This window comes from Zalophus californianus, chromosome 5 (genome assembly GCF_009762305.2).
Source record: "Zalophus californianus isolate mZalCal1 chromosome 5, mZalCal1.pri.v2, whole genome shotgun sequence".
Lineage (NCBI taxonomy): Eukaryota > Metazoa > Chordata > Mammalia > Carnivora > Otariidae > Zalophus > Zalophus californianus.
Window position 1 is genome coordinate 64,874,547 of NC_045599.1, and position 144,179 is coordinate 65,018,725.

General features: G+C 33.8%; 1 pseudogene; it reads left to right on the top strand.

Annotated features, from left to right (window-relative positions):
- The first annotated feature begins 43,615 nt into the window (after positions 1 to 43,615).
- On the top strand, positions 43,616 to 43,741 carry LOC113930103 (annotated as a pseudogene).
- Positions 43,742 to 144,179: the final 100,438 nt, after the last annotated feature.

The following is a 144,179-nucleotide window of genomic DNA, read 5'->3' on the forward strand; positions in this document are numbered from 1 at the left end:
TTCCCTATAACATTTTTTTTTAAGATTTTTTATTTATTTATTTGACAGAGAGAGAGACAGCGAGAAAGGGAACGCAAGCAGGGAGCGTGGGAGAGGGAGAAGCAGGCTTCCTGCGGAGCAGGGAGCCCAATGCGGGGGTCGATCTCAGGACCCTGGGATCATGACCTGAGCCAAAGGCAGATGCTTAACCGACTGAGCCACCCAGGCGCCCCTCCGTATAACATTTTATGTTGCTTTTTGTTAGACCTTAGGACAAGATTCCCACAAGGCAACAACTTTGGGAGCTGTGGAAGAAGTGTTTCAATTTTGGATAAACAAGTCAGTCAGCTCGAGCTCATTGCACAAAGGGAAGATACTGATTCATAAAAGTTTTAGTGCCTCACATTGGTATGATTTCCAGATGTTTTAATTACATATTGCTTTGCATGTCTTGACAACAAATGCATTACACTAAACAGAAAAGTTACAGCCAGCTGGTTTTCTGTCAGGTTGAATAAGTTACATTCCTCTATTTCCAGCTATTTACTTTTTTTAGAGCTCAGGCCTCAATACCTCCTAGATGAGGAAGGATAGTCTATAACATACTGCACAGTAAACCTCAGGTATTGATGCAAACCACATCATTCTATTCATTTAATAAATTAATATTCTAGGAGTATCTTAAGATATTTGTTGTCTGACAAACTTGATGTCACATAATGGTGAAATACTTGTTTAATTGCAAAATCGTATTTTAATGCTTTTACAATTTTACAGCATTCTTGCTTCCATTTTACTTTCCCTCCATTTGCTTTCATTTATCACTGAGACATAAGGATTTCCTACTTTCCTCAAATTTTAGTCTTTACATTATCCATTAATTACCCTGTCCAGTCATTTTCTTATTTTTATGTGACTTAAAAGTTTGATTAAAATACATTTTCCTGTCAAGTTTTCTATTAATTCATGAATCTCTGTAAACAGTTCTGAAAATGAAAGTAGAAGATAGAGAGGCTAACTTTAAAATGTCAGAGACAGATCAAAGATGAGTAAGGCATGGGCCCTGCTCTTCAAGAGCATCTTCAATTGTGACATCAAACTAAACAGGAAAAAAACATAATACTTGCTTTCTTTTTTTTTTTTAATTTCAGTGAGATAATTGATTCAAATAGGACCAAGAAGTAGAAGGCATATGAAAATATTTCAGGACTAATAATATTTGTTCTCCAAGCCAGCTAGCACAGAAAAATCAGAAAAGTATGGGCACTTCCTTGTGTTTTCTAATACCTCTGTGAAACCACTGGAGGTTCTGTATATATGGGTTTACAGGTGGTACTCACGGGAAAAAAAAAATAACCAGAATTTCTATAATTTAGCAAGTAGTGTATACATATGAAAAACATTGTTTTGTTAGTGCTTTATGGAATAGTATTATTTTTCCAGGCTACAGAAATATAAAGCAGGTTGGGCTATTAAGAGTTTTTGTTGATTTGTTTTGTCTTGTTTTGATTTTGTTGTTTTTTTCTTTTCCTTTTGATATTTTCTTACTCAAAATATGTTAGCCTTTATATCTTAGGATATTTGAAGCAATAAAAATTATATAAAAGTCCTTTTATATCTTGATGTTTTTATTATTGTTCCATAAATATCTCCATAGTGCTATCCTTATTTTCAAATAATGTTTGATTATTGTAATCTGTTTTGTAATCTGACAGGAAGGTTGTGTCAAGCATCATTCCTTATTGTTTCTGTAACACCTATTTATCAATATATTTTCTGAAATTATATTTTTTAAAAACTCAAGATGTAAATTATTAGCTAGACCCCAGAGAGTTCTCTACTGTCATAGAGTCCTCTTCCTACTCATCAGTAATAATTTTTGTGTGTGAGATTGAAAATATTTTTGTTTCAATTTTAAAAAAGAAGCTGAATGCTACTTTAGTAAGACTATCTTATTCATTGAATAAAGGAAAATGAATTTGCATATATAATACAAATCAAGTTAATTAAACTACATGGAATTCTTCAGAGAGTCAAAGATTATGTTTGATCAAAGAAGTTTCTAGCTAATCCCAAATTAGATGCCAAATGTTTTCACATAAGGAAATTAAATAAGTTCAATGTTTACCTTCATTCATAAATACATAAGTCATTTGATTTGTTGATGTTGGATAGCTTGTATTCAATTAACTAATCTAATAACAAAATGAACCATTACTTTTATTTACAATTTTGAGTACATACATTAGCAAATGATTAGAATTTAAGGGTAAATGGTTATTTGAAAATTATAATAGGGACACCTGGGTGGCTCAGTTGGTTATGCATCCAACTCTTGATTTCAGCTCAGGTCATGATCTCAGGGTTGTGGGATCCAGCCCCACATAGGGCTCCGTGTTGGGTGTAGAGCCTGCTTAAGATTATAAGTGTAAAATCATCAGTTGCAATTGTTAGTTTAATATATGTGATTCATTTTTAAAAATTGCCTGTTGAACTAAACTGCAGATGTTTCTAGCTTTTACATGAAATGTGTCCTATAAATGTTTTATAATCACAGTATATTGCTGTATGTATTTAAGTTTTTAAATGTGATCAACTTTATTATTTTAAAGATATTTTAAAGAAGTTTCCCTTCCCAATAATTTTAGCAAAATAAACTCTGTATAATAGTTTAAGAACATAAAATGAAAAAGGCAAATGTACAATGCAAAAAGAACAATTTTTTTCATGTTCCCTGTACAAATATTCAATTATCAATTATTTCATCATCAATTCTTTTAGAAACAAAAGATGTATTTTCATTTTTTATTTGTTTTAATGTTGTACTTCCAGTTCCTCTGTATTCTTTCCATAAACATATTTAACCATAACATTTTTCATTTATATATACTTTTTTGTTTGTTTAGATGATCTCTTATTAGTTATATGTTCTGAAAACTAATAAAAGTGCTGTCTTTTTACCTGTATTGTGACAACGCATCCCACAAAATTTATTCTTGCTGTTTACCAGCTTTCTTTTAATCTACTTGGCAATTCCTTTAACTTATTAACTTACTTATTCCAACTTTCATAATTAGAGCTAAAACCTCTGGAAGGTTTTGGTTACAAAAGACAATTTAAGTATGTAACTCAAACATAGCTAAGTAAGACTTACTGAGGAATTTATTTCTTTTCTTTAAAGAACAACGTTTAGACTCTCACTGCTATTATATGATATTATGTAGTACCATGACACATAAGAGGGAAAGGATAAAATATTAATTTCAAGAAATAACAGACATTCAGAAGTTCTACTCCAAGCTATAATGTTAGCAAGATCTCTGGCACTAAAAAAATTAACATTTAAAGTAAAAATTTGAAAGTGTACTCAAAGTGGATTCCTGTTTTATAGCAACACTACCTTTTGTTTTCCCCCTCAGGATAACTGAAGTATACACAGATAATTCTGCATAAGATTTCACCGTGCTCCAAAAATGTCAAGTCTGACTAAGTAGAAACAGAAAAATGTCAACCACAGTTGGATTAGGTTTATTTTCTTTTCATACATTTCAAAGGCAATTCAATTGCAAACATAAAAACAATAGCCACTGTCATATGCTATGGACATTTTTGGTTTATAGTGTACAAACAGGCAAAGGAGAAGGTCCTGCTTATTTCATTGGTGTAATGCTTTTCAAAAAAAGTGTTTGCAGACATTGGAATATAAAATAAATCATTCTACATCTATCTATCTATCTATCTATCTATCTATCTATCTATCTATCTATGCATCTTTTAATTTCTGTCAATCAGGGTGATAGAAACATTCATAAGTTTACTACCAGAACTATTGTGTTCCTCTGTCCTGGAAAGATTTTTTGATAAATGCTTGAAAGACAAAGACTTAGATATTCAGACTTTGGGTAAATTAGCCCAAGAGCTGTTATTTTTATTTTTGTATTATACAGGAGTTAAATGAGAGGGTAACAGTTTGGAAAATAGAGTAAAAACAAAGGCATATGACAAGAGGAGGCATTTAAAACTGCCTGACTGTTGGTTTATTGAGAACCCAGTGAGAAGGTTGACATCTGTTTGTTCACATAGGGTAAAACAGATAAAATGTATGTAGGTAAAATCATGAGAATGTAAAATAAACAAACAAAAACAGCTATTTTAGAAATACTGAAGAGACTTAAGATTTTTTTACTTAGTCAATCAAAGGAGATTTTTGCCCAGGTTTCTAGGTAAAGGAATCCCCGGTGCTAAGTTCTGTGTACCTATTTTGTGTACCTATCTCTCTTGGCTTTCTTCTTCTATCCACATAATAACCCAAAACAAAAAATATTAAAAAAGAAAATAGATATGACTAAATCATTGTGTATATCATTGTTTGGGCAATCTATAGCCACTGGCCAAATTAAGCCTTCTGCCTGTTGTAGTAAATAAAATTTTATTAGAACACAGCAATACTCATTGGTTCACCATTGTCCATGTCTGCCTTCAAGCTACCACTATAAATTTGAGTAGTTGCTACAAACAGAGATCATCTGATCCACAAAGCCTGAATATTTACTGTCGGGTGTTACAGAATGAAAACTGTCAACCCCTGATCAACACTAAAAAAACTTGTGTTTGATAAAATTTACTTTGAAAATCAGTGAATTTATTAAGAAAAAGCATATATTAAAATACATAACTTGTCTGTTTTTAATTTACTACAATTTGTGTAATCTTAAAGCCACAGCTTCTGCATTTGAAATCCTAAAGTCCCATCCATTCAGATCAACCAAAGCTTACCACAAATATACCAAGCATAAACAGGCTCTCTTAGAGCATTTTTATTTTCAAGTTACTAGTTCAGAAAGGAAAAGAATAAAAAATAAAACTTCACGTTTTTATCTGCTCTTCTAATTCATTCTTAGTCTCCAAATTTTCATAAGGATTATTTAGATTCATAAAATGAACATTATTCAATATATTGTATAGTATTTTGGTTATATTTATCAAGAACTGTTAATTTAGCCTTTTTATAAATTAACTTCTTTTTGTCAGAAGTTTGTTTACCTTAGATTTTCTTTCTTGTTAAGACATTTCTATTTGGTTTAATTTCTGATTATACCATCATCAAAAGATTCATTGCTTTGCTTTTATCATTGTTATGTGTTTTTTTCTGTACTTTTTTTAGTTTATGCAATTGAAGTTTTCTTCTTCTTGTTAGTAATCTCTATACCCAGTGTGGGGCTCAAACTCACAACCCCAACGTTAAGGGTTGCCTGCTGAGCCAGCCAGCCATCCCTCTAACATGATTCTTACGTTTTATCTATCTCTCCATCATCAGGATGGCTGCCATGTCTGGAAATGTGGTATTTTCATCAGGCCTCCTGTCCTTATAGTCCTGCAAAGTCAAAAGTTGTTATGGGTTCCATGCTCAAATTTTGCAAGAAAGAATTTCTAAGTTGAAACCAAAGAAAAAAAAAAGAACAGTCCCCCAGTGTTAAACACCTGACTCTGAGATCTCCCAGTTAGAAAGGAAGAGGGAACCAATTAGAACAAAAACAAGGTGTATATGGACTGCTGTGTGTGTAGATCGTGGCCAGTCAAGAAGCCATGCTCCATTCACCCTGTAGTGTGCCCGTACTTACAGAAGCAAAAGTAGCTCTTCTTGATTTAAACATCCACATCCACATTATGAAGTTGTCTTGAGGCTCTTCAGTTTGAAAGCAGGGATACAAACTCTGCTGGTCCACAAGGTAAAAGTAAGGTTGAGATCTCTATTGATACTTCTCAAGGTCTCCAAGGCTAGTGAAGTGCCCATTGTCAAGAGTTTCACTTTAATTTTGTCTTCCTTCCTTCTCCTGAGGGATGGTCCGTATAGAGCAGACAGATAGGTGTCAGTCTTAAGTTTTTACTTTCACACTTCAAAAAAACAAAAAACAAAAAACAAAACAAAAAAACAAACCGTGCATTTGTTGGATATTCAAAAATTCCTTGAAATGGCTGAAATGAGGAGGATACTATTTTTAATGTGGACACAGCTCTTTATTCACATGCTAGTTTGGTTATTATAATGGCATTTGGTAGTGCAGAAACCAAACACATAGTCCACATTTCCATGTGATTCCATTCTCAGTAATTGGTAAGGGCAATTTATATTAGGAACTAATTAATGGCCATAGATAATTCTCATATTTGATAGCAAAATAATACCTAGTGTTGATAGAAACCACTTTATCCATAAAATCAAAAAGACTAAAGAAACACTATCCATCTTCTTTGACTATGCAGATGGAGTTAAAAATAGGGGAAGTTTTTTTTTTTCAATTTTCCTTTATGGAAAGGTTATTTTTATTCATATTGCTAGTACCTATTGATTGTGCTGATCTATTGATAGATCATTGCTCTATTCAATGAGAGTCCATAAACTTTACATACTGGTGCATAAACATAGTAAATTTTAGGAGTTCAGTTTATTTTAAATGGCATCAAATATTATCAAAATTGTTTTTAAAAATTACTTTGCCTTATATTATACCTAAGTGTATAGTGGATAGGGCATAAAGTTGGTTTAGATTGGCCTCAGTTCAACTCCACCTACCCAATTACATAAAGCGAAGTGATATCTGAGCACACACTAAATTCTATGATCGCATTATCCTAAATTCATAGTTGAAAGAAATGAACTAAACCAATATATGACAGGTACTAACCATAAGTACCTGTCAGCTCTTGATTTTTCACTAAATATAACCTTTTCTTCTTACAGATTTTGCACTGATTTTTTTTTACAGACAATAACTGAGCTTTGTAACTAAAAGTAAAGATTCAGTGTAATAATTTAGAAAATATATACTACTAAATTTTGTACTTCATTGTTTATATTTTACAAATTTTTCATGTCTGTTGAGTTTTTTTGGAGAAAAAGTCTGTGTCCAACATATTTCTACTGGAATCAATAAAACTCAGCATGTTTTTCAGATTTTTGACTAAGAAAGATTTTTTTAATTGTAAATAACATTATTTTTAATGTAAAGAAACCTCAAAAATCATTTTTAACAATTTAATAGGTGTTTAACGACTGAGACATACCATTTTTCTTAATTTGTTGCATAGTTTATATTACATTTATTTGTAAAAATTATATGTAGAAAACCTGTGAAGTTATATGCAATATATGCAAGCTATAGGCAATTGCCCAATTATGTACTAGCAATGTGATTCCAAAGCAGCATGTTTGAGATGTGTAATAGCATGTGGAACTGATAATAAGATTTCAAAGATATGGTTAAAATTCTATAATAAAAGATAACTAATACAACTATAACAAGAAATTTTCAATTACTCTCATTCTTCAGAATCATTTTAGGGAAGTTAATGTACCAATTATGCTAAATTTTCAAGATTTTCTGTTTCCTTCTCAAATCCATCAGGTTGCTTGATTTGTCTATTTTGTGTGTGTGTGTGTTTATTTTTCTTTTGGGGTGGGATTAGAAGATACGTGTATAAGATATACCTGGGATCTATAATATTAACAGGGGTACTATTATTCCAGTGGATAGTCTAAGTAGCCTCTTTCATTTTGTTTTCCTTTATTTTAAGAGAATTTTTAAGGGGTATGTTTTCTCATCTCTATAAAGTATTACTTTATGGATAGTGTTATTAATGGGGATTATTGTAATAATTTTAATCTTTACATACAGTTTTTATGTAATTAGTAATGTCTTTGGAGCATTCTTCAAATACACTTTACAAAGTACTTATTCTGAGGCTTACAATGTTATTTATTAGCCAGGACAAGTTGGAAGTTATCTTGCCAGTGTTCATAGACATTCTCTGCTCATAAGGACAAGAGAGGGATAGTTTGGTGAAGTGTGGCACTGGTGTCATGAAAAGTGCCAATCTGTGTCACAAAGATATTGCTGAAGCAGTATTATCTGAAAGCCCATGAAATAGCTAAAACAAAACTTAAAATTAGGATAAAGCTGTTCCATTCAAAATGATATAAAAATATGAGAAGTAAGACTTATGCTAGTCTAGAGAAAAAAATGGACAAGGAAAAAATTAAAAGAAAAAGTTAAGTGAATAAAAGACAAAGTCAAACAAGCTAAGATGCATGATTGGATTAGAAACAAAATCAAGGTAGAAAAATCTGTTGCATTTCTTTTTTTCTTTTGAGAAATCTGTTGCATTTTTATAAACCAATAATTAAGCAGCAGAAAGAGAAATTAAAGGATCAATTCCTTTTATAATTGCATCAAAGCAATAAGATACCTAAGAATAAACATAACCAAAGAGGTGAAACACCTGTACTCTGAAAATTATAAAACACTGATGAAAGAAATTGAAGATGACACAAACTCATGGAAAGACATTCCATGCTCATGGATTGGAAGAACAAATATTGTTAAAATGTCACTACCCAAACCAGTCTATACATTTAATGTACTCCCTATCAAAATACCAATAGTACTTTTCACAGAACTAGAGCAAACAATCTTAAAATTTGTATGGAACCACAAAAATCCCCAAATAGCCAAAGCAACCTTGAAAAGGGAAAGCAAAGCTGGAGGCATCACAATTCCAGACTTCAAGTTACATTACAAAGGTGTAGTGATCAAAACAGTTTGGTACTGGCACAAAAACAGACACATAGATCCATGGAACAGAATAGAAAACCTAGAAATGAATCATCAACTATATGGTCAACTAATTTTTGACAAAACAGGAAAGAATATCCAATAGGAAAAAGACAGTCTCTTCAACAGACGGTATTAGGAAAGCCAGAGAGTGACATGCAAAAGAATGAAACTGGGCCACTTTCTTACACCATAAACAAAAATAAATTCAAAATGGATGAAAGACTTAAATGGGAGACCTGAAACCATCAAAATCCTAAAGGCAGTAACCTCTTTGACACTGGCTGTAGCAGCTATTTTCTAGATACATCTTTGGAAGTAAGGGAAACAAAAGCAAAAATAAACTATTAGGACTTGATCAAAAGAAAAAAGCTTCTGCACAGCAAAGGAAACAATCAACAAAACTAAAAGGCAACCTGTGGAATAAATGAGAGAAGATATTTGCAAATGATATATCTGATAAAGGGTTAGCAAAATCTAAAAAGAACTTATCAAACTCAATACTTTGAAAATGAATAATCCAGTTAAAAAATAAGCAGAAGACATGAAAAGACATTTCCCCACAGAAGACATCCACATGGCCAACAGACCCATGAAAAGACGCTCAACATCATTGATTATCAGGGAAATACAAACCGAAATTATAATCAAGTATCACCTCACACCTGTCAGAATGACTACTCCTACCTTTCAATAATTATCAACTATGAATATCAAGTAAATATCTCAGCCTCTTTACTCTAATTTTTAATTACACTAGTAGAATACTACTAATCAATTGATCAAAACTACACATCCATAGAATATAGTAATTTCTGTGGCCTTCAGTTCAGCGATATTATGACCCATTTAGAGATAACTACTAGCAAGTAGATCAGTGTCCTTCAAAATCTGATAGGAAAAGCATATAATTACTAATGTGTTTTTCAAGTTTTATTCAAGAAGAAATGTAAGAGTTTAGGACATCATCTTTATAATGTATAATTTTAATTTTTAGATCTGTTCAAGGTTGAAGACCTAAACATTAATTTTGAGCATGGTATAATGCTCTAGTTGACTCTTGGTCTGGTACCTGGTTAGTAGTCTTGAGACAAGTAATGCATTTCAACAAGTCCTAAAAATATAGCACCAAATTAAATTTTACCATCAGAAACATTTTCTAGCATTTCTACAGTTACCTTTCATCCCTCACAGCAGCTCAAAGACAACAAGGCAAGAGTCAGTTTATTTCCTCTTGAGGACTCAACTCTCAGGTCAACTCAACACTCATAATCAACTGCAAGCAGACAGAGACTTAGACACAGGGAAGGTTTTTTTTTTTTTTTTTTTTTTTTTTTTTATGTGTAGGCTTTTCCTTTTCCTTCATTCAATTCTTTATTAGGACATCACCTCTTAAGCCCTATCTCTCCTAAGTTCTAGTTATGCAATGTTTAATTTCAATATACAGCTTGCTTATGACCATGTCATTCTAGTTACTTGGGTCATGCATAAGCTTCATCTCCCACAATATAGAGCAACCACACAAGCAAGTCTTTTCTCCTGAATAGCTTATTTTAGACTTTTTATTTCATTCTCTTTCTCTGTGGATATTGTGTGTGATCTCTGAATTTTCCTTGCTGTTTTATGAAAGGTTTCTTTTTTCCCCCAAACTATCTAGTTTATTCCTAATTCCCTATGTTTGCATTCTTATGTATAATATATATGTATAATCATATATATATGTATGTCTTATTATGTAAAATAATATAAATATCTTATGCATAATATATATACATATATAACTATGTATATCCATATTTCATAGAATCAACTGCATGCAAGCATGTGACACCAGTAGCCAACTTATACAGCCTTTAAAATGTTTCCATACATTTCCATGTTTTATCATAAACCTTCAATTATTCTGAGAATAAACTGCCAATTGTTGCCATTCTTTAGCCATATAGTAAGCAATCTTCACTTCTCTTTCTTTACTTTTTTTACCTGGACTGACTAGAAGTAAGATACAAAATTTTATTCCTTATCCTATTTGACTTTTATGACCTACCATTCTTTCATTTTCTTTAGCTGTTTCTCTACATAAACCATATTTTAGAAGAAACTTCAACTAAGTGACAAGAACAGTGTTCTTGATATTACAGTTAGCAAACTGTCCATAACATTGGTGAATTTTGAGCCTTTATAAAACTGGTGCTACCTCTTCTTAGTCCATAAAATCACAGAATTACCTTTGAACATACAAAGGGGCATAGTTTCATTTTATAGATATTTTGCAACCAGAAAGTATCTTTTAAAATATTACTTTCATTTCATTCTCTATTGGCAAATTGTCAATAAAAATCGTCCTTCATAGAACAGAATATAATATTTTCACTTTTTGTTCAGAATCCAATAACAATTCTCTTACTCTCACTTGTCAACCAGTTGCCATAAATGTTTAACAAAGCTATATTTAATTAAACTTTTTTTTAAACTTTTTTACTTCAATCCATTCTTCATTTTGTTTCTAATTTTCTCATGTTTTCATTTGCCTTGTCATAGTCTAGAAGTCTCTTCACTAATTATTTCATCAACTGAAGCTCCTCTTTATGCTTTTCTTGGATCTCTACAATTTGACTTCTCTGTGCTTTTTAATCTCACTATACCATAACCAAACCATTTAGTCAGCTTACTGACTGTCCACAACCTTCCATGCTAATTCCCAAATCTCTTGGCCCGTGTTTATGCTACTTCCTCACCTATAATGCACTCAACTTAAAAGCATAGCTTTGTAATATTATTATCTTCATTTTGTCCCTGGTACCATAATCAATTGGATGTTTTTATCTACATGGGTGTTTTTACTCATCTGTAAAATAGCACAGTAACAATACCTACCTCATTAGTTTTGGTGGTAAGTGAAATGGTAATATTTGTAAAGGACATGACATAGAAAAAGTACCTAGTATATCATAACTACTCAATTTGGTTATTGTATTTTCTCTCAAAGTCAATTTCACAGTTTTTCTCTATTAAGAAAATTTTATGTTACTTATGTTATTGTTTTGGTGATTTTTTTTTTTCTCTTCAAGTAGGCTGCAGATCTAGTTTTTAAGAAAGAAAAGGACTCTAATTTGTGTTGGAATGAATTCAAAACACCAGATTCAGAAATTACTGTTTCTATTCTAGTCTTTGCTTGAACATTCTGAAAAGACCAACTACTTTCTTAGATGGGCCACTTCAGTTTCAAAAAATTCTTTTGGTTTGAAATATTTTTTCCTTATTTCAAAACAAACCTCCTTTCCTGCAATATCTATTAACTGGTCCACCTGATGCTTATTGGGATTACAAGAGAAAAGAAACACTAAAAGATGGTTTGTAGGTCCTTTTTGCATTTTTATATTATCTGAGATAAATATCTTGGGTCATAAAAACATTGTTTAATTTTCTATATATGCTAATGAATAGTCTTGCCAATCTATCTTCATAGAAATCATGGAAAGCTAAACCTACATCATGGTTTAAGCAACTATCTATAGCCTAATATGTATTTTCTCATCCCTTTTACATCCTACTAGAAACGTCTCCCAGTCCTCTTATTTCCAGTGGGACCATGTGACTAGTTCTTGCTATTAGAACATGGCCTAGGTGATTGAGAATATGTGTATAAATCCTATGGATTACGTGCAGCAAGCCAATTAGAATGGCAGTTTCTAAAGCGCTGGAGGCACCACAATGAACTCATAGTCACCCTGTGATATTTTTAAAAATTTGAGGTAAATATAATGATAATGAAAACTTATCAGACATAGCACAAACTTGTAGCTCCAGATATTTTACATTTTTAATATTAAATCATGCTACAATTTTTTATGAGGTAATATCTTTGAGAAATTTGTATTTCTAGTTGCTATAATAAAAAAAAAATACTATCAGGTTTTAGCTACAACATGTAAAGAGACTGGAAGTATTCGCTCTCAGCCTTACAAAAGGAAAAAAGCCAAACAGACTGAAAGACAAGGTCTTAGTTTTCTTGGGCCCATCGGAAAACTTAGGTTGAGGGCAGATATCCAGACAGCTGAATCTGGAGAGTAAAACATGAGATGTACTTACCTGGAGCAGAAGTTGCTATAGCCATAACTTAATAGGACCACTTAATGATAATTTTAATGAACTGATGGAGACTGAATATGGACTAGCATGTGTCAGAAGCTACTAGAGGTTGAGTCTTTGGGAGGCCTCCACAGTTTGATCAGTTTATATACAGAAACTCTACCAAATCCTACCACTTTCTTAAAATGAAGATGTGAGGAATATCCCCTCCTGGCTTTAGCAGGGTAAGAGGAAGAGCAGTTATTATTAAATATGCCCATAGTGTGCTCCATAATAAAGGCCTACTCACCAAAGGAAAGTATTTTCCACAGCCTTATTCCAGATGGAGGAAGAAAAGTCATTTCTCTCATACCATCCCTCTGTATTCTTCCTAGCTGAACTAATGGGGCAGGGAGGTAAGAACAATACTACGAGAGAAACCTGGTGAATGTCACAGCTCAGAGACACAGGCCCACTAAAAGAATGAAGTTAGTCATAAAATTATAGAAATTTTTACCTACCTCAAACTTGACTACCACACCAGTAGAGCTTCATTATAATAATAGCAAATTACTGTTGAAAGGGCTATGAGATGCAGAGTCTCTCAGAGGAGAAGCACTGATGTAGCCCAGAATCAAGAAGAGAGAAGTAAAACAATACCAGAGGAATTTTAAACCTATGGCCCCTAAAATATTAAAGCCAATGGTATCAAACATACTCCAGCCACTAGCTAAATAAATATGAATACTCATACTGAAGGCTACTCAGCACATTCTCCAGTAGCTGACACAAATATCCATCATACAACAAAAATTACAAGGCATGCCAAATAGTAAAATAAAACACAGTCTGAAAAGACAAAACAAGTATTAGAACCAGACACAGCTATGATACATATATTGGGATTATCAGAAAAGGTAATAAACTAAGTATAAAATAACTATGATAAATATGTTGGAGGCTGTATTCAACATGCAAGAACAAATGGGCAATGGAAGCAGAGAAATGGAAACTTTAAGAAAGAAATAAAAAAGTCTTATAACAGAAATGAAGAAAGTCTTTCATGTTTCATACACTCCTCAGTAGTTTGGACATGACCACAAAAAGAAGCTATGAACTGGATAACAGGCCAATAAAAACTTCCATAATTGAAATTGAAAATGAAAGAAAGAAAGAAAGAGAATATAATGAAAATTAACAGAACATCCAAGAATTGTGGGGAGATCGCAAAGTTGAAACATGTCTGTTACTGGAATACCAGATGGAAAATAGAGAATGGAGCAGAAGAATTATAGTTCAGAACTTTCCAAATTAAATAAAGACTCCAAAACCCAATTCCTGGAAGCTCAGAGAATAGCAAAGAGAAGAATTACAGAAACAAACAAAAAAAAACTAACACAAAAAATTATTCTGCTAAGCATAGTATAATCAAACTACAGAAAACCAGTGACAAGGAAAAAAATCTTCCAAAGATGCTAGGGATAATGATTACAGCAGCCTCATCATCAGAAACTATGATAAAAAGAAGAGAGTGTAGCAAAACATTTAAAGTAGTGGAATAGGGGCACCTGGGTGACTCAGATGGTTAGGTGTCTGCCTTCGACTCAGGTCATGATCTCAGGGTCCTGGGATCGAGCCCCGCATTGGGCTCCCTGCTCAGCAGGGAGTCTGCTTCTCCCTCTCTCTCTGCTGTTCCCCCTGCTTGTGCTCTCTCTCTCTCTCTGTCAAAAATAAATAAAATCTTAAAAAAAATAAAAAAAATAAAGTAGTGAAATAAAGTTTAAAATCCACCAAGCTAGACTTCTATATCCAGCAAAATTATCCTTTTAAAGTGTAGGAGAAATAAAGCAGACCAAAAAAAAAAAAAAAAAAACCTGAAAACATTCATTTTTCAGCAGTACTTCCATGCAAGAAATGTTAAAAGAAATTTTCCAAGGCAAAGGAAAAGGATATATATCAGAGGGTAGGACATATTTAAAGAAATGAATATCATCAAATAAAGAATAAATGAAGGTAAAATATTTCATTTTTCTTATTTTTAATTCACCTAATAGGTAACTTTATTTAAAGTAATAATGGTTGCAATTACTGGGCATTATGGATAAGTAAAATGAATGATAGCAAAGTCAGAAGGGACAGATGTGGTGAGCAGGAACTGTGAACACTCTATTATGGGGTGCTTGAACTTACACATGACACAGTAGAGTGTTATTTGAAGATACACTTTAATTAATTAAAAATATATATTATAAACTCTAAGGCAACCATAACAAAAAAAATATTGAAAAGGAGGATACTGATATGCTGAGAGGAGATAAAGTGAAATTCTGTAAAATGCTAAATCAAACCAGACAAGGCAGAAAAATGAAAGCAAAGAAACAAAGAACAAATGCATCAAATAGAAACACTTACAAATATTGTGATATTAACTCAATTACATAAATGATCATTTTAAACATGAATAATCTACAAATACCAATTAAATGACAAAGACTATCAGATCAGATTAAAAAATCAAGACCCAACTACTCACTGTATTAGGAAGTCCACATTCAATATGAAATCTCAGGTTAAAAGTAAAATGTTCAAAATCTACCATGTTAAGAGTATTGGAGTGCCTGGGTAGCAGTCAGTTAAGCATCAGACTCTTGGTTTGGGCTCAGTTCATGATCTCAGGGTCATGATACTGAGCCCCATGTCGGGCTCTGCACTGAGCTTTGAGTCTGCTGATGACTCCCTCTGACCCCCACCCCACTCTCTTTCTCTCTCTTCCTCCCCCTTAAAATAAATAAATAAATTTTAAAAAAGTAAAGCTGGAGTAACTATGTTAATTTCAGACAAAACATGTTTAAGAGCAAAAAAATTAATAGGGATGTGAAGAATTATATAATAATAAAGGGAATCAAACTTACAAAAAGACATAAAAACTTTACATGTGTATGCACCTGACAACAAAGCATCAAGTTGTCTCAGGCAACAACTGATAGAAGTGAAAGAAATAGATAAAGATACTATTAGAGTTGGAGCCATCAACATCCCTCTTTCAGTAACTGATGGGTCAAGCAGAATATCTGTAAGCATATAAATTACTTGAAAAGCACAATCAACATGATTTAATTGAAATTTATAGATTACCTCATTCATTAACAACAGAATACATTCTTCTCAAACTCACATAAAGGGTTCACAAAGAAAGACTAAATTTTGGGCCATTAAACACATTATAACCAATTAAAAAATAGAAATCATATAAATTGTTCTCAAATCACCATGAATTTAAGTAAAAATCAGTAATAGAAAAGTAGCTGGAAAGTCACCAAATAAGAGGAAATTAAAAAAAATACAATGTTAAGTAACAATTGGGTGTAAAAAAATTGAGAAATTATAAAATATTTTGGACTAAATGAAAATGAAATACAAATTATCAAAGTTTATGTCATGCAGTGAAAACATTTTAGAGGATAATTTATAAAATTAATTAAATATATGAGGGGAAAAAACCCCTGAAATTAACAAACTAAACTTCCACTTGAGGAAACTAAAAGAAGAGCAATTTAAGTCTAAATCAATCACTAGAAAAGAAATAATAAAAACTAAAGCTTAAATTAATAAAAAATTCAAACAGGAAAATAATTGAGAAAATCAACAAAACCAAAATCTGTTTCTTTGAACAGATCAATAATATTAAACCTGCTTTAATGCTAACCAAAAATGTAGAGATCAAACAACACACTTCTAAATAATATGTGCATGAAAGAAGAAAAATAAAATTAAAATATATATATATATTTTGAACTAATTGAAAATGAAAACACAATTGACCAAAATTTGAGGGTTGCAGTGAAAGCAGTTCTTAGGAGGAAATTTATAGCCTTGAATGTATATAGAAAGTAAGAAAGAAAGATTTAAAATCAATAATCTAAGCTTTCGCCTTGGCAGACTAGCAAAAGAAGAGCAAATTAAATCCAAAGTAAACAGAAATAATAAAAACTAGAATGGAAAGCAGTGAAATCGAAAACAGGAAATAGGAAAAAATCATTGAAACATAAAGCTGATTATTTGAAAAGATCAGTAAAGTCAATAACCTTTAGCCGAAAGAAAGAGGATAGAAATTACTGATATTAGGAACTAAAGAGGCTGTATTGCTACAGATCTCATAAACATTAAAATAAAATGGGCCAATCCTTGAAAGACACAATCTGCCAAAACTCACACAAGAAGACAATCTTAATAAGGCTTTATCTATTAAATAAATTTAATCAATAATTAATAGTGTTCCCAAACTGAAAGCACTAGGCCCATACGGGTTCACTGGTGAATTCTACCGAAGCATTTAAAGGAAGAAATTTATATCAGTTCTCTACAAAATTATAGATCCACTTTAGAAGACAGTTTGCCAGTTTGTTACAAAACTAAACATATTCTTACTATAAGATCCAACAATTAGTCTTCTTGGTATTTACTCAAAGGAATTGCAAACAAGCCCACACAAAAATTTTTATATGGATGTTTATACAAGCTTTATTCATAATTGCCAGAACTTAGAAGCGTGTTGGGATTAATGTAGAGCATGAAATCAGTCATGATACCTGGCTTGCTAAAATGGAACATGGAGGCCGCTGGGGCAAAGGAGGGTTTCGGAGAAAGGCTAGGCCTTTGGAATGCTGAGGCCCATGTGACCACTCTGCCGTAGGAATGCCGGGGGGGGGGGGGTGTTGCCTTCCCAGAAGCTCTCTTAGCCCAAACAGCTGCCCTGTAATCTAAGAGATGTCCGCATTGTCCCTTAAGGCTATGTTTAGCAGAACTCGTAGAACACGCAGATCAGCATATCGGATCTTTCCTGGAAACAGATACTCCTAGTTCCAGTAAGACCCCTTGTCACACATCACATGCTTGAGAAACAGTGATAAGGATTTGTGATTATCCTGAAGGACCAATAAAAGTGGGAGCAAAGCAGGGCAAAGGGTCTTCGTCTCTGAGCATTGACCCACTTACCTTCTCCTCTCTTTCACAGCAAAGTTTGGAGTCATCTTTCATCCGTTGGTATAGGGATTGCTGGCCATTCCTGGCAGAAGCAAACAACAAGTCTTTCAGTAGATGAATGGGTAAATAAACTGTTTTCTTTGTTGTGAAAAAATATTTTTCATAACATTATTTATGTTATATAATGGGTTTATTACTATTATTTTTAAATGAATTAAATGAATATCTCAAAATTTATGTTTTGATTTATAATATGTTAAATATCAACAGATATAACTCACACATCAACGAAATACCTTTGGGATTCTGAATAATTTTTTAAGAGCGTAAAGAGCTGCTGAGACTAAACAGTTTGAAGACCCTGCTCTAGACCGTGGCAGGAACACGAGTAAAAAGTGCTATAGTCCGCTCAGTCGCTAAGCATCTGCCTTCGGTTCAGGTCATGATCCCAGCCCTGGAATCCAGCCCTGCATTTGGCTCCCTGCTCCGCAGGAAGCCTGCTTCTCCCTCTCCCACTCCCCCTGCTTGTGTTCCCTCTCTCGCTGTGTCTCTCTCTGTCAAATAAATAAATAAAATCTTAAAAAAAAAAGTGCTATGGTCCCTGCATAATAGCATGCAGCAGTTATTCACTTAACTGCTATGAGAAATCACTTGAGCCAGTTTTGCTTTTATTTTTTAAAATTTTAATTCCAACATAGTTAACATACAGTGTTATATTGATTTCAGGTATACGATATGGCAACTCAACAATTCTATGCATTATTCAATGTTCATCATGATAAGGGTACTCTTAATCCCCTTCACATTTTTCACCCATCCGCCCACCTACCTCCCCTCTGGCAACCATGGGTTTGGTCCCTATAGTTACAAGTCTGGTTTTTGGTTTGTCTCTTTTTTCCTTTGTTTGTTTTGTTTCTTACATTCCACATGTGAGTGAAATCATATGGTATTTGTTTCTCTCTGACTGACTTATTTCACTTAGCATTATACTCTTTAGATCCAGCCATGTCATTGCAAATGATAAGGTGTCATTCTTTTTTATGGCTGATACTCCATTTTATATAGATAGATAGATAGATAGACATTCCATTTAATATATATATATATACATATTCCATTATATAAAGAGTGACATTCCATTTTATATGTATATATTCTATTATATATATATTCCATTATATATAAAGAGTGACATTCCATTATATGTGTGTGTGTGTGTATATATATATATATATATATATATATATATATATATATTCCATTATATTCCAAGATGTGTATGTATATCCATTTGTCTGTGGATGGACACTTTGGCTGCTTTCATAATTTGGCTCTTGTAAATAATGCTGCAATAAATATAGGGGTGCATATGTCTTTTTGAATTAGTGTTTTTGTATTCTTTGGGTAAATTTTGCCTATAAATGGCTCTACAAACATAGCAGAGGAGTAATGTTTTTTTAATTTTCTTCTTCATTCTAGCTTTTATTACATTTAACTAAGTTCAGCATCTATCCTGGAGTTAAATGTGGAAGATCTTTACACTGTTTCATGTAAAAAATACTTGCATTCTAAAGGCTTATCAATTAAATTACTTTTTTGTCAGTTTGTAATAAACGAATCATTTTCTCAGAAAACAGCCATTAGTTTATATTTAAGTCCTATATTTTGACAAATACCCAAAAGTACAATATTCAGGAGATACTTTTTTGATGCAGATTTTTTTTTTTAATGTCAGAGCTGCTATCTTGTATGGGCATCATGTGTATGGAACATAGCAAAGTGGTTCTGAAATCACTTGTATGTCATGAATTTTGTCTGTAATTGAAGAATAAGAAGAAAAAGGCCTCCCTGTTTATCCTTTGAGACAAATTTTGCATCACATTTTTTGCTTTATAAATATATAAATAAATGTTACTGCAAAACATCTTAGCATCTTAAACCATGCACAGTTATCATTTTGATTTTACATATTTGAATATGAAACCTTCAGAGAATATATCTTATTTTGAAATTCCCTAGAGTACTTACAAAATAAAACTGATATCATACTACATGTAAACTTGAATGACTTCCAAAAATAAATCAGACCTTATGCAGCCACATTCTATGAAATCCCACTCCACGAACAAAATCTTTATAAGCATCTTTTTCTGAGCCTTATACTATGCTAATGTGTAGCAGCAGGAAGGTAATTAACATATTTGTTGTTAAGTTATTTGTAGATTAATGGGTCTAATAGAAGCTATATAAGGAATTACAATCAAAATTAGATGTTTCTTGATAAAATAAGCTTCTCTTCTCCACATCCCACCTTATCCATCACTGGATTTTTGGAAGTACCAACCAATTTAAAAAACAAACAAACGCACAACAATCATGCCTTGGCACACTGGCAATAAAGTGGGTCATAGCCTCTTAATTTGAACCTGTAAAAATGCCCTTTATTTAAAGTGTTAGGGCATAGAACTATAAAAATTACTCAAGTACAGATAGAGAAACAAGCACCTAGATGTTACCTGCAAATGAGAAACAGAGTTGTTGAAACATCTCTTGATGTTTGGCTTCTCAGGAACTGAACCCCTATGACAGGGAAATTCTAGTCCTACCACTGTGAAAGTCAAACATTCAAATGCTATAGTCACTTTTACCCCCGTCCTCAGCCAGCCAATCAGTCCTTCATCTTTAGGGCTCTCATTCTTGGCTACTGATGCAGTGAAGCAGGAAGAGGGGCATCGCAAGGTCAAGTGAGTTGCCAGCAACTTCTAATTTTCAGGGATCAGAGTAGCTATCAATGTCCACGTCTAAGGTCCAATTTAGTGGTAGTACAGGTGCTGACATCCAGTGTTCATGAATCATGATAGCAGGGCCCTCATGCTGTGATCGTGGCTTTAATCCATCTGCCTAGATTCCCTACCTTTCTATTCATTTTCTGACTTTGTCTCCCCCTTCCTTCAAATTCTGTAAGCTAGACAATATGTATCTATTAATTTCTTTCTGTATAAAATCAGTCCAAACAGTTTCTGTATTTGAAACTGGGGCACTTGCTTTCTTTTTCTTTTTTTTTTTTTTAAGATTTTATTTATTTATTTGACAGAGAGACACAGAGAGAACAGGAACACAAGCAGAGGGAGTGGGAGAGGGAGAAGCAGGCTTCCCGCTGAGCAGGGAGCCCGATGTGGGGATGGATCCCAGGACCCTGGGGTCATGACCTGAGCCGAAGGCAGACGCTTAATGACTGAGCCACCCAGGTGCCCCAGGAACTCGCTTTCTGTAAATAAATAGATGACACCAGGATTTTGAAATTGCTTTCTTAGATGTCTGTTTCTTTTATTAATTCAGTCTAGAAACTTTTATCTGTAGTGTATTAATGGTGGATCATGTTTTCTTATGTTGCAATTGAAATATATATATGTACAAACACATACACACATACATATACATAATCTCCACAATATCATATAAGTTCTGTGTACAAGCACATCTTTCCTCACTCTTGTTTTTATATTTCTCATAGTGAAAATTAAAAAAAAAAAACACACGACAATTACTGAGCATCTGTTATGAGTAAGGTATTGTATTGTTAAATTTCAGATACATACAATTCTGTAAGGTATGTGTCCTGACTTCCAGGGGCTTTTATGCCCTGGTGAGATAACTGTACAACAGGATAATATTACACTAGACCTGTCACAAGGCAGATTACTGTTGCAAATACTTTTTCTACTTATTCTATGGTAGTTTAGAAAAACATTAGAATATTTTATGATCATATAACCAAGCTATAATCACTAAGGATTATAGAGAACACACATATATATACACAAACACAGTATAGATAACATTAAAAGTTAGAGAAATACTGGCTGGCAAAATTACAAAGTCCTTGTGCTTTTCCTCTTTACTTCTGAATGTAAAACTTCGACATTTATTTGAGATAAAATTGCATGGAATGAGTTGTTTTCTGTATGCCTCCATACTTGCACAAACTTCTTACCTAACTACAGTTTTGTCATGGGCAGCTTCTCTAATATTAATATATCTGCCAGGAAAATTTTCAAGGAAAAAATCAATGAGACTTTATACCAAATGACCTTGGATAGATACATCTGCATTTTAACACATTCTCTTATCTGAGGTAAATACATATAAAATGAAATGAAACGAAATGAAATAAAATAAAGTCATACATTAAGGGTGCCTGAATGGTGCAGTGTGTTAAGAGTTTGACTCTTGGTTTTGGCTTAAGTTATGATTTCAGGGTTGTGAGATCCAGCCCTGCATTGGGCTCTGTGCTCAGTGCAGAGTCTGCTTGAGATTCTCTGCCTCTGCCCCTCCTCTCACTCATATTTTCTCTCTCTCTCTCTCTCAAATAAAAAAAATCTTTTAAAAAGTTTTTATCATACATTATACATGGCTGTTTAGGAATCATATTTAAAATTTTTAATGTTAATATTAAAAAAGCAAATATATTCATTATACAGTTCTACAATAGTATACATACATTTTTATGTATAATCTTAATACTGTAAAGGAGTTATAAATAGGTTCTTGAATTCTTAGAGAGGAGTAAGTTGTCACTCATTTAATCTGAATAGATAATAGATACTATAGATAGATTACTATAGATACCTGTTCTAATAGATTACTATAATCATAGATTGCTATAATAAAGAAGCTCAAATGTTTAACTAAAAGAAATATGTCTGGATCTGGAGAGAAAAAAAAATCTACAATTTACATATTAAAGCAATATTTTGAATTTCCTTAAGTTTTTACTAATTTTTTGGTAAAAAATAAATATCAAACTTGTATTTTATTAGAATATTTATGCACATTTATTTCAGGGGAACTAATATGATCACTTACTGTGAGAAAATGTACTTTTTTATAGTCAGGATATGTGAATGATTTGGCCATTGTTTAAAGAATAAATTATAATAATAAAATATCATAGTTACTCAAATAGAGAATAAGCCTAAAGCATTGAAAATAGCTGAAGAAATGTCTTGCAGATATGAAAAAATATGCTGTACACAGTTAATGGAATTTTTTATTGAAAGAAAATATTTTGCTTTTTTTTCCATCTCACATATATTTCTTTCTACTAGAGTTATGTTAATTTCATACACAATTCACCTAAGAAAGTAAAGGTAATAAAAAAGTTTCACTTATAAAAGTTTTACTAAATTAATATAGTTGAGATATATTGTTAAGTATATAACACACGGAGTTCAGTTCACAGACAATGATAAAGAATAAGCACTCAATCCTCATGATAAAATTATACTTCTTTGTAACTAACTACTGGGAAGACACCAGAGAGTATTTTAATAATAACCCAATAGGCTTAAAAGTAATGGCCAACAGGGGGTGTCTGGATGGCTTAGCTGGTTAAGTACTCAACTTGATTTCAGCTCAGGTCATGATCTCGGGGTCGTGAAATCAAGTCTTGCATTGGACTCTGTGCTGAGCAGGGAGTCTGCCTAAAATTCTTTCTCTCTGTCTCCCTCTGTTACTCACCCCACTCACATTTTCTCTCTTTCTCTTTCTCTCTCTCTCAAAAAAAGGAATGGACAACATTCTTGTTAACCTATCAATTATGGCCAAGTTGTTACACTGGACAGACTGTAGAACACAATGAAACATCCCATTGGATGGGTGATGAATATTTTAAGTTTTGCCATTAATCTATTCTAGTACAAAGTTAACTATTCTGATGGGTTAAATCCCTCAATTCTTATTCCAGGATATTAACAAAAAGATTCTAGGCTTCCAGAGGTTTGGCTAGGTGATTCCTAAAAATGCCATGCTTATATAAAAATATGCTAATTAATGATTTAGGTTTGAGTAAAGTGGATAAAAAAACAAGGCTAATATCAGTTAGGTTTATTAGTTTCTCTAAATTACCCATCTTGCCTTCTAGACTGAACCAGATATGCCAACTAACTTCAATCTGCTATGAAGCCTTAATGAAAATGTCCATAAAACAGCAAGAAGAGGATTATTTTATATCAGGCAGTTTAAGTTGAAAATATCTTTGGAAAGGAGAAAAAAGAAAGTCCCTCACATTAAAGAAGTTATCGTAAACTTCATATTCTGTGACTCTTTTATTTCTTTTTTTAGTGTGTTTTCTTATTAGTAGTTTTTTAGATAACAGATTTTTTTTAGTAACTTTGCTTTTGTGTTTTATCTTGTTTTTATAACTACTCAACCTTGGAAAATACTTGTCAGAATCAAAAAGCATTGACTTGAACGCTACAGGAGAAGTATTTTTTCAACATTTCTTGAACAAATTTTTTGAGCAGACATCAAAAATATCTACTAGACATTGTGTCTGCTCTATTCACAGTTGATTTTCAGATTGTATAGGCAATTAAACAGTAGTGGAAAACAACAACAGAAATTTCAACTGGTGTGAGAGTAGGGGAATATTTTCATTGAACTTTTGACAATCTTGAGGTTGTTTAGGCAAGTTATCACTGCTGATTACTCTTTGGCAAAATATGTTTTTTTCTGAAAAGTTTTTTTTTTAATGGGAACCCACTTTATGGGTTACAATTTCATACACTGATGCTTAAGTTAAAAATTTAGTGAGTTTTTTTTTCTTTAAAGATAATAAGTGGATCTCACAAGATTGTAATTGCATTGTCTTAGTACAGGGATTTCATTTATGCTATTCTGTGGCTTTTCAAGCCAAGCCATATATAGAGATGATGGTATGATATATGTTACGTAATGAACTATCTACTTTCCCATTGCAACAAGAAATAGAGTCATGACATATACATGAGTAAAGGTAACATGGGTAAATACTTGACTAAAAAGGGAAGGATCAATAAATAGTCGCTATTAGAGAGTTAAATAAACAATTCAGAGAGCTTAATTCAGATGGTGAGTGTAGAACAAGTCAAGAAAACTGAGTGTATCCCTTACTGATATCTTACATTCATAGCTTACTCAAGTTTGGAGGCTGGGAAAATATGTGGCAAGATCTAACCAGATATACATCATTCCTTCACAGATATATTGTAATTTTTTCACAATATATGTATATATTTATATAAAAATAAATAATACATAAATATATATAACTTTGTTATTAAATATATGTAAGTATATATATAACTTGTTATAGTCTTTGATTTATATCAACCCCATCCTTTTCAGCACATTGAAATCGTATCATATAAATATTTAACATGCCTGTTTGCAACAATATGGCTGAGAGAGAAGAGAGTAAGATAGAGGTAGAGGTAGAAGTAAACATAGGGATTGGCGGGGACAGAGAGAGAAAAAAAAGACAACTTTTGGTCCCTACGAAAAGTTGGTTCCTCTTATTTCAGTAGGGAAGCTATAATAAAATGCATATTGTTTGCAGAATCTGAGTTCCCAGGCTTTAGAAATTAAAGGACTATTTGTGGGATTATTAAGAATAGTTTTGACTACATTGTGATTTTTCTTCTGGCAGTATGACTTTAGAATCTAATCCATGAATAGGAGGAAAATCCACTGTATACAAAGTATAAAAAGGAGACAGTCAAAAGCAATTCTTTTTTTTTTAGAGCCAAGTGAGAAAAACGTCAAATGCCTAATCTCCTATCATATTGCCCATGGTAGACAAAGGTCTATCTAAATTAAAGTAAAAATTCAGAAATCCAGTAGAGATTTTTCTTGCTTATATTTGAATTTAAGGTACATTTCTTCATCAGTGTCCATTTTTCTTAATTGACAAGTGTTTTTCTCAAGGATCAGACTATTCCTTCTTAAGTTCAAAGGCTCTAAGGTTCAGAAAGACTTTCCCAAAAGTAGCATGAGATTCAACTCTAAATGTGATTAGAAATGATCCTTAAATGTCAACTTGACTGAATATAATCAGCTTACACCACTGAAATATGTGTGTTCCCTTCTGTCATCCTTCTCCTATTTGACAAGGTCAATAATACCAAAGCTGCAGAGTCAAGATAGCTTCCCCCCCCACCCCCGAACTACATACCAGGCCACTAGGGGAAAAAAGGCAATTATATTGGTTTAAAAAAAAGTAAATAAGTTCCATTTTAGAATTACATTTAAGAACTTCTCAAACACTCAAAACTTTAACCAGAATACATCATAAAGAAACAAAAATAACATCAAATCAGAAACAATATTCATTTGCATAAGCATATATATTGAGGCATCTTTTTTTTTAAGATTTTATTTATTTATTTGACACAGAGAGAGAGAGCACAAATAGGCAGAGAGGCAGGCAGAGGGAGAGGGAGAAGCAGGCTTCCCGCTGAGCAGGGAGCCGGATGTGGGGCTCGATCCCAGGACCCTGAGATCATGACCTGAGCTGAAGGCAGACACTTAACAGACTGAGCCACCCAGGTGCCCCTATATTGAGGCATCTTTACAGGCCACGATGGATAGCTTTGTATTGTTTGTAATAATTTTATGTATTTCAAACTTCTAACTCTTTCGTTACTGGATTTTTTAATACATTTACTTTTCTATCACGTGTGCCAGCTCTGGCCTATGTTTTGTAGGATTTTCTTACAATTACAGCAAATAAAGTACCAGGAGAGGGTCATAGTAACATGTTAGAAAAGAGACTGCTTGTATAAAATATGGCCAAATTTAATTGAATCAAATGACCTATTTTACTTTTCTACAGTTTACTTTTTTTTTTTAAGATTGTATTTATTTGACAGAGAGACAGCGAGAGAGGGAACACAAGCAGGGGGAGTGGGAGAGGGAGAAGCAGGCTTCCCACTGAGCAGGGAGCCCGACGCGGGGGCTCGATCCCAGGACCCTGGGATCATGACCCGAGCCAAAGGCAGATGCTTAACTGATTGACCCACCTAGGCGCCCCACTACTGTTTACTTATTAAAATTTTGATGCATGGCTATAACCACTAAATACCAACCTGGTTTTATATAAATCATGTGATTATTTACATACGGATGTCAATCTCAAGTTTATCCACTGTAACTCAAAAATAGGTTTACATACTTCCAATCCAGAAGCAAAGTAATTGTGAACACTTAATTATCTTTTCATTTCTACATTACACTGGAGACTGCAAAAATAATGATGTAGATCAGGAATCAGCAGAGAGAGAAGAGTGTTTTAGGGCAACACGCTGGTGACTGAGTGCCAATTCCCATACGGAAAATAAATTTCATGCTAAGTTTCAAAAAGTGTTGGGGGAGGAAGAGGAAAGGAAAGATGAAACTAGAATCTCTTCTAGGGTAAAGACAGGCAAATGGAAAGGAATGCTACCTTCATAGTGACATCAGCAAGTGTGATGTATATTTTGATATTTAACCAAAGCCATCACTGAATCATTTCCAGTGGTTCAGTGATAGCAGACATTCTTGTTGTACTAAACGGTAAGTGCATAAAAGAGTATAAGTATGGTTATTATTTAGGTTCTATTTAAGATCAATAATTTTAAAAGAGCTGTATAAATGTTTGAGCAAATGAAAAGTTAGAATTCTAAAACCTAGTGAAATCATCTCTGCATGGATCTCATTTTCCTTGGGTACTGTACCCATTCTCTTAACTCTGGACCTTTGAACATATTTCTGCATAGGATAATCTCTCTCCTCTTTTACCCTTTGATTAAATCATCCTTTAGATACTACCTTCATTATCACTCTGTCTAGCTGTACTTCAAAGTTCCTTGTATTAGGTAAGGTCTCATTGCTATATTAAGTCTCTACTATAACTTCTACCCCTATCTTAAAATGGCTACTATACCTTCTTATTAGATCTCTTCTATTAAACATTCCAGTGTCTACTTATTGATGTCTTTAGAAGTCTTAGGGGAATTTTTGAATACTGAGAATATATCTTGATATAAATGTTCATATACTTTAGGAATTTCTTTGACTAAGAAAGGGGAATGCTTCACAGGTTTTGTTTGTTTCTCTAAACAACAATTTTGCCATGAATTTTCCAAAATCCTCCAAGGGGTTAGCTCTTCTAGTCACCATGACAACTCATATAACAAAAGGAGCTGAAGAAGAGGACTGTGATCCTATTTGATCCAGAAATTTTTTCACATCTTTTGCTCTTTCAAAGTATAAAATAACACCAGTAAGATTAGTGCTGTGCTTTGAAGATACCACATTAACTACATTTTATACAACAGGGAAGCTGATGAATCTGAAACGTATACAGCATCATAAAAAGTTATAGAGCCCTGTATTAAAAATTATGAAAATAGTAAAAAAAAAAATCTGTTATGCAAATGTATGTACACACTATATTCCATACCAGGTAACAGGTGAGAGCAAACTTATATTTTTCTCATCCTAACGGTACACTGCAATTCTGTATTAAAATTAAGCCTCTATGATTATTTATAGCTTTAATAGTAACATTTAAAAATTTCCAGAGACCTGGGCAAAGAGAGATGCTTGATTTACTACATGTTTTAAAGGACCGGCCTACCATAAACACTGAAGACTTTTTTTTTTGTCCTTGTAAAAATGGTTTTTAATTTTTTTGGCAATCGTTAATTACACATTAAATACAGGAAAGAGTTGTGTGAGCTGAACAAGGTTCTGTTGAAAAGATGTGGGTCTGAGAGTGCGCCAGTGTGTGAGTGCGTATGTGTTTGGCAGGATAGCTTTGATCTTGGGAAATTTAGCTGGTTTTGTTTTAAGCTGGCCACCAAAATCTGTTACAATGTGTGACCCAATAGATAGCTATATTTCCTTTCTTTTCTCTGCTCCAGTAGTCTTAATTTGAAAGACCTTCTCAACTGTCTGGAAATCCAGAGCATGTAAGGTTATTCACTGGGACAGGAAAGCAGCCCACTTAGCTCTCTGTGGATTGTGAGCATGTCAGTCCCCATCCTGGACATAGTTTGTCTTCATCCACTCTAGTAGACCCAGCTGAACTCATGCTACGCCTCAGGTTTCCAGATTCAGGACTGTCCTAGGGGAAAATGTGCCCTGGGTCTTTGGCTTATACAGGTGCGGTGTATTGTGGTATTTAGGGGTAAGGTCCATGGCTGGGGAAAAGGGTGGGGCAACAGTTATATCTTGGTTTAAAACTTTTAAATATTTATACCTATAATATATGGGACTCCATATATAGTACATGTGTATATTATGTGTGTAATATAGCTGTATACATAAAAATAAAACTATACAAATATAAATGAGGTAAGTTCCATATATAAATATAGTCAGACATGAGGAATAAAAATTGATGTTCACAATGAGTTTGGATTAATATTGGAAAATTCTTACAATGGGATTGCTGAATAAGGGCATAATGGACAGATGGATAGATAGATGGCTGAGTTATGGATAATTCACTTTTCTTCTTTATTTTCCCTATAATTTTTTGTAATTTAGGCATTAGAAAAATATATTTTAAATTTAATTATAAAATCCTTTTATATATGTAAAAATGACTACTCATCTGATGATAAAACCTAGAATAAAATATGTGGTGGTGTACAATTAGAAATTTGAAAACAAATTGCTCTTACAATACTGAAGGTAAGAAAAGATTTCAACAATTGTAACGATATAGTGTGACTTCTAAATTAATTTGCCTCTTCTCTCTATTTACTTAGCCAAAACAGGATGGGGTTATTGTAAAAAATGTCATTTAACATTCGGAATTCTTTTCAATACTTGGTAAAAATTAAAGATGTTGACTAAATTACATTGCTTATTTTATGGCAAGTATTAGCGGTTTCTGAATCTTCAAAATAATTCAATAAATTCAAGCAGAAATTACACTTGTTAACAATAGCCATCTTGAGGAGCTTATGGAATAATGAGGAAAGAAGAGCTTGAATTTCTTATTTAGCATTAAATATTTAAAGAGCACCAAATTTTGGCTCTGTCTTTAGAAAGATGGCATGTGTTACTGCTGTCTGTGATGTAGCTTCAATTTAAGAGAATAAAGTAAAATGTGAACCAATTCTCAATATAAAAATGTCAGTAAAGATTACTAAAGTATTATTCTATAGAGGTTTTTATTTTAAGTTAATAAGTCATCCTGGTGTCCTCAGATACAGGACCGGGCTTGAGTTCAGATGGAAAAGTAATAGGTTTAGAATTATGAAAATGAATAAACTCTGACGGCTTTGCATTCAACTGTTCACTTGGTGGGCATTTTTCAGTTACTGCATTTGCTTTCTGACTCATCATATTCACGAGTGCAAGGCATTTCTGAGAGAATGATTGCATTGAGCAAAAGTATTAGCTTGGCTAATTCAGTTTTACAACTTCTTTTCTCCAAGTAAAGATTCAAAACAAATAGGCTCCAGCTGACTTGGCAAAGGGTAACACTAACTTCAAAATTTTTCTGGAGTCATTCCTTATCCGTCTATCTGAATCTGCTTCATGGCAATTACATCTGATGAAATCCAGTTTTCCACAAAAGAGAGACGTAACTATATCTTTACTACAATTGAGAAATATTTAATTTTAAAGGCTCTTATACTGTTATTTCAGGGTTGGGACTTCCATAGCTGCCAGAATCTGTCTAATTTCAAGTGTATTTCTATCTATCACTGTGAAAAATTTGGAAGTTGATTAAAGAAATTATTACATACTTTTCAAGAAAGTTACATTCTTATTTTTGCATTTCTATTTCTCTGAGGAACTCCTGCAATGTCACACTTCATTATTTTGGTGAAAGTACCTATTAAGCACCTAATATGAACAAGGTACTATGACAAATATTTGAGAAATACAATTAATTTTGATTTAGTTCTTGTCATCTAAGAGTTATGGTCTAAAGAAGGACAAAGAAAGCTGAGTATGCTGGAGCACAAAGAGTTAAATTTTTATTCATTTTACAGTTTATAAGTGCTGAAACATTTTACCGGAAGATAGTGTGATAGCCTTTAATGCCAAGCTAAGGTATTTAGCTTTTATTTGGCAGAAGAGATAACCTGAAGGTTCTTGAGCAGAGCAAAACATAATCAGAAGAATGGTGTCTCTTTGGGGAACAGGGAGGAAGAAAGACTGGCAAATAGAGTGAGGATGAAGATGCAGTCATTAATGAAGTGTATTTAACTATGAACATTACAACTTATATGTATTAAATTATCAGTTGTTATCTTTCTCTTTTTCATTATTTCACTTTTACTAGACTATAAGTTTCTTTTCAAAGGATAATGTCCTTTTTATATTTGCATTTCCAATAACAAGACAGAACCTGGCAAAAAGGAAATATCTACAAAATGCTTGTGAACTGAACTGAGGGAGGAAAATAGAAATAATGTCTTCAGAATTTGAAATTAAATGAATATAAAGGTTCAGAAAATATAAATAGCCCTAGATAACAAAAGGTAGAGCAAGAAAGGAACATTTGAAGACAAACGGTGCTCACTCAAATCCCAGTTATGCTTTGTAACTCCGACTCTATTGCCTCAATGTTATAGGCAACAAATTTTATGAGCCAAATATGTTGATAAATGCCAGATACACATGTAAGTGTGCACTAGACACACAGTTGCCAAGTGCTGAATGTGCGATAGAGGTAAGGAAGTTATCTGGAGAAAATCTTAAAACAAAAGTAAACTAAATAAAAAATTTGCTTGTCTACCATCCCTACCTCCGGCAAGTCTATGCAATGCCAGCGATAAAATATCACTCCTAGCCAGGGCAGATCTTTCTCACTGCCTCTTTCCTCACTTATGCCATCTTAGTGGTCACTGAACAAATATTAGATGAATAAAATGACCAATTTTTTCCTATAAGAACTAAGAATAAAAAAACCCTAAATAAATAATGCCATTCTTTAAAGTGAGGGTGCTTTCTTTTATTCCTTTTTTTGTTTTTTAAGACTTTAACCATTTATTTGAGATAGAGTGAGCAAGAGAGACCATGCGCTCAAGAGTGCGGGGCAGGGGGTGGGGGTGGGGGCTACAGAGGGAGAGGGAGAAGCAGACTATCTACTGAGCAGGGAGCCCTACATGGGGCTAGATCCCAGGACCCCAAGACCACGACCTGAGCTGAAGGCAGATGTTGAACTGCCTGAGCCACCCAGGGGCCCCTTTTATTTCCTTTTTTATGGAATTATAAGATACATTGAGAAGCTGGAACGATTATAACTATGATGCTAAATTACTTGTAACAAAGTAAAAACCCTAACGAAACCACTGCTCAGGTAAAGACATGAAACATTACCAGCCTACCTTGTGCATGCCCCTCTATATCAAAAACCTTTCTCTTTTTCCCAAAGTTAACCACCATTTAAATTTTCAATAATATATGTTTTCCCACATTTTGACTTTTATTAAATTGGAATTATACAGTGTGTGTTTTCTTTCTTTTCTTTTTATCCTCATTTTTTGATGTGGTTTTTGGCTCAATATATTGTATTGATATTCAATCATTTATGTTTCTATATAGCTGTAATTCATAAGCTCTCTTTATTGCTATATAGCAATACATAAATACAATGTTAATGGATATTTTTTTCAAATTTAAGGCTATAATGAATTATGCTGCTATAAACACATGCTCTCATTTTGTTGGTTATATATAACCTGGAGATGACAATATTTGGACCCCAGACTATGTTTATGTTGAATTTTAGAAAATTATACTAGATGGGTTTTCAAAGTAGTTGTATGAATTTATACTCCCAATAGTACCTAGATAGTTCTTATTGTTCCACATTCACCAACAAATGGTGTTGTCAGTGGGTATGTAGTATAATACTACTGTAGCTTTAATTTGACTTTTCCTAAAGACTAATGTGATTGAGACACTTCATATGTCTATTGGATACTGCATATTCTCTCTCTTTTTTTAATTTTATTTTGTTATGTTAATCACCATACATTACATCATTAGTTTTTGATGTAGTGATCCACGATTCATTGTTTTTGTATAACACCCAGTGCTCCATGCAGTACGTGCCCTCTTTAATACCCATCACCAGGCTAACCCATCCCCCTACCCCCCACCCCTCCAGAACCCTCAGTTTGTTTCTCAGAGTCCATCGTCTCTCATGGTTCTTCTTCCCCTCCGATTTCCCCCCCCTTCATTTCTCCCTTCCTACTATCTTTTTTTTTTTAACATATAATGTATTACTTGTTTCAGAGGTACAGGTCTGTGATTCAGCAGTCTGACACAATTCACAGCGCTCACCATAGCACATACCCTCCCCAATGTCTATCACCCAGCCATGCCATCCCTCCGACCCCACACCATTCCAGCAACCCTCAGTTTGTTTCCTGAGATTAAGAATTCCTCATATCAGTGAGGTCATATGATACATGTCTTTCTCTGATTGACTTCTGCATATTCTCTTTTATAAAATTTCTGTTCAAATATCTTGGTTGTTTGTCTACCTCTTAATTAGTGATGTGTAAGAGGTTTTTTAAATGAACCCATTGCAAGGCTCTGTGGGGTGAAAATATTTTCTTTTACTGTAGGTCATACCTTCTACTCTCTTAATAATATGAACATTGAAATAAATATACTGTATCAGTCTCTTCTTTAAAATAAGTGCATTTTTAAATTTTGTTTAATAAACTTTACTTCTAACAAAAAATTTGTCATTTATGCTGTAGTAATCAAAACACTGTAGTACTGGCAAAGAAACAGACACATAGATCAATGGAACAAAACAGAGCCCAGAAATAAACCCACAATAATATGGTCAATTAATCTTTGAAAAAGGACACAAGGATATGCAAGGGAAAATGACAGTCTCTTCAACAAATGGTGCTGAGAAATGGCACAACAACATGCAAAAGAATGAAACTGGATGCCTTGCTTATACCATACACAAAAATAAACTCAAAATGGATTAAGGACCTAAATATGAGACCTGAAACCATAAAAATCCTAGAAGAGAGCACAGGCAGTAATTTCTCTGACACTGACCATAGTAACCTTTTTCTAGATATGTCGTCAGGGCAAGAAAAACAAAAGCAAAAATAAACTGTTGTGACTGCATCAAAATAAAAAGCTTCTGTCCTTCTGCACAGGAAGGGAAACAATAAAACTAAAAGACAGCTTACTGAATAGAAGATATTTGCAAATGATATGTCTGATAAGGAGTTAATATTCAAAATATATAAAGGACTTAATAGAACTCAACACCAAAAACACAAACAATCCAATTAAAAAATGGGCAGAGGACCTGAGTAGACATTTTTACAAAGATCTGCCAATGCCCAAGAGACACATGAAAAGATGCTCCACATCACTAATCATTAGGGAAATACAAATCAAAACCACAATTAGATATCAACTCACACCAATTAGAATGGCTAAAATCAAAATGACAAGAAATAACAAGTGCTGGAAGGATGTGGAGAAAAAGAAACCCTTGTGCACTATGGGGGGGGGTGCGGATGGGATGCAAACTAATACAGCCACGGTGGAAAATAGTATGGAGGTTCCTCCAGAAATTAAAAATAGAACTGCCCTATGATCCAATAATTCCACTAGTGAATATGTGCCTAAAGAAAACAAAAACATTAATTCAAAAATATATATGTACCCCTATTCTTATTGCAACATTATTTAGAATAGCCAGATTAATGGAAGCAGCCCAAGTATTCATCAATGGATGACTGGATAAAGAAGAGTTATATGACTCAGCCATCAAAAAGAATGAAATCTTGCCATTTGCAATAACATGGATGGAGCTAGAGAGTGTAATGCTAAATGAAATAAGTCAGTCCGAGAAAGACAAATAGCATATGATTTCACTTTTATGTGGAATTTAAGATACAAGACAAAGAAAAAAAGAGACAAACCAGGGGGAGGTGGTGAGAGGATGGGTGAAATAGGTAAAGGGGATGAAGAGTACACTTAGTTACGATGAGCACTGAGTAATGTATAGAATTGTTGAAGCACTACATTGTACACCTGAAACTAATATAACACTGTATGTTAACTATGCTGGAATTAAAATTTAAAAAATAGTTATTTATGCTATTTTCTAGAAGTTGTACTGTGTTGCCTCTCACATTGAGATATACTTCCCTCTAGAGCTGATTTTTTTTTGTATACACATATTGAGAAAGAATTCAAACTTACATGTGTTTATTTTTATGTAAAACTGATCCAGAGCCATTTTTTTAAAAAGACTGTTCTTTCTGTAATGTTATGTAGTGACATTTTTGCCATAACCTATTTTTATATATGAGAGTCTGTAACTGCACTCTCTGCTCTTTTTGATTTGATTACTTATCCCAGCAAGAAACATACAGTCTTGATTACTATCATTCTAAGTTAATTTTCTTTGCATGATAGAGTAACAAACACAAGTTTTCAAAATTGTCCTGGAATTTTTTCCATTTGCATTTTTTATTTAGAATTTTTTTCTTTCTAAATAGAGTCTTAGATTTTTCTATGTATGTAATTTTTCACTTATTGTTAGATATATTCCTGGTACTTTTATGCTGTACAAGTGATGTCTTTAAATTAACTTTTTAACCAGCAATTTTTATAAGCATAATTCCTAATTCTAAATATTTATCTTCTTATTCCTTTGGACATTTTTCTTTGTACATAATTATATTACTCCACTGTAATGAGAGTTTTAGCCCTTTATGGTTAATCTATTTAACTTTTATTAATTTTTCTGATTCATTAGATGGGACTGCCTGTGCAAGTCTAAATAGAGCGATATTATCAGTTATACTAGTCTTTTTTTTTAAACAGTTCTTGGAGAAGAGCTTTTGGCATTTGATTTTTAGTACTATGTATAATGTGGCTTTTGTTGCTGTTGTTTGTACACAGCATCTGTTGTCAGATTAAAGACAGATGTTAAGGAATAGATATTCTAACAATACTGACTATTCTGACACAACGACGTATCTAGTCTTTTTTTTAGACTTACATCTCAATTTAGCAATATTTTCAAGCTTTTAGTGTCAAAACTTCCATCATTGCCAAATTTATCTCTTGGTATTTCATGCTTTTGAAATTATATTCAATGATATTTTCATTATTTTATGAGTAGAATATGGAAACAATAGATTTTGTATATTGAACTTGTACACTGAACTTGGCTAAACTCACAAATTAGCTGCAGTATAGTTTCAATTGCTATCTTCCTTTCACTAATCTTATATGATTATGCATAGACTACACATATATATGTACACACATGCACATACATATATAATACAGATATAGATATAATAGTATACATTAGGGGAGTTTTTGAAGTTTGTTCTAGATGCAACTTTTTAAGGCAGAGGCCAGAAAACCTCTAGAACTAATTTTTCCCCACACTTGAGGCAATATTCTCTCGAGTTCTCTGTGCTATGCTGTTTTATGTAATTTTCCCACACTGAATGGTAGGAACTCAAACGTTTTCTGGCCCCATGTGAGTTAAGAGAATTGTTTCCCGTGTCTTTGGGTGGCTGTTTCCCTGATGTTGGGTAGTTTCTCAAACATTATGCACAGCGCTGAAAACGCTAGAGAATTCTTCTTCTCAGCCCTTTCCTCCATCTCCTTCTCCCTTTGTGCTGTTCCCCCCTTATCTCTGGGTACTCTGCTAATATTCCACTGTAATTCTAATATTCTACCAATACTCTAATATTCTCCTCTGGTTGCATCCATCCTGAAGACACTCAGCTCTCTTTCCTCAATCTGGGGAGACAGAACTCCATGGGCTCCTCCTCTGTCTGCTTGTGCCCCCCAAATTCTCCTCAGGCAGCGTCCTAGGGCATTGGCAGTGTTCACCCATGTTTCCCTGCACTGACTCTGATCCAATGTCTGAAAAGTATTGTTTAATATATTTTATCCAGTTTGTTGTTTCAGGCAGAAGGGTAAATCCAGTCTCTGTTTCTCCATTTGATGAGAAGCAGAAGTTCCAAACACATGCATTATTAAATATAACATTTTAAACTTATGTTATGTATCATGTAGAAGATTTTCTTAAATATTTACAGGTATAATATGATCTAAAAGGCAACAATTTAATGGCTGACAACAGTCCCTCTTCATGAAAACTTCTTTTCTGATTATTTCTACTTAAGTGTCAATAAGAATACAGTATTTTTCATGTTTATTTTGAAAGCATGTATCTCTTTATATTTACAAAAGCACAAATATTCTGATAAAAAGATAAATGTTTTGTATATATCCTTTCCAAATACATGTTCCATAAACAAATTATAAAGTTAAAGGCCAACATCATTTGGGGAAATGAGCCACCTAATGACAGTTTAAAATAAAATTTACTTTAAGAATATTCACGTATAGGGGTGCCTGGGTGGCTCAGTCTGGTAAGCATCTGATTTTGGCTAGGGTTATGTCTCAGGGTCCTGGGATGGAGCCCCACATCAGGCTCCCTGCTCAGTGGGGAGTCTGCTTATCCCTCTGCCCCTCCCCCTGCTCCTGCTCTCTCTTTCTCTCTCTCAAATAAATAAAATCTTTTTTAAAAAACAGAATATTGAAGTATAATGTTGAGTCCAAAAATTTAGTGATTCCATAAGACATTAGAAAGATGATCAATATGTTCAATATGTTCAGATAAACTAATTAAAATTTATTGAGTTATCATTACCACTGTGTCAATATTAGTGATAATTAATAAATCACTTTTTAAACAAAACCTATGAGGTAAGTTTGATAATTATTCATATTTTATGTAAAAGATAAATTACAATAAAGAAGTGAAATGATCCAGTCTTTATTTGAACCCAGATCACCTAACATCAGCATCTGTGTTGTGTTTTTGTTTTTTCTTTCATAGTGTGCTGCCTTCTTGGACCCTAAACTCAATGCATTCATTAATATTTTGAACTTAAATCACTGCTTTATGTTTATGTATTTTGATTTTTGATCTGATGTTTGAGTGATGCTTGATCTGACATTTAGACTCCTTTCTATGTCTGTCATTCCAATATCTAATTTTGAAAAATTCCTGTTCAAGTATCTTGACCTTTTTTGTTAAGTAGTTTTTGTCATTTAACTATTAATTTTAGTATTTATAGAACATAGATACAAACACATAATGTATTTCAAATACTTCCTCTGAAATTTACCTTTTCATTTCCTTAACAGTAACTTTTTAAAAAAACTGTATTTAAATTCCAGTTAGTTAACATACAGTGTGATATTAGTTTCAGGTGTACAATATAGTGATTCAACACTTCCGGACAACACCTAGTGCTCATCACAAGCGCCCTCCTTAGTCCCCATCACCTATTTCACCCATCCCCCCACCCACTTCCTCTGTGGTAACCATCAGTTTGTTCTCTATAGTTAAGAGTCTGTTTCTTGCTTTGCCTCTCTCTCTTTTTTCCCCCTTTGCTCAATTGTTTCTTTTCTTAATTTCCATATATAAGTGAAATTATCTAGTATTTGTCTCTCTCTGCCTGACTTATTTCACTTAGCATAATCTCTCTCTAGCTCCATCCATTTTGTTGCAAATGGCAAGGCTTCATTTTTTGTTATTGCTGAATAATATTTCATTGTATATATACATATACATACACATATACATATATATGCATCTTCTTTATCCATTCATCAGTCAATGGACACTTGGGCTGTTTCCATAATTTGGCTATTGTGGATAACGCTGCTATAAACATTGGGTGGATGTATCCCTTTGAATTAGTAGCTTTGTATCCTTTAGGTAAATACCTCGAAGTGCAATTACTGCATCATAGGGTAGTTCTATTTTTAACTTTTCAAGGAAACTCCATTTTTGTTTTCTAGGGTGGCTGCACCAGTTTGCATTCCCATGAACAGTGTAAGAAGGTTCTCCTCTCTCCACATCCTCACCAACACTGGTTGTTTCTTGTGTTGATGATTTTAGTCATTCAGAGGTATGCGGTGATATCTCATTGTAGTTTTGATTTGTATTTTTCTGAAATAAATGGTGTTGAGCATCTTTTCATGTGTCTGTTGACCCTCTGGATGTCTTCCTTGGATAAATGTCTATTGATGTCTTCTGCTCATTTTTTAATAGGATTATTCATTTTGGAAGGATTGTTTGATAAGTTCTTTATAGATTTGGGATACTAACCCTTTATCAGATATATCATTTGCAAATATCTTCTCCCGTTAATTCCACAGGTTGTCTTTTAGTTTTGTTGATTGTTTCCTTTGCTGTGCAGAAGCTTTTTCTTTTGATGAAGTCCTAATAGTTTATTTTTGCTTTTGTTTCCCTTACTTCCAGAGATGTATCTAGAAAGAAGCTGCTACAGCCAATGTCAAAGAGGTTACTGTCTATGTTCTCCTTTAGGATTTTGATGGTTTCAGGTCTCCTGTTAGGTCTTTCATCCATTTTGAATTTATTTTGTGTATGGTGTTTTCCCAACACCATTTGTTGAAGAGACTTTTTCCCACTGGAAATTCTTTCCCACTTTGTTGAAGATAACTTGACCATATAGTTGGGGGTCCATTTCTGGGGTTTCTATTCTCTTCTATGGATCTATGTGTCTCTTTTAGTGCTAGTACCACACTGTTTTCATCACTACAGCTTTGTAATGTAACTTGAAGTCCGGAATTGTGATGCCTCCAGCTTTGCTTTTCCTTTTCAAGGCTGCTTTGGTTATTTGGGGATTTTTGTGGTTCCATTCAAATTTCAGGATTGTTTTCTCTAGCTCTGTGAAAAATGCTATTGGTATTTTGTTAGGGAGAACATTAAATGTGTAGATTGGTTTGGGTAGTGTAGACATTTTAACAATATTTGTTCTTCCAATCCATGAGCATGGAATGTCTTTCCATGAATTTGTGACATCTTCAATTTCTTTCATCAGTGTCTTATAGTTTTCAGAATACAGGCATTTCACCTCTTTGGTTACATTTATTCCTAGGTATCTTATTGTTTTGATGCAATTATAAATGGGATTGAGCCCTTAATTTCTCTTTCTGCTGCTTCATTATTGGTGTATAGAAATGCAACAGATTTCTGTACTTTAATTTTGTATCCTGAGATTTTACTGTATTTGTGTATCAGTTCTAGCAATATTTTAGTGGAGTCTTTAGTTTTCTTGCTTCTTGAGGTAGGCCTGTATTGCTATATACTTCCCTCCTAGGACTGTTTTTGCTGTATCCCAAAGGTTTTAGATCATCGTGTTTTCATTTTCATTTGTTTCCATGTATCTTTTTTTTAATTTCTTATTTTATTTCCTGATTGACCCATTCATTCTTTAGTAGCCTGTTCTTCAACTTCTATGTATTGGTGGTCTTTCCAAATTTTTCTTGTGGTTTTTCTTCTAGTTTCATAGGGTTGTGGGCAGAAAAAGTACACAATATTATTTCAAAATTTTTATATTTGTTGAGGATTTTTTGTGACCTAATATGTGATCTATTCTGGAGGAGTCCCAAGAACACTTGGAAAGAATGTGTACTCTGCTGTTTTAGAATGGAATATATCTGTTAAGTCCATCTGGTTCAGTGTGTCATTCAAAAATCATTGTTTCCTTGTTTATTTTCTGTTTAGATGATCTGTCCATTGATGTAAGTGGGGTGTTAAAGTTCCCTACTAGTATTGTATTATTAATAGTGATTTCTTTTATGTTTATTGTTAATTGTTTTATATATTCTGATGTTCCCATGTTGGGTGCATAGATATTTACAATTGTTAGATTTTGTTGTGTTATCCTCTTTATTATGATATAATGCCCTTTTTAAAAATCTGTTACAGTGTTTGTTTTTATGTTTAGTTTGTCTGATATAAGTATTGCTATCCTGGCATTCTTTTGACCTCCATTTGCATGAGGAATGTTTCTCCATTCTCTCACTTTCAATCCACAGGTATCTATAGATCTAAAATGCATCTCTTGTCAGGAACATATAGATGGGTCTTGTTTTTTCTTGTTGTTTGTGTTTTTATCCATTCTGACACCCTATGTCTTTCAATTAGAGTATTTAGTCCATTTACATTCAGAGTAAATATTGACAGGTATGTATTTATTGCCACTTATTACTTGTTAAGTCATTGTTTATGAAGATTTTCTCTGATCCTTTCTTGTCTTTGTCACTTTTGCTCTCTCCTTTCCACTCAAAGAGTCCACTTAATATTTCTTGCAGAGCTGGTTTAGTGGTCATGAGCTCCTTTGGTTTTTGTTTGTCTGGGAAAGTCTTTGTCTCTCCTTCTATCCTGAATGATAGCCTTGCTGGTTAGACTATTCTTGGCTGCAGATTTTTCCCATTCAGCACACTGAATATATCATTCCACTCTCTTCTGGCCTGCAAAGTTTCTGTGGAGAGATCTCCACCTACACTTTTGGGTCTCCCTTTGCAACTTAAGTATTTCTTTTGTCTTGCTGCTTTTAAGATCTTTTTTCTTTATCAGTGTATTTTGCAAATTTAATTATAATATGTCTTGGTGTTGGCCTGTTTTTGCCAATTTTGATGGGAGTTATCTGTGCATCCTGGATTTGGATATCTTTTCCTTCTCCAGATTAGGGAAGTTTTCAGCTGTTATTTCCTCAGATAATCTTTTTGCCCCTTTTCTCTCTCTTCTTTGGGACTCTTATAATATGAATGTTAATGCATTTGATGAAGTTACTGAATTCTCTAAGTCTATTCTCGTGTTCCATAAGTCTTCTTTCTCGATTTGGTTCAGCTTCATTTTTTTTTCCCATTTTTTGCCTTGTATGTCACTAATTCATTCCTCTGCTTCTTCCAACCTGCTGTTTATTGCATCAAGCCTATTTTGAATCTCATTTATTGTTTTATTCATCTCTGATTGATTCTTTTTTAATGATTTTATCTGTGTGGTAAGGGTCTTACTGATGTCTTCTATTCTTTTTTTAAGCCCAGCGAATATCCTTATGATTTTTGCTTTAAATTCTCCATCAGACATATTACTTATATCTGTTTTACTCAGATCTCTGGCCATAGCCTCTTTTTTTGGGTTTTGTTTTTTTTTTTTGATAAATTCTTCTATCTTAGCATTTTTTTTTTTTTAAGTCTCAGGCTTCTTCTCTGTGTTAGAAAAGCCAGTTATACCTCTTGCTTCTGAAAGTAATGGCTTTATGACGAAGAGGTCATGTAGTATTCTGGTATCCAGGACCCGGTACTTCAGGGAATTTCTCCAGTGTGTGCTGCATGTTCTCTGCTGTTGTTTTTTGCCTTTTGTATCCCGCAGGTCAGTCATCTGCAGAGGTCTCCTTGCCTAATGTGGTCAGTATTTGGTCCCTGACCTGACTTTGGTGAGTTTTAACTGGGTGTGCTCTTGCCTGCTTGTGAAATGAGACCTGACACCCACTCCACCAGAATTGAAGCCCTGCAAAAATCTTTGGCAGGAGATATGGTGTGGGCAGGGGTTTGTGCTGGTCCTCTGGCAGAGGGGCCCACCATGCTGGGAATGGGGCAAGCTTGACTGAGAGGGACAGTCCTGCCAGAGCACAGAGGGGTGGGTCTTGGTGTAAGCAAGTTAGGTACCCAGTGTCTTTAATGGTAAATTTTGATAAGCTGGAAGTTTTAGTTTATATGAAGTCTAAATTATCAATTTTTTTCTCTTTAGTGTTTTTTTTTTTGTGTGTTCTAAGAAACATTTCCTGACCCTTGAAACAAGGCAGATACTCTTTCTTTCCCTCAAACTTCGTAGTTTTAGCTTTGCATTTTGCTCTATGAACCATCTTAGATGAATCTTTTTAATTGTTTAAACGTAGGTGTCAACGTTCATTTCTTTCTATAAACATCCAGATGCTCTGGTACTTTTATTTCTCCTATTCAATACTTCAGTACAGTTTTTAATCCAAAAACCAAATATGTGATTCTATTTGTCCTTATGACAATACCACATATTGTTGTTCCTTTACAATATTTTAATATCAGGTATTGTTATTTTTACAAATATGAACATTTTTTATATTCTATGTTTTTAGTATTTCATATGAATTTTACATCAGTTTGCCAATTTGTACAAAAGAAATACCCTTCTGGGATTTTGAATGGGACTGCTTCAAATCTACAGATTAGTTTGCAGGGAACATCCTAATATATGAGATTTTTGCAAAAATGAACATGGTATATCTCCATTTAGGGTGTTTATTTAGGTTCTTTGCAATGCTTTGTAATATTTAATATAGTAGCTTTCACATTTCATTACATTAACTCTTAGGTATTTAGTGCTTGTCAACATTATTGTAAACTGTATTTATACCCAATTTCATTTTCCAATTTGTATGTTCCTGGTATGTACATATACAATTGATCTTTGTGTATTAGCCTTGTTTTCTATGACTTTGTTAGATTTATGGGTTAGTTCTATGACTTTGTTTTTATATTCCTTTACATTTTCCAAATAAAGCATCATGATATCTGTGAATACAGGTCATTTACCTCTGTTTTCAATCTTTTTATTTATTTTTTTAAAGATTTTATTTTATTTATTTGACACAGAAAGAGAGACAGAGTGCACTCCAGAGAGCACAAGCAACGGGAGAGGGGGACAGCAGAGGGAGTGGGAGAAGCGGGCTCACCAAGCAGGGAGCTTGATGCTGGGCTCTATCCCGGGACCCTGGGATTATGTCCTGAGCCAAAGGCAGACGCTTAACTGACTGAGCCACACAGGTGCCCCCTAAAATATTTTCTTTGCATCATTTTCCTGGTTAGGATCATCAGTAAAATAATGATTGGTGGTGGTAAGAGTGGGTATCCTTGCCTTTTGCCCTAATTTTAGGGGAAAATACTCAGTATTTCACTTTTAAGTTTAATAGTATCTGTTTTTCATGAATGCCATTCTCTGGATCGAAGTCTCCTTCTATTCAGACTTTGCTGAGAATTTCACTACAAATAATTGTTAAATGCCATCATATGTTTTACTACATCTATTTAAATGGTCAAATAAACATATTTTAACTTTGTTAATAAAGGTGAACTACATGTATTGATATCTGAATATTAAATCATCCTTCCATTCCTTGGATAAATTCCACATAGTCATGATAAATTATATTTTATTACATAATACTAGATACAATTTGTTAATATTTCATGAGAATCATTTCATCTATTTTTTATTAGGGTTGTTGTTCTGTAATCTTCTTATGTCATAATGCCCCATGGCTTCTCAGCCTATTGGCTAAGATCAAGTGTAGTATTTGTTCTTATCCGTTTAATAATGCCCTTATCAATTGTTGATACTCACTTATATTGATTTAATTGAACTAGCTGAATATGTTCCCTTTTATTTTCTGAAAAAACTACTAAAAATTGAAGTTATTTCTTCTTTTAGGATATTTTGGAATTCACCAGTGACTACGTTTCTACCTGGAGTGTTCATTGTGAGAAGTTTTAAATTATGAATTTAACTGTTTTGTGTGATACAAGGTTATTCAGATTTCCTCTTTTGTTCTGTGCCAGGAGTTGCAATTTTTGATATCATGGAATTTGTTCATGTTTGAAGTTGTCGAATTTATTGGCATAGGGTTGTTCAATGTATCTTGCTATAGGTTTATCAATTTTACTGATCTTTTCAAAGAAGTATTATTTGACTTAATTCACGTTTTCAATGTTTTTTTCTTTTTCTTTTTTTTTTCCATTTTTTCTTGGTCATTATTGGCTTTAAATTTTCCCTACTTATTTAGCCTTATGAGCTGAAAGCATAAATTGACTTAACATGACTTTCTCATGATTACTGTTTGCATGAAACATTTTATCTTTTTATTTTAAAAGTGTTTTTGTTTTCAAAACACTGTTTGCAATTAGCATATAATTAATAAATGTAATTTTATCTAGTTTGAAAAAAATTCTGCTAAATTGACAGTGTTTTTAGTTCATTACACTTAATGAAATAACTAATAGGGTTGGGTTCAATTTTTTCATCATGATATTTGTTTCTATTTTCCTGATTTGTTCACTTTTTTTGTTCTTCTTTCTCTGTCATCATTTGAATTATTCAAGTATTTTTTAGAATTTTATTTTATTTTTGAGATATGCATCTATTTTTATTTTAGTGGTTGATCTAGGGATTAAAATACACCACCTTACCCTACCATGGTCTATTTGATTTGATATTTTGCTACTGCATACACAAAGTAAGAAACTTAAAAGACATATATACAATTCTTATATGTACAATATATATTATATAATACTATACAGAAACATTCTTTTTTTCTTTTAGTACTGTAAAGATGAAATTCTCTTGTTTTCCAGATCCTATTGTTTCTAATTAGAAGCTATAAATATTTTTGTTGTTCTTACCAAGATGAGCACATATATCTTTGATTTTATGAAATTTGTTTATGATGAGCTACATTTCATTTTTTTATACACATCCTGCTTGGGTTTCACTAATATTCTAGGATCTTTGGGTTTCTGTTATTCATCTAGATTTGGACAAGTTTTAGTTGTATGTGTATGTATGTTTTTGTGTCTGTAAATTAACTTTTCAAGTTTCTCATTCTCTGCTGATATTTATATGCATGCATTTCGTATCCTTTAATTCTTTACTATATTTATAATAATTATTTTAAACACCTTGTTTTTAATTCCAGTATCTGGGTTATCTGTTCTTCATTTGATTTTTTGTTCTATTGCTTGTGTTTTACATTTTCGTGCTTCTTTACATGTATGGTAGTATTTCTTTTTAATTGCATGATGCTATTTAGAGACTCTGGATTATTTTACCTCTTTTTAAAGAGTCTTGAGTTTTGTTCAGACAGTTAAATTATTGGCAGATCACTTTGCTTCTGTGAACACTTTAATTTAGACTGAGTTGAGGTCACTTCATAAGTCATAGACTTTCTGCAATCTCAACCTGTGTGCAAACTGAACATCCAGGGTGCTCCCCAAGATCTCTCTACTCTGGATCAATCAAGACTTTGACATCTCTGTACTCAGTGATCTTGAAGTCTTTGTTCACCAATCAGATCCAGATCCCCCAGTAGCTGTTCTGTGCTAGGACTTAGAGAGGCTTACCCAGAGCATATGCTGTTCAAGATTCTTCAGGGACCCAAATTGCTAATACTTCCTGGCAACCATTTCTCTTCCATTTCTCCATCCTTCAAATTTCAGTCTTCTGTGCCATTCTAAAATTCAATCTCTTTTCCTCTACCCACTGAAATTGTCACTCTTTGTTTTGGCTCCATTTACCCACAAAGTTTTGGATATTTTCTTAAGCTAGAAGCTGTGGTAATTATAAGTGATAGCCTATGCTTCCTTGTTTTCAAAGATCATATCTCTGTGCTGAAAATACTTCTTTCATATCTTTTATTTCCCCAAATTTTATTTCCTTATTGAAGGAAAAAAAAAAAAGTCCAATTCCAAATTCTCCAGAATAGCTGGGAGTAGAATTATCATGATAATTTTCTTTTAAATAACTTAAAGTCTGCAGGATTTGTTCTGAGGAAGTATATTAATCATTTCTGTTTGACAGCATCAAACCACTCTAAAATATAATATATTAAAAAAATAAAAGTAGGTCTAGGTTTTTAGCTCTGTGAAAAAATGTAACCCCCACTTACCTCTCTCTATATATTTTTTCAAGATCAACAACATAAGCTCATCATCTCTTAATTCTATAAAATAATAATTATGCATGCAAGACTGCACCCTTATTTCCCTCCTTCTCTTATCTACAAATACTCTAGTATATTTAATATATTTCCTTGTATATGTATATACCCTTGAAATATTTGAGTTACCCTTCCCCAGATACTTCAGTATGCCTAATATAGTCCCTTACATATGTATATATCCTTAAAGGGCACAAAATACTACTTAAAATATTAAAGACCTGCTCTGAATGCCTCTAATATTCACCTTTATAATCCAAACTGATAATTACTCTTAAGGTACTCTGACGATGGGCGCCTAGGTGGCTCAGATGGTTAAGCGTCTGCCTTCGGCTCAGGTCATGATCCCAGGGTCCTGGGATCGAGTCCCGCATCGAGCTCCCTGCGGGGAGCCTTCTTCTCCCTCTGCCTCTGCCTCTCTCTCTCTCTCTGACTCTCATGAATAAATAAATAATAAAAAAAAGATACTCTGACAATTAGCATTAATGTTCTTTTCCTGTTTAGAGTTTTCATATGACAAATTATTTTTCACAATTGAAAAATACACAAATTATTTGTATTAGCTGTCATAATTTTGTTTATATTTATAATATTAATACCAAAATGTATGAATTACTTTAAATGTGTTAAGCAATTTTGTTTTGCCACATAGAAACTTGATGAAGTCAGAATACAAATACTATTTTAATTATATAGAAACATAATGGATTTAATATTTTTAATTGAGAATTTTAAAAAGGAATTGGTGTTTTCAAAAGATCAATTCAAAATTGATATTTTCTTGCATTTTACTTGGAAATGTGGATTACGAGTTTAAGTCCTCTTAAATATGTTTATTTTTATAATCAAACATATTTTGAGTTTTTTTGTTGGCCTTATTAAAATTCATATGCATGTGTCCCCAAATAATTTCATAATAGGAAGTTTTTTCTTTCCAGTGAGAAATATAATTTTTTCCTTCCCTGGATACCAATAAGGGATGAAACTTGTCATCATTTAAAACCATATCATATTTTTTTAGCAGCTTGACAATATTTTTCTCAAGCACATTATACAATATCAGATAATGGTGATAGAGTAACATTAAAACAGTATCAAACAGCATATATCAAATATGTCTGCCTGGAATGTGGTACCATATTTCTGCTCCAATGCATGACTACCACTGATAATAATAGAATTATGTGTTTCTAATGTTGTGTAATATCGTTGAAACTCCATTGAGAAATACAGGTGTTATCATAAGCTGTAAATCATATAAAAACCAAAATACAGGGAAGGAAAATAGATCAGTACCAGGGATGGAGAAATACAATAACTTGTGAAGATTATTTTAAGACAAAAAGATAGTCTTCTTTCTTCCCATTTCCCCTTTCTATCCTTAGTGATCTTACCCACTTCCTTCATAGCATGTAAAAGAAGAGTATACTAGTTACAGTGCTCTCATTTAACTCTGAAATGTTAAAGCTTAACAGTATCACAAATAATATTAATATATCAGAAATAGTAATCACAGTTTAGACATAAATTGAAAGAGATATCATTTTCTAATTTGGGAAATGGGTAAATGAGTAACAGTGTAAAAGAATGTAAGTAATCATTAGTACTAAAGTGAATTATGGTGGAGTAAATTTGCAGCTTGAAATTAAATATAACATAAGTAATACATACTATAAAAATGCTCACAGGGTAATAACATGCTAAGTTTATAAATACTAGTATCTAAAATTGCCTCACAGATTTGAAGTCAGAAATCAGAATTTATTTCTATCATCCCAGTTTTCCATAAAGGGCACATTTTCATTTTTCATATTCTTTTTCATTTCATGGCACATTATTTCCCTTGCCCCTCTCTTCCAAACACCCATACATTTCATTTAACCCCAAACCTGCAGTACCAGTTTAATCTCAAAATTGACCCTAATTGGATCCATTAGCTTGCTTTAGACTCATTCATATTAATCAGTGCAGACATATTCTGTGAGTAAGGCAGGGGCAGGGGGGAGGCATTACACAGAAATGGAAGATTTTATCCATTATGGAAAACACTCTTTTATGATTTTCAAATGCCCCAAAGAGATACTATTTCCCCAGCCATATTTTTTTCTACCTTTCATTTGTACAACTATTGGTCATTTCTCCTAAGTTATACTCAATATTTATAACGCACTTTTATGTCAAAGGGCTTCCCTGAAACTCTAACCACTTGCTGCTCTTTAACTCTTTTTGTCTACTGCATCCTGAAGGTTCTTGTGCTACTAAAATCTGATTTTAACACCAAATCTCTAACAGCAATTGGTCACAATATGTCAGCCAACACAAGTTACAAATTTTCTCAAGAGCATGGCAGAGATGGCGAGGGGGAAAGGTTGAGGCAAAACACCACATATTACTAGAACAAAAACAAAAACACAACTCAAAACAGGATGGGAGTAAGAGTTCTTATTGGCTCAGTGGATTGCAGCAGGTGCTTGCAGGCTTCCTGCCTGAGAATATCCAATTAATATGTTGCACTAGTTTTCACTGTTGAGACCATAAATCAGCTATCAGAAAAAGGGAAAACTATATACTAGTAGGATACTCTAACAGCATATCCTTTTAGAACAATATTTTTTTTTAAAAAACAGTCCTATAATCAAGAGGCATTGGGTACTGGAGATAACATGGCATAGTTGGTAAAAATATGAACTCAGGGTCAGAATATTTACCTATGAAAACTAACTTCTTCATTTCTTATCTGATACTTTGGGCAAGTTACTTATCCTGTTTATCACTTTCTCTTCTTTTCATAATGCTACCTACTTCACAGAATTATTTAAAGATTGAATAATTGTTAAATGCTTGAAAAATACTTTGCTCACACTAAATACTCTCAGTGTTTGCAATTACAGGAGTTAAGTTTTGTCTCAATATTTAAATTTATTTAAATAAGTCACTTATTTTAAATAACGTAATATAAAGTGATGAACCATTTGCTATCATCTCTGACATATCTAAATCTGGAACCTCGCCGTGACTTGACACCACTAAAGTTTCTGTTTTTAATGGCGTATTTACAATTTTATTTGAAAACACACTGTATGGAGTTTTTACTTCAGTGCTTTTCACTGAAAATTTTTACACAGGAAATAAGAGCTTGGAGACACAAATCCCCAATGTGATCGCCCATCTAGTTAGCAAGTCTAGTTCATTTATTATAAACTCACATGGATGGAAATAATAGCTGCAAAAATGACAAAGAAGGATATTATGTACTGCCACTAACTTGAAGCTTCTGGGCTAAATGGGCTACAATTCTGATTCATGAGAGAAATTTTAAGAGAACAGTCTCTGTAAATGAAAAATATGTCAAAAGCTGTTTCCACTTATGACGTATCATTCAGAGGATAAACAGTCCATGGTGTATTAATTTTTGATGATTGTAACATAGGTGTTTGTTCACCAAACTGGGATTTACTGCCCATTAGAGGTGATAGATTAATGGTTCTGGAACATCATATCATGTGTATATTCATGGAAGAGGTAATGAAGGTAATGGCTTTCATCTATTCTATATAACACATCTCATATAGAAGTAGCCCTAAGCTTTTCTGGTACTGTATTACGTCTTATTTTCTTGATTTACTGATCTTTAGAAAAAGTATTTTGTTTTACTTTTCCTTTTAATTTTTATCAACAGCTAATACCAAAAACATTTCTAAGTCATTACTACTACTAACTATTCCTCCTTTGCCAAAATACATCCAATGATTACTCATGAAATATTTATTAAAGGAAGCCTATGTGTTGTTCAATATATTAATGGTATTTCTTCCTTATTCTGGTAATGGATTTTTATCCAATCTAAGTTGCCACTGGCTGTGATTCATACCATTTTTGTATGTACCATTACAAATGGAGGGGACAAATACCATTGGTTAAACCAAAACAGGCTATAAATACAGGATACATCCAAATTTTTAAATTTCTGATATAATAAAATGTGAAAACATTTGAATTGCAAAATTGGTAAAATATATTATTTGGCTCTTCAGGATCATTGTATAAAATAATAAAATAATTATCTATCTAAGAATTACGGTTTCCCCCAGTTTTATTGAGATGTAATTGACATATAACATTTTCTAAGTTTAAAGTGTACCACTGTTGGGGCACCTGGGTGGCGCAGCTGGTTAAGCCTCCACTTCTTGGTTTCTGCTCAGGTCATGAACTCAGGGTCATGAGATCAGCCCTGCGTCAGGCTCCGCACTCAGCACAGAGTCTACTTGTTTCTCTTCCTTCCCCACTGCCCCTCCCTCACTTTCTCTCTCTTCCAAATAAATAAATAAATAAAATTAAAGTGTACCACTGTTGATTTGATATGCATATATTGTGAAATGACCACCACCATAGCTTTAGCGAACACCTCCATCTTGTCACATAATTACCATTTCTTTTTTGTGATGAGAACATATAAAATATTCTCTCAGCAACTTTCAAGTATACAAGTATTATTAACCATAATCACCATACTGTATATTAGATCTCCTGAATCTATTCAACATAAAACTGGAAGTTTATATCTTTTGACCAACACCTCCATTTCCCTCAAGGTCCAGTCCCTGGTAATCCAGTTTTAGTCTCTGTTTCTTTGAGTTTGGCGTTTTTAGAGTCTACATATAAGTGATATCTTATAATATGTGTCTTTCTCTGTCTGACTTATTTCACTTAGCATAATGTCCACAAGTTTTATCCATATTGTCACAAATGGTAGGATTTCCTTCTTTCCCATGGCTAAATTATATATATATATATATATATCTTGATAAAAATACTTTTTGAACCTTGAGAAAGAGACAAAAACATCATGAGTCAATAACACCACTTCTGGTCCTAAAAGCAGAGCTTTCCAGAGCCAGTAAAGGTAATCAGAGTGAGTTTTTTTAACTTTAAAGCCTGATACTATACAGTAACCTACAAATTATTTATGGAAACCAGAATCATTTTTTGTAGCAACATATAGTTTATTCTAAGAACTCTGCTATACGCTATATATAGATTAATACTGATAATGAAATACAAGATATGAACCATGTGTTGTTGGAACTTTATACCTTCATTGGGGCAGAAAAACTAAAAAGCAAGACATCAAAATAAATTTAAGTTAAAAAACATAATATTGTGATATACAATATATGTGTCATAGGAATTTAAGATTGGAATCAATATAGATTACAACATTTAAAAAAATCATGGAAGAAGAATACTCACGGAAAGGAACTAGACAGGTAATTTTTGAATGGTGGCTGATAGGTGGAAAAAAAGCATGCTAGGTAGTAGATGTCATGATTATTGAATGTGGCAGTTTGTGGGACAAGATGAAGATTCTCCTGATTAAACAAAAAGATCAGGGCAAAATGAAGACAGTGAATAAATTTTGTCTGCTAAGCAATGTGATTTTATGTTAGTGAATTTGGAACTAAAAAGCCTTTAAAGGTTATTTGTTTGTGTATGCATGACTTTAAAAGAGATATTTGTATGATGAAAACCATACTTTAGGAAGGTTTATTGCTGATAACTAGGCTTCTATCTTCTTATCAAGAGTCAGGGTTACACACGTGAAGATGATTTTACTGCTGACAATGGGTTTTTAATCTTATTATCAAGATCAGTTCTTATTATGTTCTCAATTAGCTAACCAAACTGTCCCACTCTTTGATGCCATGCCATATTGTTTTAAGCAACTTGACCACACATTGATTCTGCCAATGCCCCTTTTCCCCAGATTCTAAGTCTTTCCCCTAATCCTCATATGTAAGAAGTCTTCTACATGGTCTTAGGTTTTGGTGAAACCACCGTTTGGATTTTGAAATCTCTGAGCTTTGATTATTTAGATTAATCCCCAGTTAGTTCCCTATGACCAAACTCTTGCTTATTAGATTTCTTATAGTGCTATCTTACAGACATTCCAAGTTTTCCTTAGGAAATGAGAATTGAACATTAACAGCTTCAGCACCTCCCTAAAGTAAAGGTAATCAGAGTGAGTTTTTTTAACCTTAAAGCCTGATACTATATAATAACCTACAAATTATTTATGGAAACCAGAATCATTTTTTGTAGCAACATATAGTTTATTCTAAGAACTTTGCTATACGCTATAGATTAATACTGATAATGAAATACAAGATACGAACCATGTGTTGTTGGAACTACACTTTCTCATTGAAATCACTTCATCTGCCTTAGCTTTGACATCAGATATGGTCACTTCTCAATAAAAATATGTTACTGATTGATTTTTGGAGTAAAGCTTAAAACATTCTTTAAATGACAAAAAAAAAAATTGAGCTATCTGGGTGAGGAAAATAATTTTAGTTAAAAATCAAAAGACATGGCAAATTCAATTGTAATATTAGAGTTAAGTTGGACACAAGGCCTAGACCCAGTTTGCCATGCAAAAGTGATGGTTACAGGACAAATATGTGATAATCTCATTTTGCTAACCGATGTTTCCCTTGTGATAATATTGCAGGCATAAAGCGAATATACTATAGAAATCTATATCGAAGTTGTAAAGAAGGCTGCACTCAGTGCTTCAACTAGGGAAGTTTGGGGCACCAATAAGGCACTGCTGCTGGGTACACAGTTCCGTAGAGCTTGTTTCAGCCGGCTAAGACCAAACAAGCAATAAATTTCAATTTTAAGAGTTGTAAAATGGCTAGATCTTGAAACTGTTTTTCTCACCTAAGGAAAGTCATGGCTATTTTGATAGAGGCAAAGTAGTAATTGTAAGTTATGTCACCCAGGCAAAAAAACTTGAAAGTGTTAAGCGTGATTCATTAATTACATAATTATTCAGGACAACAGGCATTGTAATCCAGGAGAGTCCTGATAGAACTGGGATATATTGTCACACTGTATCCAAATGGCAAATTAAATTAAAAAAAAAAAGAGATAGATACTGAAATAGCATTATATCCACTAGGGGAAAGGAGGGATCACCACCTTATTGCTAGGTGTCATAGAAGTTTAGGTTCCCCCTTGGTCTCCACGGTTATCTGAAGGAGGGATCTCCTTATTACTTCTGAGCAAGAGTGGGCATTCCAGCTCATCACTGTGGTCTTGTTGATACCACTGTGGCCGGCAGGGTTGAAGGGCCTTGTTATTGTTTCCCATGTGATTTCTACTGAAACCATGGTGGTGAGGCCTCATTACTGCTGGGAAGATGGTGAAAGTCCAGTTCTAGACTAGGCCTCCTTTGATGCCTTCCCAGAGGGATGTACAAGATAACCTCTTTTCTTCCAGGGACCAGAGTAAGTTCAGGCTCTTCGTGTGGTGTCTACTGAGAGGAGTGAGGCATCATTAATACCTGGCAAGGACAAAAGTCCTGGCTCCCTTTTCCACCTTTTCTGACATCATCCAATGTGGACGTTGAAGCACTTCACTACATTCTGATAAGGGTGAAAGTCTGGGCTCCCCACTCAGTCTTGGTGTAAGCTGGCAGGGGGCACATTTTGTCTGGGTTTTTTGCTGCCATAGTGATTATTATCTATTATCTAGACTTTTCTGTCTTGTTATAATGTTCTGTCTCCAGTTCTTTGGATACAGGGAGATGGCTTTTGTTGGGCATTGTTTGTGTTTACCTATTGGCATTTCCATATTACTCACTTCTACAGCAACTAGTCTGGGATATATAAAGCGAAAAACCAAACCAAAACAAAATAGAAAACGACAAAAAAAAACCCACAACCCAGAAAACTCACACTATGTTGTTCCTTGGATCCCAAGTTTTCTAGCCAATTCATCTTTCTCTTTCTGCCTTTCAGAGTCTTATGTTTTGTTGTTGTTATTTATATTTAAAAAAATTGAAGGTCCAGAGTTTTTAATTGTACTTAGGAAAAGAATAGGGAAAGATAGAGCTGTTCTATCTTCCTGGAAGTGGAAGTCTCAATTAGAAAGTATTTTGAAAACAAACAAACAAACAAACAAAATCAGTTTAATCTTTGGGGAAAATACACTTGATGTCCTGATCTCCCCTTGGGGGACTTTTGAGTGCTTACAGAGTTCACTTGGTAGTTTCTTTTAAAAAAGGCCAAATAAATAAATAAATTTATTAATCATTGGTTTATTAAAATTTGGTCAGTTTATTAATTACTAGTTTTTCTTTGGGTGAAATATTGGCTGTTTTTGTAAATAGGTCTTTAAAAATTACTCTAAAATCAATTTAGTTAAGTAGTTGATATAGCTAATGAAGAGCATATCTATAAAATTACACTGTAAACAAAACAACAAACAAACAATCAGTGCAAAAACAAATGTCTTAAATTTGTGGGAAGAACTATTTAAGCTACTAGTATGAAATAATTTTTAGTGACAGTGTCATGCATGATTTAAAATATGTTATACTTCAACTTATAAATTAATGTGACATTCTCTGGAAAACTATGCTAAATTACTGAAAGAGTTCAAATCTGACAAAGAGAATGATGTCAAAGCTCCACTGAAGAGACTGAATGAAATTGTTTCATGAAAAAAATACCTGATGGAGAAAGATATGTTTAAATTTATATATTATTTTTATTATATGTGATTATTAATATATTACTATAGTACTTTACCCATATATCCTAAACTTAAAATTTTCAAGTTGACCAAAAAGGTTTGGTGTGAACTTTCATTAAGAAAATAGTGCTTATTTTATATTCATTGTCAATTTGTAGTTAAGTATGTGCAATAATATAAAATGCTTAATTTTATTTCAAATAGTTTCTTAAAACAAACTGTGTATTAATTCAGTCCATGACTTTGGAAATTTGTAATTAATCTTAAAAGCTGTTAATTAAAAAAAAGAACAAAATAATATGGCAATAGGATCATTTAAGTATGCTGTTTTAATTTTCTTTGAAAATTAACTCATTTGGAAATTATTTTCATGTTTCAATGTGTAGATATAAGGAGAGTTTCACATATTTTTTCAATAACATAACTTTCTCCAGAATTCTACATTCCATTCCAGTGATAACTCACTAATACTAGAGGTTTCCCTGATAATTTCCTCTCATTTCCTTATCTATATTTATTTGTAAAGATGTGCAGGGCATATTCTATAGGACTTTTGTATATGTGTGAGTGGATATTTTTTTCTCAAGTCTTAACTAATATTAACTTCACAATATCTAGAATGCTGGTATTTTATTTCAGACCTATGGAAATCAATTTTAAACAATGGAATATGATTGATAGATGAGAGTAAGAACCGTTTTGTTTTTTTTTCATAACGCAGAACTTACATGGATTACCTCATTTAGTTCTCACAATAATCCTAGGAAATGAAAACTATTTTCACACCCCTTTCTGGATAAGACACCTGAGGCTAAAAAAAAGATGAAGTAACTTGCCCAATGACACACAACTCTATGTTTCTAGGATAAAGGCAATTAACCTTTTTTGTCTAATTTTTCATGAAGGTTAACCTTTTTTGTTTATTTTTTCATGAATGGTATGTAATAGACATGGTTAAAAGCTTGCCATTTGAGCCACTAATCATTGATGAGTATAACCAGATTTGACCTCAATATCCAGTTATTCAGTAATCACATGTATTCAAGTTAAGGATTATAAAGACAGAGAAGGAATGTATGTAAGGGAGATAACAATCCTTAGTGATGTTAAATGAACTGACTTTAAGGCCACAGTCACAATTCTTGGAAGCAATAATTTTAATGAACAAGTCTATATATGGTATGACTGATCATAATGAACGGAATATATTAGGAATAAATCGCTCAACTCTCAAAAGGGTAACTGATTCCTCCAGAATTGAATCAGCTTTATTATAATTTCCATTCAGAGATCAGGAAATTAAGGTGTTAAGGGTGTTCAGTAAGCTGATCAAGGATATGCAAACGGAATCAAATTTTGAACTACAACTCTGAAGCTCCAGGTCTGTGTTTTCAGCCACTACTATCCTACATCCATGGTTATTTGTTTTTTTCTTTTAGAAAAAAAGAAAGGATTTGCCCTGAATCCTCCTTTTCTTTAGCTATACTGATGATAAATAAGACATTTTAAAATGCCATTTTCCCTCACTGAGTCCTGAAAGTCTGTGTGATGTTATAAGAATAATCTCAGTTTTAGGAAATGAAATCATTAAAGGTGTGTAATGAAAATATCAAAATTGAGCCTCACTTCCCTGAGAATTAGGAATGAGAACAACATACTCTATCCCTCTGGGAATCTTTTGATAGGTCTTTGTTCAAACCCAGGGTAAATATCTTAGAGCAGCTATGAGTCCTCAGGGATTGTCATCTGTTGCCCAATTTGATTGTTTAAATGAATTTTTTAATGCATACAAAAAAAGCCACAGTTAAGATGTGTCAGAATGTATTTGTCTGTGCATATCATAAATCCATTTCACATTACCTCTCCCTTGCTGCAGAGTGCCATCTTGAACTTGGCTTTGATTTGAATATGGACTCTGATCTTCTATACAAAAATTAGTGACTATGGGCACTTTATATTAATTAACATATTTGCCTCCAACAAATTTGCTTTCAATAATTCTCTGGTGCTAGATATTAAAATAAAATTCTCAAACTATTAAACTGATGACTGGCTTCTGATAACTGCTATTTTCTGATCAGAGGTTGAGATCTGATTAATGAAGATGGCATTTTATTGCTCTTCTTTATTTTACTAACTGGAACTAATGGCAATCCCATGTCGCTGAAGCTTGAACTGCAGAATGGATCAGAAATAGTAAAACTTAAAGTCAGCTCTATAGTACATATTTTTGAGGGGATATGAAGCTACTTTTCAAAAAGTATATTTATGAACACTTTTCCCTTTATGTTGGTCTAATTTATTTTCTTGTTGGAAGGGGGGAATAATTTCCTGTAGACTTACAGGTTCATTTCTTTTTTTTAAAGATTTTATTTATTTGACAGAGAGAGACACAGCGAGAGAGGGAACACAAGCAGGGGGAGTGGGAGAGGGAGAAGCAGGCTTCCCACGAAGCAGGGAGCCCGATGCGGGGTTCGATCCCAGGACCTTGGGATCATGACCTGAGCCAAAGGCAGACGCTTAATGACTGAGCCACCCAGGTGCCCCCTTACAGGTTCATTTCTATTGTTCACTAATTTTGTTAGTTTTGAATGCACTGAAGAGTGCTACAGGTTACACGTTTTATGTTGTTCTTTCCACAATGAGACTTTTGTCCTCTCAAATATTTTTTATAATTATCTAACAAAGTTCTCTGTCAGCACTATTTTTGTTCCTTATTGTTCCTTAATCCCATAATTCTTAGGTTTTAACCAAATGTATTATCACAGTTTTTCTGACTTAGATTGTTGCCATCATAGTATATCAGGCTTTTGAAGGAAATTTAGCATTGTGTCATATGGCAGGGTGCTCTTTAGAGTCTGGCATTGTCATACAGGCCTATTTTTGTTGAAATGACAGCAAGGGCTTCAGAACCTGTCTCTAATGGAGGCCTCAGACAGACAGTTTGATTGGATAAGATATGGCTTGAGGAACAGAGGTGATTTGTCTTGAAGCCTTCTGTATTTGGCCAGCACACCATAATTTACTTGTTTGTTTAAATGGTTTGGGTGTGTTAAACGTAATTTATGTGAATACCTTCCCATTGCCCTTTGTTTCCTCCAGTGCATACTAATTATTTCATCCCCTGCTTTCATAGTATCCAATATATATTACATGCTTGAAGGCTCACTGTACCTTCAGATCAGGTCCTTGTTACTTGAATTCAAAGGACTTTATGCTACAGGTAGAAATTAGTCTAAACTGAGATAAAACATTAATGGTTAAATTGTATATCATTAATTTTCCTTTCTTAAAACAATTGTACCTTAACAGAAACCTCTGGGCATTATTAGAGAAGATTGCCTGATATGTAAAATTTAGTCACTGTACTAAGGCCATAGAAATAGAAAAAGATTAGGAATTAAGAAATAACAAATTTGGGGCGCCTGGGTGGCTCAGTTGTTAAGTGTCTGCCTTCAGCTCAGGCCATGATCCCAGGGTCCTGGGATTGAGTCCCACATCGGGCTCCCTGCTCAGAGGGAAGCCTGCTTCTCCCTCTTTCATTCCCCCTGCTTGTATTCCTTCTCTCGTTCTGGCTCTCTCTGTCAAATTAATAAATAAAGTCTTAAAAAAAAAAGAAATAACAAATTTTGGGGGTGCTTGGGTGACTCAGTCGTTAAGCGTCTGCCTTCGGCTCAGGACATGATCCCAGGGTCCTGGGATCGAGCCCTGCATCAGGCTCCATGCTCAGTGGGGAGCCTGCTTCTCTCTCCCACTCCCCCTGTTTGTGTTCCCTCTCTCGCTGTGCCTCTCTCTGTCAAATAAATAAAATCTTTAAAAAAAAAAAGAAATAACAAATTCTGCTCTGTGTTAAGCACTTATTTGTATTATACAATTATCCCTCACCATTTCCCTATCATAGAATATTATTTCTGGAAAAATATAGCCCTTAATTCAAATCTACAATATATTAGAGATAGCTTTCAATAAAGATTTAATTATGCTTTTTAAAAATATATATATTTATTTATTTGAGAGAGAGAGAGGAGGGGGTGAGGAGGGCCAAAGGGGGAAGGGTAGAGGGAGAGCGAGAGGGAGAGAATCTCAAGCAGACTCCCTCCTGCCTCCTGAACAGGGAGCCTGATGTGGGGCTTGATTTCACAATGCTGAAATCATGACCTGAGCCAAAATCAAGAGTTGGATGCTCAACCAACTGAGCCACCCAGGTGCCCCAGATTTAATTATGCTCTTACACAAATCATAGAAATGAAATTTTTTTTTGTTAAGGTCAAAAAGATATATTGCATCTCTATTTCAGTGTCCTGATCACTAAAGTACCTTTTCTTTTTCAGAAAACAAATGTCCTGTTTATCATTTCAGCTTGAAAGTACATCCTAAAAAAGCCTTTGTTTAATTTTAAATGCTTAAGTTGTTCTATGAACTTAATAACATTAGACCTTATTATATTGACAGGGCAATTACAAGCCTCTTGTGCATTTTCTTCTGGCATGTGTATTTTTTTTTTTAACAATGGTGTACTGACACCTCTTCACTATTGTTTCTTTCAGCTTGCACATAATATATGGAAATGTATTGAGTGGGTTTTTCTTTTTGTTGTTTTTTTTTTAAAGATTTTATTTATTTATTTATTTGTCAGAGAGAGAAGAGAGAGAGCACAAGCAGGGGAAGCAGCAGGCAGAGGGAGAAGCAGGCTCCCCACTGAGCAGGGAGCCCGATGTGGGACTCGATCCCAGGACCCTGGGATCGTGATCTGAGCCGAAGGCAGACGCTTAACTGACTGAGCCACCCCGGCGTCCCTATTGAGTAAGTGTTTTATGCTGAAGAGGAAATGGATAAGAGAAACATCTATAAATATCAGCCAAGGAAAAGTAAGAAGAATGTGAAACACTCTGAGCAATCAAACCATTGATCATCTATAGGAGTCAAGTTCCACTGTTAACTTTCAAAGCTTTGAATAGGTCATGGAGCACAACAGGCTCAACAATTAAGTTTGTATAAGTACAGCCTGCAATTTTTAAGATATACATTGTGCTAACAGGTACACTTTCACAAGTAGGACTGTGGCCCAGAATTCAATAAGCACTTACCTGAAGTAAAAGTACTAGATTCAAAATGACTTGTAACATTTAATGGTAATCCCATTTAAGAAATAATTATTTAATATCTACTGTGTATAGGATACTAAAGAAAGGAATAAAACAAACAACAACAACAAAAACAACTTCAGCCAATTGATTTTCCTTATAGTAGGAATAAAAACATAAAATTATAATTAAGTTCATTTTAAAAGAGAGCAGGGTATGCTCCGCGCGAGGCCTGCTGCTCCCTCTCCCACTCCCCCTGCTTATGTTCCCTCTCTCACTGTGTCTCTCTTTGTCAAATAAATAAATAAAATGTTTAAAAAAATAAAATAAAATAAAAGAGCAGGATAAAGGCAGGAAAAAAAAGAGTAAATAAATGCCTTTGGAATACAGGGACTACAAGGGGAAGGAGAAAAATATTTCAGAAACTGTGCTTTCAGTTCAGGTTTTCAAGTCAAACATTAATTGGTTGACATTATAGGTATTTTAAATTCACTACCATTTTGGGTTGAACAGGAAGGAGCCAGTATAAGAAAAATAAATAGAATCTGGGCAGGTGTGAATAGCACCTATGTTTTTAGAAAGACTGAGGAAGTGAGGTGGGTCCAGGGCCCACAGGGGCAAGACAGACCCAAGGTACAAAAAGAAGTTCAGCTGAGTAGATATGCATAATAAATGTCAAACTGGATTAGGTCAGATTTTCCAGTAGCCAATCTTAGAGTACCTCGATATGGGGAGCAGAATAATAGCTCCCTAAAGATGTCCTAAATCTTGGAACCTTCGAATTTGTTACCATAACATGGCAAGAGGGCATTAAGGTTGCAGGTGCTATTAAAGCTGCTAATTATCAGCATTTAAGATGGAGAGTTATCCTGGATCATCCAGTTGGACCTAACTGATTAGCAGTGTCTTTTATTTTATTTTTTTATTAAGGTTTTGGTTTTTTTTGGATGTAGTGTTCCATGATTCATTGTTTGCGTATAACACCCAGTGCTCCACGCAGAACGTGCCCTCTTTAATACCCATCACCAGGCTAACCCATCTCCCCAGCCCCCCTCCCCTCTAGAACCCTCAGTTTGTTTCTCAGAGTCCATCGTCTCTCGTACCAGTGTCTTTTAAAAAATACAAGAGGGAGCCAAAAGCAAAGGCCAGAGAGATGAGATATAAAAATGACTCCAACTACTGTTGCTGACTTTGAAAACTCAGTAAGGAGGCCATGAACCAAAGAATACAGGCACTCTCTAGAAGCTGAAATTCTCACCTAAAGTATCCAGAAAGAAATGAAGCCTAGCTGATACTTTACTCAGCCCAGTTAAGACCTATACCGGACTTGGGACCTACAGAACTATAAGATAATAAACTTCTGTTGTTTTCAGCCATTATGATTGTGGTTATTAGCTACAGGAGCAGTAGAAAACTAATACACTCCACAGGTAATTTTTTATTAAATATGAGGGATTCCCAGTATGAACAGCCCTAGAATTATCAGCTGTGTGATGTATTCATTTTAACAATGAGTTTTTATGGACCTCTGACTTAATATGTTAACTGTATATTTAGTATTTGTGTTTGAAATAGTATATAATGACCAAAAAATATCTAAATTGGTATGTATTTTATTATTCACCCCATCATATACAAAGCTTTGAAAGGAGAGGCACTTCTTTATTTAGTTGACAACAATGCTTGATGTGTCAACTGACTTGCAGTTTGACTTCTGCCAATAACCTAATGAAGCTTCAGTGGTGACAGCACATAAAATGTGAAAAAGATATCCGCCTGACATGGAATTTAGGATTTTAGAAGGCTAGATAGATATCAGGAAACTATCACCTCATGACCTTGTAGATGTATCATTTATAATAAGCTATAAAATAGGTAGCAGTAGGTTCAAGGGATAGAGAGTGATCATGAGACCACCACAACTGTCAAAGAATTAATGATAGATCAAAGCCTTTCTGCGCTTAGTGATTCAACTTTACTTATTGAGCAATTATTGTTTGCCAGTCACCTAATATAGCCTTGAATGTTTTGAGGTTAATTATAGCCTACTACGTTTATGTAGTCTTCACTCATCACCTGGATGCCCACATTACTCAGTTTCTTTTGGATTTACAGCTCTAATTCAATCTCCACCAAATAGAGACTACTGTGAGTAGAGCCCCATATTAGGAATTCCAGGCTATTACATTTTGGAATCCAATGGAAATAGATGCTGATAAAGGAAATTATTTGTTTTTTGTTTTTTTTTTTTAAGGAAATTATTTGGGAGTGCTTTGGGAGATCAGCTTTTGGGGAAGAGAAGGGAAGAATAAAGAGGATTGGTCAAAGAGAAGTTGAATTGCAATACAGGCCCAAAGAAGGCCTTCATTCATGTGATGAGGAATTCTGGAGCTGGAATGTGCTTCTGAGTTGTTTCACATTGGAGTAAGGGGGTCTGGCTTTCTAACCTCCACACTGACCAATTTTTTGATGCAGGCTGCCCATGGAAGGAGGCATTACCTTGGGCAAGACCTATTTTTTTAGCCAAAGTAATCTCCAAAGAGGGCAGGATGATAAGAGCATTCTTCTGATAGCACTCCCAGTTGCTAGGGAAGTGATTCTCTCATTCATTAAAGGAGATCTGGGTATCACATCATAGTATCCATCCCCCTGGGGTAAAGCTGAAGCAGAGTGGCATCAAAACATGATATTATTTAAACAACTAACCTTTCTGGGTCTTGAAAATAAGAAGCCCAGATTTCACAATACCCCTGTTTACTTTCACATTCTTTGATTTTCTTTTTTCCCTTGACTTTGAATTTTATTATACAAAATATTAGAAAGATTGGATACTGCACACCGACCCACCAAATTCAAACTTCATTTTTAAGTTCCACCTTGATAAAGTTGTCAACAAAATTAAATTCACTTTTAATTTCCTCTGAATATTAAAATCATATTTCTGTAACTATATTTTAATCTGATAATCAATGATTATTCAGTGAAGCAAATTATTTAATGCAAATTCCCCAAAAACAATTCCAAATAAAGAAAGCAGTAAGTTTTAACACAATTTAGGGTAAATTTTTTCATATTTCTAAAAAATAATTAACAGATTACATAAATGCAGAGGATTCATTACCTTGTTTGCTCTAAGGAAAATATACTCTTGCAAATGGTGTATGCATGCTCCTCAAGAAGTCCAGGAAAAATTAGAATATCTCTTGCAGTTTCTTTTTCTTGCTTCCTTACTCATGTTTGACTAAAACTAAATTTGCAGGCTTTTAATTATCCTGCAGCTTGAATTCAACTGGTGATAAGTAGTTATTTAATTTGCTGTCAGCTTTAACTACGCTCAACTGTGACAGAGCAATACAGCATTATCTTCAGCAGCACTAATGAATCAGAGTTGCTGCTACCTGGAGTAATGGTGCTTTTTTATTGTGCTAGAGATGACCTATACTAAGTAAACACATGATATTTCAATATTTGGCATAAATAAGGCTAGGGTAATTATTTATTTATTTATTTGAGAGAAAGAGCATGAGAGGGGGGAGGGTCAGAGGGAGAAGCGGACTCCCTCCTGAGCAGGGAGCCCGATGTGGGACTCGATCCCAGGACTCCAGGATCATGACCTGAGCTGAAGGCAGTCGCTTAACCAACTGAGCCACCCAGGCACCCTAAGCTAGGGTATTTTTGTACTGAAGACTGCTAGTTGGCCAGGAGGGTTTTAGACCAATAATGTTCATATTCATTAATTTATTAATTAATTCAGTAAATATTTACTGAATTCTTTCCTTCATGGGATGCTGTTGCAGTAACATAAAAGATGATGGTGACTTGGACGAGAGTACCTTTACTAAAAGGTAAAGATGTCAAGGTTTGTGGATTAGATTTGGGGGGTGAGAGAAATACAAAATCATTAAGAAAGATACCAAGATTTCTGGTCTTTGCAACTAAAAAAAATGTGATTGTCACTATCAAAGATGTGAAAGATTGTGAAAAAAGTAGGTTTAGAAAACCTATCAGTAATTCAGTTTTATACAAATTGATTTAAAGTAGTACTTTTGTTATTAGCTTACCACATACTAATGAATAATTCATTATTGTTCACAGTAAAGAAATTTGCAAATTAATCCTTTTATGACATATACTTAGTAGGAGTCATAAAAATATATTAAATGTACATTTTTTTAAGAGTTGGTTGAGCAGAGAAAATGGGTTTTAACATGGATAAATATATATTACTTACGGTGATGAGCCTATAAAATTGGAAAATGATTCCAAAATATGAAATTCTAAAATTAAAAACATCAAAACATAACACTACCTTAGATACAATAAAGTTTAATTTTTTCTAGATTTCTTCAACCAGTTTGAGATTATTTTTGCTTATGCAATAATTATCCCAACTTTTTAGTATAAAATTTGAAAAGCAAGGCAATAAAAAGTGAAACTAACTTTGGCTACCAGAGGAACTGTTTATTTTTCTGAAGTTGTCACTGTCACAGCCTCACATCTGTATTTTAGAATATAGTTTACATTATTTTCAATATGTTTTTCTCACTTCTTTTTTTACTGATAAAAGATGAATTTGTAAATAAACCTATCTGCTTCACTGATATCTCAGTATTTGTATAATATTCTTTGGTTCTAGTGCTCTCTTTCCATGTTCATTTTCCTTTCCTCTCCATATCTCACTGTTTCTGGTCCTGTAAGTTATTATATTTTATTACACTCCTTACTGATTAATATTTTTATCATGTACATTTGTTTGCTTTCCCTTTAAGGAAAAAAAATCAAGGTAAAGATATGAAGATATCTTGAATCGGCAAAAAATGACAAGATGCAAAGATTACAGCATGTAGATTTATGTAATTTAAAACAATTCATTGTAAAACATTGGGGAAATTCATCACCATTTTTTACACAAATATGATTTAAAGTATATTAGAGTTCATTTTTCCAGCCTAAAATTATTTGAAATATATAAAATAGTAGTTAGAAGTTGAAGTGCTCTAAGTGCAATAGGGAACAGGCATAGTATTTGAATGTGTATATCTGCTATGCCACATTTCTTGGTTATCTATAAGTAGCATTTTGTCTGTATATTATGTGTGTATGCCATACTTAAAACTCCCCTGTGTCAAAATATGTAGGCAAAATACACATGGGATGTGACTGATACAGAAGCTGGGAATGGAGGCTGTCCCCAAATATTTTACAAGCATTAAATAGTATCTGCAAGATGAGCACAGAAAATGTCCTCATTTGACTGAGATGATGTATATGCATGCTAAAAATTCTTGGAAATATATGGCAAGTAATGTTTCAGCAGGTGAGTGATTATTATCAACTAGTTGTACATGTGTATGTGAAGAGGCTGACTGGACACAAATGTGAAGAGTACAAAAGTGGCAAATGACAGAACTAGAACTCATCTTTCTTATGACCTGGCTAAAGACAAGAGGTCACTTTGCTATGAAATCCAAAACCAAGTATAAACCATGTCAGTATGGCAGTGTAAATTGCATAGCCTAATAATCAGACTTTTGTGCAAGTCCCTCTTCGTGTTCTTTATGTTCTCCTAAATCAGTCTGTTATCTTACCACTTAGAGAGAAATTTGATCAAGCAGATGTTCACTAATAATAATAGCCATACTTAAATGTATGCATATAATTTTTTCTCATTGAGGCTACAATGGACACTAACACAAGAAGATGTTAGTAATCAGGACACTTTCCATTTCAAAAAGCATATATTAAAATGGAAATGAGACACTGAAGTTCTATTTCCTTACACAGTTTCTTGTTTTAAGAGATAAGAAAAACTCAACACATCTATTTGAGGATTAACTTTAATATTAACAGCCTTCAGTGTCACATAAAAATTAAGTAGGTAAAACAGGAAAAACATTTTTTTCTTAATGCCAAGATACAGGAGCTTTAAACAAGGGAAATTAGATATCCTACCCCCTCAGCTCTCAGAAACAGACTTATAAGCTGCACTATGAATTAGTAGAATTTAAAAATATATTTTGGAGTTTCAGAGTATAAGGTCATCTGGCAATCAAATTGTTGTATCCCACATCAGGCTTATTTCTCCTTCTATTTCCAATGACTCAAAATTTATCTTCTAATAAGTTGGTGTCATGCTATAACTGAAAATCTGGTCATTATACATCTAAATTCCTTAATGAGGAATTACCTCTTGAACATGGCAAAGATAGTCCTCATGATGACCCCACACTATGCTTTGCAATTTAACTTCCCAAAACCCTAAGATGCAAATGTTTCTCCACATTCCCAGTACTGTTTCATGCATCGGCTTTGTCTATCTTCAGAACTCATGGAAACCACCATCCAGGTGTGTTATTGTTCTTCCTTCAAATCCCTACAAATGTTTTAGGCTTGTAAAGTGCTTAAGTCATGCCAAACACTCTATAAAGGCTTGATGTACATAAAGTCATTTATTCTTCATAAAAGCCCTACAAGGTGGGTAATATTACTTCACCAATAAAGAACTGAGGCACAGAGAACTTTGGCAAAAGTCATTAGTCTTATAAGTGATAAAACAGGGTTGAATTCAGAGAGCCGGGGGTCAGGATTTCTGCCCTTACCCCCTACACTATAGAGGACTTCATGTTCATTGCTATCATTCCATTAACCCTTATCACATTATAATTACATCTGTTAATTCTCTTCCATCTGTTTCTTGAGGACAAAGGCCTATTTTACTGATCCTTGCGCAAATAAGTGCCTATCATAGTTATTTTGCAAGAGTGCAATGTAAGTTTCCTAAATTGAATTAAATTTTAAAGAAATGTTGATTATCTATCTTTTGTGCAGTTTCTTACATATACACTCAATTTTTTGAAGGATTAAAGGTAAGCAGTAAAAGGAAGAAGGAATGAGGGAGAAAGGAAGACCAATTCTACGTATTGGGAAAATATAGTTTAAAATCTAACCTCTCACCAAGGTAGTAGAGAAAGAAAACACCTCTATTATTAAACAAGCAGTAAACCAGAACATGATGCTCATCTGCTAAGGAATCTGCTAAGAGATTGTAAAGACAGAAATCTCACCCTTTAATATAGCCAAGCAGCTATATTCTGTGACATACATCTTTTTGAGATGAGCAACTAGTTCTCAAGTAAGAAAACTTGACAACACCATTTGTCCCATGTGTTATACCTTAATCTTACTTGGTAATTGTGTTATGTTAGCTAATTGGCTTTATTCAGTGGAAACAAACATCTCATACCTTTAATAATAGGAAGTAGTTTTGTAACTTGGAGCAAAGTGCTGTCCAAAGTCAGGTTCTTACGCTCCTATTTTAGAAATGGGAAGATAGGGGTGTTATCTTCCTTAATGTTTGCATTTCACAGAGAGAGCTCCCAGGATCTCAAGAAAGACATTCCAAGGTCATAAAGCTGACAAAATGCCAATTTAGTCTTCAGAAGTATTTATGTACATTTCAAGAGTAAAAAGTATCTACAATAGCTCTAAAATAAATCCTGAGTGAAAAAGGAGCAGAAGGAAATCTCTTCCCTTATTTTCAACAGAGAGAATTAAGGCTCTCATTTTTAATTTGTATTTGTCCTTACAAGTGGAGTGACTAAAAACCAGGTCAGACGAAGTGCAGTATATTGGGAAGAATACTGAAATGTACTACAACTGGATTGATTACTTACAAGCCTTTTCCTAAGAAGAATCACTTAATTTCTGTGGGGCTCTGATTTTCATTTGTAAAGTGAGTGAGTTGTACTAAATATTACCTAAGGTCATTCTTGGATTTATTGCTCTATTTCAAAATAATGAAAAAATTGAGGGTTCAGTGAGGATGACAGGTGTTTTTTTTTTTTTCATGTCCACACTTGTTTGAACTTCAATTACTCTGATCTAAGATACAGTCAAAGGCCACTGAACACCTCTAGACTTAAATCATAAGGAAATTAGAATCACTAGATCTCTATAAAATACTTAACAAATATGTTTAAAAAGTTTTGCCAGCCTAACTGTATACTGAAAGAAAAGACCACTTACTTTCACATTACTGAATAACAGTGAATAATGGACCACAAAGGAAGCTTTTTCTTACTACTACTACTTTCTTTCTTTTTTTCTTTCTTTCTTTTATTTTCAGTTGTAGAGACTAAGACTAGAATTGTGGACTAGAATGTGGTCTTGCTTTTTGATTGCTACTCTGAGTCATAGGGTTTTTACAAATATTATTTCCTTGTTCTTTGGAAATATGTGAAGTGTCTAGATACTTTTTCCCCTTTTGTTTCTCAGCAAAGAAAATTCTGTACAAATAATGCATCTAAAACAAAATTTTTTTTTCATGTCCACACTTGACATGTGCACACTTGACAAATCTGAGAACATTCTTACACAGCTGACTTTATAAAGAAAATTCTGGTAGCCAAGCTAAGTGAAAACCTTTAACACTTCTGCTAAGCAAATGTTTACAGGAAAAAAGAACACTACTGTTTACAAGAGAAATATCTCAGAAAACACACACACACACACACACACACACACACACACAATATGGTTTAATGGTCTTTGCCCCCAATGTTTGAGAGGCTTTTCTTCTAACCCTAATTCCCAAATGGGGAAAAAGGATCCTAAAGAAGTAACATACATCAAACTACGTAAACAGTAAATCTATACATTCCCTGGAAGCAAGTATATTATCATGCACTGTTTGTGTGAGGCTCTGTGACCACATCTGTGCTACAGACTCCATAAGGCAACTTCAGGGCAACGGAGACTACTACATCCATTTAGAATACTTTGAACACCTCAGAAAAATATTTTAAATATTTGGTCCCACTGATTTCCTTAGAGAAGTAAATGAGAAGTGATAGCAATGAGTGAAAAACAGAATTGTTTCTGCAGAGTTATTTTGAACTCTTTCCAAAGAGAATGGCCACAGTGTGTTCATTGTGTTTTTTAATGGATTACAATGAAAAATTTAGCTTTGCTTCCCTTTTAGCATGTCCAGGCTTGTCTGCTTTTGCATGAGCCATACTGAATAAAGTTGTATCATGTCATATATTTCTATATGGTATGCTCTTATTACATGGTTGCTATTTTAATCTGCCTTTCTTAACTCTCTGAACCTCAATTTTTGCTTCTCTTCCCTCATTCTCCTTTAACTATATGGGCTTCCAGGAGCCTATAGAGTTTTAGGGATACTATTCTACCAGATAACTGTCTACATGGATAATACCTCCAATATTCTGATGTCTTTGTCAACTATCATATCCTTAATAAGGCTTAGGGACCAATTTATTGTAATTGTGAATCCCTCTTCCATCACAAGAATCATTATTTCATTTTATTGTAGTAAAAACATATTTACATATGTAACATATAAAATATATAGGTACTATATATAAAATGTTATATATTATAATGTATATTTATATATTAAACATAAAATTTGCCATTTTAACCAATTTTAAGTGTGCAATTCTGTGGCATTAGTTACATTCACAATATTGTACAACTATTACTACTTATTTCCAAAATTTTTTCATTAGCCCAAATATAAACTCTGTAACCATTAAGCAATAACTCCCCATTCCACTCCCCCCTCACCAGGCTCTGGTAACTTCTAATCTACTTTTTGGGTCAACTAATTTAGCAGATATTCTAGATATTCACTTAAATGGAATCAGAGTATTTGTCCTTTAATGTCTGGCTTATTTCACTTAGCATATTTTCAAGGTTCATTTATGTTGAGCATGTAGCAGAACTTCATCTCTCTCTCTTTTTTTTTAAGATCTTATTTATTTATTTATTTGTCAGAGAGTGAGAGAGAGAGAGAGAGCACAAGCAGGGGAGGGGGCAGAGGTAGAACAGGCTCCTCATTGAGCAAGGAGCCTGATGTGGTACTCGATCCCAGGACACTGGGATCATGACCTGAGCTGAAGGCAGACGCTCAACCTAATGAGCCACCCAGGTATCCCAGATTTTCATCTCTTTTTATGGCAGAATAATAGTCCATTATATGAATTTCTGTTTATCTTTTCATCTGACGGACACTTGACTTATTTACATCTTATGGCTATTGTGAATAATCCTGCAGTAAACATTGGTATGCAAATATCTAAGTCCCTATTTTCCATTATTTTGGATACAGACCTAGAAATGGAACTGTTGAGCTATATAGTAATTCTATGTTTAGTGGAACTGCCCACTATTTCCCACAGTGGCTGCACCATTTTATATTCTCATGAACAATTTACAAGGGTTCCAAATTTTTTACACCCTTTCCAATACTTATTTTCTTTCTTTTTAAAAAATCATTGTCATTTTAGTGGGTATGAAGTGGTATCTAACTGTGGTTAGCATTCCTTAATGATTAATGATATTGAACAACCTTCCATTTGCTTATTAGACATCTGTATGTCTTCTTTGGATTGAAATCTATTCAATTTTTTTTCATTTTTTTTCTCATTTTATAAACTATGTCTTTTTGTTGTTGATTTGTAGGTGTTTTCTCATTTTATAAACTATGTCTTTTTGTTGTTGATTTATCATTTACATATTCTAGATAGTAAACCCTTACCAGATATATGGTTTGTAAAAGTATTTTCTCCTGATCTGTGGGTTTCTTTCACTTTTTTCATGTCTTTGACGCTCTGTCAGTATCTTTCAGAGAACAGAAGCAATAGGATATACATAATATATTAACTTATGCAAAAATGATTGTTGTAATTTTGGTACGGATTGTTTTGAATCTGTAGATCTTAACCATCATCTCATCCCTTAACCATCATCTCTCTCTCTCTCTCTATATATATATATACATATATATATATGTCTGTATCTGTTGTCTATATCTATATATACATATAGAGAGAGTACAGTGGGTGGGTGAGAGTGGGTAATCTGTATAAAATGATTATCTTTGCTGAATGTTTAATATAAAAATATATACATATATACACACAAATATATATAAGAGGCAGGGAGAGAGAGAGAGAGATTTGGATCATGGATTTGTGGAGGCTCATAAGTCCAAATCTATAGGGTTGGCTGGAAAGCTGAAGACTCAGAGAAGAGTTGCAGTTCCAGCCGAAAAGCAGTCTGCTAGCAGAATTCTTTCTTCCTCTGGAGAGTTTGGTCTTTTCTCCCAAAAAGCCTTCAAATGACTTGATAAGGCCCATCTACATCATGGAGGGATTAGTAATCTCCTTTACTCAAAGCCTACTGATTTAAATATTAATCTCATCTAAAAATACCTTCAAAGAAGCATTTAGAAACAATGTTTGAACAATGTTCATCTACTGTGCCATAGCCCGGTTGACATGTGAAATTAACCACCACAGGCGCACAAGTTTGTTTATTGTTGCTGTTGTTGTTTAGGTTAAGTCTAATGTATCAACTTTTTTTTTCTTTTGTCACTAGTGTTTTTAGTGTCATATCCAGGTGAAGGAGGGTAGGAGATATAGGCTTGCACTTATGGAATGAATAAGTCACAAGAATGAAAGGTACACCATAGGGAATATGGTCAATGGTATTGTAATAGCATTATATGGTAACAGATGGTAGCTACACTTGTGAGCATAGCATAATATATAGACTTGTCAAATCACTATGTTTCACACCCAAAACTAATGTAACATTGTGAGTCAACTATACTTCAATTATATATTAAAAAATAAATAAAAATCTGATGCCCAATCCAAGGTGATGAACATTTACCCTTATGTTTTTTTCTAAAAGTTTTATGATTTTAGCTCTTATATTTAGGTTACTGATCATTTTGAGTTAATTTTTGAATATGGTTTGAGGTGAGAGATCCAATTTCATTCTTTTGTATGTAAAAATCCAGTTTTCCCAGCTCCATCTGTTCATTGTTGAAGAGACTAAGCTTTTCCTACTAATGGACTTGAAATCTTTGTTAAAAATCAATCAACCATAAATAATAAGTTTATTTCTGAACAGAGAGAGATGGGGATCTGGAGGAGAAACAGGGAGAGATGGGGGTTAAAGATTAAGAAATTAAAATTGTAGATCTCATGTTAAGTGTTCTTAACAATAAAAAATATGGTTATATAGATTTGTCCTTATATACAATAAAAATTTTTACCCCTAAAAATAAAAATAAAATTGATATTTACATTCAAACTGTAAAAATGAAGGATAGAAATAGGTTTGAAACAATTACCAAGGCCTTGACTTTCTATTGCAGATTAATTGAAATGGGCTGAGGATGGTTTATTACCAAAATACTGAGGGTTATACAAATATTGAAATCTTTATGTCTCCGTTGCTAATACTAATGTAGTTACTAGGGAGAAACTCAATACCATCTGGGAATAACCCAGAATCATTAAATGGTAATAGATATTAAAACATTAATGGATAGATACTAGAAATAAGAAAATAGAAGCCTGATGATCTCCAAACTCAAGTTTTTGAATAACTGAATATCTAAAGACAGAGAAGTATTGTTTGTGTGTGTGAGGAAATGATGTATATGTTAGTTCTATTTCTCCTCAGTATTTAATCAATTTTAAAGTCTCTGTAATAAGCTTTTCTTTTTTGAAAGATTGAACCCTGTCCTGCTCATTTTTCCTCTGTACCTAACACAATTTCCTGTCTCTAATAAGCACTTACTATTTATTGGTTGGGTTAACACCTCAAATATCTTCTGTTTCTCCTCCAGCTACTCTGTTCTTCTCCCCCATCTTCCCAGCCTAGAAGACTGATCAGATTTATATCATTTAATACATTTATATTCTTTGTCCTCTGAATTCCCATTGAGTTTGACTAACAGGGAGCCTTGTCAGGAGATTAGAAGGTGAGGTCAGCATATTTATTCCAGTGCCTCTTTGCTAGGCATCAACCTCACCTCAACCCCATGATGCTAGGCATCATCCCTCACCTGAAGGTTATAGTCATCTTACACGGAAAAAACAAAAGCAAGAAACCTAGAACTTACACAGAACTTTCTCCTTCAGGGTTCAATGGCTATCCTTGGGTCTTGGTACTATCTTTTTTGGTTTGGTACATCCTGCCACCCATTTTTATATAGGTTCTTTATAACTCTTGTAATATTCTAATTTGCATGTGTATCCCACTTTTATTGGGACTCTAATAGATAATCTCATGGCTATTTATAAGGCTCAATGGTTTATTAAAGTAAATATCCTATAAACAAGCAGCATTTAAATACTAGCTTAATGCAGTTTATCTTGTTAACTTCTGCAGTTGAATTTCTATTCCTTCTTGTTAATCTATGTGATACATAGAACAAAAAGATGATAGAGAGCATAGTGTTTCTTTTTGCTTTAGACCCTTAAGAAAGGAATGAGCAAAGGGAAAAAAGAGAGGGAGGCAAACCAAAAAACAGATTCTTAACTATACAGAACAAACTGATGGTTACCAGAGGGGAGCAGAGTGGGGGAGATGGGTGAAAGAGGTGATGGGGATTAAGGCATGCACTTGTGATTAGCACGAGGTGTTGTATGGAAGTGTGGAATCACTAAATTGTACACCTGAAACTTATATTACACTGCATGTTAACTAACTGGAATTTAAATAAAAACTTTAAAAAACCAAAATTTTAAGTTATCAAAATATAAAATGCAATAAACATAAAATTTTACTTTTTCCTCTTCATAATCAATAAACCTTTTGAAGCAGACAGGTTTAAAAAGAAGAAACTTCTTCACAGGTCACTGCATTTAAAGTATAACTCCCTCCAGGAAACTACTTTTTGAAAGTATTCTCTTAAATACTCTTCAAATGATCTTGGACTGCAATCTATAATACTGTTTTTATAGTTTAACAGTCCTAGGTCTGGTATGTTAAAATGTAGCTCTATACCATATGGTATGGTAAGTATAAATTATGGAGCTGCTCCCTTATGTAGCACACTAGGGCAATAGGTACTTGGATTAGGTAATAGCAATATTTTTCTTTAAAGTAAAACTATTAGTGAGATAATGGTTATTCTTCTTTGCTTCCTTCTTAATCTATTTTCCTTTTTTGAGATTGATATTAAGAAACTGACGTCCAGGGGCACCTGGGTGGCTCAGTTGGTTAAGTGACTGCCTTCGGCTCAGGTCATGATCCTGGAGTCCTGGGATCGAGTCCCACATCGGGCTCCCTGCTCAGCGGGGAGTCTGCTTCTCCCTCTGACCCTCTTCCTTCTCGTGCTATCTCTATTCTCTCTCTCTCTCAAATAAATAAAATCTTAAAAAAAAAGAAACTGACGTCCACACATAATTTCTATTATATACTTGTGGTTTTTTGTTTGTCTGTTTTTTGTTTTTTGCCATTCTCCACAACTATCAAATAGTAGCTGAATCAAGCAGAGGTAAACTCTGATCTTTCCAGAATTAGTGAAAGGAAGCAGTGGATGCAGTGTTCAGTGGTAGCTTTGATCAAGAGTATGATAGTCAGTGGTTGATATTTCAACTTAACAAGCTTCTTTCAACCATTCTTCCTAACTCTCGCAGTGAAGAGTTAAATAATATTTAAGATTTCCTTATAATCTGGTTTGCCAGACATAGTCCTGGTTTAAGTGTGTTGATATAATGAAATTATAGATGGTAATACTTTTACTCTCAAAAAGAGTTCTGATTTGTACAATCAGTTATATGATCACCCTAATTACACAATCATCTCTCTTGCATTGTATGTCAAACTAAGGGTAGGATTGCCATATTTAGCAAATGGTATATCCTATGCATATCTGGCAACCTTATCCTTAATTCATAGTCTATCTAAATTGAATGTTAACTGGGTATACTATATTTCTGTATTTTATTTGGGAATTCTACATTGGGAAACTGAAACATTTAGGAAAGGTTAACAGGAGCTCCCAACACTTCCCCTATAGCCCAGTGAGTAAGACCCTAAAGTCAAAATAAAAAAAAAATCAAAATATCTTAATGTTTAAGTTTTAAAATTATTAAAGTAGTACATGTATGTGGTAAAAATAGAAATATTTTGACACGGAATGTTAATTTTTTTCTCCCCAGATATCAGTTTTCCCCAGAGGCAGACATAATTAGCAACTACTTCTTTGCCTTTTGAATGTTTTTTTATAAATAATTTTTCATATACATATAGATGTATGTATTTCAAATGCTGTAATATAGGTGTGCAGAGGGATAGCTGTGGTAATTGTGTATGAGTTTATTTCACTATCATCTATCAGCTATCAATTTATCTATTTCTTTATCTAACTGTATTTTATACAAATGTTATGATCCCTTATATACTCTCCTACATCTACATTTTAGCAACTGACACTGCATGCATCGATCTACCCCATTCTTTTTCAGAGATCGGGCATACTTTATTTATCCAGTTCCTTCTTAGCTTGTTTCTAGGATTTTATTATCATAAACTTCCCTTCAATCAACATTTATATACATTGCTGTGTTCATCCAAGAGTTGATAACTAGGATACCTTCCTGTCAATGGATTACTAAATCAAAGACTAGATGTACTTTCAATTTAAAGAAATGTCGAATAACTATTAAAGAGATCATGCTAATTTACAATTTCACCAAAAGCGCATGAGTGTCTGTTTCTCCTCATTCCTCTCCACATTACATATTATATAACTTTTGGTCTTTATCAAGTTTTGAGGTCAACATATTTTAATTCATCTAGGAGAGGGCTTACACATGTTTGAATACTTTTAAGAAGATAACTTCTCCTTCCCTGTGAGAACTGCCTTCTCATGTCCCTTTTTCTTTTTCTGTCACAATTGACTATTTACAGTATTCTTTTTATATGTTAATAAAATACTCATTATATTATAACTATGGTTTCCCAATATGACTATGATCATAGCAGGTTTTAATGATAAAGTCTAATTTATCTACAATCCAGTTCTTTCCTTTTTAAGTTTTATGTTACTTAATAAATCTTAACACATAATAAAATTATTTAAATGTTCTCATTTTTCTGGTAAATTTATACTTTCATTAATATTTTGACTCATTTCTATTTCTATTTTTCATACAAAATTTTCCTTAAGAAAGTATTCCCTCAAACTTCATCTCCCAATTTTTTGTTTCTGAAATAAAAATAGGGACAAGATGAATTGTTTACATTACTTGTACAGAAGTTAACATGAATAATTATTTCTACCTTTTAGCAATTCCACTGAGGTTTAACTTGGTAACTACAAAATGGTCCCATATTATAAGTGCACTTACAAATATATACATATATATGTGTGTGTGTATACACACACACACACACACACACACACACACACACACACAGGCACTGCATAGATTTATTTTTCTTTTTTAGACTGTTATTTAACATCAATTAAGTTGTCAATATTCTTATTTTGATGTACTCTATATTTGGTTTTCTTATCTGCTCAATCTGAAATGGATTCAAAACATATTTAACATAGACCTACTGCTACTGATTTACTGATTATTATTTTTTGGCTACTTCCTTATTATATAAATTGATCCTATTATTTCATATATTGGGATTTATGGCAGAATTTTAAGGTTTTCAACATTTGTGGAATGATTTTGTATCATTCCACATTATATTTGTATAAACCTCCTGTTTACATGTATATGTATAGTGTGTTTTCTCCATACTTTTCCTTTTGAGTATAATTTATTTTAGACATTCTTTTTTTCTGTTAAAAATGATAGGAATTTTTGTCAAGAATCAGTAACATTTTCTTTTAATAGATGAGTGTGCCCATTTTATAATTTATATTTTAATATTTTTGATCATTCATTCTTTATATGGAATTTGTTTTCATGACATGGCTTGATTGATTTTATATGTCACTTTGACTAAGCCACAGTACCCAGATATTTGGTCAAACATTCTTGTAAATATTTCTGTGAAGGTAGTTTTAGATGAGATGGATATTTCTGGATGAGATTAACATTTAAATCAGTAAGTTCAAGAAGCATATTACCCTCCATAATGTACATGGGCATCATCAATCTGTTGAAGGTCTTTGTAGAAGAAGACTGGCTTCTCCCGAACAACGGTGATTTCTGCCAGCATATGGCTTTTGGAGTTACTGTAACATTGGCCCTTCTCAGTCTTTGACCTGCCAGCCTACCTTGCAGATTTCAGACTTGCCAGACTCTAGAATCCTGTGAGCTAATTTCTTAAAATAAAACTATCCATCTATCCATCCATCCATCCATCCATCCATCCACACACAACACATACACATATGTGCTTACACACACTTTATTACTTCTGTTTTTCTGGAGAAGCTTGACTAAATATTACATTTATGATATATGTGATTTTTCCTTCTAAAATATAGAAGTTTAAGGATTTATTTTACTCATTTTAGTGTTTTCTTAAAAAAACTTTATGAACAGTAACTATGGCATGACTCTTAGGAGTTTTGCCAAAAATGAAAAAGAAATCAGTAAGCTGATACTATTGCACATTCTTGCCATCCATACCCCTCTCGATTTTGTTGGTTATACTATATTTATATTTCTATATGCATTATAAAGTTTACCAATACAGTATACAAGTATTTGTATATATGCTTCATAGAGTCTCTTATATTTACATGAACTCATACTTATGCATCATGTGGGGACATATTACTGCAGCTGCAGGGTATTAGTAAGCTGCAGTTTTCCTCCCAAATATGTACATTTACAATATCTTTATTGTACACACAACATGCCTGCATATTTCCCTGTTGGCCCTTCCTTTCCATGCTACTATGTAGTAGCAATACAGCAGACCCAACATTGCTGTTTCAAGTAAATAGCTTTGATTTTACCACTTTTCCCTTTGTAAACTTATTATTTTCAAAATTGATAGGATCTGAAAGGCATGCCTCTTCTCTCAGCATCTATTCTTGTCCGAGTCCACTTTTCTGTGCACTTTGAAGGCATTCTCCATATATTGAAGCTGGAATTACAGGTGTTCCCTATATTCCTACTTTCACTGAAGATGGAGTTTTCTACTTCTCTATTCCTTAAAGAGGTGGGGAAAGACCTAGTCCAATATCTTTAAATAAAGAAAAGGAACCGTAAAACATCCTTTGCCTTTTAATATTTGAAATGTTTAATGGAAGGAAAATGTTATGGAACTTAAATTTCAACCATAATTGTTCTATAATCATTGTTTAATACTGGATGAATTATATCATCCACCTCTGAGAATATCAACATGAATGATGATTGTGATAGTGACAATCATGCTAAAAGAATCTCCCACATCAATATCTCAAGAAAAAAACCCTTACAAATTAAAGTTTAGAAGTTTGAGAAATTTGAATAAAATATGATTTAAGATTTGCATTTATTATTATCAATTTTACTATACTAAATGGATGCTTAAGCATCTTTATCCAGTATGTTTTCAAATGACACAAAACCATTTATGAAGTTTTGAAATTTATAAGATTGCCAAACAATTAAAATGAAAATTGTTTCCTTTACTTTTCCAAATTCACTATGAAACCAACCTGAAGCTTCAATAACTTTTTCTATTGCGAAAATTGCTATTATATACTTCTTGTTTAGATATGTGTAGCATTATTCAGTGTCAACATCTATATTACAAAAATTAGGTTAAGAATTGTTCTCTGCTTTTATCTTTGGGGTAAATACCCAGTAGTGCAATTGCTGGGTCATAGATACTATTTAATTTTGCCTTTTAAAAAAAAAAAAACTTTATTGTTATGTTAATCACCATACATTACATCATTAATTTTTGATGTAGTGTTCCATGATTCATTGTTTGTGTATAACACCCAGTGCTCCATGCAGAGCGTGCCCTCTTTAATACCCATCACCAGGCTAACCCATCCTGCCACCCCCCTCCCCTCTAGAACCCTCAGTTTCTTTTACAGAGTCCATCATCTCATGGTTTTTCTCCCCGAGATTCCCCCCCCACTTCATTCTTCCCCTCCTATCTTTTTTTTTCATAACATATATTGCATTATCTGTTTCAGAGGTACAGATATGTGATTCAACAGTCCTACACAATTCACAGCGCTCACCATAGCACATACTCTCCCCAATGTCTATCACCCCGCCACCCCATCCCTCCCACCCCCCATCACTCCAGCAACCCTCAGTTTGTTTCCTGAGATTAAGAATTCCTCATATCAGTGAGGTCATATGATACATGTCTTTCTCTGACTGACTTATTTTGCGTGGCATAACACTCTCTAGTTCCAACCATGTCGATGCAAATGGCAAGATCTCATTCCTTTTGATGGCTGCATAATATTCCATTGTGTGTGTGTGTGTGTGTGTGTATATATATATATATATATGTATATATATACATATATATACGACTTCTTATTTATCCATTCATCTGTCGATGGACATCTTGGCTCTTTCCACAGCTATTGTGGACATTGCTGCTATAAGCATTGGGGTGCACGTACCCCTTCGAGTCCCTACATTTGTATCTTTGGGGTAAATATCCAGTAGTGCAATTGCTGGATCGTATGGTAGCTCTATTTTCAACTCTTTGAGGAATCTCCATCTGTTTTCCAGAGTGGTTGCACCAGCTTGCATTCCCACCAACAGTGTAAGAGTGTTCCCCTTTCTCTGCATCCCTGCCAACATCTGTCGTTTCCTGACTTGTTAATTTTAGCCATTCTGACTGGTGTGAGGTGGTATCTCATTGAGGTTTTGATTTGGATTTCCCTGATGCTGAGCGATGTTGAGCACTTTTTCATGTGTCTGTTGGCCATTTGGATGTCTTCTTTGGAAAAATGTCTGTTTACGTCTTCTGTCTATTTCTTGATTGGATTATTTGTTCTTTGGGGTTTCAGTTTGATAAGTTCTTAATACATTTTGGATACTAGCCCTTTATCTGATATGTCATTTGCAAATATCTTTTCCCATTCTGTCGGTTGTCTTTTGGTTTTGTGGACTGTTTCCTTTGAGCTGCAAAAGTTTTTATCTTGATGAAGTCCCAATAGTTCATTTTTGCCCTTGCTTCCCTTGCCTTTGGCGATGTTTCTAGGAAGAAGTTCCTGCAGCTGAGGTCGAAGAGGTTGCTGCCTGTGTTCTCCTTTAGGATTTTGATGGAATCCTGTCTCACATTTAGGTCTTTCAACCACTTGGAGTCTATTTGTGTGTGTGGTGTAAGGAAATGGTCCAGTTTCATTCTTCTGCATGTGGCTGTCCAATTTTCCTGACACCATTTGTTGAAGAGACTGTCTTTTCTCCATTGGACATTCTTTCCTGCTTTGTCAAAGATTAGTTGACCATAGAGTCGAGGGTCCATTTCTGGGCTCTCTATTCTGTTCCATTGATCTCTGTGTCTATTTTTTGCCAGTACCATACTGTCTTGATGATGAGAGCTTTGTAATAGAGCTAGAAGTCCAGAATTGTGATGCCGCCAGCTTTGCTTTTCTTTTTCAACATTCCTCTGGCTATTCGGGGTCTTTTCTGGTTCCATACAAATTTTAGGATTATTTGTTCCATTTCTTTGAAAAAGGTGGATGGCATTTTGATGGGGATTGCATTGAATGTGTAGATTGCTCTAGATAGCATTGACATCTTCAAAATGTTTGTTCTTCCAATCCATGAGCATGGAACGTTTTTCCATTTCTTTGTGTCTTCCTCAACTTCTTTCATGAATATTTTATAGTTTCCTGAGTACAGATCCTTTGCCTCTTTGTTTAGATTTATTCCTAGGTATCTTATGGTTTTGGGGGCAATTGTAAATGGGATCGACTGCTTAATTTCTCTTTCTTCTGTCTTGTTGTTGGTGTATAGGAATGCCACTGATTTCTGTGCATTGATTTTATATCCTGCCAGTTTATTGAATTCCTGTCTGAGTTCTAGCAGTTTTGGGGTGGAGTCTTTTGGGTTTTCCACATAAAGTATCATATCATCTGCAAAGAGTGAGAGTTTCACTTCTTTGCCAATTTGGATGCCTTTTATTTCTTTTTGTTGTCTGATTGCTGTGGCTAGGACTTCTAATACTATATTGAATAGCAGTGGTGATAGTGGACATCCCTGCCATGTTCCTGACCTTAGGAGGAAAGCTCTATTTTTCACCATTGAGAATGATATTCGCTGTGGGTTTTTCATAGATGCCTTTTATGATACTGAGGTATGTAACCTCTATCCCTACACTCTGCAGAGTTTTGATCAAGAAAGGATGCTGTACTTTGTCAAATGCTTTTTCTGAATCTATTGAGAGGATCATATGATTCTTGTTCTTTGTTTTGTTAATGTATTATATCACATTGATTGATTCCGGATGTTGAACCAACCTTGCAGCCCAGGTATGAATCCCACTTGGTCGTGGTGAATAATCCTTTTAATGGACTGTTGGATCCTATTGGCTAGGATTTTGGTGAGTATTTTTGCATCCATGTTCATCAAGGATATTGGTCTCTAATTCTCCTTTTTGATGGGGTCTTTGTCTGGTTTGGGGATCAAGGTAATGGTGGCCTCATAAAATGAGTTTGGAAGTTTTCCTTCCATTTCTATTTTTTGGAACAGTTTCAGAAGAATAGGTATTCATTCTTCTTTAAATGTTTGGTAGAATTCCCCTGGGAAGCCATCTGGCTTCGAAGGCCTTCGAAGCCACCTGGGCTTTTGTTTGTTGGGAAATTTTTGATGACTGCTTCAATTTCCTTAGTGGTAATAGGTCTGTTCAGGTTTTCTATTTCTTCCCGGTTCAATTTGGTAGTTGATACATCTCTAGAAATGCGTCCATTTCTTCCAGGTTATCTAATTTGCTGGCATAGAGTTGCTCATAATAAGATCTTATAATTGTTTGTATTTCTTTGGTGTTGGTTGTGATCTCTCCTCTTTCATTCATGATTTTGTTGATTTGGGTCCTTTCTCATTTCTTTTTGATAAGTCTGGCCAGGGGTTTATCAATCTTGTTAATTCTTTCAAAGAACCAGCTCCTAGTTTCGTTGATCTGTTCTACTGTTCTTTTGTTTTCTAGTTCATTGATTTCTGCTCTGATCTTTATTATTTCTCTTCTCCTGCTGGGTTTAGGCTTTATTTGCTGTTCTTTCTCTAGCTCCTTTAGGTGTAGGGTTAGGTTGTGTATTTGAGACTTATCTTGTTTCTTGAGAAAGGCTTGTATTGCTATATACTTTCCTCTCAGGACTGCCTTTGCTGTATCCCAAAGATTTTGAACAGTTGTGTTTTCATTTTCATTGGTTTCCATGAATTTTTTTAATTCTTCTTTAATTTCCTGGTTGACCCATTCATTCTTTAGTAGGATGCTTTTTAGCCTCCATGTATTTGAGTTCTTTCTGACTTTCCTCTTGTGACTGAGTTCTAGTTTCAAAGCATTGTGGTCTGAAAATATGTAGGGAATTATCCCAATCTTTTGGTACCGTTTGAGACCTGATTTGTGACCTACGATGTGATCTATTCTGGAGAATGTTCCATGGGCACTAGAGAAGAATGTGTATTCCGTTGTTTGGGATGGAACGTTCTGAATATGTCTGTGAAGTCCATTTGGTCCAGTGTGTCATTTGAAGTCATTATTTCCTTGTTGATCTTTTGCTTAGATGATCTGTCCATTTCAGTCAGGGGGGTGTTAAAGTCCCCCACTATTATTGTATTGTTGTCAAAGTGTTTCCTTGCTTTTGTTATTAATTGCCTTATATAATTGGCTGCTCCCAGGTTACGGGCATAGATATTTACAATTGTTAGATCTTCTTGTTGGATAGACCCTTTAGGTAGAATACAGTGTCCTTCCTCATCTCTTATTACAGTCTTTGGTCCAAAATCTAATTTGTCTGATAGAAAGATTGCCACCCCAGCTTTCTTTTGGTGTCCATTAGCATGGTAAATGGTTTTCCACCCCCTCACTTTCAATGTGGAGGTGACTTTGGGTCTAAAATGAGTCTCTTGCAGACAGCACATTGATGGGTTTTGTTTTTTAATCCAATCTGATAGCCTGTGTCTTTTGATTGAAGCAGTTAGCCCATTTACATTCAGGGTAACTATTGAAAGATATGAATTTAGTGCCATTGTATTGCCTGTAAGGTGACTGTTACTGTATATTGTCTCTGTCCCTTTCTAGTCTATGTTGCTTTTAGGCTCCCTTTGCTTAGAGGACCCCTTTCAAGATTTCTTGTAGGGGTAGTTTTGTGTTTGCAAATTCCTTTAGTTTTTGTTTGTCCTGGAAGCTTTTTATCTCTCCTTCTATTTTCAATGACAGCCTAGCTGGATATAGTATTCTTGGCTGCATATTTTTCTCGTTTAGTGCTCTGAAGATATCATGCCAGTCCTTTCTGGCCTGTCAGGGCTCTGTGGATAGGTTTGTTGCCAATCTAATATTTCTACCATTGTAGGTTACAGATCTCTTCCCGAGCTGCTTTCAGGATTTTCTCTTTGTCTCTGAGACTCGTAAGTTTTACTCTTAGATGTTGGGGTGTTGACCTATTTTTATTGATTTTGAGAGGGGTTCTCTGTGCCTCCTGGATTTTGATGCCTGTTTCCTTTCCCACATTAGGGAAGTTCTCTGCTATAATTTGCTCCAATATGCCTTCTGCCCCCCTCTCTCTTTCTTTTTCTTCTGGGATCCCAATTATTCCAATGTTGTTTCGTCTTATGGTATCACTTATCTCTCGAATTCTGCCCTCATGTTCCAGTAGTTGTTTATCTCTCTTTTTCTCAGCCTCTTTATTTTCCATCATTTGGTCTTCTATATGACTGATTCTCTCTTCTGCCTCATTTATCCTAGCAGTTAGCGTCCCCATTTTTGATTGCACCTCATTAATAGCCTTTTTGATTTCGACTTGGTTAGATTTTAGTTCTTTTATTTCTCCAGAAAGGGTTTCTCTAATAACTTCCACGCTTTTTTCAAGCCCAGCTAGTATCTTTAAAATCATGATTCTGAACTCTAGGTATGACTTAGCACTAATGTCTGTATTGAGTAGGTCCCTGGCAGTCGGTACTACCTCATGTTCTTTTTGTTGAGGTGAGTTTTCCATGTTGTCATTTTGTTAGGAGGAGAATAGATGAATGAGAGAACAAAATGCTAACAGGGTAACAATGTCCCCAGAAAATATATTCTAAAGAAATCAAAAAGGACCTGAAGCCAGGGGAAAAGAAAGGGAAAGAAAGAAAAAAGAAAGAGAAAAAAGAAAAAAAAGGAAAAAAGATAAAAACAAACAAAAACAGAACAAAACAAAACAAAACAAAACAAACGGAATATGATCAGATATGATCAGGCTGGTGCATAGATTAGTGCCACACACTAGATTTTGGGTGTATTTTGGTCTGTTAGAAGAAAGTGCCTCCCAGAATTTTAAAGAAAGAAAAACTTATATATGTACAAAAATAAGGGTTGATACGATAAAGGGATGGAAGATGACTGTAAAGATGAAAATTATAAAAAAATTTATATAAGGAATTGACAAGTTGTTTGAAAAAAGAAAGAAGAGGATTTTTAAAAAAAGGAAAAAAAAAAGGGAAAGAATATGATCAGGCAGGAGACCAAAACAAAGCCATACACTAGAAATTTAGGGTATATTTTGATCTGTTAGAAGAAACTGTATCTCAAAATTTTAAAGAGAGAACAACTTACATATATATGCCAAAAATAAGGGTAACAATTATGAAGCGATAGATAATGACTCTAAAAATGAAAAAATAAAATGTTTGTTAAAAAAGGGATTGATAACATGTTGGTTGAAAATGGAAGAGAAAAATTCAAAAAAAAATTTAAAAAATTAACTTTGAAAGACTAAAGAGTCATGGTAAAAAAGCCATGAATTCTATGTGCAGTATTCCCCTAGCGCTGGAGTTCTGCCATTCTCATTGATTGGTAAACTTGGTCTTGGTTGGTGGTTCTTGCTGATCTTCTGGGGGAGGGACCTGTTGCCATGGTTCCCAAATGTCTTTGTTGGAGGTGGACTTGCCCCGCCCTTGCCCTCCTGGCCTAAGTAATCTGCTTGGGTTTGCTCTTGGGAGCTTTTGTTCCCTGCAAGCTTTCTGTACAGCTTTGGAGGACAAGAATGGAAATGGCAGCCTCCCGATCTCAGCCCCGGAGGAGCCGAGAACTTGGGGCCCCGCTCCTCAGTGCACCCCCAGAGAAAAGCAATCACTCCTGTCTCCCCGGTCTCCAGTCCACTGCGTGCTCACCCGGCCTGTGACCCAGCGTTTCTATCTCTGGCACCCGACTCGGTGTGGAGTCTCCAAACCCTGCAGATCCCTGCGGTGCACTCCCGCGTCGTTCCTCCCAGGGGAGGAAGGGGAGTCTCCCCGGATCTGCCACTTGTTGGGTCCCTGCTGGAGGAGCAGGGGCCCGACTGTGCCGCTGATCACAGTTTATGGCCACCCCGAGCTGAGAGCCCGCGCCTCAGCTCCGTCTCTGCAGCTGGCTTCCCCGCTCCGATACCTGGGAGCTCTGCCGCACTCAGGCACCCCCAGCCTTTCTGTGACCCCAAGGGTCCTGAGACCACACTGTCCCGCGAGGGTTCCACCCCTCGCTTAGCCACTGGAGCGACGTCCCTCAGCGGAGCCGACTTCTAAAAGTTCCGATTTTGTGCTCCATGGCTCTAGCACTTGCCAGAAGCAGCGGACAGAGGCCCCTCCCCCGCCGTCTGTCCTCCCGAATATCGCCTCAGATTCACTTCTCCGCACGTCCTACCTTCCAGAAAGTGGTGGCTTTTCTGTTCAGAGAGTTGTTGCTATTCTTTTCTTTGATCTCCTGTTGAGTTCGTAGGTGTTCAGAATGGTTTGATCCCTATCTAGCTGAATTCCTGAGACCAGATGAAATCCAGGTCTCCTACTCCTCCACCATCTTGCTCTGACTCCTAATTTTGTCTTAATGGAGAATATTGGTCATTATTTTTTGAATATTTAGCTTGGAAAGACATAGTCTACTGTGAAAGTAATTAAAGAAATCATATATAGATAATACATGACACCAGCATAAGGTACATAATAAGGAAATTTGGCTAGAAAACAGGGGAATTGAAATCTGTAGATAATATATTTAATTGGTGAGACTGTGACAATTATTTGCCTTTATGATCAGTGATTCCCTCTAATTTAATAATTAACCATCACATTCAGAATCTTTTTGAGGCAGAGAGCTTTTTATATTATTTACACATATGTCACATCAAAAATATTTACCTGAATTAATTGTCTGAGTTCTAATTTCAGGGTTTTCAGGAAATTTTTTTCTTTTTTCAAAATTCAAGAGTATGTCTTATTAATTCAGTATTAATTGGATATATTAGTAGACTGAATTAATAGATATTATAGGAGTTGCTCTGTCAGTATATAAGACAGAGTAAACTAATAAACTAACATAGAAGTGATATGTATATTTTATTTTCTATCAAGTTTTGCTTAAATTCTAGTTCATTAGTGAATAGTGTAACAGTTTCAGGTGCAGAATTTAGTTATTCATCACTTACATTTAACACCCTGCTTATCACAAGTGCCCTCCCTAATACACATCACCTATTTAACCCACCTCCCACCTACCTCCTCTCCAGGTAACGCTCAGTTTGTTCTTTATAGTCTGTTTTCAGGTTCACCTCTCTCTTTTCTCCCCCATTATCATCTGTTTTGTTTCCTAAATTCCGTATGAGTGAAATCATATGTATTTGTCTTTCTCTGACTTATTTCACTTAGCATACTACTCTCAAGCTCCATCAACACCATTGCAAATGGCAAGATTTCATTCTTTTTTATGGCCGAGTAATATTCCATTTTTTACACACACACACACACACACACACACACACACACACACACACACACCACCTCTTCTTTATCCATTCATCAGTGGATGCACACTTGGACAGTTTCCATAATTTGGCTATTGTTGATAATGCTGGTATAAACATCAGGATGAATGTATTCCTTTGAATCAGTATTTTTGTATCCTTTGCATAAATACACATAGTATACAATTGCTGGATGGTACAGTAGTTCTATTTTTAATGTTTTGAAGAATCTTCATACTGTTTTCCAGAGTGGCTGCACCAGTTAGCATTCCCACCAACAGTACAAGAGGGTTCCCCTTTTTCTCGCATCCACCAACACCTGTTTCCAGAATTTTGATATCTCCAGATTTGTTTTTCTTTTTTAAGATTGCTTTGGCTACTCGGGGTCTTTGTGGGAGCATACAAATTTTAGGATTGTTTGATCTAGTTCTGTGAAAAGGCTGCTGGTATTCTGATAAGGATTGTATTAATTGTGTAGATTGCTTTGGGTGCTATAGACATTTTAACAGTATTTGTTCTTCCAACCCATGAGCATGGAATATTTTTCCATTTCTTTGTGTCACCTTCAATTTCTTTCATCATTGTTTTATGGTTTTCAGAACACAGATCTTTTTACCTCTTTGGTTAGATTATTCCTAGGTATCTTCTTGTTTTTGTACAATTCTAAATGAGAGTGATTCCGTGATTTCTCTTTCTGCTGCCTCATTATTGGTGTATAGAAATGCAGCAGATTTCTGTATGTTGATTTTTTATCCTGCAACTTTACTGAATTCGGAGTCTTTCAGGTTTTCTATATAGAGTATCATGTCATCTGCAAATAGCTAAAGTTTTACTTCTTCCTTGCTGATTTGGATGCCTTGTATTTCTTTTTGTTGTGTGTTGCTATGACTAGGATTTCCAGTACTATATTAAATAACAGTGGTGAAAGTGGACATCCTTGTCTCATTCCGGACTATAGAAGAAAAGCTCTCAGGTTTTTCCCCTTGAGGATGATTTTAGCTGTGAGTTTTTTGTATAGAGCCTTTAAAATGTTGAGGTATGTTTCCTCTATCCCTACTTAGTTGAGGGATTTTTGTTTTTTCTGCATCTATTGAGAGAATAATATGGTTCTTATCCATTATTTTATTAATGTGGTGTGTCACATTGATTTGCAGCTCAGGAATACATCCCACTTGACTGTGGCGAATGATTCTCTAAATGTACTGTTGGATTCAATTTGCTGGTATTTTGCTGAGAATTTTTGCATCCATGTTCATCAGTGATATTGGCCTGTAGTTCTCGTTTTTTAGTGGAGTCTTTGTATGGGTATGGTTTTGGAATCAGGGTAATGATGGTCTCATTGAATGAGTTTGGAAATTTTCTTTGTGTTTCTATTTTTTGGAATGTTTTAGAAAAATAGGTATTAACTCTTCTTTAAATGTGTGGTAGAATTCACCTGTGAAGCCATCTGGCCCTGGACTTTTGTTTGTTGGGAGATTTTTGATTACTGATTCAGTTTCTTTGCTGTTTATCTGACTGTTAAAGTTTTCTATTATTTTCTATTTCAGTTTTGGTACTAAGCAAATAATTTCTTTCAGATTGTACAATTTGTTGGGATATAATTTAATCATAGTATTTTCTCATAATTGTATTTCCATGGTATTGATTGTTATTTATCCTCTCTCATTTGTGATTTTATTAATTTGGGTCCTTTCTCTTTTCTTTTTGACAAATCTGGGTGTGGGTTTATCAATTTTATTATTTTTTTCCAAGAACTAGCTCCTGATTGATCTATTCTGTTTTTGTTTGTTTCTATATCATTTATTTATGCTTTAACTTTTCTTTGTGTCCTTATTTTATTTTTAAGATCTATTTATTTATTTTAGAGGAAAAGAGAGCACCTAAGCGGGGTGAGGAGCAGTGGAAAAGGGAGAGGTAGACACAGAATCTGAAGAAGACTCCCCACTAAGCATGGAGCCAGAAAGGGAGCTTGATCTCATGACCCTGAACTGAAATCATGACCTGAGCTGAAATCAAGAGTCGGACGCTTAACCAACTGAGTCACCCAGGTGCCCTGCTCTAATCTTTATTATTACCTTCCTTCTGCTGGCTTTAGACTTTTTTCCCCCTTAGCTCATTTAGATGTAAGGTTAGGTCATTTATTTGAGATTTTTCTTGCTTTCTGAGGTAGGCCTATATTGCTATATACTTCTCTCTTAAGACCGCTTTTGTTGCATCCCAAAGATTTTGGACCACTGTGTTTTCATTTTCATTTGTTTCCATGTATTTTTTCTCCTTTAATTTCCTGGTTCACCCATTCATTCTTTAGGAGCATGTTCTTTAACCTCCGTGTATTTATGGTCTCTCCATATTTCTTCCTTTACTTGATTCCAAGTTTCATAACACTGTGGTCAGAAAAGATGCATGGTATGATCATAATTTTTTTATACATGTCAGGCCTGATTTGTGATTAGTATGTGATCTATTCTGGAGAATGTCCCATGTGCACTTGAGAAGAATGTGTATTTTGCAGCTTTAGGATGAAATGTTCTGAATATACCTGTAAGTCCATCTGGCCCAGTATGTTATTCAAAGCCATTTTTCCTTGATTTTTTGTTTCAATGATCATTGATATAAGTGGGGTGTTAAAATCCCCTACTATTTTTGTATTATTATCAATCAGTTCCTTTATGTTTGTTATTGTTTTATATATTTAGGTGTTCCCAAGTTGGGGACATAAATATTTAGAATTGTTAGATCTTGTTGGATAGTCCTCTTTATTATGATATGGTGCCCTTCTTAATCTTTTGTTAGAGTCTGGTTTAAAATCTACCTTGTCTGATAGAAATACTGCTATTCTGGCTTTCTTTTGACATCCATTTGTATGATAAATGTTTCTCCATCCCCTCACTTTCAATCTTCAGGTGCCTTTAAGTCTAAAATGAGTCTCTTTAGGTCTTGTGTTTTTATCTGTTCTACCACCCTGTGTCTTTTGATTGGAGCATTGGATCCATTTACATTCAGAGTAATTATCAATAGATATATATTCAGTGCCATTGTATTGCTTGTTTTGTCATTGTTTCTGGAGATTTTCTGTTCTTTAGTCTTTTTTGTTGCTGTTCCTTTCTAGTCTTTGTCACTTTTGGTCTTTCCCTTCCATTCAAAAAGTCCCCTTTAATATTTCTTGCAGGGCTGGTTTAGTGGTCAGGAACTCTTTAGTTTTTGTTTTTGTTTATCTGGGAAACTCTTTATCTCTCCTATCCTGAATGATAGCCTTGCTGGATAGAGTATTCGTGGCTGCAGATTTTTCCCATTCAGCACTCTGAATATATCATGTCCCTCCTTTCTGGCTTGCCAAGTTTCCGTTGAAAAATCTGCAAGCCTTATGGGTTTTCTCTTGTAAGTAACTGTCTTCTTTGATCCTGGTGCTTTTAACATTTTTATCATTATATTTTGCAAATTTAATTACAATATGTCTTTGTGTTGGCCTGCTTTTATTGATTTTGATAGGAGTTCTCTGTGCCTCCTCTATCTGGATTTCTATTTTCTTTCCCAGATTAGGGAAGTTTTCAGATATAATTTCCTCAAATAAAGCTTCTGGCCCCTTCCTTCTCTTTTTCTTCTGTGACTCCTATGATATGAATGTTATGTTTGGTGGAGTCACTGAGTTCATGAAGTCTACTCTCATGATCCATCATCCTTTTCTCCCTCTTTTGTTGGCTTCATTATTTTCCAAAATTCTATCTTCTATATCACTTTTTTCTTCCTCTACTTCTTCCACACTTGTGGTCATTCCATCCACTCAGTTTTGAATCTCAGTTATTGTATTTTTCTATTCTGCATCATTTTTTTCTAGCTCTTTTATCTCTGAGGTATGGGTCTCCCTGATGTCTTCCATGCTTTTCTCAAGTGCAGCAAGTATCCTTATGACTGTTGCTTTAAATTCTGCATCAGGCATATTACCTATATCTGTTTCAATTATATCTCTGGCTGTGACCTTTTCTTGTTCTTTCTTTTGGGATGAATTCCTCCATCTTGGCATCTTGTCTAGGTCTCAGTCTTCTTGTGTGTGTTAGAAAATCCTGTTATGTTTCCTGCTCCTGATTGTAATGGCTTTATGAAGAAGAGGTCATAGAGCGTCTGGGGCCTGGCACTTCAGGGAATGAGGACCTCTTGTGTGTGCTGTATGCACTCTGCTTCTGTGTTTTGGCAGCTCTATTCCTCAGGTAGTTGTCTGTAGAGGTTCTCCTTGCCTGCAGTGGGCAAGAGTGTGGTGAGTTTTAACTAGATTTGCTCTGGTCTGCTTGTTAAATGAGACCTGATGCTATTTCCACCAGAGCTGAAGCTTTGCAGAACTCTATGGTCAGTAGATATGGTGTGTGCAGGGTTTGTGGTGTTCTTTTGGGGAACTGCAAAAAACCACCGCATTGGTCCTTGGGCACACTTGCCTGAGAAAAGCAGTACCAGATGAGAGCAAGGGGGTGGGATTTGGTGTAAGCAGATTAGGGAGCCAGTGTTGGCACTGTCCTGTTTACTGAAGTTGGTTTATGCTGAGTAGCAGGGGAGGGAAAGGATGCCAGCCAGCTTTTTTGTCCCCGAAGAGGAAAGTCTGTGCTTGCTGCTCTCAGGGAAGCCCTCTCAGAAAAGTGAATAATTTCCTGTCCTGCATCCTAGGCATTTTAAAGATTGCTGTCTTCACACTCTGTCTCTGGGTTGCTTGCCTGCCTGGAGCAGTGCAGTGCACTTGAGGCTCTATGCCAGCCAAGCCTGCTGACTTTTAAAACTCCAAACTTTAGGGACCTAGTGTGGCAGGGACCTGCACTGGTCTTCTGGGGAAGAGTCTCATTGTGCTGGGACTGATGCAGGTTTGATGGAGAAGGGCAGTTCAGTTGCACCAGAGAATAGGGGTGTGGGATTTAGAGCAAAGCAAGCTAAACAGCCAGTGTGTCCAAGTTAGCTGTCCTCATCAGGTGTCTCTGTACCTATGCTGAGTGGTGGGGGAGGGAAATGGTACCCACTGGCTCTTTTGTCCCAGAGAGGCAATGCCAGCTCTCATTGATGTGTTCCAAGAAGAGGGAGCAATCTCTCACTGTGCAACTTAGGAGATCCTCAAGTTGCGCCATTTTCCTCCAGGTTACCTGCCTGTCTTCTCTCCAGGAGTAGGGCAGTGCCCTCAGGGCTCTATCCCAGACACACTCCAAACCTCTAAACCTCCAGACTTTGAGCCCTGCTGGTCCAAAAACTCTTGAAAATCAGACCCTCCCGTTTTCCCAGCCAATGGCTTTGATGAGTTCTCCTTGTGCACTCTTCTCTCTCTTGCTTTTCTCTGCAACCAGGGTTCCCTCCCCTCCACAGCATCCATATTCCACTTCTCTCCTGAACCAAGTCTCTACACCTCCAATCTTCCTTGATGTGGCCTCTTCTCTCTCTCTAATTGTACAGTTTGTTTTGTGAGTTCTCAGGTTGATTTCTTGGGTATTCAGAATGATTTTACAGTTATCTAGCTGTGTTTGAGGGAAGAGTTAAGCCTAGGGTACTCTTACTATGCTGCCATCTTAACTCCTCCAGGGATATATTCTTTGTAATTTCATATTTACAATTACAAAGTACATAATTTGTTGCTTTTCTTTTTTTTAAATCTATTTTTTAGAGACACAGAGAGTGATGGGGTAGGGGCAAAGGGTGAGAGACTCTTAAACAGACTCTGTGCTGAGCACAGACTGTCGTGGGGCTCAATCTCATGACCCTGAGATCATGACCTGAGCTGAAACCAAGAGTTGGAGATTTAACTGACTGCACCCCCCAGGGCCCCAATTTATTGTTTTTCTTATCAGAAAGTGGGGGTTGGGGTAAGTACAGATCTAATTACAACCGTAGACTATCGAATTTTTAAAAATTAATATATTTTAGCTCTCTAAAGGGTAACCAGTTCTTCTAAGTGGAAATGGCAGCCAATAGATTTATGCTATCACCTATTGGTACTCCAAAAACTTTCACAGTTTTTTATAAGGTAATTCAAATTCCGAGTTGTTGAGGCACAATAAGCACTAGGGGAAAAGTGTTGGTGTGGAATTAACACCAATCAGGAAAAATGTAGAGGATTTTTACCCATGTGAAAAAGCATATATAGAACTTAGACCAGTTCTATCACTACCTGTGGGATAAACTTCAACAGGCACTTAAATATCATTGGGATCTTAAAGAGAAAAATGTGATGTCCCCATTTATGGGATAATAATATTTATAAGGTAGAGATAGTGTTAAGGGGGTCATATCAAGCATCATAAAATGTAGAATATTGGTATGATCCTTTGGCAGTAGCTTTGGCATTATCTAGGGCTTTTTTTTCATAGGAATTAAATATAGCCAGTTGTGTAACAGAAAATGACACAAATTATTATTATTTTGCCACCATGATATCTCTGTTGGATTTCCACTCCTTATCCTTGATTGAAATCCTAGGAATAACCCTGAGTTTTTGTCATTTTCAATTCTTAATGAACAGCTTCATTTTCAAGCAATAAAATAATTTAGTCCTGTCTATGTTAAAACACTGATTTATTATCCAATTAAAAGTCTTTTGCTCTTGAGATCAAACCTGATCTGTTGGAAATCTTTAGGGAGGGAAGAGATTAGAGCATGGTTAACTCCTTCCCTATCTTTTTCCATCACCTGACATATTTGCTTTGCTCTTTTCTGTTCCTTCGGAATCAAGTCCCACAGAATCTAAAACCATTCTCATTTTATTGAAGAGTCCTAAGATTTATTGGAATGAGTGGGTTTCTTATCTCACTTAAATTCCAACTTCTACCAAGTTTTGCTCATGTTATTTTATTAACTTGATTCCTCTTTTCCCACTAGCACTTTACTTTCCAGACTACAAATACCACTTTTCTTTTAAAATCAAAGCATCATACACTAAGTTCTTATATATAACTGATTCTTAGGGGAAATCTTTCATAGCAATGAATAAGGACTAATGAGTTCATTACCTGAAACTGTTTAGCCTTATTTCAAGGAATGAAATCGAAAATCAGTTCTCAGAAAAAAAATGGATTGTACCTCTGCATGAGAAGCAGGGAAGTTCTAAATAGAATGGACCCCAAATCCAATTCCTGTGAAATTTCCTTTGTGCTTGTGCAAGGCAGACAGAGAAATTTTAAGGATGTTGTCTCTAAAATAAGGAGAACACTTTAATTCTTATAGGCATAGAGATAGCACAGCATTGTGGTTTAGACTCAAGAACTAGAGGTCTCTCCTTTTAACCAGCTTATGTGCCTCAGAAATATTACTTCACCTCTGTCTGTTAAATTTCCTCAACTGAAAGAGGCAATAATGGTAATATCTATTTGATAATGTTGCTAAGAGATTTAAATGATTAAAAAGAAGAGATTTAAATGATTTATTTGTGAAGTGCTTCAACTAGTGTCTGGCTCAGAATAAGTATTATATATGACTTTATTAAATACATGAATAGGGACATTTGGATGATGCCAAGTCACATAGTCACATAGCTTAAATAAAATGGAAAATTACTATATTAGACAATAGGATATTAAGAATATATGAATATAAAATGTGGGGTCACAAAATTCTCTCTTCATCCCAAGGCTGGCTACATTCCCTATTTAGTTCCTGATTCAGCAGTACACTTAGGGAAAGAGAAACAAACAACATCTTTTCTGGTACTTATGAATATTTCTCTGTGTACCTTTATTAGTAATTTTGAAACTGTCTTTTCATATTTCTCTTACTGACAAACTCTGGAAGGATTATAGTGTAGTGTGGAAAGGCTCAATAAATGACAGAATATAATAAAGCAAGTAAGTAGTTCTAGGAAAAACAAATAAATAAAAACCAATTAAGACTGAATATTGTACATTTATATTTATATTTAACACAAGTAATTTTGCCATTTTGTGGCAAAAAATTTTCTTGCTGGACTGGCTGTTGAAGCCTTCCTCTTTTCTAACAGTTTCTTCCTTTCTCTGCAAAAACGGTGCCCCTTGAACAACAAATGCCTTTTAAGGTATCATATATCAAATTTTGCATAATTAAGTTAATCAATCGGTTTTCTTGTTAAAAAGACTCTGCCTACCACCACACATCAGCCCAAACTTCATAAGTATAGCAACCTCTTTTTAAATAGTAATGTATTTTTCTATTATATTTACTAGAACTATTAACTTTATTTCATAAACATAGCTATATTGTTTATATTCAAATGTATTATATCAGAAAGTCTGAGAACTTTGACCATTCTGTTACTATCATAAACTCAACACATCTATTACCAAACTCAACTTTTATTTTCTGCCTTAAAAACCTCTCTCGTGTGTGTCATTTGTTTAACTGAGTCATAATTCTACTAGTGACATACATGGGACCTAAATTCATGTTTGGGTCCTCCTCTTCATCTTGCACAAATCTGTCATGATGTCATGTGCATGCTTTAGTGGGTACAGATCTTCTGAATTAGTTCTTGTTCCTGTTGACATTGTGCCAATCTTGGCTCTCATCATGGAAGCACAAGGGATGACTGAAATAGCCACACAATTTTTCTCTCTTCATCTTCTTAACATTTCTTAGACCTATTCTCTATCATTCTTTCATAATGATGTGAAGTATTTAAAAAATCTCAACAGGTTTTAGCGGCTGCTGAGCAAAAAGTGGTTGGCTTTCTTTCTGTTCATTTCTTAGATGGCAGTGTCACAACAGTCAGTCTGGTCTTTTCCCTTGCCATATACTCACCATTGGGCCTTAGCCCACCTCCTTCTCCCTTCCTGGGGTTTCTTTGTTTTTCTGCCTGGAAATTCTTGCCCTCCCCTATAAGTCATGCAATGACCATTTCAGATAGCAGTAAATCCTTCCTTCTTTCAACTCAATGACACCAGTTTAGTACCAATGTGACAGTCGTATACTGTCCTATGACATATAAAATTCTTGTTCCAGCACTACTATTGTATTTCATCGAATGAGTTCATATATATTATGCGTTCAGTGTTCTTTATTTTCTTGTTGAAATGGACAATTATTTCTCTTCAGATTTTAGAAAGAAAGCAAAACGAAAAATTTGTTATATTTTTGTCAAAGTTCTATTTGCATTATTTTACTTTGTTAGAATTTGGAATATAGATCAAAGCGGCATTATGTTGCAGGGATAAAAATGAGTTCAAAGGTAAATCAGGGCTAAGAAAATTGATATTATCCAAAGCCAAATTACTAAATTTAATGTAATATAAAACTGATTCCCAACTACATAACACTTGATGATATGGAATAACATATGTTTCCTGGTTTCAAGTTACATCAAATATAAGAAGTAAAATATCAAGAAACTGTAAAATTGTTTCACATATCTTTAGGAAAGACAGTTTTGACCACATCACACTTTGGTTTTGAAAAAATAACTTAGAAAATGGAAATGATCAAGGTTTTAGAAAGAAGACTTATAGGAAAAGAAGATATACATATTTCATAGTAATGAGAACCATCATTTCTTATTATATTTATGTATTTATGCATAACTTAGTTTCCCTTATTTTCTTCCACCATCAATGTAAATTTTCATTCTTTGTTTTTATGCTTCATAAAATCCAATTTCCATTTACAAAGAGTGATTGGTTTGTTTAATACATTGTATGGAGGAAAAAAAACAAAAACATATGACAATTCATTTTCTTCCTCGATTTTTGTCATTATTTTTAATGATGTGACAAAATTTCTCCATATTTTAATTTAATTATTTAACTGTGGTTCAGTGATTTAAACTATAAACACAATGACAAATGATAAAGTAAGGGAATTAGATCAAGTCATTCACAAATAAATCATTCTAAATGATTCCATGTATCTCCAACAAAAACTACAGAGCCAATGCAAGAGTTTAGAAGTCTCCACGGGAGGGGGAAGAAAAAGAAAATAAATGAATTTGATAACAATAGCAGGATTTCAAATGAGAGTAGAACAGGGAAAAAAAATAGGTGGTTATTTTTGTTTTAATATCTATACATTTCCAGAGAAATTTCACCTTAAGCAGAGATAAACATAAATGTCACTTGGTAGAAAATGATTTTCCTAAGTGTCTGATGGATTTAAAAAGTGCCTTCTTTTTCTGTTTATACATTAGTTTAAATTATAGGCTTACTATCATCACAATTGAGGCCTATCAGATAAAAGCATCTGGAAGGATTTTATTTTCTGTTTATAGATTTTAATCTAATGCAAAGACAACTATAAACTATGTTAGAAATGGATTTCTAAGATACTAGATATTCTTTGGATTTTTGATAGAGTTGAGGATGAGGTATAACTTTTGTATTTTATTTAGAAAAATAATTCCTATTGGTATTTTGTGGAGTTAATGTAAAGACTAAATGTTGGTTGGACTATTTGAGAGTTCTATTGGACAGACTGCTTAGTCTAACAACTACTTTCAGAGTTGTTATTTGTACTTATCAGTGATAAGGGAAAGAAATTTATAGCAGCAGGTCTAAATAGAAATGTTGGTGGACCAAATATATATAGTAATATAGACTTTATTACTATATATTTTTAACTCTGTTATATGAAGAGAATGATAGAAACTAATCAGTAAAAATGTACTTGTATTATCCCATGCCACTTCCCTTAAGAAGACAGTAAAATTTGGAACCATAAAAGAGAATAAGTCCTAGGGGCCTACACAAAGATCTCAGGCATTATACTGGTGAATATGTATTTAAATATGTAACTTGGTCACAGTCATATTAATTATAAAATATACTGTTCTTGTTACACATCTTTAATATTCTAAATATCAATATAATATTTCATCATAGATAGAAAAAACTGAACTGAGGTTTAGAATGTTTGAAACCTCAATTCCATTCCTACTCCTCTATAACCAAACATTAATGGCAAGAACTGCCCTACTTTTCCTGGAGATTATGGTTTGTTTGTTTGTCTTATGCAAATTTACCTGAAAATAACTCAAAATTATAAAACACTGAGAACTGAAAATGTCATGCACTATCCTAAGTTCTATAGACCTTAAGGTTAATATATTGAATGTGATCTCAAGCCTTCATTGAGTTTATAGTCTTATATAAACATGTAAATGTACCAGGTGCTATAACATTATATAACAGAGTCTTAATCTAGATTAGAGCATGGGGAAAAAAGGAAGGGATGGTACGGCATAAATAAAAATAAGTAATAATAATAATAATGATGATGATGACGTAAGTCCTTTCTGAATAAGTAACTCCAATACTCACACTTGAAGTAGGGACAGAAATTAGCTAAATGAAGGCAAAGAATGAATACTTGAGTCAAAAGAAATAGTGAGATAGTAAACAGTGATAACCATCACCACCACAACAAAAAAACAGAAACAAAACAATTTCTACTAGAGATGGCCAGAAGACATTTGAAAGATACCATACTGGAAATGAAATGTGGGTTAGACATGCCAATGGAGAGTTTTGGACATTATGGATTGTGACTAAAACCATAAACATGGTAGAGATCTTTGAAGGAAAACATGACAAGACATAAACTCTTGAGATATCTGACCTTAAAGCATCCTATAAACAAGGTAAGACATTCAGAGAAGACAGATAGGAATGTGTATAGTATTTGGAGGAAACCTAAGAAAATATGATCCCATTAAGGATAAATAAAGAAATGTCATCCACAACATTAAGTATTTATACAAGTTCAATCAATATGAAGATTTAAAAATGTCTTTAGTCATTAACTTGTAGAGAATTAGATTTATTTCCCAAATGCATATAAAATATTAGACAGTAATGTGTAAATAACAAAAAATTTTTATCCTCTCTCTATATTTTCTATATCTCTCATTTGGTAATCTAAAATTACTATTTTCAAGATTGTATAGATAAGATTCTGATTTAGTTTTTCCTGTGGAACAGATATTTTAAAGTAGCCTACTTCCGTGTGTCTACTAAAATAAACCCAATGAAAATGATTAGTGTTTTCAGGCAGTTACCAAGGCATTGCTTATTTTAAACAAGTTCTAGGCAAAGAAGTGAATATAAAAAAATGGAATCAACATAGTTGAATATTAATGAGAATTTATTAAATAAGAACCGAAAGGGGCCCCCATGTGGCTCAGTCAGGTATGCCTCTGACTCTTGGTTTCCCATCATGGTCTCCTCTGCCTTAAGGATAAATTAAACCTGTGTTGTGTCATGGGGAGGGAGAAGAAGGAGTCCCTTGGTACACTTGTATGTTTTCCTTAGATAGGCCACACTGACCACAACAAAAATGCTATCCAATTTTTTGGTTGTTTGTTTTATAAACATCCACGTTTCAGTGGCAACTAGGAACACACTGATAAAAATTTCAACAGTACAGTACTGGTAGAATTATAGATATTTAATCCTCATTAATCCAAATACATTACTCAAATTACCAATACAGAAGCACAGAAAATAAAGGAATTACAATCCTTAATATTATTAAAGAAAAACACTGAACATATATAGATTTTAAAGTGGACCATGTTATTGTCTAAGTAGTTTAGATTTTGCAATCTAATTCCAATTAGGAATATTTTAATAAACTTTGTCAAAATGGGTGGTATTTCCAACTGCCACCCAAAGTCAAAAGTTTAGTTTTGTGTCAATCTGGTAAATTTTCATTTAATTTCTGTCATTGGAACTATGAAATAAAATTTACTGTAAAGCAGATCAGTTCAAACCATAATAAGAATTTTTGTTACTAAAACACCAGTGAGATCTTGAGGATAGGTCTTTGTTATAATGACTAAAAACACGTTCAAAAAATCAAATTATCTCCAAAGTGAAATGAATCCACTAGGTTTCTAACTGAAGTTCCTTTCATATTAAAGAAGTTTCCTTCTCGGGAATAGAAGAGATATTGAAAAAAACTGAGCACTGTCTCACATATTCCCTCAGCTGATACAATGTGCTATGACGAGATACCAGAAAACAGAAAAAAATTTATCAAATCCTCTGGATTTTTATAGTATTTTGTCAAAACACTGAAAAAAATGTTCACCAGACACCCAAATTGTTGGCATTCTAAGCAAGAATCACTATATTTGTTTCTTTATGGGTTGACCAGTGAAGAATGAGTCTATCTCATTGCAATTTATAAATTTCCCAGATGAGTTTTAAATAACATAATGAGTACAGAATTTTCTGGATGTCTCATTTCTGTAAACTAGATATTGGAGTTTTATTTTCTACATTGATAAATACATGATTTAGAGAATAGAAGGCTCTTGAACTGATATAAATAGCTGACCTGGGAAAAATCCTGGTAGTTTAATTGTATTTAGTTTGAAATTTATACTATTTTAGCTGATTAAAAGGCATGCATATGAACTAGATATTCTTTTATGTGGTAAAGGAACAGATGTGCTTGGGAACAGGATGACCCATTAACGAGCTGTCTGGATTCACAGAGCTGCTAGCATTGTCACATTGGCCTAAGAGTCCAAATTATTAGTGACCTGATTCTCATTATAAAACACACCTGAATAAAATACTGACAATAGCATTCATAACAAAAAGGTCAGTTAAAGTACTGCAAAGTTGTCTCTTGCCTGGAAACCACTAAACCAATCAGGAATATAAAACTTTACTATTATCAACATAATAACAAATTAAAAGTTCTCTCAGGTAAGTCCCAGGTTTGATTGGAGACCAGAAAATTTGATATTTGGTATTATATTCTCTCTTGATTTGTGTTTGAATGATCAACCAAATAATCTATGAATTTTGACAACTTTAAAAAAATGTACCAAAAGAATAGATTTTTCAGTTGATCAGAAATAATTTTGTAAATATTTAGTCTATAGAATTTTAAAACTCAGTTACCATTGAGAGGATAGCCACATTTTACAGTTGAATAAATCATAAACCTAGAACATGATTTTCTGATTCTCAAACTAATGTTCTTTGGATGTAGAATACTATTGCTTACATCAGAGATATTCAGGATAAAAAAAGAGTCTTGGCAAAATTTTTGCAATATGTAATTCTCATTTCACTTTTCTCTGTTTTTCTATTCTCATTTTGTTATCATCATTTAGTCACATTGATGTTTAATTAAACAGTTTATTTGAACTCCTTTTTCTTTATTTGGGTTTCATTAATATCTGCCAGTGTCCATTGTAATTTGCAAGCTTATACTGAAAGTCGTGAGCTGGAACTTTCAATTGAATCTAGCCACCAACTTATTCAAATACAAATAATGTGAAAATGTCTTAAATGTTCTGTATTTTAATTTTGTCATGTAAAGTGGGATAAATGGATTACATAATCTCTAAGATTCCACCAGATTTGAATCTCTGATTATATCATTTAAGCCAAAGTTGTATATGAGAAGTAATGAAAAGAAATCTGGAGACTATAAGAAGACATTTTGTATTCACATAAAAATTTATTGTTACAGAAACAAAGAGGTTAATTATGCTGTCTTATCTAAAAAAATCATTACCATATATAATTGCAGAACTCCTGAGAATAAATTCTTACTGATGTTCCAACTACAACCCACTACCACATGGATCACTCTAGCTGGAAACATCAGTATGAACTCATGTTTAGCTTAATTTATATACAGACGGTTTCATGTAGAAATATTTTATATGTGTATATAGTTTCTAAAATTCTCCAATAAAAGGAGCCAAGGCTACTTGGAGAAATGGCTGAAATTCTTAAACTGGGGCAGGAAATATACGAGATTATCTTGGAGCATATTCTTACATCAGAAAGCAAAGAAATGCTTTAGCACACATACACACAATGTTGGAATATGTCAAGGGACACAGGAACCAACAGAAAGAACTCCCAGTGGCCAAAGCTGGAATAATTCAAACAATAAAATAAAGTAGTATTATAACCCATAGTTTAAAATATCAATGAGACAACACTAATATAAATAAATTATTGAATAAATAAATGGAGAAAAGACTATTCTTATATGAAGGATAATTCTAAGTATTTATGTAGATATTCCACCATCAAGCAGCTAGAGCATAACTCCCCACACCTCAGGTATAGGCTGCACATAGTGACTTTCTTCCAAAGAGTACAGTGTGGAGAAGGGGGAAAAGAGCATAACTTTGCAGTGAGGAAACTTGTCAAACACTTCAGTCAGGTAATCAAGGTTAACATCAATAGTGAGGTCATGTCAGTAGTGTGTACCCTTTACATGATGTAATGAAAATGGAACTTTACTCTGTGGTCTTTCCACAAAAAAAACATAACTTCAGTCCAGTCATGACAAAGACATCTGATAAATTTCATTTGAGGGGCATTTTACAAGGTACGTGCACAATATTCTTCAAACCGTCAAGGTTATCAAAGATAAGGACAATCTGAGAATATTTCACAAGCAAGATGAAACTGACAAATCAAGATGGTTAAATGTAACGTGATATTTTATATGAGGTCCTTTGCCAGAAAAAGATTAGGTAAAAACTTAAAAAATATGAATTTAGTGTAGAGTCTAGTCAATAACAACGTATCAGTATTGGTTTATTAATTGTGACAATGGTACCATACTAATCTGTTAATAATAATGGAACTAAGTGTGGGATATGATGCTAACACTCTATCCTGTCTTTTCAATTTTTCTGCAAATTTAAATTGTTCTAAAATTGAAAAAGTATATCTATATCTAGCTACACACACACACACACACACACACACACACACACACTGACATACCAAATGTGACGTGAACACACAGATAAGGATCCCTCACCAAACAAACTCCTTATCATGGGGATGAGACACAGGTCCTTTTATACTTGAGTAATGGGCTTCAAGTCCCTGTAGCCAAATTATTCAAGCAAGACAATTACATCCTCTTGTGGAGCCCAGGGATCATCTCACTCTCTTGTGACTTCTCCCACAGCCCCTGCTTTTTTGCTTTGCATTTGAGTGAAACACCTAAGTGAAACATCCATTTTAGTGACATGTATGTCTTTTACCCTGGGCTGTGAGTACATATAACTAATAAACTGCTATAAATCTCATCTCTCCAGTATCAAGTGTTGTGTGTTTGGTCATCCCCCATAATCCTAGAGTAGGAATGAATCCCTCCCTCCCCAACAAGGTGAAGAAGAGGTCATTAAAACACCAAATGAAGGTGTCAAAAACTGTAGAACCTAGACTCTACCATTGTGCCTATCCTGTAACTGTTTCTAATTTCTCAACTTCCCAAGCTATGTTTCTCCACTTATCCCCACATTTTTCTATCATTTTGTTTCTAATTCTTTACTTTGTTTCTTAGATATTATTTTCTTTCCATTTATAAAATTTGGAATCCTAAGCACTTTATGGAAGCTGAGTAGTAGCCCTACCGCTGCCACGTAATCACCCCAAGATATTCCTTATTATATCTTCTCTTCAAGGATAGTCTTTCAGTTAGTCTTTTCAGGCCTTGCGGTTTATGGCTTAGATAATTTTGTAAGAACATGACAGTCTGTTATGACAATTATTCTTCTTATGAACTACACAGTGAAATAAAAAACTTTTTTAAAAGAAATTATAGAAGTTTTTAGCTCATGTTAATCGTCTGATTTAGTCAAGAATTAGTTTTTTAAACTTTATTTTCTAATCTATTCATGCAAATCAACTAAAGATTTGTAACAAGTTTTGTTGTTCATGATTTAAATTCATTTATATATGAAAAAAGAACTTGAATGCTTAATAAAATTTCATTTCAAAAATATGTAGCAAATAGCAAAGTTTGATGACTTTGGAGTAAAACCTACAATTATATATGCCTATATTGAATACTAATTATATATAGCTATTGCTTTTGTATAATCAATCTTGTTACACACATAATATGTGCTAATAAATACATTTACTGATTTTGAATGACATAATCTCTGTGTACTCTGTGTTAATGGATAGAGTTAACTGTTTCAATGAAGTGATTGAGTAAAACAGTACAGACACAAATATGACAAAATAGGAAAACAATGAAGAAATTAATAAATATTTGTAGCATATAGGAAAAAAAAACTGCCACCACTGTAAGGAGCATTAGGGAGGACACGTGATGTGATGAGCACCGGGTGTTATATGCAACTAATGAATCATTGAGTACTACATCAAAAACTACTGATGTACCATATGTTGGCTCGTTGAATTTAAAATACATACATACATACATAAATAAATAAATAAGTAAATAAATTTTTTTAAAAGGAGCATAAAGTACAATGTTGTAGTTATCTTTTCAAGTTTATATGATTTGCCCGTGAAACCAGCTAGTATTGCTGGTTTTGTTTTTGTTGTTGTTGTTTTGTTTTTGTAAAGGTAGTTTTTTGGTAACTTTATCTGTTTAAACTTTGTCTACTGGGATAAGTTCTGGGATTTGTATCTTTCGAGAAAATCTACACCATCCAGAATTTCAAATATATCTTCAAATAAGTGTTTAACAAGAAGAAATGGTGTTGATGAAGATGCATTTAGGAAAGGACATGAATAGTTAAGCGAGTACTTACCTGACAGTCTCCAGTTACAAAGACATATTATCTGTGAGACTGAAGAGGATAGGGGAATAGAGGGGAGCAAAACTTTGAAATGGCTACTGACTTAAATAGAGAAATGAAATAGGTTTGCGAAATAGTAGTGGCTCTTCTGAGACTGGATTAGAATATTCTCTTTGAAATGCCATTCACTTTCCCCTAAAACTATCCAAATCTTAGTTTCATTTTTGAGACCTATTTTCAGTCACTCTTTCATCATAAAGTAATAAGGTCTTATTTCTTCTCTTTCTCTATTTCCAGTTTTTAACCAATTAATTCAAATAACTTTATAAGTGAGGGATTTTAAGGACCTGTATTTTCTACAATTTATCAGAAGCTCCAGTAGATTAAATATTATATCATAAACTTCTTTTACATTTTTTACCTCACCAAGGATGACAGTTCATTGATCTTTACATCCATTTCACTTTCCCTAATAACACTTCCCCCCGCACCCAGCTTTGACTCTGCATTCTTTCATTGCAATCATGCCTTTGCAATCATCCTCACCAACTCTTTCTACCTTTCTATCATGCTCAATTGGAAAAATTCTAACTCATCCTAAGTTCAGTTTTCTATGGATAAATATGGCTGAAACATATGTACATATATATGCACATAGACATATACACATGTGTGCACACACACAATACCATTACAACTATCTATCAGTTTAAATTCAGGATCACTGTAATATCAAATGAAATTTTAGTCATGATAGGAAACCTACATTGGCCTAGAATTCCAGCCATAACCTAGGTTATACTCTGTTAATAAGAACCTCCTAAACTTCAGTGTAAGCATACAAAAAAGTAACGGCTTACTTCTCACTCACTCAAAATATGCAGCAAAACTGGGAAGATTTCCTAGGCAGTTGTCTAAGTGACAGGTTAGTGTTCACCCTTCATACCATCTTAGGATTGCATGGTTGCAGGGGCAGAGAAAGGGTTCTCTAGGACATCTATCTCAGCAATTGTTTGCTTGAGAAACGATTTGCTTGAGCTAGATCTCCCAAAGAACATACCTTTGAACGACCAAACTGAGTCAAATAATGACACCTAACCTGAAGACAGAAGTGAAATTGTTGTCAAATATAGGTGCCATGTTTCTCAAATAAAGAGGTTCTCACCAAAGCAAAAAGGTAAATGTGTGAGATGATGGATATGTTAATTAACTTAATGGGGGAATCTTTTATATATATATATATATATATAGATATATCTCATCATATATATCATCACATTATACACTTTAAATATCTCACAATTCTATATGTCAATTGTATCTCAATAAATTTGGAAAAAATACAGGACTCTCAGTTAATTTCCAATTTTAGACTCAAAAAAAGGAATAATTTTTAATGTATGTGTCCCATGCAATATTTTGGCAATACTTATGCTAAAATATTATTCATTGTTAATCTGAATTTTGAATTTAATTGGGTATTCTGTATTTTATCTGCAACCTTATACCCAAAGACCCAAAAGGAAAATCAGAAAATATTGATGAGCAGCACTATGTATACCACACCAACTTTTTCATATCAGAGCCCTTATAGAAAATTACAGTATCTGTACTCTGTTGGAGCCTTGATTGAGTCTGATGATGGCAATGGGTCACTGGCCCTGGGGTTTCAGGTACCCAAAGTCCTGGTCTCATAAACCTGAGAGTTTACTGAGATCATTAGGAAAGTTCTGCCCTAATCTATCCCCTCTGCCAAACTTCCTAGACGTTTTCATTGCATGGCTAACTTGACAACGGGCTATCCATTCACTGATGAATGAACATCATCTAATTTGTATCTTGGCCAAACATTTAAATGATTAATCAAATAAAAAAGTATCTATAAGTAAAACTTATTGTTTAGAACCTCTACCTGATGATCAGGATTTTTAACTTCATATTTACAATAATTGTTTAAAGAAAATCTCAGGCAATTTGTCAAATAACTTTACCAATTCCTTTTGTGTATTTTAAAAGGGAGTCTCATTAGATCCTTTCTCCCCCAAATAAAATGTGTAATTTTTTTTAACGTATGGAGCCAGGACTAATTGTGAAAAATATTCCATATTGTGAGATCCAATTGATTTGATACAATTGCATACCATTTTAAGTGATATTTAAAAAAAGTCCCTGGGCACTCAACTATCCCTTTGCTCCCATTTTGTAAATACCCATTTATGTTATCCGCAAACTTATGCTATGTTCTCCTCCTCCATATAGTCCCTATAATCTATTAACTTCACTTTCACTCTCAGTGACTTATAGGAATCAGGAAAATAAATCACTTTGAGATCTATCACTTATAAGCATTTACCCAATGTCAAATAAGTAAGTGATAGAATCTAAGCACCTTCTAGTCACTGTTTAGTCAATTCACAAGTATGAATATATGGACATGTACATGTGCTCTTGTGTACCTAACTCATAATCTAGAATTTCATAACATTATGAGAGATAGAGGGAGGACAGTTTATTCAGTTTAGCTCCCTGGGCACCTGGGTGGCTCAGTCGGTCATCTGCCTTTGGCTCAGGTCATGTTCCCGGACTTCCGGGATCAAGTCCCACATGGGGCTCTCTGCTCAGCAGGAAGTCTGCTTCTCCCTTTGCCCTTCACCCTGTTTTTGCTCTCTCTTGCTCGCTTTCTCTCTCTCAAATAAATAAAATCTTAAAAAAAAAAAAGCTAGCTCCTGTTTATCTATTTAAGATTATTCATAGTGATGATGTGAAAGGGAGATGTTTGATATTTCCAAGTCTCCCCATGCTCTATGATGAAGTATAAATTATTTTTTAATTTATACCTTCTGTATAAAGGTACTAGTTAGCTCAAGTTGCCATAAGAAAGACTGGGTGGCTAAACAGAAATCTATTTCTCACAGCTCTGGAAGATGGAAGTCTGAGATCAGGGTGCCAGCATGGTTGAGTTCTAGTGAGAGCTTTCTTTCTGGCTTTGCAGAAGGCTGCTTTCTACCCATGTCAGAGGGAAAGAGGGAGAGAGAGGGAGAGGGAAGGGGGAAGGAGAGGGAGAGAAACAAGCACTCTGGTGTCTCTTCTTTTGAAGGCACTAATTTCATCAGGAGGGCCTCACCCTCATGAGTTTGTCTCAATCTAATTACCTCCCAAAGATCCCACCTCCACACACTGGAGCTTCAACAAATGAATTTGTGGGGACACAACAGTCCACAGGATCTCTCTATTAAATGCAACTTTACTCAGTGTCTCTCTGCTTTGCTTGCACTCACATCTAATCTTATGAACCAAACGGTAAATCAGAACTCAATTGCACGCTCATTCATTAACCACCTGTCTGATTCAATCAGTCCTAAAGAACTTAGTGTAATTCTGTTCATCAGTGGAAAATAAAGACTCTCATCTCATAGGGAGAAGCTATCCCAGATTTCACCTGCATGGCAGTGACTACCTCTGCTCTTGCTTCTCAACACCCAACAATTAGATGTTCCCAAATCAGCTGGATTCTGCCTTGACCTTCACACTAAATTCAACCAATTCAACTAAGATATACGAATGACTGTTTCAATAATTTTTTGTGCACTTCTTGTATTCTTTAAACAGGAGGTTTTCAATGTTAGCTCCATACCACAACTTCCCAGAATTTCTGAAAAGTGAGAATGTCTACAATCTAGACCAGAGATTCTGATTCAAAAGGATTGAGGTTGGGTCCATGTACCTGTGTAATTTTAAAAGGACCACAGGTGATTGTAATGACAACTAGGCCTGAAACCTACACTTCTAATCTTAAACTAGAACCCCAAACCACATTTTTATCTTTGGTTTCACTTTAGACAATTCCGGGTTGGAGAACACACGCACATATATGTATGTATGTGTATAGTTGTTGTTTTGTTTTGTTAATTATAAAATGAAAGATTGACAGTTCAGTCTCAAGAGAATAGTGCTGCAAATCCTAACTCTATGACTGACTTCAAAAGCATTATCTTTGGGACATCTTGATTGCAGGACCCTCTACTAGTATTTTGCCTTTCCTATGTGGATAACTGTGGTGGAACTTTTTATGACCACTAGTTACCTGGAATTTCTCCTCCTTTTTCCATTCTTCATTTAGAGTTGCCCATCGTTACATAAGAACTTTCAGAATCATGCTCCTTAGTTTCTCAAATTAACCAATCCTTGCCACTCTTCTTTTCTGATAAATGTTTTTATCTTGAAGCGTACATAGTTTGCCTTGATTCTTCATCCTGTCCTTCCCCAACTGAGTGCATAATTCTGTCAGCTTTTCATAATTTCTCTATGTTATACATCCAAGGGTCTTCCAAGAAGCTACTTTAAGCAGCTTTCCAATTTAGAATAGAGATTGGAAATATTTGATTCACCAGGGTCAAACAAATATTATAGCTATTTTTTTATAATAGGTAGCTAATTATGATGAAACAAAAAAACACGCACATATAAATATATGTGCTGGATTAAATTTATTTTAGAGTTTTTAAATTAAAATAGGCTATAGATATGCAGACTTGTTCTTTTTATTGATTTTTCCAAAAAATATTTTTATTGAGCTAATCCTTAAGTGAATTATTCTATTCATTCAATTGTCCATTAAGCTATTTTTTTTTTACTAGTAAGTGACTATATATTCCGAGTCTGATACTGTGCTGAAGCAGAATGCTGCACATATGTATTTCTTGTCTTTAAGCAGGTGTTAGTCTTGCATAGGAGACAGGAAAATAAACAGTAGAGTATAGGGCAATGCATTACCAATTACACTGTTTCTAGTATGAATGGAATGACTTGGGAAAACACAGAGGAGGGAAGATCATTTCCTTTGCAACTTGAAAAAAAAAAGGGAAAACGTCTTTAGCTTTTAGACTCAAAGTCTAGAAGAAATTTTTAAAAGGGGGAAAGTGGATTGAGAAACCTGACTCCATTTAAAAAGCTGTGCATCACAGACTAAGAGCTAAACTTAACATGTAAAGAACTTCATAAAATTGGGAAGAAATAAATAAATATAATAAATAAATATAAATAAATAAAATAACCCGGTAGAATAATGGTCAAAATTATATGATGAACAGAACAATATGTTCATGCATGAGGCAATAAAAATCGTTCTTAAACATATAAAGTCAATCATACTGGACTAACATCCACACTTATCACAGTGGCAAAAATCCCAATGTTCAATAATATTTTAGTCAAAGATCTCTAGAGAAACAGAACCAGTAGGAGATTTTCTGTGTATATGCACATGGATATGGAGATGGCGAGAGAGGTTTTTTTTGTTGTTGTTTCAGGCATACAATTTAGTGACTCAGCACTTCCATACATCACCCAGTCTCATCACAAGTGCGCTCCTTAAACCCCTTCACCTATTTAACCCGACCCACTCTCCTCTGGTAATCATCAGTTTGTTCTCTACAATTAAGAATCCGTTTCTTGGTTTCTCTCTCTCTCTCTCTTTCCCCCTCCATGTTCATTTGTTTTGTTTTTTAAATGTCACATATGAGTGAACCTTTCTTTGACTGACTTATTTCACTTACCATGATACTCTCTAGCTGAGATGGAGATTTCATTATGAGGGATTGGATCACACACTTATGGAGACTGAAAAGTGTTCCACAATCTGCTATCTGTAGGCTAGAGACCCAGGGAAGCCAGTGGTGTAATTTGGTCTAAGTCAGAAGGCCTGAAAACCAGAAGAGCTGATGGTTTAAATTTCATTCCAAGAGCTGAAGAAAATGAGAGGTCCCAACTCAAGGTGGCAGGCAGAAAGCAAAAAGGACCAAATTCTTCCGTTTTTTGCCATTTGTTCTACTTAGGCCCTCAACAGATTCAATGGTACCCACCCACACTGGGGAGACACTCTATTGAGTCCACCAATTCAAATGCTAGTCTCATTTAGAAACATCTTCACAGACACCACCCAGAAATAATGTTTAATCTGGGTAACTTATGGCCAGTCAGGTTGCTATATAAAATCAATCATCAAAAACATCATCATCTAATTGGGAAGTTATGAGAGATGAAAATCTCTGATATACTGTTGATGGGAATGCTAAATTAATGCCTATGAGGGAATTAAAAATGTCCAGAAATGTTGTATATTGATGTATTTGACCTCTGAAAATCCCACCACTGAGAATCTGTCATAAAATACATTGGCAAATTTGAAAATTATGACAAAGATTATCCATTATAGTATTTACAGAAATTTCCAAGCTTAAAACCAACCCACATTAATTAATAAAGGCCTGAATGAATAACTATACTGGTACACCGACTGAATGGGATTATGCCTTAAATGAATTTTTTTTTATTCTGTCATGAAATAATTTTCAGGATTTACTTTTATATTAATAAAGAGTAGGGTAAATAAGATATGCACAGTATTCTACTAATCACACATACCTTTACTTTTTTAAACAAAAGGTAGAACATTTATATACACACATATATAAGTGCATATAGATGTTTGTTTGCTTTCATTTGTGGCAGGAAATACTGAGAGTGGGGGGGGAAAAGGCTGGGATTCGGAACAGGTAGATATGATAGAGATGAAAGAGAGAGTTGTCCAAAAGGATCTCATTATATGTAGATTTGAATACCTAGTCAGAAAAGATATATACAAAAAGTAAAATTAAATAAAAAAGCAATGGCTAGGGGCGCCTGGGTGGCTCAGTCGGTTAAGCGGCTGCCTTCGGCTCAGGTCATGATCCTGGGGTCCTGGGATCGAGTCCCGCATCGGGCTCCCTGCTCGGCAGAGAGCCTGCTTCTCCCTCTCCCTCTGTCTGCCGCTCTGCCTACTTGTGCTCTCTCTCTCTCTGTTAAATAAATAAATAAAAATCTTTAAAAAAAAAAAAGCAATGGCTAAAATTTGAAAACAAACCAAAACAAACATATTTTTGTATCAGTTTGGTGACAGAAGCAATTTGAAAATTATCATTTCAAGTAATTTTAGAGCACAGTATTTTGTATACACACTAGTATTTAGAAGATATATTTCAGAAAGAAAAAATACTGAGAAGAAATCTTAAACTTGATACAGTAGTTTAAACGTTAATTAGTTTTGGTATTATTATGTTAAAATGAACTTCAATGTCTATGCATATTTGAGTAATTCAGCATATGGAAATTTTCAAACTGTAAACTTAGTTAAAATATGTGATAAATATTAAATAAATGTAATGTATACTTCATTTGGTGGCTTTTATTTTTAATATTTCCCTCTATATTTTTATACTATTAGAACATACACTGTAAAATATATTTCTATTTCTTTATATTCAAGTATGAAGAATAACTTATTTTATTTTATTTTTTTCTTTTTTTTAAGTGTTTATTTACATTCCAGTTGGTTAACATACAGTGTAATACTAGTTTCGAGTACACAATTGAGTGATTCGACACTAGCATACAACACCTGGTGGTCGTCACAAGGGCCCTCCTTAATGCGCATCACCTACTTAACTCATCCTCCCACCCACCACCCCTCTGGGAACCACAGATTTGTCTTCCATACTGAAGAGTCTGTGTTTCTTGGTTTGCATCTCTCTCTCTCTTTTTCCCCTTTGCTCACTTTTGTTTCTTAAATTCCACATATGAGTGAAATCATATGGTATTTGTTTCCTCTGACAGACTTATTTTGCTTAGCATAATACTAGCTGCATCCACATCGTTGCACATGGCAAGATTTCATTTTTTTTTTTGATGGATGAGTAATATTCCATGGTATATATATCACATCTTCTTTATCCATTCATCAGTCGATGAATAAGTGTTATTTTAAATATTTTTTTTTTAAAGATTTTATTTATTTATTTGAGAGAGAATGAGATAGAGCATGAGAGAGAGGAGGGTCAGAGGGAGAAGCAGACTCACTGCTGAGCAGGGAGCCCGATGCGAGACTCGATCCCGGGACTCCAGGATCATGACCTGAGCCGAAGGCAGTCGCTTAACCAACTGAGCCACCCAGGCGCCCCTGTTATTTTAAATATTAAAAGATTGATTAATCTAAAACTTTATTTAGACACATGAAGTATAAGCAAATAAAGCTGTGTATACCTTGCTTTACAAATAAAAATGAAAGGACTTCACATTAACATATATTTACATAATTTGATTGTATATCTTTATAACATAACTTAGAAACTTAAAGCATTCTTTTCAAAATGTAAGCAAGTTTGAATTTTTATCACCTGGTCAATGTGTATAAACTAGTTTATAATTCCACCGTGTGAGGTGATACAAAGTGTGTGTGTGTGTGTGTGTGTGTCTGTGCATATATGTCCTTATGAAGAGAGAGGGCCATTTTATTTTAATCTTTGAACATTAATTTTGATTTTTCCAAATTAAATTGTTTGACAGTTTGCTCTTGTTAAATGTGATTTTTTTTTTTCTTTAACGTCCTGGCTCTCTTCTGTGGTGATGCATTCTCTTTCAATTGACACACTTCCCCAAGGAATCTTGGGGGAAAGGCGAATGCTTTTAGTGATATATAATATTGTAAAATTCAACAAGTTCTACTATTGCTTATATGTCTGACATAGTCTGAAAAATGGTATGGAAAAATTGGATATCACCAAAGATACACCTTTTCTGATACTTTCTCTTCCAAAATGTGATTTTTTTCTTTGTAATTTTCTTTAAATCAATTGTATAAAGCAATTACACATAATTACTGGTCATGTGTAATTGCTATTTTGAATCTGATAAATTGTTAGCTATACAAGCATTTCAAAAATTTTTGATAAAGTCCTACTGTTGATAAAATATGAATATTTAAACCTCTTCAATTATCCTTTACTTTACCAGTAAAAAATGCTTATATTTTAAAAATTCATTGAAAATATATATTTTACAAATTAAAATTCAAAAGTTCCCCTGACCTACTCCCTGATTCTGTTCCATAGAGGCACTTGCTGATACTGTTTTCAGACATGTCTTCTGATATCTGCAATAAATAGCATGTATAGTCTATAATTACTGGATAACTCCATTTTAGAATTTACCAATTTATTTTCTATTAATTAGATAGGGATTTAGCCATCTTAAATTCCTTCTGTCTTACTCCCATTAAAAGCATCTTAAGTATCTATCTATCTCATTAAAAATGTGTATTCTAAAATAAGATTACATTTTAACATGATTATCTACCCATTTTGGAAGTATTTTTAAGTTGTATTTATTTTGTATAAGTTATATTAAACATAAAATACAATAAAACTGTTTCATATGATTCTCAAAGACTTTTGAGACCTAGTTTTTTGTTGTTGTTTTTTTTTTTAACGATCATTTAGCTTAACTACAGATTTCCTCTTTAAAGCAACTGGACACATGAAATTCCTTTTAAAACATTTTGCAAGGGAAAAGCTTCAGGCAAAATTATTTTACTGACAAAAACTCTGACAGGGCACCGACTCATACATAGATTTACAATCTTCTCACAGAGTCACTGTAACCTGCAAAGAGAGAGTTCTACTCCCTTAATTTTTTCTTGCATGTTTTTAAATTGCAATTTAAATTTATCTTTGTAAATTTTAGAAATTTTACTTTAGCTTTGCATAATCCATTACTGACAAAAATACCTTTAGCATACTTATATGCTCCTGACAAGGAGAAAGGTTTGAAGTTTTCATGGCAGTCCATTTGAATATAACTTAAATCAAGACGCTTTTCATTAAAGCATGGTTTAAAAATTTGATTGAACATATGATCAATATCTTTCATTGTGGGCAGGCACTGACATTGATGGAAGTGAGTTAAATTGAATAAAAATGATGACTCAAAGACAACACTGAAAATGCAGATGGATAATAAAATATAAAAACAAAAATTTGTGGGATGTTGCAAAACTAATGTTTAGAGGGAAATTTGTAGCTTTGACTGCTTATATTAGAAATGAAGATAAATATAAAATCATTTTTCTTTTTTTAAAAAATTTATTTATTTATTTATTTATTTATTTATTTATTTATTTATTTGAGAGAGAGAGAGAGAGAGAGAGAGAGAGAGAGCATGAGCAGGAGGGGCAGAAGGACAGGGAGAGACAATCTCAAGCAAACTCCAGGCTGAGCATGGAGCCCAACCCGGCGCTTCATCTCATGACTCTGAGATCACAACCTGAGCTGAAACCAAGTTGGAGGTTCAACCAACCGCGTCACCCAGGTGTTCCTAAAATCATTTTTCTAAGCTTAAAAATTAAGAAACTACTAGGAATTCCTTAGGAAGCTACTAGGAATTTCCTTCCAAGAAGGAAAGCCCAAATACATCTTTCACTGTAGCTCATTAAAGCAGGATTAAAAAAGTCACATACCCACACCTAGCTGCAAGGAAGGCTAGGGAATAATACTTTTAGCCCAAAGCATGTCTACACTAACTACAGTTGAGATCTCTTGTGAAAAGGGAAGAAGAGAATGAATGTTGGTTAGCAATTTGCAACCTCTGCACACACCTAAATACAGAGATCATACCTAAGGGTTTCTCTAGGAGTAGCCCATAAGTGACCCTTTCTACAGACACTACATTTTTCTAGACAAATAATATTAAAAACTGAAACTGACAGCATTCTTTGAGGAATGATTTAGGTCCATCTACAGCCTTAATAATATGTGAAAAAAAAGTAGAATAGGATAAATCTATTTTGTCTTGCTCAAAATTAATTTAATCCACAAATATATGGAACACCCACCATATGATAAACACTAGTTACATTTTGAGAATGCAGAGATAAAGAAGACAGACAAGGTCCTACTAATACGGAACTTATATTCTGAGGAAAAGAAATAAACTAAAAATAAACTAAAAAATAAAATAGACAAAATAAATCTACTCTAAGTACCAGGAAGAAAATAAAACAGGGTGGGAGAGAGTAGTCGGAGGGGCTGCTTTATGATGGATGTTATAGACAATCTTTCTGAGGACTTGGCATTTGAGCTGAGAATGGAATTTGTTAATGACAGTAATTATATGTCTCCAAATTATTCTTTAAAAAAGCTAATGGAGTCATTTATCTTATACACTGTGTACTAGCTCCCTAAATATAGATACAATTTTTAGCTGTCTTACAAATTAAATTCATCAGAAGTACAATGAATGATACTTAAATTATTTAAAGTATTCAACATCACTGTGTCTGCTTTCCCATCTTAAAAAGGGGTAATTTATTACACCCAGCCCAGTAAAAACAGACAAGTTTGGTCAACTAATATTAGACAAGGGAGCTACAAATATTCAATGGACAAAAGACAGTCTCTTCAATAAATAGTGCTGGAAAAACTGGATATTCGCAAGTAAATAAAATAAATAAACAAGCATCAAACTAAATCTTCTGCACAGCAAAACAATCAACAAAATGAAAAGGCAATATACAGAATGGAAGGAAATATCTGCAAATCATATATCTGATATAAGGGTAATATCCAAAAAATATAAGGAACTCATACAACTGAAGAGCAAAAGAAAAAGAAGAAGAAAAAACAAAAACAAAAACCCCAAATAATCCAATTTAAAAATGGGCAAAGGACCTGAATAAACATTTTTCCAAAGATAGCATTCATTTGGACAACAGGTACATGAAAAGTTGTTCAATATTGCCAGTTATTAGGGAAAAGAAAATCAAAACCACAAAGAGATACCACCTCACATTGAAGAGCTATTGTCAAAAGACAAGAAATAACAAATGCTGTTGAGGATGTGGAGAAAAGGAAACTCTTGGTCAGACTATAAACTGGTAAAATCACAATGGAAAACAGTATCGACATTCTTCAAAATATTAAAAATAAAACCACCATGTGATCCAGCAACCCCACTTCTAGGTTTATAACCAAAGGAAAAGAGGATCTCAAAGAGATATCTGCACCCCAATGTTCACTGCAGCATTATTTACAGTAGCCAATACATGGAAACAACTTAATTGTTCATCAACAGATAAATGGATAAAGAAAATGTGGTGTACGATGGAATACTATGTAACCAAGAAAAAAGAGAAGAAAATTCTGCCATTTGTGACAACATGAACAGACTTTGAGGGAATTATGTTAAGTGAAATAAGTCAGACAAACAGTGTACGATCTCACTTATATGTGGAATCTAAACAAACTCTTAGAAAAATAGATCAGATTTGTGGTTATCAGAGGCAAGGGGTAGAGGGTTGAGGAAATTGGATGTAGGGGCTTAAAAGTTACAAACTTCTACTTATCAGATAAATAAATGCTGGGGTTGTAATGTATAACATGATGACTACGGTTAACATTGTTCTATGGTATATTTAAAAGTCACTAAGGGAGTAGATCCTAAAAGTTGTCACATCACAAGGGGAAAAAGAGGTTTCCATTAAGTATATACAATTATTATTATGGTAAAAAACATATAACATGAAATTTGCCATCCTAACAATGTTTAAGTGTACAGTTCATTAGTGTTGAATATATTCACATTCCTTTGCAAGAGATTCTAGAGATTTTCATCTGGCAAAACTGACAACTTTATACCCATGAAACACTAATTTCCCTTCCAATTTCCCCCAAACCCTTGGCAACCACCTTTTAACTTTTTGTTTAAATGATTCTTACTACTTTGGATACTTCATATGAGTGGAATCATATAGTATTTGTTCTTTTGTGACTGGCTTATTTCATGCAGCATAATATCCTCCAATCCTCCAAGTTCTTTCATGTTGTAGCATTTGACAGCATTTCCTTATTAATAAGGCTTCATAATATCCCATGATATGTATAAGTCACATTTTCTTTATCCATTCATCTGTCAGTGGATTCTTAGGTTATTTCCTCATCTTGATCATTTTGTTTAATGCTGCAATGACTGTGGAAGCACAGTTATCACTTGAGATCTTGATTTCAATTGTTTGAATACATACCGAGAAATAGGATGGCTGAATCATACAGTAGTTCTATTTTTGGAGGAATCGCCACACTCTGTTTCATAATGGCTGCAACATTTTACATTCCCACCAATAGTGTAAAAATGTTCCAATTTCTCCACAAACTCACCGACACTTGTTATTTTCTTTTCTTTTGATAGTGGCCATCCTATCTCATTGTGGTTTTGATTTGCTTTTATCTTATAACTAATGATGTTGAACATCTTTTTATATGCTTGTTGGCTACTCATGTATATTCTTCTGAGAACTGTCTATTCTAGTCCTTGCCCATTCTTCAATTGGGTTATTTGTATTTTTGTTGTTGAGTTGTAGGAGCACATTATATATTCTGGAGATTAACGTAATTTGAAATTATTTTTTCCTATATTGTAGGTTGTCTTTTCAAGCTGTTGATTTTTTGTTTGTTTGTTACACAATAGTTTTTAAGTTTTATTTATTCCCAGTTGTCTATTTTTGTTTTTGTGGCCATAGCTCTTGGGGTCAAATCCAATAAAACATGACCAAATCCAATATCCTGAAGTTTTTTCCCCTATGTTTTCTTTTTTTTTAAAGATTTTTTTAAATTTATTTATTCATGAGAGACAGAGAGAGAGAGAGAGAGAGAGAGAAGCAGAGGGAGAAGCAGGCTCCCAAGGAGCAGGGAGCCCGATGCGGGACTCGATCCCAGGACCCCGGGATCATGACCTGAGCCGAAGGCAGACACTTAACCATCTGAGCCACCCAGGCACCCGCCCCTATGTTTTCTTGTAGGAATTTTATAATTTTTGGTCTTATGTTTGTCTTTAATCTGTTTTGTGTTAATTTTTGTATATTGTGCAAGGTAAGAGTAGGATTTCATTCTTTTGCCTGTAGGTATATAGTTTTCCCATCACTACTTGTTGAAGACACTACTCTTTCCCCATTAGGTAGTCTGGACACCCTTGCCAAAAATCATTTGACCATATACGCAAGGGTGTATTTCTGGGCTCTCTGTTCCATTGATTTATGTGTCTGTCTTTCTGATAGTACCACACCATCTTGATTACTGTTGTTTGGTAGTATGTTTGAAATCAAAAACTGTGAAGCTCCAACTTTGTTCTTTTTCCAGATTATTTCAGCTGTATATATGAATTTTAGGGTGAATTTTTATATTTCTGAAAAAAAAAAACCATTGAAATTTTGATAGAGATTGTATTAAATTTGTAGATCACACTGGGTAGTATGGATAATTAAACAACATTGAGTTCCAATCCATGAACATAGGATCTTTACATTTATTTGTGTCTCTTTTGATTTCTTTTAACAATGATTTGCAGTATTCAGTGCTATACACCTTGGGACCCTGGATTAAATTTATTTCTAAATATTTTATTTTTGGGGTGCCTGGGTGGCTCAGCGGTTAAGCGTCTGCCTTCAGCTCAGGTCATGATCCCAGGGTACTGGGATTGAGCCCCGCATTGGGCTCCCTGCTCAGCAGGGAGCCTGCCTCTCCCTCTCCCACTCCCCCTGCTTGTGTTCCCTCTCTCGCTGTGTCTCTGTCAGAATAAATAAATAAAATCTTTAATAAATAAATATTTTATTTTTTGATGATATTGTAAAATTATTTAATTTCTTCTTCAGATCAGTCATTGTCAGTGTGTAGAAACAGAACTGATTTTTGTTTGTTGATTTTGCATCCTGCAACTAAACTGAAATTGCTCATTAGTGTTAACATTTGTGGAATCTTAAGGGTTTCTATATATAAGATCTTGTCTTATTCATGATTGTTTACTTCTTCCTTTCAAATTTGGATTTATTATTTTTTTTGTCTAATTACTCTGGCTGGTTCTTGTAGTGCTGTGTTCAGTAGAGGTGGAGAGAGTAGAGATCCTTGTTTATTAATTAAACTCCTGCTTCTGATCTTATAGGAAAAGCTTTCAGTTTTTTACCATTGGATGTGAGGACTTATGAGCTTTTCATATATTGCTTTTATTATTTTGAGGTAGTTTCCTTTTATTGCTAATTTGTTGAGAATTTTTTTTATCATGAAAGAATGTTGAATTTTATTAAATGATGTCAGTTTATCCTTCATTCTGTTAACATGCTGTATAACATTGGTTTATTTTATATGTTAAGTCATCCTTGAGAACATTTTACCACTGTAATAATGTAATTTTTCTCAATTGCTACTATATCTAAGTTTTAGTCTAAATCCTGCTTCTGATGAAACAGTCTGACCTTGGCTAGATTTTGATGACTAAAAAATCATTGAACTTGTGTGTGTTTGGGGGTAAAAATAAATGTGCAATAAATGAGAACAAATATAAAATACTAGTTGAGAATATGAACTCTCAAGTCATACTCCATGAGTTCAAATCTTACCTCTTTTCCTTTCTAGTTTTTTGAGGCTGAGCAGATTATTTAACATGTTTGTGCCTCAGTTACCTCACCTGTAAAATATAAACACCAATAGTAGCTATCTCATACAGCCACAATAAGAATATATATAATTTTAAATTTGGATTTTGTATGCAATTTCATTGCTGAAATTGGTGATTTTTAAAATAAGTGTTTTTCTTTAAGAATAGTTTTAGATTTTTAGCATAATTATGATGATAGTAGAAAGAATCCCCACATACTCATCTAGTTTCCCCTCTTATTAGCGTCTTACACTAGTATTGCACATTTGTCACAACTGAATGAACTAATGAATTCATATTGTTACATTTTTATTTTATTTTATTTTCCTTTTTTTTTCCCCCTCAGACTCCTTAGTTTTACTCAATGTCCTCATTCTTTTCCAAGATCTCATTCAGGTTACATTATTTTTAGTCATCAGGTCTCCTTAGGCTACTCTTGGCTGTGACAGTTTCTCAGACTTCCTTTGTTTTTCATCATTTTGACAGTTTTGAGACATACTGGTGAGGTATTTTTTAGAATAGCCCTCAATTTTGGAATTGTCTGGTATTTTTTCTCATGATTAGCCTGGAGATATGGGTAGGAGGAAGACCATGGAGTTAAAGTGCTATTTTCATTACATTGTATCAAGGGTACATACATACTCTCAGGATGATTTATCAGTGTTGACATTAACCTTGATCACCTGTCTGGGTAGTATTTGTCAGATTTCTCCACAGTGAAGTTATTATTTCCCTCCCTTTTCTATGCTGTACAGTTTGGAAAGAGTTCACTCTGTGCCACAGTCCACACTTAAGAAGTAGAGTTGTATTCTGTCTCTTTGGGGACAGACTATCTACATCAATCATTTGGGATTATTCTGCATGGGACATTTGTCTCTTCTCCCATTTATTTATTCAATAATTTGTTTATATCAGTATGGACTAAGAGATACTTATTTTATACTCTGAGTTATAACCCACTACTACTTTATTGCTCAAATTGTTCCATCTTTGGCCACTGGAAACTTTAGTTGGCTACTATGTTCCTTTCAGATACCACCCCCCCCACATTGTGAGGTTTTGTTTTGTTTGTTTTATAGTATTTTTTTCTTTCTGGCATTATAAGGTACTCCATTCTGTCTCCTTTTGTATGTAAAGGAATCAGCCACTTCTTCAAGGAGCTCGGGTTCCTTTCACTGGAAAACAGTATTAGAAACCAAGATCTGGACACCAGGAATGTTTGTTGCTACTGAGGTGGGTTTCTAGGCCCAGGATAGATTTTTGTTTGCCATAACTTGTTTATAAAACTCACAGCCTTCCTTACTCAAATAAGAATTTGAATTCAATAAGAATTACTGACAACAGAGAATTTAGAATTGTAAGAAAATGAATATCTTATGCTATTATTAATATGAGAATTACATATATTTTTTCACATGCTTTCTATTTCTATTGCATTAAATGGAAATATATTAATTTTTGAAAAGTAGTATAACACAGTGGTTATACTTGGACTCTGAAGCCAGAATTCAAATATTATCATTTGGTAATACTGCCAATAGCTATATTCATATTTGTATTTAGAAAAAAATTTAGAAAAATGTTTCTTACTTTATAAATCACCTGATATATGAAAGTGGCTGTACCTTTTCTGATCTTTTGTTCTTGTATCTACATCTTGTAAATTTCAGAAACATATCAATCTTAAAATAAAAGAACATATTATATAAAAACAAATTATTAAACATTTAGGTTGTCCCAACAAAATAGCTGTTTAAAATATTATTACTATTCCTTTCAATTAATAATATGATAAGTTACCTTATGTAGAGATAAATATTATTTAAAAGTCCCTTCTGGAGTTAGTACATTATCTTGTTTCCCTAGAAATATATTAGTTATTTTTCTTAAATATAATTTGACCACACATTAAAATATTGATCCACTTCATAAGTAATTGGAGTGTGCATATTCTTTTAAGTCCCTTTTTAAAGATATATACATATTTCCTCTTACTTTCTGTAAAAAGTATATCAAAAAGAAAAAGACTGACTTTTAATAGTATCAACAATTAAATGAAAGAAAACTTAAGACAACTACTACTTCTAATAGATCAAGTTTAACCCTGTATTTTGATTCTTTATGTACTTTTCTAAGTATGCATCTTAGCCTACTAAGAAAATAAAAAATTGAAAATATCACTAAATTGGACAATTTTTGAAATATATCTTTAATTGCTTTTGTGTTGTGTATTGTCATGTGTCTTTTTAGTACTGTTATAAAGATACTAGCAATTGGCTCAAACAGCTTGCAATTCAAGAAAATGCATAAGTTTACTAATATTTGCCTCAATTACCAAATCACTGGGTTGTTTCGATATTTTGTAGACACCTCTTCAAATGTTATAGGAAAACAACTTTACAGCTGTAATCTCCTTGACAACTAAGCAACTTAAAAACTCAGGGTTTTTTTTCCTACTATTAGGGAAACAGTGGTTGAAACAGCTGCAAAAAAATGGTCTAAATTATAATTATACATGTATTAGGGTTAACTTCTGAATGAATATGTTATAAAGCTATTTTCAGATAAAAGGTGTCAGTGTAATTCTAAATGTGAGGCTGCCTCTTATTGCATCTGGAATCAAGATAGAAAGATCTGGACAGGTGAACGGCTCTAGCTTTATTCCAACGCCTTCATGTATTCTCCTTTTCAAATGAACAAAGATCCAAACCAATGAAGCCAGTACCTCAAATACAAAATGGGAATATCAACTGAGGCAATATCCACTTGAAAATAAAATAAACAGTTATTGCAGCAAGGGAAAAATACTTATCATATATATTTTTTTAAATGTATGCATGCATATACACATTCTTATAAACACCCATACACACAGAATAATAAATATTCTAGAGGAGTTGACAAACTTTTCCTGTTAAGGGTCAGACACTAAATATTTTATGCTTTGTGAGCCCTACAGTCTGTTGTATGTATTCAATGCTGCCATTATTTTGCAAAATCAGCTATAAATAACACATAAACACATAAACAAATGGGCATGGCTCTGTTCCAACAAAACTTTAATTATGGAAACTAAAATGTGAATTTTGTATAATTCTCATGTCTCACCAAATATTGTTTTTAATTTTTTTCAATCATTTAAAAATGTGGAAGCCATTCAGAGCTCATGGACTAACAAAAATAGGAAAAAGACTGGCTTTGGTCCTCACACCCTAGTTTGCCAACCTCTGCTTTGCTGCAACTGCTGCGGGGTGGATTTTATTGCATATGGAATGAGGAAAAAGAGCATTTATACATCACTGGTTATGCTGCCCCCCAACTATAATTATATCTTTTGCTCTTTTTCTTATATTTTATATGTCCCCAAAATGACCAAGAATTTCACCAATGTCATTATTTTTTATTTTGTTCTCTTTGGGAAAGTGGTTTATTCTGAGATGCAGTCTTTTGCTAAGTGGTAAAAAAATAACTAACACAGAATTATTATAAGGATGATAGAAGCAGCTGAACACTGACCAGTATATAATAGAAGCTCAAAAATATTTTAAATGATTATTAACCTTGAGGTTCATATTGTTATTGACATTATGCAATTATATTTTATGATATTTATCCATCAATTGTTTATATTCCATATAAATTATTCCACAATTTTCCTATTATGGAACTAGCCATTGGCCATGCCAAAAATATGTATTTTTCCATCCTTTTGTTATGGCACTCTAGTAGTAAGGTAGATAGATTTATAAAACATAACATTTTATAATATGAAATAAGTATGCAATAACTTTAAATCAATGAATAAAGAATTGATATAATTCCTAGAATGTACCATCTTTCTTAGTTACTATAATGATTAAGGAGATTAGAGGCAGTTATTAATGTTTACCATTATAACTAGAGGTTCATGTCCATTGATAAAATTTACTTTCAACAGATTTGTAAACTATAAATTCTAATTTAGTAATTCTACTTCTTTCAACTTACCTAATTTAATAGGGCATTAAAAATATTTATGTAGCATTTTCTACTTGTAGAGAGATTTCCCATGTACTTTTAAAATTTGTTTTCCCTCAATATTTAAAAAGTATTGAGAGAATTCTCTGAATAGTTTGAACTACACATATATTACACATATATAATTCTGATATATATGAAAAAAACAAAAGAATATATAATAAATTTTTTCAAAGACCCTTGCATTGTTGTAAAGATAATAAATTTTATTACTCATAATGAAATATATATATATATATATAATTTTTGAATGAGTGCTATGATTTGTAGCATAAGCATTAAAAAAGAGTAAAGCAGTTCATAACCACCAATTTAGTTTAGGTATAAAACAAAATAAAATATCAAAACAGGGGCACCTGGGTGGCTCAGTCACTTGACTATCTGACTCAGGTCATGATCTCAAGGTCGTGAGATAGAGCCCCATGTTGGGCTCACGTGCTTGGCATGGAGACTGCTTAAGATTCTCTCCCTATTCCTTGCCCCTTCCCACCTCTCTGTCTAGAAAAAATATACGTAAATAAATAAAATATTAAAACAAAATGAAATGCAAAAAAAGAAAAGAAACACACTATAGGCAGAATAAATGAAAACTTTTAACAGAATAGTAGATATAAATCTAAATATATCAATAATAATGTTAAATGTAAATTAGATAAATTCTGCATTTAAAAGGCCCAGATCTTCAAATTTGATGAAAAGAAAATTTAACTATTGGTGCTTGTAAGGGCAGTCCTAAAACTTAAGGCCATAAAAGAGACGACATAGTTTCCTAGGGCTGCCATTTGTAATAAAGTAACACAGATTTGTAGACTTAAAACAACAGAATCCAGACAAGGTAGAGAAACTAATACAGTAAAAGCATTTCTTAGAAAATATAAATTCAGGTGATAAACATCTAGCAATACTGATCAAAATAAAGGGAGATACAAATAACTGATATTAGGTATTGAAGTGGTGATATCATTAGAAAAAAAATCACAGAAATTAAAAGGCTATTTCAATAATATTATAAGAAAATTTATGCCAATTAATATGAAAACTTAGATAAAAGACAAATTCCTTGAAATGCACTAATAAAACTGACACAATCTGAAATATGAAGCTAAATAGCCCTATAATTTTGAAAGTAATTGAATCATCAATAATTTTACACTACAAAAACACCAATTTTAATGGTTTCACTAATAAATTCCATCAAAATTTAAAGAAAAAGTAATATCTACAATGTATAAACTCAAAGAGGTGGGGGAGAATGTAATACTTCTAAACTCAGTTTATGTGTCCAAAACAACTCTAATAGCACAACCTGACAAAAATTACAAGACATAACAAAGCAATTTCCCTCCATAATCAATAATCCTTAAAACATATATTAGCAAATAAATCTAGGAGTATAAAAAAAAAGAGTACAAAACATTCTTACAACTGGCATGTATCTCAGGAATGCAAGGCTGGCTTAATATTGGAAAAGTGATCGCTGTAATATTGTATATTAATAGAATGAAGAAAAAACACATGATTTTTCATAATATATTGAGAAATAAAAACAATTAACAAAAGTAAATTAACAAAAGTCATCACCCATTTATAATTAGAATCTAGAATATTAAAAAAACTAATATACAGGAGGGTCTTTACCTAATAAACAGAACCTATGAAAACCTATCTTTCTGTGCTTGACTTTTCATTATATGCTTATAGTAGTTGCTTTTGACCCACCAGAACTAAATAATTCATTCTTGAAGTGTCTACATTTTAAGTGCCCAGGAAAATATGGTTGAAGCACCATAGGTGAGGTAGCTACTCATGTATAAGTCAGCTATAGTTAGTGGCTGCACTGTCGAGTTATATAGTCCACTTGCACTCAAAATTTGCTCAGCAGTAGATTTTCTGATAAGGAGACAAAACCCATCTCCTATACTACTGAAACCTAAAGTAATATTAATGATTAAGTGTCAGAAAACTCCTCACTCAGAGGCAATGATAAGAAAAGTTTTCATGTAGGATATGGACTATCTCTTGAATGTAACAAAAGTTTAATCACTATCAAAGTCCCACTTCTAGGTTTCTCTTCTTCTTAGGGTAGCATAGATATTAGACTTTTTTTCAAAGCAGCCTTAACTGCAAGTATGAAAATGATAACACATTCCTCACCATTGATAAAGGTTATAAAATTAGCCACTTTGGAATTAATAATAGATTTCACCATACTCAAAAACTTGTGTATGGAAGACTGAATATTTGTGACTAGGATCAGTGAAATAGAATTCAATTATTAAGTTACTTATAATGCTTCGGTACCTATGGAGGCACTCTCTCGGAGACAGCCGTTTCTTTTGCCAATGATACTTTGCAAGTTTTTCTATTTTTATTAACATTGTATGTTGCTTAATTGTAGGGTAATTATAGAACAAGTAGCTAAGTGAGTTACATTCATCTGCTTGAACATGACAAAATGGTATCATTTTAGGAAGAGAAGGATTAGCTCAGAATTTTTACTAAGTAGTTCATAAAGGTAAATATTAGCTCAGAAAAAAATAAAAATAAAAGGTAGTTTATGTTTGGCAGAAATCTTTAAATTCCATTATTCATGAGTTAAAAACAGCCAAGAGAGAAATATATACAGAAAGAAAATGTCTAATGGAAATACTAATTTCATTTTCCTGTTCTGAAAATTATTTTCCTGCAACTTTTTCTTTTAAGATATATAGTTCTTTTTTTCCATTACAACCAAAACAAATACAAATAAAAAATATATATTGACATGAGAAATACATCCAAAATTTTATAGCATTTGGTTTTCTTTCATCATTTTGAGTTGCCAAGATTACATATAAAAGATGTATTGATGGGGCGCCTGGGTGGCTCAATTGGTTAAGCATCCAACTCTTGATTTGGGCTCAGGTGATGATCTCAGGGTCACGGGATCAAGCACTGCACTGGGCTCTGGGCTTAGCACAGAGTCTGCTTGAGATTCTTTCTCTCCTTCCTCTGCCCCTTAGCCCATGCGCTCTCTCTCTCGCTTTTAAAATCTTTAAAGAAAAAGATGTAATTAATTCAGATGAATTAGTTACATAATCTAACTTAATTCACTAGCTATTTTTTTAAAAAAAGATTTTATTTATTTGTCAAAGAGTGGGAGAGAGAGAGCACAAGCAGGAGGAGTGGGAGAGGGAGAAGCAGGCTTCCCGCTGAGCAGGGAGCCTATGGAGCTCCATCCCAGCACCCTGGGATCATAACCTGAGCTGAAGGCAGACGCTTAACTGACTGAGCCACCCAGGCATCCCTAATTCACTAGTTCTAAAAGCTATAGGTTATCATTGAGATATTTCAAATTATATGATTTAGAATAATATATGTCTTAGAAAAATTTTCATAAAAAATGTTTATATTCTACATAATGTGAACAGTAGTTGTAGGAAGAAAGTAAAAGTTCATGTATATTCAATTTAATAAGTATTGTTTCAGAATGACTTTGGGCATGGTGCATGATGCCTTTTCCTCTCTTCTCCCTCCCCCTTCTCCTACCCCCTTCCTTATTTCCTATTTCTGATTTGTTCTCAGTAAATTAGCCCTAGAAACTTAACAAATGAAAAAAAAAAAACCAACAACATGTTAAATCACACAAATTTCTTGATTATTTTTACTTCTCTGACTCATTTGCATGGAATCTCTGGAAATTATTTTTAAAATACATATGGGGTTGGCCTCGGACATAGTAATACTGGCACCTGTTTAGAATATGATTTGGTTTTATTAAAACTACTGCTTCAATTGCTTAGATTTTTTGTTATAAAGGGGGCCATAAGGTTTTCAGTTTATTCACAAAGCACACTGAGGAGGCATGGTATGTCCTCCATTAGCAACTCTGTGTCTTTGAAAATAACTCAGGATCTTTAGAGCACTCCTGCTCTTTTTTTTTTTTTTTGAAAGGAAATTTTAATGTTGTAAACAGGTTTAGTAAACATGGCAAGTCTTTTTGTTGTTAATGAAGACATGATACATTTAGAAATGTATTTAAAAAAAAAAGGCCAAAAAAAAATTCCTAGAAAGACATTTCACAAGAAAAACACCAGCCCAAGTTCTATCCCCCTCAAACAGAAGTGGCTTTTGCACAAATCAGCAACTCCCCTCCAACATACAAAAGCACTGCCATTTGCCTTCCAAGCGGAACATAAAACATATGCTTAGTTACTGAACTTGAACATTAAGCAGAATTAGTGTAGAGCATATTTTATAAGTTACTCCAATACCCACCTGGTCCAGTTTAACATATTTGTAGATTCTGTTGGTACATTTTCCACAGGTATACTGAACAAGAAACCATGTATTGTCCCATTATTTTTTAAATGGAAGTTCTTGTAGTTCAAGCAAACCATTAAGATTACAAAGAGCTCTCTTGAAAGAAATTCTCAGATGAAAATACATTAATGAAAAACCCTGAAAGTTAAATAAGCCTGGTTCTTTTTCACTAAAATGGTGGGATCAAGGTAGAATGTCTATTCTGAAGAGCAGCTCCATTTGTTTCCCCATGAAAAAAGGCCACATTTTTCTGAACTGTTATAATTTAAAAATTAAGCCAATGAAGAAGAAAACACACACCTTAAGATACTATAGAACTTGAAATATGTCAGGGCTTATGGAATGGGAAATAGAATCCTGATTTTTTGTTCATAAAAGGAAACTGTAACACGTTTTAAGGGAAAAACAAAACAAAACAAACCAGAACTCTGAATATGGATAGCACTACATGGACTCTATGCACAGAACACCACACAGGAATGAATTACACAGCAAAGGCAGCTTTTCTTGGACCTCTTTTGCAAATATGCTGCATTAAATGCTTTAGGTTTGCCTTTTTTTTTTCTAAGATCCAGCAGAGTGTTAATGGGTATGTTGTAGAGGGTAGATCTAATGACTAACACTCAATTACTTCATCTGACTTACAGAGAAAAGTATGAGTATTCAGCCAGGTTGAACAGAGGAGTACAGATAATTGATTCATCACCAGTAATTATGTTTTACAAGAAAAAGAAACTAACTATATATTACAAAAAGAAAAATTTCTCAGTACATAGTTAAACACCTTTCTCATTCCAACCCAGGTTGTATATCTTCTAACCAGACTAAGAAATTCTCTAGAAAGAATTAATCAGCATTATTTGACTAACTGAAAACACACAATTTGAGTGACTTATTTTGTGGTAGGTCCATAACAAACAAATAAAAATAAATAAGTTCATATACCATCTACCAGAAGAGACAGACATGTGAAGACCTTGCAATAAGCACAATTAATGCTGTGAAGCGAAGTCAAATGATGATATAAGTAGAGGAAACAAGTCAAGGAATAGAGATGCACAAATGCAATTTTTTTTTTCCAAATGCAATTCTTTCTCAAGAAAACCATGAACTTTTGCTTCAAATGGAAATAAGGAAGAGGGAACCTGGGTGGCTCAGTCGGTTACGCATCTGCCTTCTGCTCAGGTAATGATCTGGGGGTCCTGGGATCAAGTCCTGCGTCGGGCTCCCTGCTCAGTGGGGAGCCTGCTTCTCCCTCTGCCTCTGCCTCCCTCTGTCTCTCATGAATAAATAAATAAAATCTTAAAAAAAAAAGAAAAGAAAAGAACATAAGGAAGAAATTGCAACTGAAACCTGGAAGGGCAGTTTGCTGCCAGATAGTGGAAGATCTTGAATGCAATGTAAAGGAGTTTGGATTAGAAAAGATCTAAAAGTTTGGTAAGGAGAGTGGTATGACCAAATATTAGTTTTAGAAAGAAAAGTCTGGCCGGCATGTGGAACATGGTTTAGAATGAGTAAAAACTAAAGCAAAAAGACCAGTTCTACAAGCTCAGACGAGAGACAGTTGAAACTGATATAGGGCAGTAGTAATATATATTTTGCAATAAAATAGTTGGATTCTTCATGTGGTATTGGGAAAAGGGAAAGGAGAAGAAAAGAGAGAGTTGGTGAAAAAGAGGGAGAAGGATGGGGTCTTATATACACAGGTTGGAGGATCCAAGAAAATCCAGAGGTTGGGGTGAAAATCAGAAGAGAAGAGAGAAGTAAGTAAAGGGGATCTGGGAAATCACAATTCATACCTCCCTGTTGTCAAGAAGTTATTATTAACCAAAGAAATTTTTTTCTGAAATAAAGACTTCCAATTGTTTGCCCTATGGGATGTTTTCATCCCACGCACTTAGTTAAAATGTAAGCTTTTAGGGACTATAGCATACAACACTGCTTCCAGAAGCTTTAAAGTCTAACAACTAAAATGTTTTCCTGAATTCAGGCCTTTTTATTTTCTTTTTCTTTTTTTTTTCCTGATCATACCATTAAGCAGTACTGCAAAATTGGTTTTGTTATTAGCCTAGGGCTTCTAGTAAGCACCTTTACTTTTTTAAAGGGTGAGTATCACAGACCCTTATACCCTGAGTACTTGAGATATGAGGATAGCCTTAATTTTATTCATGGAGATTTACATTCAATTTCCATTAACCTTAATAGGAAGCCATTACCTAACTGGCACGGGTTATTGGTAATTCAGAATAATTCAAGATAGACTTACTTAATTTGATATTTGTTGTTACAAATGTCAACAACTTCCATTTAAAACTAAGTATGCATCATGTTATCTACTCCTAGGCAATTCTGCACATGAACAACACTAATCATTTTATAGGAAATTAAATATTTAAAAAAAGCATTGAATCCTCTAAGAATGTTTAAGTATCTTTTAAAGAACACTCAGTTCTTACAATTATTTTAAGAAATGTCTAATAACCTGGAAAGTTATCTAAGAGAAATTTTCTTCCTGATTTCTGAATACAGATTCAAACAGCAAAACAAAACAACATAAAACATCAGCACATGTCAAATATAAAATTAAATACAAAGCTTTGCATTAATATTAGGTTTTGAGAATGTATTTAGGAATTTGCATAATTTGGATGATTGAATTATATAAATTCAATTCTATAAGATTGGGGTTCAGAAATAAATGAATGGGAATTTAGATTATGGGTGAAATATTAAAATTAAAAATTAAAATTAAACATTAAGTGATTATACATCAATATGTGTATATAAATGAATTAATAAGAGTGCCAGTTCATGTTCATCTACAATTAAGGTGGTTGTAGAAAAACACATACACACATACACACATACACACAAGAGTCACTATGATAACATCACCCTTAAAGTCTTCCTTGACATTTAAATTTGCGTTTTTTAAATTTGTATATTTAAACAGCATTTATAGTTATGTGTTTTCTATGTATTTGGAGCAGAATTAATTATTGTGGAATAATCAATAAAAGTATATTCCACCTTTCATTTGCCACATTTTCTATGCAGCAAAATTAGGATAACATGAGCTAAAATCTTCTATTCCTAGAAAGAGTTAAAAGATATTTCTTTAATGAATGCTAAAATACAACTAGTTGACTATGAATACAAGTCAAATTTCCAAAATTTAGAGCTGTTTTAATGTTATAATAGAAATATATTAAATTTCTTGGGCTATTGTTTTAACTGTTTTCCAAGGACAACTTTATAAAAAGTCAATGAGTGGGCCTAATATTTAGCAGTTTATAAGTGAAGTAAGCCTGGCTCTGCTAATCTTTTTGCTGTTTATATCTAACCTGTGATTAAAGCAAGAGGTAGAAAAATAGAAGGGATTGCAGTCTTCTGAGCCAATGTTTTTCAATGTCTATATCATTGGGCATTCAGCTCATTGGGGATTTCGTTTAAATGTGTATCTGATTCAGTAGGTCTGGAGAGAAGGATCTAAGACTACCTTTCTATTAACCTCCTAAATAATGCCAATATTGATACTCTAAGGATACTCTGAATAAAGTCCATTTCTCCTAATTTTCCAAATGAGTAAATAAACTCAGGGAACCCCTTGATTCCCAAAGATCTTAAAACTGATCATGGGCAGAACCCAAACTATATAGTTATTGTTATTCAATTAGTGACTTATAAATATTCTTTTTGTTTCTAAATATTGATTATATCATTCTCTATGTCACATAATTTATATTTTAGTTTAATTCAGAACTACATCACTGTTAGTGACATTCTCTAATAAGTTATTGATAGTAGAAGGGGAACTGTTAAGTTAGGCAGAACACTGATATCCCTTAGGAGAAAGGAGAAATTAAACCTAAACCAGTACTGGGAGGAAGAGTGTTCTGTAATAACAATATAATACCTTATGTTGTGTCGGTGGTATGGATAATTTAATATGGAAGTACTGCATTGTGTCTTAATTTTGGTATGATGATTCAATTCGATTGACACAAATAATTCATTTGAATCTAATCTTTAAACCTTTGTACATATTTCCCCCTTGTGAGTTTAGTCAAGCATGCTAAATCATTACAACAGAGTTCCCAACTGGTATAGAGATTTTCTTTAGCATGTATAATGAAGTTCATTGTAAACTGGAGTAAGGTTACTGCTAGGTCTGCCAGCTTGCTTTAAATTGGAATGAGAAAGCATAGGTAGCTGATTTGTACTGATGCAATCTCTAATTTGATTATGTTTCAATCATTCCAAAAGCTTTTAAATGTGTTGTGGAATGAAGTTGGATGATTACACATTGTCTTCCACTAATAATAGGAATAAATTCAGCACATTTTAAAAGCCTGCATGAATGTGTCAGTTTACAGGAGTGGTATTGGTATTATCTACGGTGATGTATTTAAAGGAGAAAACAAATAGTGAGATAAATGGAAATACAAGTGTTTTTTGAATAGACCCCTTCTTAGGGAAAATTTCTATTCATTTTTACAAGCTTTTAAGGAAAACAGTAACCTAGCAGTCAAAAATAATCAGTAGTCGCAAGTAGCTGGAATTTTGTCAAGTGGGTTCTTCATATACTGGTCAGTCTCCTAAGTAATGTTAACTGCCTCACAGGGAAAGACCTGGGTCATGGCATCTCCTAAAGCATCTATTTTCACACTTGTATGAGGGACAGAGGCACATAGCTGACAATAACTAAAAATTAAAAAAAAAGGAAGAAAGAAAACAAAACAAAACAAACAAAAACCTGTGTTTTCAAGGCCTCTTCTATTTCCCACTTTAGACTGCTTAGGGCTCTGTACTTGGTCCAGTTCTCCCAATAACATCCAGTTCTGGGTTTTTCCTATTCTCTTCCCTCATGCAAAGTAAGAACACTTGTCCTTCATCTTTCTAACTTGATCTCCTGTTGACAAAGCAGTCTGTTTCATTGCATTGGTGATTAACACTTCCACTTGTTTATCAGTGACTCATTAATTATGGAATATATAGTTTTGATAAGTGCTGGATTTAGAGAATATGATATATTACTCCATTCATTCAATACATTTATACTGTGTGCTTAAGATAGTCAACACTCTGTGCTTTGCAGGACTAAACTACAGAGGTACGAGTGATATATCATACCCCTTACAACCTAGAAAATAACAATAAATGCAGAAATTTCAGGCACCTTAGAAATCCTTTGTGTGCACAATACTGTATGTTTCATTTTGAGATTTTGAGATGTTTGGGTATCTATAAATTATAACACATAACTAATTTTAAGTTGTGCCTATGTATAAGACTGTGTCTATGGAAAAGTAAAAGACAGTCAAATGAGTCATTTTTTGTTTTATTTTAGGCATTCTAGTTTTACACTCTGTATAGAGAACATGGAAATGCATTTACTATTGACTAGTTCAGAACCAAATGAAACATTAGTAATATATGCAATCTGAAAAATGTACTTGCAATTATATCTCAAGGATTCATTTTATATTACTAGGATCCAAGACAACTCCAAATGTAAGTTTGGTGAGCCAAAATCAATCTAAGATCTAGAGTTAGGAAAATTTACTCACAAGTGTACACATGAAAACACAGAGTCACACACAGGTATGCACACATGTGCTTTTCTGTTTTCTTTCCCCAAATATCACAATGGGCAAAATGATAAAAAAAAAAAAAAAACATGTTGGAGCTAATGTAGAAGAGCATTTCGATAACTTAGTAGCAGATAAGAAACCACCTAACAGCATAATTTGGCCGTTAAAGCCACTGGCGACATTTCTAAACATCTAATAATTACACATTTGAACCTCTTTCTAGAGTTCAATGTAAAGTTAAAGTTCACCTCAGGGCTTACTCTAAACTTGTGCATTGTCAAATTTTAACTTTTCCCCACATGGCTAGAAGGAATGCTGATTTCTACAGCTCTATAATCTGACATTTCAGCTACAACACTCTTTACATTGGTTTGTCTCACTAATCGCAGAGTTTATTTGTTTCTCTTTCTGTTCCACTTTTGTAACAAACAGACGGAAACATAAAACAGTATTGTTTCATTAATATTTGTTTGCTTTCTAGATATATCACAAGAATTACTATCAAAAAGATTGTATGTATCATATAGTTATATTTTCTAAACCCTTTCAATTTAGTAGTTAATTCAAAAAGTCTCTCTGAAGATAGATTGCTACCATCTTGATTAATATTTCTTGGCACAACAGCTTCCCATTTAGCTGCAAAATTGTATTCTAATTAAATTCTTTTCAAGGAGCTGTGCAAATTATTGGTAGTCTTAATGCTCCCAGCGTGTATCTTTTCTTCCACTGAAAGATTTCAGGAGTTTTATGCACAATTAATTTACTAGTGACAATATTTTTATGTGTGTGATTCATAATACTGTATTATTTGGGGATATCTCCTTCCTTTAAAAGAAAATCCAGGAGATAGAGACATTTTTCAATTTTCATTTTCCCTGACTGCAAGTTAATTTCATCTGGATGGCTGAGTTGAACTTTTGGAAAACTTACTTCTACAGAACGTTTTCATTGATGACTTTGTATCAAAGCCCAAATTTCAAATAGGCAGACATTCCTTTCATTCTTTTCATCACATGATTGTGTGTGTCAGCAAAGAGCAAAAAATCCTATTTTCTTTACTGTAAACTATATGTAACTCTTTTTTCTTTGAATCCAATTGTTATACTTCCCTTTCAGATCCCGCCAAGGGCCTGTTAGCTAATTCCAGTCCATTTGAGAAAGTATTTAATTTCTGGCAGGTTAGCCAAAAATAAGCTAGAAAACAGTTTAATTAATTCAACTAGTTTTTATGAAATCTTAAAATCTAACAACAGTTGGGACAGAAACTCTTAATAAACATTTGTTGAATAAACTTCTCCACATCTGCAATGATAAGACAGCATTCCCCCATAGTTTTCCAAAACAGGCCTACTGAAATTCATTGCCAATTACTATAGTAAAGCTGAATTACTCTGGCCAAGTTTCTTAATCGTTCTGTGGCTCAACTTCTTCGCTGTGATATTGAGAAAAAAGTAATACTCATTTCCTAAAATTATTTTGGGGATTAAATGAGATACATATGCAATGTCAGTGTCTGGCATATACCATTCACAACAATAACAGCCACCACCACAACAATAATAATAGGCTTTCCAATTAACATGTGTTACCCGCGCTTAGTTTTTAGGAAACTAAGATAAAGAAATAGCAGACAGGTGGCATGGATCTAGTCAAGTCCAGGAACTCAGAGTGGAAAAGGCAAAGATCAGAAATAATATTAACATTTTGACAGGTAAAATAGAAAATGGAATAAGAACATGAGGTTATAGGCAGGTTCTGAATTTGAGTGATGTAGAACTGATAACAAAAAAATGGCCAAAGAGAGTAGGAAAAATCACAAGGCTGATGATAATTGTGAACACAAGCAGTGGGAGAGGAAGAGGGAGAAGTAGCCTTCCCGCCGAGCAGGGAGCCCAACGCAGGGCTCGATCCCAGGACCCTGGGATCATGACCTGAGCCAAAGGCAGACGCTTAACGGCTGAGCCACTCAGGCTCCCCGAGAATTGTTCTTTTGACAAGCAATGTAGAATGCAGCAGGGTGGGAATGAGAGATCCATTACAAATAGCCCAAAACACAAATATGCATTAACTTAAGCAATACTAAAACTCCGTTTCAACAAAAAAATACCACTCTGTTTTAGACACATTGATCAAATTCTTAGCATGATTCAATTGATGGGAAGAAATATAGCACACCCCTATTTCTCACACATTTAGAATTGATTCCAATCTTTAAACATTTACACTTTTATAAATTTATTTTTCTTATTGTTGAAATTAGGCTTTGCATATAGTATTTACCACATATTCTGAAATTCTCAACCCAAAGTTTTTCCAACCAACCCCATTATATTAAAAGAGAATAATAACAACTATGAATTTTGAATATTTACTATGTACCGGCAGCTGTTCTATACCTGTTCTAATATATTTACTTTTCGTTACAGTCCAGTACAACACTAGTGAGAGATGAGGACAAAGATAACTTAGTCCCAGAGCTCATAAAGAACATCAGGAAGATGATTCTGCCTCTTTAGTAAACAAATGAAGTTGGAGCACCATGATAAACAAAGAGGAACCATTAGAATATTATTCTTGTGGTAAAGCTTCTGAACAGAGTCAAGTAGTTTATAGATAGCTGATTTTATTTTTTCCTACACCTCATATGTTTTCACTCTATTAAGTATATTTTATATAGGCAATCAAATGAACCAAAAGAGGCCAATTCGTCTGGGCATTTTGCAGTGAGAACTGCCCTTGGCCCTCCCAGGCTCCCAATCACTTTTCATATCCAAACAACCTTCCCCTTGGATGGACATGGTTGAAAACTGATTTAAAGGCAATGTTTCCAGATGGACCAGAGCTTAGCTGCATGGGATAAAGCTAGCTTATTCCTGCCCTAAAGAGAGCAATAGGAGTTGTACAGTATCATTCAAAGAGGATAAATGTAACACACCTTGTACAGCAGCATGGTCTGTGGCCAAGACACATGGCTATGATACTCCTCCCTCTTCCAATTCTTCACAGTCACTTTCTTCCTCATTGCTAATGCATCAAGAGAAAGAACTTTTCCCCAAATGGTCACTTTCCTCCTGAGATGAAGTGAAAGAAATAATGAAATAATAAATATTAAATCAATTCCTTTATCTTACTTAGGGAAGGAAGCTCAATAAATCAAAACAACCCTTTATCTTTTTGAGACATGTTATATCAATGCACACTGAAATTTAATCATAAGCATAGTATGGTTGTTATTGATCAAAGAGGAGATAATCATTATATTCTATAACAAAATGACCAAATGCAATCTGACACTTACTTAACCCTTTTTATCTGAATACCACGCTTGTATATGGCAAATGGGATTTTAAAATATTTTCTGTTAAAAAATGTTTAAATTCTAAAGTATATCATTTAAAGTATTATCTTTATATATGAAGCAGTGTCCATTCATTGTTTTGATGGCTTAAGATTATTTGTTCCCCACTTAAATCTCTTGTTCACCTTTAGTTTCTCAAATACACTGAAATCAAAAGAACGTTTTAGCATGGAAGACATATGCAAAGAGATTAACTACTATGTAGCAGAAAAACTAGTGGCACAATAAATTATGTTCCCTAATGTTTAATATTTATATTAAGTAAATATATTTTTCTGGATAAAGGCCAATAACATACTTAATTTTTTAAAAACATAAGAAAATCACCAAAATATGGGTGATCTTTCAATAACAAAAAGTATGAATAAGAAATTTTACAACCCCAAATGCCAAATAAGCCAAAATCTGTCTGTGTTGAAAATATATTTTTACTTATTTGTGATATTTTTAGTTTATAAAACTGTCAAAAAATATTTCAATAACAACAAAGGGGGTTTTACAGCTTATGGGTAATAACTTAGAGCTAAATGATATAATTACAGGCAAGTACACTTTACAAGTACACCTCTGTTGAGCTCCAGAAAGTAGTATGCATGGTGAAATTAATCACTGATGAGCTGCCGCCAGAATAGAGATATTAAAGTAACGAATTTTTGTTTGTTTGTTTTTGGTTTTGTCAGTTGCTGAACAGCTGTGTTCCTCTGTAACTGAAATCAGCATAGAAAGATTTCAGAAAGCTGGGCAAACAAAAGTGTTCCAGGTTATGAAATTGTGAATCACATATTTTCTCATTCAAAACAAGAAACCTTGTTCTTATAGTCTATCACCCATATTCTATGTACACATAAATAAAAACACTTCATTTTGAATACTGTCTTTGATTAGGAAGGCCATCAATTTTCCAAATTCCTATTATAATGTTGACTAATTGAAGAAAATATGATTTGATAGTAAAGCCATTAGGAAAATAAACATCATTTGTTATCAATTTTATAGCATGTTTAACTAAAGTCAATTTTGATATATCCAATGCTTTTATCTATTACCAGGACACAATGTATATTACTCTCAAGCAGTAGAGAAAACTGGACATCCTAAGTCTAAAGAAAGTAAAATGCAAAGAGCACATATCAAGAAAAGTCTACTATTCAGATAAGAGCTGACCTGGAACAATCAGTAAGGAAGAGAACCTTGAAAACTTCAGTGGCAATCAGGAAGATGTAGTTAACAGAATCATTTAGAGCCACACTTAATTTCATGAAAGTATAAACTGTATGACAATTTCATTTAGATGTCACCAATATATAGTTGTTAGTTTTCATTAAAAATTCACCCTAAGGTATTTTTCCATAATGTATTCTTTGGTCCTGTTTAATACAAACATTTATTCTTTTGTATTTCATTATGACTGTCCAAAATGTGAATTATTCAAACTATGTGTTTTCTGACAAATTATTTCTTATCCATTTTTCTGATTATTTGACTTCCACCAAAATATAAGACTAATTACATTCATGTTCTTAAGGTGTAGAAGCTCTATCTTCAAAATATAATTCCCTTGATAAATTAAGGAAAATACACATTTTGAAAAGTTAAATTATATTTTTTGAAGTTTTAATATATTTTTGCATTGGTAAAGTAAAATTTAGCTGTGTAAGAAAATAGATCAAGAAAACATTACACATTTTAGGCTAAGAATTTCAAATTAGACAAAGACTGATAAGATTTCTTTCATTCAAAAATTTTAAAGTCAGTAAGATACAAAGGATATAGACAGTAACTAGTTCTGAACAGTAAATTATTTTGGTGGCATATTTATAAGGATTGCCTAGGATAACAAAAAAAAAAAGAGAGAGAGAGAGAACAGAAAGTGACAGAATGATTATTTTAAAAAAAGATCCAATTTCCAGTCCAGATAAACAGCTTAGAAGGTGTCACTCCTATTCTCACAATGGAAAAAGAAAAGCTGAACAAACTGAAAACAACAACTCTTCTTAGGCCCATCAGAGAATTGACGGGTAACAGGGCAAACCACCTTCCTGAAAACTGGAGAGAAAGGACAATACCAAGAATTAGCTTACCAGAAGCAAAAATCCAAAAGTGAAAGCCCACCACTCGAGCCAGTACCAGTAGGAACACTTTAACTATAATTGACAAGTTTCTGCAGACTCAGTGTGGACTAGCTTGAGTGTTAAAAAAAACTCTGGATGTCCAGTCTTAGGGGGCCCCATACTTCCATGAATTTTATCTTCAGGAGCCCAACCAGGATAAAAATCTAAGAAAAATTCCCCACCCAACCTAGAAGAAAGGAAACACCAAACTCCAGCTCCCTCCAGCTGGAGGGACACCAAAGGCAGGGTGAGGGCAATTGGGAAGGGAGATGAGAAACTGTGAAAGTGACAGCCTATGGGCAGAGGCTCACTAAGAGAATGAAATAAAGCCATAGGATTGCAGATTACTTTCCCTTCCCCAAATTTTAGTACATCAGTCAGGTTCTTATATAACAGTGGATTACATCTAAAAGAACTGCAAAGCTCAGACCCTATTTTAAAAAGAGTCTCTAGAAAAACTCAAGACAATAGGAGAGACTAAAACAGGGCACCAGTAGGAAATTAGCCTGATACCCACCTTTAAAAAAACAGTAAACACAGCGACCTTCTAGCCATATAAATATAAAACCTCACACTAAAGGCCTGTTTACCAGTTTCTTTTACTAGAAAATCATGTCAAGCTTTAAAAAAAAAAGTCACAGGGAGTCTAAAAGGGAAAATTGTCAAAAGTTTGAAGAGACAAAGCGAGAATCAGAACCAGACTCTGATATGGAAGAGATTCTGAAATTATCAGACTGTGATCTTAAAATAACTATGATTAATATGGTAAGGGCTCTAACAATAACAACAACAACAAAAGTGGATAACATGGAAAATCAGAAGGGTAAAGTAATCATGGAGATGAACACAAAGGAAGAATCAACAGGATATCATAGAAATAAAAAAGACTGTAACAGAAATGAATAGTGCCTTTGAAGGGCTCATTAGTAGACTGGATACAACCAAAAAAAGAATAAATAACCTAGATGATATGTCAATATAAACTTCCCAAACTGAAAACAAAGAGATAGACAAACAAACAAATGAATAGACAGAGTATCCAGGAACTGAGGGACAATTACAAAAGTCTAACGTGTGTAATGAGAATATAATAACACAGGAGAAGAAAGAGAGAAAGGAACAACAAATATTTGAAATAAAAATGGCTCATCATTTTTCTAAATTAATGACAGACACCACAGCACTGATCCAGAAAGTTCCGAGGACACCAAACAGGAAAAATTCAAAATATTTACACCTAAGTATATCATTTTCAAAAGGCAAAAAATCAGAGACAAAGATAAAAAGTCTAGGAAGGGGAAGAAAGAATACTGATGGAGAAATAAGTATAAGAATTATATATAACTTCTCTTCACAAACCGTGCAAGCAGGAGAAGAGGGAAGTAAAATATTAAGTGTCAGAAAAGAAAAACAAACAAATGAACAAACAAATGAAAACACCAGGATTCTGTATTCAGTGAAATTATCCTTCAAAAGTGAAGAAAAAAATGCTTTCTCAGACAAACAAAAATTGAGAGAATTTGTCACTAATAGATCTACCAAGAAAGAAATGTTAAGTTATTCAAAGAAAAACAATAAGTCATACATTTGGATTTATAAGAAGAAATGAAGTATGCTACAGACAGAATCTGTTGAATCACAGACCTGTACCTCTGAAACAAATAATACATTATATGTTAAAAAAAAAAAAAGCAGATAGCAGGAAGGGAAAAATGAAGGGGGGAAATCGGAGGGGGAGACGAACCATGAGAGACTATGGACTCTGAGAAACAAACTGAGGGTTCTAGAGGGGAGGGGTTTGGGGAGATGGGTTAGCGCGGTGATGGGTGTTAAAGAGGGCACATACTGCATGGAGCACTGGGTGTTATATGCAAACAATGAATCATGGAACACTACATCAAAATCTAATGATGTAATGTATGGTGATTAACATAACATAATAAAAAACAGATAAAAAAAAGAAATGAAGTATGTTATAGACAGAATCATTGAAGGTAGAATAAAGTATTTTCTTTTTCACATTCTTAATTGGTTTAACACACAATAACTTGTTTAAATTATAACAGCAAACTGTATTTAGTGAGTATAGCTAGTAAGTAAAATTAATGAAAGCAATGATATAGAAAAAAGGGGAGAAGAACCAGGAATATTGTTTTAAGGTACCTGCACTACCCATGAAGCATTATAGTGTTATTTGAAAGTACACTTAGATTAGCTGTAAATGTGTACTGTAAATTTTATAACCACTAAAAATGCCCTAAAAAATAAGTACATCTGATATACTCAGAAAGGACAAGAAAATGGAATCATATAAATGTTGAATTAAAGGCAGAAGGAACTGAAGACGAAAGGAAACAAAGAACAAGGATGATGAATAAAAAAGTGTTACAGATATGGTAGACATTAAACCACCTGTTAACATCAATAATCACTTTAATCAATAATCACTTCAAATGTGAATGCAAATTAAATTAACTATCAGTGGATAAAACCAAAATACTTAACTATATGTTGACTATAAGAAATCTACTTTAAATTAAAGACATAGATGGATTAAAAGTAAAATGAAGGAAAAAAGATATACCATAATAACATTAATCAAAGAAGCCAGAGCAGCTGTATTAAGTTCAGACAAAGTCAGCTTTAGATTAAGGAAAAATTATCAGAGATCAACAGGGGCATTACATAATAATAAAGAGGTCACTTCACCAGATATACAAAAACAATCTTTACTGTGTATGTACCTGACAACAGAATGTTAAAATGTGAGGCAAATCCAGATAGAACCACAATAAAAAATAGATGAATCCATTATTGTAGCTGGAGACCTCAACATTCCTTTATTAGCAATGGACATACCTAAAAAGCATAAACTCAGTAAGCTTATAGTTGAAATGACTAGCAACATCAATTATATTAATCTAACTGACATTTATAGAATACTTCATCCAACACAGAACATACATTCTCTTCAAGCACATAGGGAAATCACCAAGATAGATTGCATTCTGGGCCATAAAACATATTTTAACAATTTTAGAAACAAAATACAAAATACTCTCTTAGTCCACAATATAATTAAACTAGAAATTAATAACAGAAAAAAATGTTAGAAATACTAGGGGATCATGAGAGACTATGAACTCTGAGAAACAAACTGAGGGTTCTAGAGGGGAGAGGGGTGGGGGGATGCGTTACCCTGGTGATGGGTATTAAAGAGGGCACGTACTGAATGGAGCACTGGGTGCTATATGCAAACAATGAATCATGGAACACTACATCAAAAACTCATGATGTAATGTATGGTGATTAATATAACATAATGAAACAAAGTAAAATAAAATTAAAAAAAGAAATACTAGGGGATTTTTTAAATGACTTAATAACACACGGTCAAATAAGAATTTGAAAAAAATAATTATTTTAAACTAAATGAAAAAAAAACCATAAAATGTGAAGAATGTGACAAAAGTAATGCTTTGAGGAAAAATTATAACATTGAAAAAAACTTTAGAAAAGAGCAATCTAAGACTGATAATTCAATCTTACTCCATAGGAAATTAGAAAAGTAAGAGAAAATTACATCCAGAGCAAGCAGAAAAAATAATAAAAACTAAGTCAGCTATCATTGAAATTGAAGACATGGAATCAGTATAGAAAATCAATCAAGTCAGGCTATCAAAAAATAAAACAAATAAATACATTACTAATATTAGAAATGAAAGAGCCTGTAACTAGTGATCTCATGGACAAAAAAAATAATAATAAAGGGATATTATGAAAAACTCTATGCCCTCAAATAGGAAAACTGATGAAACAGACCAATGTCTTAAAAGATATAAGCCACAGAAACCCATAAAAGGAGAAACAGACAACCTGAATAAAGCTTTATCTATTAAGAAATTGATTCAATAATTAATAGCTTTCCAAAGCAGAAAACATCAGGCCTAGACGGTTTCACCAGTGAAGTCTATGAAACATTTAAGGAAGAAATAATATTAAGTACACACAATCTCTTTTAGAAAACAGAAGCAGAAAAAAAACCCTTACTAGCTCATTCTATTAGGCTTATTACCCTAAAAGCAAACCAGATAAAACAATTACAGAATAGGAAACCTACATACTAATTCATCTCATGAACATAGATGTAACTAATATTCCTCAACAAAATATTAGCAGATCAAACCTAAAAATTTATAGAGAACTATACACCATGACCAAATCAACTTAATAAAGGGCATCTACCAAAAAAAAAAAAAAAAGGTCTTACAGTTGGCTCGATACTTAATGATGCAGAGATGCTCTTTCCCAAGACCAAGGACAAGACAAGGATGTCTATTCTCACCACTCCTATTCAACACTGTACTGATAGTCCTAGCTAACACAATTTTTAAAAATGATATAGAAGGAATACAGATTGAGAAGAAAGCAATAAAACCGTCTTTCTTTTGTAGATGTTATGATTGTTCCTGTAGAAAATCCAAAAGAATAATATATATATATATATATATATATATATATATATATATATATTCTTGCAACCAATACGTGATTATAGAAAGCTTTCAGGATATATTTTATAAGCAAAATTCAAATACTTTCCTATCTATCATCAATTATCAATTAGATATACAACATTATTACATTAAAATCCAAAGGATAAATATTTAGGTAACAATCTGAGTAAAATTATAAAAAGCTAATTAAAGAAATCAACAAATAAATGAAGAGATATCCCATGTTCATGGATAGGACAATAATATCATTAACACATTAGCTCTTCCCAAGTTGATCTATAGAGTCAATGCAATTCCAATCAAAATCCCAGTCAGTTATTTTGTAGACACTGACCAACATACCTCTATTTTATATGGAAAGGCAAAAGACCCAGAATAGCCAATACCATACTGAAAAGGAAGAAAAAAAGTTTAAGGTCCGGTACTACCTAATTTCAGGACTTACTATTAAGCTACAGTAATCAAGAGAGCTTAGTAGGGGGAGGGGAAGAAAAATAGATCAGTGGAACAGAACAGAGAACCTAGAAATAGACCCGCACAATTACAGCCAGTGAACTTTGATCAAAGAGCAGGCAATTAAATGGAGAAAGGATAGTCTTTTCAACAAAAGGCTCTGACACAACCAGATGTGCACATGTTAAAACAAACGAATCTAGACATAAACCCTTAATCTTTCAGAAGAATTAACTCAAAATGGATCATACACCTAAATTTCAAGTATGAAACTATAAACTCTTAAGAACTAACATTAAGGAAAATCTAGGTGACATTGGGCTTGAAAATAACCTTTTAGATACAACATCTAAAACAGCATTTATTTTGGCTAATTGAACATAATAAAAAATATTAAAAAATAAAACAGCTTTTATGAAAGAAAAAGTTGATAAATCGGACTTCATTAAAATTAAAAACTGTTTTATGAAAGTTATTGTCAAGAGAATTAAAGGTGGGGCCACAGACTAGTATAAAATATCTATAACACATGTTTCTAATGAGGGACTTTAATCCAAAATATACAAAGAACCCTTAAAACTCAAGAAAAAATTGATCCAATTATAATAAGTGGACAAAAGCTCTGAACAAGCACCTCACCAAAGAAGATATACAGATGGCAAATAAACACTAAAAAACAAACAAAAACA